This window comes from Coptis chinensis, chromosome 2, assembly GCF_015680905.1.
Source record: "Coptis chinensis isolate HL-2020 chromosome 2, ASM1568090v1, whole genome shotgun sequence".
Classification (NCBI taxonomy): Eukaryota; Viridiplantae; Streptophyta; class Magnoliopsida; order Ranunculales; family Ranunculaceae; genus Coptis; species Coptis chinensis.
The window spans coordinates 44,510,429-44,654,607 of record NC_141457.1 but is presented as its reverse complement, the minus strand read 5'-3'; the positions used below and the strand labels follow the sequence as shown (position 1 = coordinate 44,654,607).

The following is a 144,179-nucleotide window of genomic DNA, read 5'->3' as shown; positions in this document are numbered from 1 at the left end:
CTCCACGTCTATTAAAAATTTGGAGCAACTCCGTTGCAGCGCAAGCAGGGTCCCAATGGTTAAACATATGCATCATTTTTATTGCCCTTGGTCGAAGTTGGTATGGGGAAAAGTCCTCACAACTCGTTGAACTACACAGAATGCATTCTCTCAAAGAGTGGCATTAGATAATGAACGTAAGGGTGGCTCTCTACACTCGCAAATACTACAAAGTGTCATTACTGCAACAGTTTATTGGGCGCGGATTAAAAGAACTGAAGAATTTTCAGGGGCCAAAGTAGAACACAGGAACAAGTGGTACAACGAATCATCAAGGACATAAGAATCAAACTGAAAGCAAAAAAATCCAAAAGTCAAAGACACCATGCACAAAAGGACAGATGCTAAACATATTTGGTGACAAATTTCTGTACTCAATGAAATACAAGTCTGGTGCATGCTCACACAGATGGTTCCCTTACCACTGTGACAGCAGGCTATGAAGGGGTTATTATATAATGAAAGTGGAGAGGTGCAATTTGAATTTGTGCAGGCTCTGTTGTTTGATCAGCTCTAACCTCAAACTGATGGCTATCTTAAAAGGATTGGAAGTAGCACTTCAGCTTGTGAATACGAAAATACAAGTTCAGTCTAATTTTGGCAACCCTCTACAGGCCTAATTGTGCAAAACTGCATCGAATGATGCCATTGGCAGCCTTTAAGTTAGAAACTCGAATCAGCTTGCATTTACCTAAAAAAAGTGAGTGGGTGTTGTAATACAACAGTGACAACTATACTCCTATCCAGTTAGAAGCTCAACGTTACAAAAGTATTTTGTTAAACATCCTACAATGTGACTGACTTATTTTCTCGTTAAGAACATTGGCAAGATTAGAACAGAACAACAATGTGCAAGGTCAGACCCAGAAAGAATTGTTCAAAAAATCTCATTTCACTCGGAACTCACAAATACATACATGAAACTATGAAAGTTTTGTTTTTTTATAAATATTCTGTAATCACAATGAGAGAGATTTGCTAACCTATTACATGGAGTTTTATTGTCCAAAAGCATGGGTCTCTCAACAAAGAGAGTCGATAAACTGGAGCTCCATATGTAATCTGCATAATGGATATCAGGTAGATGACAAATTGTAAATATACATCTTTCAAGCAGAGTTCGACAACTTACAACATCGAAAAACCTAGCTGTTATATTCAGAAGTTCAATGAATAATAATGTAAGCATACCAGAATATACACTCCGCCATGTTTGAGAACCCTGTTAGTAGAATTAAGTAAATTAATACAACGCGAACATAAATCAAAAAGCGTATGAAGAATTTCTTTATACAATACTACATAGTCATTATTACTTTGAACCTACCTTCCAACCTCTTCAAGCATTGCAACTGCATTTTGCTGCGAATTACTTCCACACTACGCAGTATGCACAAATACCTCTTATGAGTAATCAAACACTTTGCAAAGATAGGAGATCTGGAAACACATAACACTCACCATGAGAGAGTCTAGAGTTCCTGGAGACACAAAATACTGTGATTGACAAAACTGAAACTAATCGAACAAGTACTGAATCTCGAAAGACAGAAGCACAATTGAAAGGTAAGACAGTGGGAAGGAAAATTACCTTTATCAATGACAGCATCGAAGGAACTTGACTCAAATTGATTCATATCTCGAACATCCATTTTAATATCTGCTTAACTTTTAAGGAGAGACATACTCAAAAGAAGCAAACCTCTGCTGTGCAACAAAATTGGTGATGTTATGTCAGAAAAATAAAAGACAATAGTAAACTGCTCATTTTCTCCTCTTCCCCTTCTGTGGTCAGGGTATCAAGCAGAAGCAATTAATTATTAATGTAAAGGAGGTTGGCCTAACCACTCCTAGTACCGAACCGTTATTTTCCATTACTAAATGACTGGATAACATTCCACGAAATCATTGCACATATGTTATAATACAACAAGAAAATTGACAGCTCAATCCAACAATAAAAAGTGAAAAACTATTACGCAATAAGATTATTGAAAGATTGTAACAAAGGCATGTGAATCTAACAAAATGATTGTGAAGTGTAAAGAAATGAATTAAACAAGATAAGCAACAAATGATATATACATATACAATAACTATAAAGGATGGATACAAGTGAGCTGGGGCCGATCTCGAGATCGTCTTTGCATAGCATCAATGACAACAGAAGATATATCTATATTGATCACATGGTCATAACCATCCTTCACCATTTCTTCACTCAATGCTATATACAATCATATTACTATATTAGTAACAACAAATAACAAAGCAAACAAGACTAGTAAATGAAAATGAGTGGAGTGGCCCACCTGCATTACCACAACCAACGACAAGAATCTGATGATGATCCTGGACGTAGAGATGGAGAAGAGGAGCTAAGGATGGATATTTCTGGTACCAATCAAATGGTCCAGGATCTTGGACGTACCTATTGTCCCAGTACGACGGTTCACCGTATGCTTGGGTTGATGTGCTGCCCAAAGTCATCTCTGTCTCTGTCTGTTTCTTCGTTTTTTTTTGGTCTATCTGATATTTGTTGGTTTGTTATTTCAGGTAGTTGGTTGATGAAAGAGATTGGGAGCCAAATTACGAGGGTGTCATTGTCATACTGTGTTGATTACTTGATTTGTTTGTGTTATTTTTTTAATAAAAGGGTATTCTTGTCAGTAGGGAATTAGGTGGTGATTGATATGTGGCAGTGTTACAAATCGGGATGTTATAAGTCATGCTAATTGCTTGCGAGTTCGTCTACCCCGAGGATATCCTCATAGGGACGAGGTCGGCGACCGTTGGATGTGTGATCCAACGGTTTAGAAATATAAAATCATCTCATTTTCTCTCTCATCCTTTTTGCTTTTGATTTTCACACCCTTAGATCACACATCCAACGGTCCGCGGACCTTCATCCCTATGAGGATATCCACGGGATAGCCCAGGCCATTGCTAAATGCCATGGAGCACCCAAACCAAGTTGTTTTCAATGGGGATTATTTAGAGAAAATCTACTGTGCGCAGGAGAGGGTTGTAATCAATCGAGGCCACTTATCACAGCAAAAAGTATATGTGTATTGCATCACGAAATACTGTACAAAGGCCCACAGATTTATGCGCCGGTACAACAGGTGTACTCTAAAACTGCTATTATATTTAGGTCTTAATTGCTGAATATTTTTGCACTCATGGTAAAAGTTGTGCAGAATGAATTGAAGTTAGTACACATACATCATAAATTGTTAATTGAAAGTCTTCAGCTGGGCGACTTATTGGAAGCTGCGGTAGAATTAAATCAAGTTAGGGTTATTTGAAGGGGAAAGACAGTCATTTGAGCATATATTATGTATTTACATTAAGGAGCATGTCTTCAGTGCGCGAGATGTATGGTGCGCAGGTAATGTGGGCCTTTGGATTAGTACTTTTGCCATGCAATACACACGCATCCCTTAGTATGAGTGACCCAGATTTGATAGCATACCATACGACCTGCGCACCATAGATTTAGCCTACATTAAGAGCTTGGTTTGGAGCGCAGCAGAGTGTTTGTAGGTGTATAGTGTTTTTGTCCAATTAGCAAAGTGTTAAATTTTTAGCAATACAAGGTTTGATTCTTGTAACAAGGGATACGTTTGCCTCCATGGTTGGTTCAACCCTAATTTCATATCCTCTTCTCCCTTAGTTTGCTATCTCTTAGTCTTGGATCACAGAGTTTCAGATATAGTTTGCAAAGCTAGTTTTGGATCTCAATTTTTTAGGTGAGGTTAGTATCTTAATAATTAATAAAAGGGTTTATTTGATTTTGGCCTCACTTTTAATAGGGTATTTAACGTTTGGCTCCTGTAAATTGCTTAAGTTGTTTAATTCGTTTTTTGCCCTAGTTTTGTCAGTTGTCTAGGTCACCTTTAACTTCATGTGTGTTTTGCTCATCATAATTTCAAAATTGCCTAAATACCTCACACGTGCCATACGTGACTTTTTTTTTAAACCAAAACAAAATGACACGTGTCGAAATATTACAGTTGCCATCCAAGGGTTATTGGCTACTAGCAGTTAGAGTTTTGAATGTTGCTCTCATAGTCCATAAATGGAGAAGGGGCTAAAAGCTTAAAAGTTTTGTTAAAAGAGGGCCAAATATAAATATATATTTAAATGGATTTTTTTTTTAAAATATACTTAAATCCCACAATCCAATAGACTTCATAGTGTTCACTTTGCAAAATAGAACCCTAATTGGATAAAACCGCTAATTTGTTACGTGTAATTAGGAACAATTTATGTTCAATAATATACACAATCTAACTCTCATTTGACGAAAGTCTCTATTTGTTACATGTACTTGGGGCCAATTTATTTATAATATGCACAATAGAAGCCTAATTTGACAAAAGCCTCAATTTATATGGTATAATTTGGGCTAATTTATGTTCAATTTTACAAATAAATTATAATTGGAAAAAAAAACCCCAAATTTTGTAAATAACTTTAAACCCTAATTGTTAGGGTAATTGTTAATTAGTAATTTTAGTACCATAATTATAAACTAACACCTTCTCGACTTCTCGTGATATATAAAAACTAACATCCAAGCCGTTAATTTTTTAATTTAGATGGTCAAAATCAACAAAACGAAATTGTACTGGAATTCAAAATCAAAATAAATCGAAATTTATTTTTACAAGTTTCATGTGCAAGTCACGTGAAAGGTAAAAATACCATTTTGAAAATATTATATAGAACAGTTAAAGTTGACTGGGTCAACTGATAGAACTGGGGCCAAGAATGAATTAAACAACTTATATGAGCCAAATGCTGAATGTCTGAATACTCTATTAAAAGTGGAGCCAAAATCAAATAAACCCTTAATAATAAAACTAGTTACAGTTCTTAAATTAAATAGTATTACCTTTTGTGCAGGAATTTTTTTTGGTCTCACTACGTTGAATCACTTTGGATGATATATGATTCACGTGATGCGTACATCCTTCAACAAATTCATCATGGGAATACAAGTATTATATAGAGGCAAAGGTACATAAGAGGAGATGACAAGTAAAGGCACAAAAATAGCAATTATTATTGATTAGAAAGTTTATAAATCTAATAAAAAGCATAGTTGATGTTGTATATGTTTTGTTCTCGAATTTCATATTATCCTCCTAATATGCAAGAAAGAGTGTGAAGTTCTCTGTAACAATTATGAACAAAAAGTCAAAGAAATTTGGTGTTTCTTGGTTTAGCGAGGGTAAAGTTGTATTTTGCTTGCATTGCAATTGTTATTTTTTTTAGACCGAATTGGGGAGTGATAAGTACAAAAAATTGTGTTTTAAACCCCGTAGAGATATTATATTTGGGTCAATTATGTGTTTAATAAATGTAAATTAATTGTATTTTCATGTTTTCATAGATTTCAACAGACAGCGATAAAAATACACACAAAATTTGCATTTAGCAAGAAATACAGCCGAATAAAGCTTTGATTTGAAATCTTCAGTATCAGCTCATTTAAAGCTCCAAACTGCCAGCAAAGCTCATGGACTCAGAGAACCATGAAATAAGTTGAAAAATCCAAACTTGAGTCCCTAAACCAGCTAAAGAAGAGATTTTCGGATAAAAAAACTTTGTCAAACTGACCTAAATCAGCCCGAAAGTCAGGAGAAAACTTCAAACGACAATATCTTCCGTCTCCTAAACTTTGATTCAAGCATTTGACTGGCTAAAATGATCAGCATAGAAAACTCTACGTAACAGTATCTAGCTTCCAAAAAATGGTCGTACAGTTTGGAATATGAAGATAAAGCTAAAGTCTGTTACTATTTATTTCAAGCACATTACTATTCCAGAGAATATTTCCTATAATATTCCCTGGGATATTATATTTTATTTGTAAGCGTTAGATTTAGATTAGATGGATTGAAACTAGACCGTCAAAAAAACTATAAATAGAAGGGTCTAATTTTAGTTTTGGGGGATGGAATGGTTAGCATTCCATCAGTAGAAATCAGTAGAAATACAGTACGTTAGATTTACTGCTTTCTAGTGTAATGAAAATTTTAATTTTCTGTTTTTAATTAAAATTTAATGTTTTTAATTAAGTTTTATTTTATGTTAATTAGAATAACACTTTAGTTCTGTGATCTTGGAGCAGAAACTCTGCCCGAGTGAGGATTATCTCCGTTAGGAAGGGTGTTTCGATAATTATAAACGATTAGGAATCGAGTAAGTTTACCCAGAGATGGGGTTTTGAATCGATTCCACGCGCTAATAATGCTCGTTCAGAGATGAAGAGTTGTTATTAGGAATCAAAAATCAATACCAACTCTTTTAACGGATATATGATTCGCTCAAACAGATTTTCTATCTCCGAAATCCAAAGTCTATTTTATTTTATTTTCATAATTTTCTCACCTAAATTCAATTTCACAAATTCATGTGATCATATTAGTTTTGTTTATAAATAACGTTTTGCAATTTTATTGAAATGCGAACGAAATGACAAACCCGACTGCTGTTTTACAAACAGATCAATGGCCCCGCTGCGTTTTCAGTAAAATTTGCAAAATAAATTAATTTGGTCACAACACTCCCATAATCATTTCTATTCCCTCCATAATTTTTCACTTTCCTTAAAAATAAATAAAAATAAAATAAAAAAAGTCGGCAGGTGTGCATTTTTATTTATTTATTTTTCCCCTGTTATCTCTCTCATTTTCTCGTTTCTTCTCTCACCATATGAGTGACTCTCAAGGACAAAAATGCCGAAAAAGTAACTCTCAAGGACACCTTTTTTATTTTTGTAACTCTCAAGGACCGGGTAGATGAAAGTTCAAGTATACCCTTGACGCAAAATAAAAAACAGATCGGATAGATGAAATGTCAAGTATACCCCTGACGTGAAATAATTAACGGCCCGGCCCAGACGAAACGACCTGGTGTATTTAGTATGAATATTGAATGTTCATAGTCTTTGGGTATGAACATTCAATATTCATGTATGAACATTGAATGTTCATAGTCTTTAGGTATGAACATTGATTAGGTATGAACATTCAATATTCATAGTCCTTTGAGTATGAACATTCAATGTTCATAGTGAACATTTAATGTTCATAGTTCTTTGGGTATGAACATTCAATGTTCACAGTCCTTGGGTATGAACATTCAATGTTCACAGTCCTTGGGTATGAATAATCTTTTAGGTATGAACATTCAATGTTCATAGTCTTTTAGGTATGAACATTCGATGTTCATAGTCCTTGGATATGAATATTCAATGTTCATAGTCTTTGGGTATGATCATTGATTGGATATGAGCATTGGTATGAACATTCGATGTTCATAGTCCTTGGTCCTTTGGGTATGAACATTCAATGTTCATAGTCTTTGGGTATGAACATTGATTGGGTATGAATATTCAATGTTCATAGTCCTTTACATCAATATATTGTATAAGGTACATTCACCTATTTGGATATGAATAATCATTGTTCATACAACAGCCAAAAGGTATGAACACTCATTGTTCATAGTAAAATGACAAAAATGGTAAAATTGGAAAATATTTATTTTAAATCCGGGTCATTTGTCCTTGAAGGTTATTTTCACGAAAAAGTATAACTGGCATTTAAAAAAAGTAAAATAGCCGGGCTAACTTATTTTGTCCTTGAGGGTTACAAAATTTGAAATAGTGGGTTCGTGAGTTACTAATTTCTAAAATATGTCCTTGTGAGGGCATCTCCAATGGAGGGTGTAAAATTACACCTCCACTTAGGCACCACCTAGGTGCCACTAGGATTTTACACCTCTAATTGTATACTATTGTAGAGTTCATAAATATCCACTCTCTATACTCCCCAATGGAGAAATGTAAAAAAAAAAAATAGATTTTAAACTCGGACGTTACTTTAAAGTGACGTCCCTCTTTAATTTAAACTGGGACGTCACATCCGAGTTAAAAAATTACTTTAGAATTAGAAAGGGACGTTACTTCAAGTGACGTCCGAAAATTATTTCACTCAGACGTCAGTTCGAGTGTCACCCGGGCTTTTTTATTAAGTAATAGCGAGAGAGGAGATTTCCCACCCTCTCTATTAGCTAATACACTATTACCTACGGTATAACACCCCCATTGGAGAGAGTTTTTTTATATTTGGGGTGTAAAATTTCCACTCTACAAGGTTTACACCCCCCATTCGAGATTACTCACCAAAAAGTATGTCCTCTAGACTTCATTTTCTCAAAAATTGGGTGGCAGGCTCAGTTTCTTGTATTTTTTTTCTCCATCATCATATATAAAACAAAAAAAAGTTAATTAAATAAATAAGTAAAAACCCGCCACCACTTCAACTGCTTTTCTCCCTTTTTCTTCTCATTTCAAAGCTTTCTCCTCCCCTTTTACTCGTCCCCCCTCAAATCAAATAGCTTTTTGTATGAACTGCAGGTGCGTGGAGCTGATCGTTGGTGCTGTTTTAAGTGGAGGCCGGTGGAGACGAAAGTGCTTGATGGTGGTGAAGCACCCAAGATTTTACCATGACTGCAATTTTAGAGAGACGCAAAGATTCACTCTTTCCCCTTCCTTTCTTTGAAGAAGCTGCCATACTGGAAGAACGAATTGACTCGACAAGGAAACCAAGTCAAAGGGTCGCGCCTGCAGATGAACTTGTATTGTAAAAGGGAAGGGAATAAAATGCTCAATCTGTAGGGAACATGGCTGACCAAGCTCCTTTTTTAAAAAGAAATCGGCCGGTGTTCTTCCCAACTGCTCCCGTCCTTTCTTTCTCTCGGTCCCAGCGCAGAATCATCCAAGCTTTTTTTTTCCCGTTCCTAACACAGCTAAGGAGGGCGAATTACCAGTCAATTTCTGTCTGTCCAACGAACAGCTAAGGAGGGGATCTCCTTGGTGGAAGAGCCAGAAGCACCGGCCATGTCTTTCAGTCATGCATTAGCCAACTAGTGACCGACTTTCGTGAAAGCACCTATTGGCAGTGGTTCCTCTGCATCGAGACTTTTGTCATAGAGAAAGCGACTGAACAACTCTACTTCGGCTGAGCGCCTGAGCTTATGAACTCTATTTCCTCTTTTAAGCTAAACCTGCAAGCACAGCAAAGCTCATTTTTCTTAATTTAGTAAAAAACGAGACTTTCACAGGTCCGATAGGAGCTCATCGAACTGAATTGAACTTTGTAAGAATTTGTAGGCTGTACACCTCCCTGTGATTGTAGTTCAATCGGTCAGAGCACCGCCCTTAAGATGACTTTCGAAGGGAAGAATAGATAGAAAAAGTGTGCAGGTTAACTGTGGGGTTCATAAAGTGATAAACTGTGTGCACTAAGGGCATCTCCAATACGGGGTGTAAACCGTATAGAGTGTAAATTTTACACCTCAAATGTCAAAAAACTCTTTCCAATAGAGGTGTTATACTATAGGTAATAGAGTATTATTTGATAGAGAGGGTGAGAAATTTTTTCTCTCGCTATCACTTAATAAAAAGTCCAGCAACACTTGAACATACGTTTGATTAAAAACAAATTTGGACGTCACTTGGAGTGTCATTCGTCCTTATCTATTTTTAAAGTCACAATTTAAAAAATTTAAACTCGTCCGACTTTAATTTAAAGAGGGTGAAGTGACGTCCGAGTTTAAAATTGAACTTTTTTACACCTTTCTATTGAGAACAATAGAGAGTGGATATTTATGGACTCTATAATAATTTATAATTGGATTAGTAAAATCCTAATGGCACCTAGGTGACTCCTATGTGGAGGTGTAATTTTACACGAGATGCCCTAAAGAAAGCAATTATTGACACTCGACTATTTTAACATGACCGGATGGAGGTTGTATAGTTAATGTCCACTTTATTTTGTGTTAACATGTGTAGTCAAAGTGCTTGAAGTGATTGCAGTCAAAGTCCACTTTATTTTTCATATGCTAGGTGCTGGAGTGATTGAAGAGGTCTTAAGATGACGCCAAAAAAATAAAATAAAATAAAATACTATATATATATATATATATATGGGAGGGATACGCCCACTCTCGCCCACTCCAAATCTCGCGCACTCATCTCGCCCACTCCATCTCCAAATCTAATAGCCCAAATTAAAATAAACCTAAAAAAAAAAAAAAAAAAAACCTTTGTTTCGCCTCTCTATCCCACTCCCCAAAAAAAACGAATCTGAGTTAACCAAATCTCTAAAATCAAAATTCTCAAACTTAACCAGAACCAAATCGATACGGGTGCTTGTAAACTTGCAATATTGGGTTTGTTTATCAGCTTCGCAAGTACAAAAAATACAATCACGCTATTAAGGGTTTTTTTTTAAAAAAACTCTGTTTGTCCCTTCTTCATTTTGTTTGAATTATATTAGTGTTATAGAATGTTTATAGAATGCTCTAAAATGATATTTGGAATAATGGGATTTACTTAATTTAAGGCTAGAATGATTTATGAACTAGAATTTGAGCCAGCTGAGCCATTGCTAAATTCTTGTGAACCTTCGATAATTTACACCAACCTTGAAATGGGTCGTTAATGGTAGTGATGGGATACATTTGCAAGGTGTAAACTAACCTTGTAATCGATGTTTTGACGATAGATCTGGTACCACCACGCCTTTTTTCACTGCCATTTTCACGTTTTTAATCACTTGTAAGAAGGAATCTGATGAAGTTTATCTTGCGTTGATGCCTGTTGTTTTGGGGATTGTTTTGGCTAGTAATAGTGAGCCATTGTTTCATTTATTCAGGTTTTTAGTTTGTGTTGGATCGACGGTTGGGCGGGCTTTGAAATATGTTGTTCAAGGTATACTATTAACATCAGAAGCAGGAAGTTACATTAAATGAATTTGTTGTTATACATGGCACGAATGGCTGCATTGATTCTACTTCCATTTACACTGTACATTGAAGGAAATATAGTTGCAGTTACAATACAGAAGGTGAGAGAAGATTCGTTTATCGTGTTTTTGTTATTGGGCAATTCGACAGTGGCCTATTTGGTGAACTTGACAAATTTTCTGGTTCTAAACATACTAGTGCATTGACATTGCAAGTTCTTGGCAATGCGAAATCTGCAGTGGCAGCAGTTGTCTTGGTGTTGATTTTCAAGAATCCGGTGAATATAATGGGAATGACTGGATTTGGAGTTACAATTATGGGTGTAGTATTGTACAGTGAAGCAAAGAAAAGATCAAAGATCATCTTACATTAATATTTTGGATTCGATGAATTATTAGACAGGTAAGACATGGGCATTTTCTACATTTATTTTAGATTCATCTTCTTTTGACAAAAGAAAAAAGAAATGTGATATCAGATCATGAATTATCAAATGAATTGGGTGTATATTGTTGAACCAAAAAAGGGGTTCTCTTTATTACTCTTGTTTATTTTTGTAAAAGAAAAAGCTTTCTCTCCATATATCCCCCTCTTTATTTCTCATCATAGCTGTGATTCTATATATGTTGCTTAATAGGATTAACATAGAGAATATTGATTGGGAAATTTTGGTTATTCATGTGAATGCTTTGACAATTCCCCCCGCTTTCAATTTAATCATATTATTATTTGAGTGGTCCTATTTCAGGCGATTTGATCACTCGATTGATTATACGTGATAAGGATGTGTTTGTTGGCACTCTCTTTATTTACTAACACTTTGTATAATGTCGCTTATTTATCTTTGCTTTTGGACTAGAAATTTGGTTCCATATTACTTTACTCCTCAGCCACGAATGCAGGCTTATAAAAAGTACTTTAGCGCAAAGGAGCTTAGAGGTTCAAATCCATGACGTAATGTTAAATTTCTTTTGTTAGAGCATCACCAATGGGTTGTGTAAATTTACACAGCCATATAGGCTCCACATAGGAGCCACATGTGTTTTAAAATGATTTACACAATGAGTTTAATTGGTTAAAAAAACACATTCAATAGTGACCAATGCAGCTTTTTGCAAAATGTGTCAAAAGAAGTGGTGTTGGCTTCCTATTTGAAAGTTTAATGGGTTAAAAAACACATTAAATATTTGAAAGTTCCATTGAAGCCCGTCTTGTTTTGTTTTGTTTTGTTTTGTTTTGTCGTCCATGTTAATATTTGAAACTCTCTCTAATTGATCATGTTTCGTTTTCATATTCGTTTTATCAATGAAGCTTGTTTTCATATTATTAGATTGAAGCTTTTGATTAATAATACTTGTTTATGATTTTGTTTTGTAGCGAAAACCATCTACACAGGTGTGAAGAAATTGTTTAGTGGTGGGAGTTAACTCAGGTCGAGGCGACCCGCCTGAGAAAAAAAAAGGAAGGGGAACCTCGGCATCTAGAGGGGATCGACACGACAAGCGGATTATGCCGATTAGAGTAATGTAGTAGGTGTAGGTGATTTAGAGATAGTAGAGAAAAATAAAAGACGAAGTGGGAAAGAAATGAATGCTCCTATTTGTATATGGATTAGGGTTTTGGTTTTGGTGTAAATTTGATGTATACGAATGTATGGGTGTAAATTTGATGTATACGAATGTATGGAATTTGAAGTTTTGTATATGAATTGGGTCCCTATATGAATTTGGAATTTGGTTCAAATTCACGTTCAAATTTTGGTTCAAATTCACATTCAATCCATATTCATTTGAGTTGAAGTTGAAAATTGCAAGTTTTTGCTCCAAACGACCCCGTGAGATCATCTCAAGATCTAAGGGTATGTAATAAAACAAAACAAAAAATAAAACAAAACAAAATTAAAACAAAAAGAACACATTTGCAAGTTCAAAACCAACGCCATCAAAAACCCTTAACCCTTAACTAAAAACTAAGAATTAACTCTCTTCACTAAATCAGCAAACCAATTCTAACTAATTCTCTTCTCCAGCAAACCTTTAAACTCTGTCCAGTTTCCCGCCAACCAGAAAGATAGATGGAATCGACGATAACATTGAATGATTCAGGTGAGCAAACATTGATTTTTTTTTTATACTTATATTGAACAGACAGAGTTATTTGTATCCTAATTATATTGCCAAGTTATATTTCGAAATTATTTGATGTTGATTTCAAACTAGATTAAAATCCTCAAAGATGATTGATGTAGCTTTCAACTGATTATCTATTGTGTTTTCTATATAATCAATTGACGACATCTTTTTTCATACTGGAGTATCTGAGGAAAGTGAAAATGAGGCCGCTTCGTCTTCTCGGCCAACTCGAGACGACATAGACATAGTTGATAGCGAAAAGATTCTGTATTTTGGGATGAATTTTACAAGTCTAGAAAATGCAAAACAGTTTTATATAGACTACGGAAAAGCATTGGGATTTAGTGTCGTTACTCGAAGTACCCAAAAAAGAATTCCACATTCAGACGAAGTGACTACTTGTCAAATGACTTGCGAGCGTTTTGGGACTTACATAGAACGAGTGAAAAAAAGAACAGATGAGTGGTCCAAGAAAGAAGTAGGGTCCGAGATATTTATAACTAGATTTCAATTTGTATTTTTCACTTCACTTCTTTTAACACAATACTATGAAAAAAGAAACCCAACTACTTAGAACCCTAAACCAAGAATTAACTTCTGTCAATTGGTTCCTCTGTTAATTGGTTCGTCTATCAATTCCTCTATCAATTCCTTTTTAACAACGGTATGTCTGATTCCTCTGTCAATCCAGGTCAGTGTAGCCACATCTCACCTGAATCTTGCGATCATTTTGAAGACCTGCGCTTCACTAATGTGCCGAGTCGCACTAATACATTGAGTGATTTTCAACGTCGCAATGAAACGTTGGAGATACTTAATGACCGATATCAAGGAAATATTAGTCGTATGAGGAGAAGGGAAAAGAAACTTTTAAAGAGTATTGAAGAATTGCAGAAGGAAAATGATTCAATGAAGAAAAACATCTTTACTACCAAAATTGTGTTGTTTTCAATTGTGAGTTTGTTAGTTGGTGTGGGCATTGGCTGGATGGTTTTGGTTTAATTACCCTTAATTAGGTGTTTGGTGTATGTAAATTATGTTGTCTGTTGATGTAAGAGATCTCTATTTTGTCTGTTCATGTAAGAGATCTCAATTTTGTATGTTTATGTAAGAGATGTCTAATGTTGTTTGTTCATGTAAGTAAGACATCTTCTTATGTGTTTTGTAATTAGTGTTTGTAAGTATTTTGTTGCGTAATATTATCTAATGTTCATTTATGCATGTTTTGATCTCTAAGTTCTATAGGAAATTACATTGGTGTGGGCATAGGCTTCATGGTTTTGTATTTGAGGAATTGGGTTTGGTTAGGGTTTTGTTATGAATTTGACGTTTAATTTGAATTTAACATTTAAATTTGACATTTGACATTTGAATTTGAATTTGACGTTGAATTTGATTACGGATTAGGGTTTTGTATATAGATTAGGGTTTCGTTATGAATTTGACGTTGAATTTGAATTTGAATTTGGCGTTGAATTTGATTATGGATTAGGGTTTGACGTTAAATTTGAATTTGGCGTTGAATTTGAATATGACATTTGAATTTGAATTTGACATTTGAATTTGAATTTGATTACAGATTAGGGTTTTGTATATAGATTAGGGTTTCATTATGAATTTGACGTTTAATTTGAATTCGAAGTTGAATTTGAATATGATATTTGAATTTGAATTTGACATTGAATTTGAATATGACATTTGAATTTGAATTTGACATTGAATTTGAATTTGACATTTGAATTTGAGTTTGAGTTTGAGTTTGATGTTGAATTTGGAATTTGAATTTGACGTTGGTGTCGAATTCAAATTTCACTCTAAACGATATTGGCAGACCGCTCAGAATCAATATAAACGATCTTGGAAGACCACTCGGAATCACTCTAAACGACCCCTTCAGACCACTTCAAGTTGATATAAACTACCCCAGCAGATCGTTTGGCTCTATAGACTAGCGATCGGAGCAGGTCGTTAAGGCCAGTTTCGTCTGTGAACGATATGTGGGGGTCATTTTCTATGTTGTTGTACGACCTGGGTGGGTCATTTGGACCAAAATCAAAGCAAATATACTATTTGATTTAGTTCATTTCATATCCAAACCAAATTCATATACGCACATCACATTAACTTCATATTCATATATGTACAATCAAATTCAAATTTAAACTCAAATTCACGTTCAAACTCAAATCATATCCATGTATATCAAACCATATTCAAACTCAAACTCAAATTCAAATTCAAATTCATATTCAAATTCAACTTCAAATTCAAACGCACATTTTCATTTTCATATTCAAATTCATATACATCACTTCAAATTCGAAATTCATAAATAATAACTTCAAACATATAAATTCAAACTTCAAATTCCAACTCATAACCCTAATCCAACCAAACCCTAACCAATCCCTAATCCAACTTCAAACCTTAATCCCTAACCAAACCCTAATCCAACCAAACCCTAATCTAACCAAACCCTAATCTATATACAAAACCCTAATCCAACTTTAAAGCTCCAACTTCAAACACGATCACGACGGTAACACCCACCAATAAACTTGCATCGAGTCAAGTTTTCTGCTCCGTGGAACAATCTCCTTGCTTCCTAGGGAATCTCAGGCCCACCCAATTGCAGACCTTTCTTAAGCATGATAGTAGTTTCATCGATAACATTGCTCTATAAAAAGAAATACAAACCTAAGTTAGCATTTACAGTTTTAAAAGTGTAGAACTACAATTATAAAAGCACAAAACTCACCAGCTGAGCACTGGCTGGAACTAGGAAGTGATTGTAGGGAGAAATGAATCGGAAGCTGGGGATTTATCATGCGAATGTGAGTATTCATTTCATACCATTCCATGTAGCCAAACTCACACTCCCATGGATAACTTGCCGGGGGTCCTCGATTTTGGGGTTGGATCACGTGATTCTCCCATGTGGTCCAATATACCGAAGCAAGATTCTATTTGACCTCGTACCCGCGTCCGTTGATAGTTTTCGTCGCGACATTTGGCTGTGGAGGATTGGCGGGTATAAGCTAGAGGTGACCCAACTAACGGACCGCCTTACAAATAGTATAAAGCTCGACGACACCAAAAAAGCATATAAAGCCCTCAAAATAAACAATATCATCCACCATGCGTAAAGCTTTAACATTGTTGTAGGGCCACCATTCAACCTGTCATATGAGAAGTTGAATAAATCAGTAATCACATACTCAAACCATCAATTAATCAATAAAATATTAAACAAGCCCATATACTTACCATCAAACAAGTTGTCTCATCAAGAAATTTTCAAAAACACTGCAATACATGTTTTGCGTTAACATAGTGCGGAGTGGCAATCGAGTGCCTACGATATCGAGGTTGCGCCAACTTATACTCCAGGTTTGGGATTGGCCTGAAGCACGGGAAGTACTCGTAGATCCATGCCTAGATGAGAAAATACACACACAATTAAAATACTAATAAGATAAAGGGTTAACATATAAACGAAAATACTAAATATTTTACCTGTAGGAGAGTGAAATAGCCTTAAATGCCTTTTACTTTGCCACCTGTGGCAGCCCCAAGACCACTGTACAAGTATGCAAGTATTGCTGCACCCCACGCATAGTCTTTGATCTCGCTAAACTTCAACAGCAACCTCAAGTAACAAACAGGCACTGCAGTCCCAGACTTGTCGAGGAAGATAGTACATCCAAAGAAGAATAATAGATAACCTCTGACAGCACGTTGTACCTCTATCAAAGTCTGTGCCTTCTTCACATGACCTTTTACTTTAATCGCACTATCATGCACCTTCCCGACCAAGTGATGCTTCAGGAATTGTAACCTTACTTTTGATATGAAGTGGCTAGCTTGCAACTCCTCCTTAATCGCTCCTAACGATATATGAGGAACGCGATTAAGAATTTTCTGAGTCTGTTCCAACTTCATATCAATGTTCCCTTGTACGGCTCTTCCTTTTATCAAGAATCTTAGGAGTTGGGAGACATCATCCAAAGTGATAGTCATCTCCCCAAACGGCATATGAAATGTGTTGGTCTCCGGATGCCACTTTTCCACAAATGCAGAGACCAACACTGAATCATGATGCTCGTATACTCCCATCATGAGATCATACAAACCCGTCCTTCTGGGCTCGTTTTCAAATCTAGGAGAGTTTTTAAATTCTGACTCCAGATTCCATTGATTTAACTTGGTTAGGTGCTGACCACACTTCAAAACTCCGCGCTCCTAAAACAATAAAGACAACAAAGAGTCAATGAGGAGAAGATTTAATTTCGTAAAAAAATAAAATTAAAGTACTAATTAATATTAATATTACCTGCCCCTCCCAAACATCGCGAGCAACGTGCACAACATATATAATCCCACAATAGCTGGTCCTTGACACGTCCTCACACTCTAGTCGGGACACCACCATATGTGCTTATAGCTAGTTGGTACTCCTTGTCTTTCTTCGATTTTCTCACAAAAGTTTGAACAAGACGTACCACCGGTGCCTCCATTGTTTCCTCTACCACTTCCTCCTCATCATCATCCTCTTTCTCATTGTCATCCTCCTCCAATTCGTAGTCAACCTCCTCCAGATCAACATCCTTTTCGTCCCCCTCCTCATTGTCGTCACCAGACTCTTCACCATCCTCCTTTTCCCCTTCCTCTTCCCCTTCCTCATCACCATCATCATCCTCCTCTTCACTATCACCACCATCTAAATTCTCAGAAAGAACTACATCGACATCGACATCGACATCCTCATCCTCATCTATATCCTCATCTAAATCTAAATCTAAATCTACGTCCTCATCTACAATAGGAGCGCCCTTATTTCTTTCTTTCTTCTTCTTTTATTTTTTTCTACTACCTCTAAATCACCTACACCTATTACATTACTCGGATTAGTGGCTTCTCAATCTCCTCTACGGGCGAATGCCGACGTGGCCCTTTCTCTTTTTTTCTCAGGCGGGTCAGCACGACCCGAACTACTACTACCGCCACTAAGCAATTTTTTTCGTACCTATATATGTAGATGGTTTTCGCTACATTCTTCACATTCTTTGATCGAGGAACCATTATTACTACAAAAAATAGTAATAAACAAGTATTAGTAACAAGGTAATTTAAAAAATAGTTGCCGTCTTCGGAAAATGACAACAAACAAAAACGAACATAACCACTCCAAATTGAAGAACAAACAAACATAACCACACCAACTAAAAACATAACCACTCCAAATACAAACATAACCACTCCAAATCGAAATAACTTAGAAATATTTCTTCTTTCCTTCATTTCTTCTTTCCACTCCAAAACATTGTTACAATTAATACAATGATACAGTGAATATGATCCAATACAATCAATTTGCGAGAACAAGAAATCTAGCAACTACTAATCTACTGAATAAATAAAAAAATGCATGTTCATATACGACAAAATTGGGCACAAGTGCATAACCCTAACCTCATTTGCAATACAGGGTTTCTGGATACATCGAAATCAAGTACCACATATAGAAAAATTCTTGTTCATTTTCACCTTATGTCAACGTACTAAGAAACATGGTGGAACAAGTTCCAGTTAGACTGAAACTATTAACATACTATCTTGCAAAACTAGGTGATAGTAGTAACAAAAGTTGCGCCTCTCAGATTTCAGTGCAACATTTCGTACCAGACTTGTAGATGTACTTGGAGTGACTAATAACATACTTAACTAGAGGAGTTGGATTTGAATCTCTCAGCTGCTTTGCACTAAAGTACTTTTAATAAGTCTGCATTTGTGGCTGAGAAGCCCTATAACACCCTTACTGTGCTCTTGGTAAGAATTAAGTAGTTTCATACAAAAATAACATTTTGAATGTTTCCTACAATTAAAGGTGGACTAGTGAAACTCTGACATTCCACTACTGGGTCATCTTCAATACCTATGACAGAATTAAACTTCTAAAAAGGTATCAGGGGTACATTTCTAAATATTTCTTAGCAGGGGTTGAAAGCTACTCTTGTACATTCGCTTTCCTTTAAGACGAAAATAAAACAATGAAATTTACCGCGATAAATATAGTTAAATATTTATCCGACCTCTTTTCTTAATCAATTCTTTGTTTACTTTCGTTGTAAATAAAACAAAGATACTCTTTTCTTAATTATATTTTTTAGTTTATATGCATGTATATGTTTTCCTTTGTGAGAGTATTAATTGTTTACTTTGGAATTAGGCTACATTGCTTAGAAGATAATTTTGCCTTCAACACTTGTTTGTCTCGGTGTAAAATAACTCTTTGACGGACAAGGTGAAAAAATATGATTGCAAACACTCAACAAACATTGTGATGGCTTGGGTTAGTTATGATGTTCAACAATGCTCATATATAATCCCCCAAGATGAAAGAACTCTTGCCCATTGTGGAAGCTAATCCCATCACAAGCAATATAGAGACACGCACTAACGACAACAAAGAAATTGCGCATAGCACACCACACAATAGCAATGAGAACAAAGTTACCAAAAAAAATAGCAATGAGAATAAGATATTTACTTGGTTTCATTACCCAAAAAAAAAAACTTAGATTTACCTAGTTTGGCGTGATGCCTCAAATCCACAGGGGAAGCAATAGAAGAGTGTATTGATGTGTAAAATAATGGAGAAACCCCACTGATCTCTCTATCCTCACGTTCTCTTTCAAGCACTAATTACTATTCCAACTAATTCACTAATATCGTCCTTTACAATCACCCATATCGATTTGGTTATGGTTATGGTTTGAGTATTGCAAGTTTGAGAATTTCGATTTGGAGTGGGTACAGTGAGAGCGAAGGTTTGGATTTAGTTTCTCGATTTGGTTTGTTTTTGGGAGTGAAGGGTTTCGATTTTGGTTTGTTTTAATTTTGTCCTTTAGATTTCAAGATAATCTCACGATTATGAGTGGGCACGATTTGGAGTGGGCTGGGAGTGGGCGTATCCCTCCCATATATATATATATAATAGCCCGTGTCGTACGGCACAGATACGCGCGCCTTTGGTGCCCCCAACGCGCATCCGCCTCCCATACGGCACAGATATGCGCGCCTTCGGTGCCCTCGACGCACATCCGCCCCCGGTACGTGATAAGAGCCCAAAACTGTAGTTTTAACCCCTTAACAATCGTACTTTTAGACCAATTATGTGAATAATAAGTAAGAGTTAATATTGATTACGTGTTTTTATGCATTTCAGGCTTCAAAGTTCATTATGTGCAGAAATGTGCCACTTTAGCGAGATAAAGGAGCAAAGGTCGGTTGCTAAGGAGTTTTGTGATTAAAGGCCAAGATTCAAGGAGACAAAGCCTTTGTAAAGCCCGGTCAAAAGCTGAAAAGTCAACACGGGCGTAAACAACAAGAAAAGTCGCCAGAACTTTCAAAAGGCCGATCTTTTTGGACTCGGACTCCGAATTGGGAGTATCTTATGTCAAAACGACCGGCTCGGAAAGGGCTTTCCAATGGTCCAAGCCTTGGCCCAATCAGAAGAGCAGAAGTGGACAAAACATCTGTTGAAGCCAACTGCAGCTGAAGAGCCCATTTTGGACTAAAGAAATTGGGTTTTGGGCCTGATTTTCCGGCCCAAAACATGGCTCCAAGCCCATGCACGATTTTTGAATCTGAAAGTATAAAAACAAAAGTTTGACTCTTTGTTAATGGCAGTTAGGTTAGGAAGCTAATGTTAATGGAGTTTAGGGTTAGAAAAAGATAAATCTAGATTAGTTTTTAGATCTAGATCTAGTTTTTTTACATTCATTCAATTAGTTAGTTTAGAATCATATTTTAGTTTTTAGAATAAAGTATTAGTTCTTCATTTCAATTTAGATTATTGTTTAAATTCTTATTTAGATTTAGTTGTCTTAAATTCATAATTAGTTCTCCATAATCTAGTTTCATTTTCATTTATTTATTAGCTTAAATCCTTAGATTTACTTATTTGTTATTATTAGTTTAATTCAATTATTGCATGAGTAGTTTCGAATTGAGTTTAAACAAATAAAGTTCAAATCTTTATATTATGTCTTGTTTAGATTCAATTATTGGGAATGGTAGAATAGAAATTTTATATCAAATCATTACTCTCACCATTGTTCCTTTTGGATTTGATTAGTTGAATTCGATTTAAGTCTAGAGAGTTAAGAGTGGACGAATCCTTACTCATTATATTGCATGATTATGTTTTGAGAGTAAGAAGAATTGATTTAAACGTAAGAACGGTAGGATTACGTATTAATGTGTTAACATTAATATTTAGGATTCTATTGTTTTTACCTTTTATCAAATGGCGTCGCTGCCATCTTAATCTCGTTCAAGACAAGAATTCAATTGCTTGAATCCAAGGGGCAATCCCCCATTCTCTACCCACCCACCCTTTTAATTTTTCATTCTTATTTCTTGAATTTTCGGAACTGTTTACTATTTCAGGCATAGGGGCTGCGGATTCACAGAGAAAAACACTGCGGTGAAGGTATTTTTAAATTTTCAAAAATTCTGAAAATTTTCATACATAATATTTAATGTGTTGTTGATTTACTGGAATATTTTCAGATTTTTCAAAGTTGGTTTACCTTGTGAAAAAAATACGATCTTTACAGTGCTACATTTCAGTTTTCACACCGTATATTCTTAAAAAACAGACGAGTAAGGTTACTTAGGGAGTTCTAAAAATTCTATAATTTTTACAGGAGTATCTATCCTAAGTCAGGAGTTTGTAGTAAACATTTGACGAGTTTTTGATTTGTTTTGACCACCTAAATAGTAGAGTGTTTCCAGTGTGTTTCTGTAGTGTTGCAAACACTTAATATCTGGAACACCAGCCGATAAGGAGAGGTTGTAGAACTCCAATTGCTCTAAAATTTTACAAGAACAAGTAGGATCTGTCAGGAGTCTCCAGTAAAAATTTGGCAATTTTTGGCTTTGTTTTGATGGGTTAACCATTCGGTTGTTTGTATTGTGTCCGAAAACTGTTTTGCAAACTTTGCAGGGCAGTAGAGTGACTTTCATAGCTCCGATTGATCTGAAATTTTACAGACTACTTGATAGATGTCTTAACAAATTACTGTAAAAATTTCAAATTTTTTGGAGTACGATAAAAGGCCTAAAACTCGAAAACCCTGAAGCGCACCTGCGCCCATACCGAGCGCGACCCACGCTAAAACACTAGACATTCGAAAACCTTGAGCGCGACCCGCGCCCTAAGCGAGCGCAACCCGCGCTAAAACACTGGAACTCAAATTTGCACTGAGCGCACCTGCGCCCAAGGAGAGCGCACCCGCGCCCTTAGTTGATTTTGCCGGATTTCCGCAGGTTTGATTCAAATTTTCAATTTTCAAGTTTTTCAGTGTTCTAACTTGTTATATACACTAAACACGCGTGAACAAGACGCTATTTATAAGCGAAGCAAGGACGCAATCAGGTATTCCCTTCTTCCACTCCTCGTTTCTTTTGTCAGAGGAGTTTTAATTCTAGTATAATCAGGCTTGTTTTTCGTAGACATAAATACTACACGCCTATCTAAGAATTTCACACACACCACCGATATAATGGTCAAGAAAGAGAGACTCCTCTCTCGACTTCTACAAAGCCTTGAGCGATAGCCCCAAATCTTGCATCGTTCTAGCAGACCCATCTGGGGATTTTCGAATTCCCCAAATATTTTAATTTGTTACCCGCTTTTCATGGTTTAGACAATGAAAAACCTTATCGGCATCGCGTAGGATTGAACAAGTCCTAACAACATTCCAAAGATCCCACGGTTGGTGCGGAACAAATTAAACCGAGTATTCCCTTTCACCTTAGCCGATAAGGCAAATAGCCTTGGTTAACGCCCAAACGCCAAACTATAATGGACTCATGGGCTCAACTTGTTCAATTGGTCATGGAACAGTTTTACCCACCACTGAAGACAGATGAAATGCTTCACAAGATTCATTTTTTCAGCCAGAATCCTCATGAATCATTTTTAGAGGCCTAGAATCGCTTTCATCGATCTTCTCATTGAATGCCCAAGATCATAATCTTCGCGAAAGACACGCTTTGTTCGTGCATTCTTCAAGGGGGCTTTCACATTATCATAAGGAGGTTCTAGATATCATGACCGGGGTAGTTTTCTTAGTAAAGGAGCCTTGGAGGCTTATAAATTCTTAGAAGATCAATCTAAGAAGAACAACAATTGGGGAGGTAACGATTCCTCCCGCCTCCTCTCCTTCTTCTCTTGAGGTTAAATATGATCCCAAGCTTAAAACTCTTATCGATGCCCTCACTAAAAGGTAGATGCCATCTCTGCTCAACAACAACCCACTCCAGGTCATGAACATTAACTCTACTTTCGTTGTAATGTCTCATGTAGTCTTGAGTATTCCGACTTCTATTGTCCTCTTGTCTATGCACAAACACCACCACAACCATCACACTTCAACCAGTTAACTCAACATCAAGGACAAGGGAACTTAGGTGACCGATAGAGGTTTAGTACCCATTACCCGAACTATCAACATCAAGACATGAACGCCAACAAGCTTTAATTCCAATACAACCATCTACGCACAAAGTAGTAGTGACCTTGTTGGAGAAACAAAATCAAATTATGCAACAAAACTCCAACTTGATGAAAGATCAAAGATGATCAAAACTCTAATATGATGAAACAAACGATGCAAATGATGCGATCTTTGTGCCAAAAGGTTATTGACATGTCTTCTAACCAAAATAATAACCAAACCGGGCGTGTTTCCAAGTCAAGCAAAGGCCTAATCCTAAGTCAACAAACACCGCCTTTGAAATAAAATGCGGATTTACCGTAATGGTAATATAAACCAGGGGGACCTACAAAATACTACCCTTCGCTCGTATGAGTAGTTGATAACCAAGTGACTATGCCTAAAGATTACCCGCAAAACTAAAAATGATACCATACCAAATACTATAATAGAAACTGAAGACCCTACAACTGTAGAAGTACCAGTTAAACCACAACCAAAAGGGAAAACATTACAAGACCCAATAATAGAAAGTGAAGACCCTACACCTGTAGAGGTTCCAATATGGACACCTAGATGGAAAACGGCTAGAGATAAAGCAAAGACTAATAATACTTTTATCCCTTCTGCTAAAAATAGCGATAAAGCACAAAATCCCCAAAGACTAGTTGTGTTTAAAAAGGACGAGAATTTTGATGAGATTAGGGAAGTGTTTAAAAATTTGACTATAAACCTACCTTTTCTAGAAGCTATAAAAAGTCTACCCGACACGCTTAAGTTTCTAAAAAGAGTTGTGCACCAAGAAGAGGAAAACCAACATACCCCACGAAGCATTCTTAACTCAACAATATCCCTCTTTATCCTAACATAACGGAATTGTTAAGTACAAGGACCCCGGGTCATCCCTATCAGTCAATGCACCTTAGGTGATACCTTCATAACAACTGCTTTATTAGACCTGGGGCGAAAGTGTTAACTTACTCCCTTTATATATATATAAACAACTAGGTCTAACTAAACTTCAACCAACCAAAATGACTTTGCGGTTAGCCGATCGTTCTATTAAGTATCCCAAGGGTGTAGTTGAAAATATTCTCGTTATGAAAATATATTCTTAAAGTTCGGGATTTTTACTATCCAAATTTACTTTGTTATTCTTGACACGGTTGCTCATGATTCCATTCCCATCATCTTAGGAAGCCCTTTTTCTTAGCAACCAACCAATGCCCAAATCAATTGTCGGGATGGCTCAATGACTCTTTCTTTTGGAAATCTTTCTGTAGAAGTTAACATGTTTAGACAAAAAACAGGGACAACTAGGTTTGTCTCAGAGAAAGGGAAGTGAAGTCCATTGAGAGTTTTGTACCTCACATTAGTCGCGGTGACACTTTAGTCCCCACACTAGTAGATACCCCTCTTATGGAAGAAGACAAGGATCATAATTTCTACTCTCTAGACGTAGATAACATCAAGGAGGATTTCCTTCGACTCTTTTGCAACCCTTCTTTGCGCCATGAAGTTCTCTCCTATTGACATCCATTCATCTCTTGACGCCATGACGGGAAAAAGAATTTTTCGCCCTCTATCCCATGATTCTTCTTACCCACCTATTGCGGAATGTCTTGCATATCTCAAGGCCTCGATGATATAGACCTAAGAACATTAGTTGAACACCATTCACCCACCTCACATCCTCATGTCACTCATTCACCTTCCATCACGAATGTTCCTCGTCCTCTACCTTTTCAAAAAACCATTGAGTTTCTACTTGACCTTGGCGTTTCTCCTATGCTTCATAACTATCTAAAACCAACTGGTGAAGAAGTAACACCCAAGGACAAGCCACCTGACACTTTTTCATTTTTTTCATTTTTTCCTTCTCAAAATTATCCACATCCTACGTATCTTCCACAACCATCAATTTTCTCACGTTCATTTACTTTGCATCCCCTTCGTAGGAGGACAAAGAAGAAACTGTATACTCGATTAGGTTTTAGATCTATAAGGCTTTGCTCTCATTCAACTAAGCTACGTCATAGGAAATCTTGGTGCTTAATTCTGTTTGATGGTGCATTCCATGTTAATTATTTGTGGAAAGACCCACAACTTTTTCGATTGTTGATATATGGTAAACTGCATTTTAATACATATATATTAGATAAAGTCTCGAGTATCTGACTATAAAAGACTCATTTTATTCTTGATTGTACTCCATTCCAATCTTATGTTATGGGAGTGCACCATTAAGGCAACCTGACCCTCCTTTTGGAGTGAGTGGTTGTAAGTGTCGGATTCTTAGTCTACGTTTCATGTGACTCACGCATTTATCTCTTGCACTTTTTCTCGTGGATTGAGTAGTGCTTCTCTATGGAGTGAGTTTCATTTTTATTTCTTTATCGTAATTTTGTTTTGTTTTTCTAAAAATCAAACATATAAAAACTAAATAAAATAAAAACATAAACATATATTAGTAAGTATAGGGAATCGACTTTAAAAGACCCAAGTTTTCGTCTGATACCAACTTTCTCGAAGTATAGGCCAAACACAATTTTCAAACTTAAAAAGAGTTTTCCAATTTTGTTTGGGGGTGGCGTATTTTGGTATTCATTTCAAATCATGTTGCCACCCTAAGCCTGTCATGTTTACTCCAGTAGAGTTTGTGTTAGTTAGTACGTACCAGTTTAATCGTGCTTCATATTATCATATCATCTTTACAATATTTCTGTTATAGGTACTGTCAATTTTTGCCACGTTTCTATGGTAAATTCTTTCCTTATCTCTTTACACTTTGAGGACAAAGCGTTCGATTGTTTGGGGGTGGGATAGAAACATTTGCAAAAATTAGACACTTTTAGGATGTAAATTACGCACTTTTATTTATAAAATGTTAAAAATTATAAAAATTAGTTAGGTACATAATTTAATTATGCTATTGAATTGTTTCATGAACCCCCTTCTCCCAAATTGTTTGGGGGTGGTATAGAAACCCGATGTAAATGTGAAGCACATATTAGGTTGTATATTACGTATTATTTATCTTAAAAATAATAAAAATAAAAATAAAAATAAAAATAAAAATAAAAAGTTTATGTTATACATTTAGGAATATTGGTATTGTTTCTTTCTCTATGCTCTTAATAATCTAGAAGTCTCACGTAGCTTTTGCATGAGAATAGTTTTTAGAAACTTAGGTTAATATGTAGGTAATAATCTTTGCATCTATCTATAAATATATTACATAAGTATCTATGATTGTTTGGCAGTAAGTTTCTGAAATCTAGGCTAGAGTACTTATTCTACAAATCCTGTGAGAATATAGCCTAAAGCCTTATATGAGTGAAACATTTGAGAAATGACACAAGGGAGAAGTATATTCCGAATAGAGAAATCACACGTCCACTTGCTTGACCACTATACCATGTCCTAAGAGAGAATTTAGGCCCTCTTTGGATCGATATAGCCAGAAATTCAAACCGATGAATTATCATTCCGCTAGTCGCCCCACTGAGCCTTTCATTAGCCCTTCCATAAACCACAATTCCTTTACCCTGTTACAAAGCAAAACAAAATAAAAAAAAATAAAAAAATAAAAAGAAAAAAAAAATCAACCTACCCATTTTAGAATAAGTCTGAGAATAGGATGAGTGAAGAAAAGAGAGGAGAAAAACCTGTGTAAACAGAAATTAGTTAGTTGCTTCATCCAAAGAAAAAGAAAAGAAGTTTCCACCCAAAGAAAAGAAAAGAAAAAGGAAAATAGAAATAAAATAAAAACTCCAAAAATAGAATAAAATGAGTCGAAAAGCCAAAAGAAAAAGGCTAAGGATGGAAACAAAGTGTAGAAGCAAAAGAACAAGGTTTTCTCTAGTTACGAAATATGAAGACCCTATTATCTCAGACTTGTCTTTTTGAATATCCATTTCCTTCATTCTTAAACCATCTCCTAATCCCCGCAACACCTAATAAAGACCTCTAGCTCAATTAGGAATATGTTAGTGGGATAGTAAGTGGCAGATGTGTTTTATCAACTTCGGCTTCCTTGTGTGTCATTGAGATTGTAAGGTAAAGTATGCCCACTGCACAGTGGAGTAGCAAAACTTGAGTGGAAAAATCAGAGTGATTTTTGTCTTGACTTTTATGTGAAAGCCTACTTAAAGACGCTATTCCAAAGTTTCAGAAACGGACCTGTTACTGCATTTCATAGCATTACTCATTGTATATATGTTTATTCGTAGATGATTGATTATTATGCATATATTAGCTTAGTTTTCGACATGATTATTATGTATTCATTGCTAGTGAGATGTATAGATAATTGAGACATAAATAAGGAAACAATAGTTTTATTTCTTAGTCGTTGTAGTATAGATAAAGTTTGTGAGTGCCTTCATCGAAAAAACTCTCACGAGGTTATAACTTCGTCACTAGGGAATTCCTAGTGGTTTAAGGCCTTGTTGCATATGGTCAATGCAATCGCGACTCAAATAAACGAGTAGATAGAACTCCATTTTTTGTCACTTATTCTAATTTCTCATCTTTGCTTGAGGACAAGCAAAATGCTGTTTGGGGGTGGTTTGATAAGAGCCCAAAACTGTAGTTTTAACCCCTTAACAATCGTACTTTTAGACCAATTATGTGAATAATAAGTAAGAGTTAATATTGATTACGTGTTTTTATGCATTTCAGGCTTCAAAGTCCATTATGTGCAGAAATGTGCCACTTTAGCGAGATAAAGGAGCAAAGGTCGGTTGCTAAGGAGTTCTGTGATTAAAAGCCAAGATTCAAGGAGACAAAGCCTTTGTAAAGCCTGGTCAAAAGCTGAAAAGTCAACACGGGCAGAAACAGTGCACAAGTCAGCAGAACTGCCGAAGGCGGCCGTATCTTTGGACTTAGATCTCGGAATTGGGAGTATCTTATGTCAAAACGACCGGCTCGGAAAGAGCTTTCCAATGGTCCAAGCTTTGGTCCAATCAGAGGAGCAGAAGTGGACGAAACATCTATTGAAGCCAACTGCAGCTGAAGAGCCCATTTTAGACTAAAGAAATTGGGTTTTGGGCCCGATTTTCCGGCCCAAAACATGGCTCCAAGCCCATGCACGATTTTTGGATCTGAAAGTATAAAAACAAAAGCTTGACTCTTTGTTAATGGCAGTTAGGTTAGGAAGCTAATGTTAATGGAGTTTAAGGGTTAGAAAAAGATAGATCTAGATTAGTTTTTAGATCTAGATCTAGTTTTTTTACATTCATTCAATTAGTTAGTTTAGAATCATATTTTAGTTTTTAGAATAAAGTATTAGTTCTTCATTTCAATTTAGATTATTGCTTAAATTTTTATTTAGATTTAGTTGTCTTAAATTCATAATTAGTTCTCCATAATCTAGTTTCATTTTCATTTATTTATTAGCTTAAATCCTTAGATTTACTTATTTGTCATTATTAGTTTAATTCAATTATTGCATGAGTAGTTTCGAATTGAGTTTAAACAAATAAAGTTCAAATCTTTATATTATGTCTTGTTTAGATTCAATTGTTGGGAATGGTAGAATAGAAATTTCATATCAAATCATTACTCTCACCATTGTTCCTTTTGGATTTGATTAGTTGAATTCGATTTAAGTCTAGAGAGTTAAGAGTGGATGAATCCTTACTCATTATATTGCATGATTATGTTTTGAGAGTAAGAAGAATTGATTTAAACGTAAGAACGGTAGGATTACGTATTAATGTGTTAACATTAATATTTAGGATTCTATTGTTTTTACCTTTTATCAGTACGACACAGATATATCGCTGCTTCGCCGCTTCACACGCCGCCGCGATCCGCCCCCATCACGACATTAGATATCTGCGGCGCTTCAAGATCCACCCCTCTCTACTCATGTTTCCAGAGCCAACATCCCATAAAAGTTCAGCCCAAAAACAGTCCACACTTTTTTTGGGTGAGGTGATAAATTTTTTTAAACTCACCCCAAAAAATTTGTTAACTCGCCCCAAGAAAACAATCTAGTGGCTATGGTGAGGGGTGACACGACCAAATATCACCTTATGAGGTGGAATTTGTCGTCCCACTCCTCCCTTTTTTGTTATATAGATATATATATGTAAGACATGGGCTATGTGTGTACGTCCAAGTTGGATAAAGACTCAAGTCTCCAAGTAAAGCAAAACTCTACTTGTTGAGATTGAGATAAGTATCACTTTGGATACGTATATATCACTCTCTCCCTATAAGAAAGGAAGAGTAAAACCAACGTAGAATATCACAATATTTCCATTCTCACTCTCTTCTCTCCATTAATAATTGGCAAGCTCAATAGGGTTTTATAGGTGTGAAAACATAGCCATTATTTTAGTAATTCTGGCGACGACAACAAGAGACATATCTTTGATCATCGACGATTCCGCTTCCGCTTTTGATCTCGTTGCTCTATTTGGACAAAAGGTATGTGCACTATTTTGTCTCACTCGTCCATGGTGGTACTACAATACCATTCTCTTATCCAACTACAACATTGCAAAATTCATATAGAGAGATAAAGTGTGCGACAAACGAGAGCTTGCTTTCATGAGAGAGTTTCAAATCAAATCATTCCCCGACTAAAATGGCACATTACATCTCTAACAACTCATAACTGCCCTAGACATATTTGGTCACATTTGATTGAATATTTTCTAATCCCTCAAGAGTCTTAACTCAGATTAATATTCAACCCAATACGCATATTTGAGTTTCCAAAAAATAAAAATAGATTATATAAATAATTATAGATATGGATATCATACTAGAATTAAAAATCATGAAAAAATCAAGTAGTTTTGCCGGCAGGAACTCAAAATCAATGCGTACATATTGCCTCCAAAATGTGTTACCAAATAGTCGTCCTCATTTCCTCATTTCCTCATGTCATTCAATTTCAGATTAATTGCTTTCCCAGACATGTTCCATAGGCTTAATCATGCTTAGCCATAGGTCACAAGCAAGAGTAGAATACATCAAAATCTACTTTATGACATAGTCATTAGTCACTGATAAGAGCCCAAAACTGTAGTTTTAACCCTTTAACAATATTACTTTTTGACCAATTATGTGATTAATAAGTAAGAGTTAGTACGTACTGTTATCGTGTTTTTGTGTATTTCAGGCATTGGAGTCGAACATGTGAAAAAACATGTCATTTTTGCACTAGAAAGGAGCAAAGGTTGGTTGCTAAGAAGTTCTATGATTAAAGACCAAGATTCAAGGAGAAAAAGCCTTTTTAAATCCCGATCAAAGCTGAAAAGTCAAAGTCAACGCGGGTAGAAATAGTGCACAAAAGTCAGCAGAACTTCCGAAGGCCATATCTTTGGACTCAGACATCGGAATTGGGCCTACCTTATGTCAAAACGACCGGCTCGGAAAGAGCTTTCTAATGGTCTAAGCGTTGACCCAATCAGAGGAGCAGAAGTAGACAAAAAAAAGGCTGTTGAAGTCATTTCCAGCTGAACCTTTATAGACTGAAGTAATGAGGTTTTGGGCTTGATTTTCCGGCCCAAAACATGGGTCCTAAGCCCATGCACGAAATTCTGGATCTAGCCTCTTCTATATAAAGAGACTAAGGCTTAGCTCTTAAGAAACTTAGTTCTAATTCATAAAATTAGTTTTTTAGATAAGAATTTAGTTTTTAGATCCAAGTAATTAGTTTTAGAACAAGGAATGAGTTTTTAGAATCATATTTAGTTTTATAATAAAGAATTAGCTTTATATTTCAACTTAGTTTTATAATTCAATACTTAGTTAGCTTTAGTTTGTCTTAATTTCAAAATTAGTTAGTTAAAAACTCAAGTTCTAAATTAGTTTTAATTCAGTTTTAATTCATTTTAAATCATTAGACTATTGTTCATTAGATTAATAAAGTAATTGTTATTTATTAAATAATGTCTTGTTATTATTGTTCTTGTTTTAGAAATGATAGTTTAATGACTCAAGGCTAAATCTCCATTAGAGGGGTTTGAGGAAGCCTTGATGATGACTTGATTTTTGTTAGTATAGATATAGTTGTAATGTTCTATTCTACTCTAGAAAGTAATTAGTTCACCATGAGAATGAGTTTGATTGCTTCACATACTAGTTATTAGTTGGTAGAGATTACTATGAATAATTAGGGATTAGAAATACCCAACCTTTACGTGAAAACGTAAAGATTAGGATTACAATGAATTCTATGATAGTATATTAAGTCGAATCAAGGTGGAATAAAATTCCCCTAATTCATTCTCATATTGTCATCTTTGCATTGAATTGCCATAATTGATTTATAACATCTTGATTAGTTAATTCACCATTGTAGTATAATTTCCATCATTACTCTCATTGACTTTGATAGAACCGATAAACGTAGTTAACATTCATTCTAAAAAACTAGGAGTGGAACGAATTCTCTACTCCAATTATATTCCACTGAAACCGAGAGTAGATAACTTTGATATTAAGCACGAATCAGTTTTAGTTTTACTTACATTTGAGTTTAATTATTTATTCGTAGGTAAAACTATCGTTTTTAAATATATCAAATGGCGCCGCTGCTATTTTAGTTATGTTTAGAATTGTTTTCATTCGTATTGTTAGTCCTCCCAAATTCCCATTACACCCACCCACCCTTGTTTGGTTCTAACTGTGATTGTTTGGTTCAGAAGTTAATTTTTTTTGGCAGAAAAAGTCAGAGCGGAACACGCGCCCTATACAGGCAAATTCAGAGTGCACCCCGCGCTGAAGTGCCTGGACATCAAGCCAGGCAAGAGCGCACCCTGCGCCCTACCAAGGGAAATTCAGAGCACACCCCGCGCTAAAGTGCTTGGACATCGAGTCAGGCAAGAACGCACCTCGCGCCCTTCCTAGATAATTTCTGAGCGCACCCCGCGCCCTCTTCTGAACAGCCCAATTTTCACAGGTTAGTACAAACTTCCATTTCTTCAAGTTATTCAGTGTTTCTAACTTGTTAAATACACTGAGCTCGTGTATACAGGACGTTATTCATAAGCGAAGCAAGGAGGCATTCAGGTACTTCTTTCTTCCACTCCTCGCATCTCCTATCGGAGGAGTTTTTATTTATTCTAGCATATCAGGGTTGTTTTGATTGTTGTCGTGTTTCTTTAATATTGTACTTAGCCTTACATGAGATTAAGGTCAGGTAGAGAAAAAACGACTAACATAATCCATCGTGAACGTCAACACACACACCTATCTAGTATACCACACACTACACCTGAAATAATGGCTGAAGAAAGAGAGACTCCTCTCTCTGACTTTTACAATGCCCTGAATGATAGCCCAAAATCTTGCATCGTTAAAGCGGGTAGACCCAAATGGGGATTTGAATCCCCCCGAATATATTTAATTTGTTACCAGTTTTTCATGGGTTAGACCATGAAAAACCTTATCAGCATATGCATAGGATTGAACAAGTTCTTACCACATTCCATCATCCTACGGTAGGTGCGGAACAAATTAAACTGAGGGTGTTTCCTTTCACCCTAGCCAATAAGACGACGTCTTGGTTAACTGCCCAAGCGCCTAATTCTGTGGACTCATAGGCCAAACTTGTTCAATTGTTTATGGAACATTTTTATCAGCATATGCGTAGGATTGAACAAGTTCTTACCATATTCCATCATCCTACGATAGGTGCGGAACAAATTACACTGAAGGTGTTTCCTTTCACCCTAGCCGAGAAGGCAGCGTCTTGGTTAACTGCCCAAGCGCCTAATTTTGTGGACTCATGGGCCAAACTTGTTCAATTGTTTATGGAACATTTTTACCTACCACTGAAGACAGATGAATTGCTTTTCAAGATTCATTTTTTCCACCAGAATCCTCATGAATCCTTTTAAGAGGCCTGGAATCGTTTCACTGATCTTCTTATAGAGTGTCCACATCATAACCTTGCGAAAGACACGTTAGTTCGTGCCTTTTTCAAAGAACTTTTACACCATCACAAAGAGGTCCTTGATATAATGAATGGGGGTAGTTTTCTCAGTAAAGGAGCCTCAGAGGCTTATAGGTTTTTAGAAGATCAAACAAAGCGTAATAATAACTGGGGGGTAGCGACGATATCCCCCGCTCCGCTAGTTCTTCTTCAACAGTTAAGGCTATCAGTATGTTTGAGGTTAAATCCGATCCTGAGCTTAAAACTCTAATTGAATCCCTCACTAAAAAGGTAGACGCTATTTCTGTTCGACAAAAGCTTACCCCTGTCATGAATGTAAACTCTATTCCATGTAATTTCTGTTTGAGTCCTGAGCATCCCGACTCCTATTTTCCTCTCGCATACGAACAACAACCATCATAACCAGATAATGTTTGCTCCATCAATAGCTATCCTATTCCTAATACCCCTTGGAGACAAAATCCTAATTTCAGTTGGATAAATAATCAACAAGTTACACCTCCAGGGTATAATAATCAAAATTTTAGGCTAGCAAACAATTACAACCAAACTCCACCACGATAAGGACAAGGACAAGGACAAGGGAATTATAATAATTATAACAATAATAATTATAATGCTAATAAAGGTATCGTTCCAACCACAACCCACCCATTAATAATCAACGTGACATAGTTCATATCACACAACCTGTAACAAACACTCCTCCACAACCGGATTGTTTCGACGCCTTTATGCAAACCCAACAACAGATTTTACAGTCCATCCAACTTTCCATACAGCAGTTAACCCAAGAGAAAGTACAACCAAAAGGTGTGTTTCCAGGTCAAGCGATACCTAATCCTAAAATAACAAACACAGCCTTTGAGGTAAACGGTAATACTAGTAATGAAAATGGAAACGTAGGTGAGCTAAATGCCATCACTACTGATAAACGTAAAAATAAATAATTCTACCTACAAATAAATGATATGAAGCCAAATGCAAGTAAAACTAAAACTTTACGAAGACTGTGTTTATCAAATATTATTCTACTCTCGAATCTATCGAAATAGAGTGGAGTAAAAGATTCGTTCCACTCCTAGTTCTTTAGCATTCCATGTTTTCTAATATTATCAGTCCTATCCAAAGTTTACGAGAGTATTACGAAGGGAATTTATACTACGATATGAATTCAACCAACAAGATACGAATAACGAAATGACGGAAAATACTAAGGTTTGAATCTAGATAAAGAATTAGGGGGGATTGAATCCACCTTGAATCCAACTTAATAAACTAGCATAGATTGTTGTAATCTAATTCTTACATTCTTACGATAAGAATTGGTTGTTCTAATCCCTAATCATTCATGGCAATCTCTACCAACTAATGACTAGCATGTGCGAAAGTTCTACCCATTCTCATGGCGAATCAACTACTTTCTAAAGGGGAATAGACTCTTACAACGATTCTACACAACACAATCAAGTTTTCATCAAGACTTCATCAAACCCCTCTAATGGAGGTTTAGCCTTGATTCATCAAACTATCATTTCCATATGAATTTAAACTAGACATAATATAAAGATTCTAACTTTACTAATATAGACTTTCAATTCAATAATTCAAATCTAAATTAACAACTAAGAATCGAAATTAGATCTAAGTACTTAAATAAATCAAAATCGAAATTATGAAGAACTAACTATTTTTATTAATCTAATGAAGGAATAACAATGATTCAATAATCTAAATTAAAAGAAGGTATGAAACTAATTAATGGAATGTAAAAACTAGATCTCCAAATATGCTCTAATGGCTACTTGCTACCTAACCTAATTCATCCTTAAGAGTTAAGTCTTGTGTGTGGAAATGGAGGAGACCAGATTCACATTTTTGTGCATGGGCTGAGGAGCCATGTTTTGGTCCTGGAAATCGAGCCCAAAGCCCAATTTCTTTAGTCCACATAGCCCTTTTCAGCTGGCTTTGACTTCAACAGACTTTTCATCTACTTTTGCTCTTCTGATTAGCTCAACGCTTAGACCATTGTAAAGTTCTTTCTGAGCCGGCCGTTTTGACATAAGGTCGGCCCAATTCTGAGGCCTGAGTCCAAAGATACGGTCTTCGGAAGTTCTGCTGACTTTTGTGTGTTGTTTTTGTCCGCGTTGACTTTGACTTTTCAGCTTTTGACTGGGCTTTACAATGGCTTTTTCTCCTTGAATCTTGGACTTTAATCACAAAACTTCTTAGAAACCAACCCTTGCTCCTTTATCTCGCCAAAGTGGCACATTTCTGTACATAATTGACTTCAATGCTTGAAATACATAAAAGCATGTAATCAACATTAACTCTTATTTATTACTCGCATAATTGGTCTAAAAGTATTATTGTTAAGGGGTTAAAACTACAGTTTTGGGCTCTTATCAAACCACCCCCAAACAGCATTTTGCTTGTCCTCAAGCAAATATGAGAAATTAGAATAAGTGACCAAAAATGGAGTTCTAACTGCTCTCGTTTTGCCGAGTGCGATTGCATTGACCATATGTAACAAGGCCTTAAACCACTAGGAATTCATAAGTGGACGAGATATAGCCTTGTGAGAGTTTTCCAATGAAGGTACTCACAAATTTTATCTATACTACAACGACTAAGAAATAAAACTATTGTTTCTTTATTTATGCTCCCAATTATCTATACATCTCACTAGTAATGAATACAGAATAATCAAGTCGAAACCTAAGCTAATATATGCATAATAATCAATCATCTACAAATAAACATATATACAATGAGTAATACTATGAAATGCACTAGCCGGTCTGTTTCTGAAAACTTGGAATAGCGTCCTTAAGTAGGTCCTCACATAAATGTCAAGGCAAAAACCACTCTGATTTTTCCACTCAAGTTTTGCTACTCCAGTGCGCAGCGGGCACACTTTACCTTACGATCTCAATGACACACAAGGAAGCCGGAGTCGATCAAACACATCTGCCACTTACTATCACACTAACCTATTCCTAATTGAGCTAGAGGTCTTTATTAGGTGTTGCGGGGATTAGGAGATGGTTTAAGAAAGAAGGAAATGGATATTCAAAAAGGACAAGTCTGAGATAATAGGGTCTTCCTATTACGTAACTAGAGAAACCCTTGTTCTTTTGCTTCTACTTTGTTTCCATCCTTAGCTTTTTTATTTTGGCTTTTTGACTCCTTTTATTCTATTTTTGGAGTTTTTATTTTGTTTCTATTTTTATTTTTCTTTTCTTTTCTTTGGATGGAAACTTCTTTTCTTTTTCTTTTCCTCAAACAACTAACTAGTTTTTTTTTTACCGCGGGTTTTCCTTTCTCTTTTCTTCACTCATCCTATTCTCAGACTCATTCTATAGTGGGTAGGTTGATTTTTTTTTATTTTGTTTTGTTTTTGTAACAAGGTAAAGGATTTACGGTTTATGAAAGGCTAAAGAAAGGCTCAAAGGGGCGACTAGCGGAAAATAATGTCATAAGGTTTGAATTTCTGGCTATATCGATCCAAAGAGGGCCTAAATTCTCTCTTAGGATATGGTATATTGATCAAGCAAGTGGACATGTGATTTCTCTATCCGGATTTTACTTCTACCTTGTGTCATTTCTCAAATGTTTCACTCATATAAGGCTTTAGGCTATATTCTCACAGGATTTGTAGAATAAGTACTTTAGCCTAGATTTCAGAAACTTACTGCCAACAATCATAGATACTCATGTAATATATTTATAGATAGATACAAAGATTATTACCTACATATTAACCTAAGTTTCTAAAAATTATTCTAATGCAAAAGCTACGTGAGACTTCTTGATTATTTAGAGCATAGAGAAAGAAAACAATATCAATATTCCTAAGTGTATAGCATAACTTTCTATTTATTTTTTTGAAATTTTTGAATTTTTATAGAAAGCAAATGCATACTGTACATATCTATATCCTAACAGATGCCTTAATTACACGTGTTTCTATGCCCCAAACAAGAAGCATGTTTTGTCCTCAAAGTATTTAAATAAAAAGGGTAGGAAAATACCATGGAACGTGTGAAATTCTGGAACATCTGCAAAACAAGGTTAAAACATATTAATATAGAAAAATAAAAACAAACTCAATTCTATAGGAGTTCCACTCATTATGGGGTTAACAAGAATTAAATTGCTTGGGACATAAGCAGACACTAACTGAAACTAAAACTTACCTCCTCTCCCACGTTTACTAGTCATCCTCCTCATCATCCTCTTTAAAGAGATAAGGTTCCTTCGCGTCTTGCCATGCCATGATAACTTGCCAAACCCGTCGCCGGATGTCATCAACTCGTGCTAACCTATCGAGTGTTACTATGTCGGATGGGGTGTAAGGGGCAACCAAATGAGGTTGCACCTGCCATCCCGGCCAAGTCATAAATCGAAATGAACGAACCACCCAATTGGTGGGTCTCATGACTTCAACCCTTTTCCAATCCGTGAACTGGGTACAAAATTCAGGTAAACACCCGCACATGATGCGACACACCAAAACAGGCATAAGATCTTCTTATGCCTCATGCTTTGGGCTCTTTAGACTATCCACTAATACTCTGGGAATGTCATATCGCCGACGTCCCTCAGCTAAAGCAAGGAAAACGTCACCAGCAGTACTATTAGCAGAAGTAAACTGTCACTCCCCTAAAATATTTATCATGATGAATAACATGGTGGTGCCTACATTCAGAGACAGGCTACCAAGGGATATGTTATAGCGCCCTTGGTCCATTATACGAAATACCCCTCCCCCATAATACTCATGGAAATATGTATAATCATAAAGGTATGCATTATTGGTCATATATCCCCACGTATGCATAGGATCAGGCAAGGGCAATCCCGAAACTAACGCTACCAAATACTTACTGAATTCCCTTGTATTGTCATTAATTGCAAGGGAGAATTTTTGTTCTCCGTCTTGGTTACAATAGAAAGTAATATTATCGTAGAAAAATTCAGTAAGCTGAGGTGAATACGAGTCGTCATCACTTACCAGTAGATGCCTCCATCCTAATTGCAAGATCCTGTCGCGAAACCAATGTCCATAAGTTTCGCTTCCCAACAAGTCTTCGAAAGACTACTCCGGTATGACTATAGGTGATGTCATCACCAAACTACTTTCTAGAATTGCTGCAAATGATCCTGGAACACCCCACAAAAATTTGAATTTTTCGTGCCTAAGGAGGTCGGTGCTGGGCGCTTCTGATTAAGCCTTATTGTAGGCGCCGTGCCTCGACTATGATCGAAGTTCCGGCACTTAGCACTTAGCGCGGGCTCACTTTTGCCTGGGATGGGCGGAGGTCGCGCTCAGGTGATTTTCGAGTTCCAGGTGGTTCAAGCACAGGTGGCGCTCAACTGAGGCACAAGCGCGCTCCGTGCAGCTGAAGTGCTAAAGTGAAAAAGAAAAAAGGGAAACTTGGGAGTGAAAGGTGAGAGATGAAAGTAGGATGTAGTGTGGGTTGTGAGTGTAGAATGAAGGAAGTTTATATAGGTTGTGAGCTTCCAAAACGAGTCGGCAAGTTGCCAAAAAGTTTTAAGGCAATTGCCGGAAACAAAATATTTCCGAAACCAAAAACGGAAACAACTCATATTTTTTATTCTAAAACAAACCTAATATCTTTTAGATTGAATTTAGAATAGTAACTTCTAAATTCTTTTAGATTTCATCCTACCACAACATCTAATCATAGGTATGCCAATATCAGCAATATTCCCAACAATCATCGCAAACTTACATAATACATATTGGATTATATAAAAACCATGTTAAAAGAAATAATACCACCCCCAAACAATTTGGGAAGGTGGGATTAACAATAAAATCGACGCACAATTTGAAAATAATCAAATTATATTCAAATTCAAATTCAAATATAATTAACTACCGAATTCAAATTTAACTACGGAATTCAAAATTAACATCCGAACTAATAAAAACAATAATGCAATACATGCATAATTCACACCATAGATAAACATAACTCAAAAACTGAGAAAACATGCAAGAGTGGAAAACGTAAATTATGTTAACTGTGGACTTAGGATCCGGTACTTACAACCACACACTCCCTAGGGAGGGCCCGGTTACCTGAATAGTGCACTTATCAATATATGGAAGTGAAAGGAAGTACACTGAAGAATAAAATGAGTCTTTTATAGTTAGATACTTAAGACTTTATCTAACACATATGTATATAATGAACATGTAGTTTACCATATACCAATAACCTAAAGAGTTGTGTGTCTTTTCATAAATAAATAACATGGAATGTACCCCCAAACAAAATCAAGCACCAAGATTTTTGACGACGCAACTTAGTGAAATGAAAGCAAAGTCTGATAGATCTAGAACGTAACCGAGCATGCACCTTCTTTTTCCTCCAAAGAAAAGGTGGCCAAGTGAATGAGTGTGAAAAAATGGATGGTTATGGAAGATATGGTGGATATGGATGAATTTTAGAGGTAAAAAATTGAAAAAATGAGAATGTGGGTTTAGCATAAAACTCATTTGTGGCATGGGTTGGTATTATCACACAACTAAAAATGAAGGTGTCAGGTGGCTCTTTAGGTAGTATTTTCTTAACAGGAGAGTTTAGAAAATCATGAAGCACAGGAGAAACAAGAGGATCAAGTGCAAACTCTAAGTTCCTTTGAAAGGGTGGAGGGAGGGGAATCGAGGCAGTTAGTGCGCAAGGTAGTTCTAGATAGGGTGAATCATCACCTGCTCTAAGAAACTCGTCGAGTTCCTCATCCAGCTTGGTCACATTCACATTACTATGGTATTCCTCTGTATCTTTGAGAAAGTCATCCATCTTGTCCTCATCCATAAGATGGGTATCGACTAGTGTAGGGACGAAAACGTCGTTGTCTGAACTTCCAAAGGAAAGAAATTTGGGCATCTGATTATTAGGAAACATGTTGTCGAAATAATCTCGAGCGAAGCTCTCGATCATGCTAACCTCTCCATCGACAGTCGTATCTGGGTACTGTTGAATCGTCTTAAAAACATTTACCTCAACAGAAAGATGGCCAAAGGATAAAGACATCGAACCATCGCAGCAGTTTATGAGCGCGTTGGCAGTAGCCAAGAAGGGACGCCCTAAAATGATAGGAACAGAGTCGTTAACGACTTTTGTGTCGAGGATAACGAAGTCGGCTGGGTAGTAAAAATTTTGAACTTTAACTAGCACATTTTCAACCACACCCTTAGGATTAGGGGGTTGAATCCACCTTGAATCCAACTTAATAAACTAGCATAGATTGTTATAATCTAATTCTTACGTTCTTATGATAAGAATTGGTTGTTCTAATCCCTAATCATTCATGGCAATCTCTACCAACTAATGACTAGCATGTGAGGAAGTTTTACTCATTCTCATGGCAAATCAACTACCTTCTAGAGTGGAATAGACTCTTACAATGATTCTACACTACACAATCAAGTTTTCATCAAGGCTTCATCAAACCCCTCTAATGGAGGTTTAGCCTTGATTCATCAAACTATCATTTCCATATGAATTTAAACTAGACATCATATAAAGATTCTAACTTTACTAATATAAACTTTCAATTCAATAATTCAAATCTAAATTAACAACTAAGAAATGATTAACAATTAATAATCGAAATTAGATCTAAGTACTTAAATAAATCAAAACCAAAATTATGAAGAACTAACTATTTTTATTAATCTAATGAAGGAATAACAATGATTCAATAATCTAAATTAAAATAAGGTATGAAACTAATTAATGGAATGTAAAAACTAGATCTCCAAATATGCTCTAATGGCTACTTGCTACCTAACCTAATTCATCCTTAAGAGTTAAGTCTTGTGTGTGGAAATGGAGGAGACCAGATCCACATTTTCGTGTATGGGCTGAGGAGCCATGTTTTGGGCTGGAAAATCGAGCCTAAAGCCCAATTTCTTCAATCCACAGAGCCCTTTTCAGCTGGCTTTGACTTCAACAGACTTTTCGTCCACTTCTGCTCCTCTTATTGGGTCAAGGCTTAGACCATTGGAAATCTCTTTCCAAGCCGGTAGTTTTGAAATAAGGTAGGCCCGATTCCGAGGTCTGAGTCCAAAGATATGGTCTTCGGAAGTTCTGCTGACTTTTGTGTAATGTTTCTGCCCGCGTTGACTTTAACTTTTCAGCTTTTGATCGGGCTTTACAAAGGCTTTTTCTCCTTGAATCTTGACCTTTAATCACAGAACTTCTTAGCAACCAACCCTTGCTCCTTTATCTCGCCAAAGTGGCACATTTCTGTACATAATTGACTTCAATGCCTGAAATACATAAAAGTATGTAATCAGTATTAACTCTTATTTATTACTCGCATAATTGGTCTAAAAGTATTATTGTTAATAGGTTAAAACTACAATTTTGGGCTCTTATCAACCACTCTCCATTTTGGCAGAGTGGTTGATAACGCCGTAACTATGCCTGTAGTTACCCCACCAGTAGTCCCTACACTTGATATTTTACTAGATACCGAAGTAGTAACTGAAGATCCTACCCCTGTAAAGGTACCAGTTAAACCACAACCTAAGAAACAAAAGGCCAAGGTTAAACATTCGGTTGATCCATATGCTCAATATAGAAAGATACCACCATTTCCCCAGAGGCTAGCCATGTTAAATAAAGATACCAATTTTGACGAGATTAGAAAAGTTTTTAAATATCTAACGATAAACTTACCTTTTCTTGAAGCAATTAAAAAATTATCACAACATGCTAAGTTTCTCAAAGAGTTGTGCACTACTAGGCGTAAGACAAATATTCCTAAAGACGCCTTTTTAACTGAACAGTTTCCAACCTTATCCGAACATAATGGAATCGTTAAGTACAAGGACCTTGGTCGTCCTACTGTACAATGCACTTTAGGAGATTCCCACACGACGACCGCGCTATTAGACCTGGGGGCGAGTGTTAACTTACTCCCTTATTATTTATATAAACAAATAGGTCTACAGGAGATGCAACCTACTAAAATAATGTTGCAATTAGCTGATCAATCTATTAAGTATCCTAATGGTGTGGTTGAAAACGTACTTGTTAAGGTTCAGGATTTCTACTATCCTACTGATTTTGTTATCCTCGATACAGAAGTCGTTAACGACTCTGTTCCTATCATTTTAAGGCGTCCCTTCTTGGCAACTGCCAACGCCCTTATAAACTATCACGATGGTTCGATGTCCATGTCTTTTGGTCATCTTTCTGTTGAGGTAAATGTTTTTAAAATGATGAAATAATTACTAGATTCGTCTATAGATGGGGAGGTTAGCATGATCGAGAGCTTAGCTCAAGACTATTTTAATAACACGTTTCCAGAAAACCAGATGCATACATTTCTTTCCTTTGGAAGTTTAGATTTTGCTGATGACTCCTACTTAGAGGAAGCCAACGCCATTTTCGAGTCTACTCCTATCGTAGACCCTTCTGTTGCTCCATCTACTGAGTTTGAAGACCTGCTACCTAAACAAGTCTTCACTACTCAAGATGAGGGCCCTCCAGAAGCCTTTATTGACATACCTCCCACTACTGTCCTTAAACATCTTCCTTCTGAGTTGAAGTATATTCAACTTGATCCGGATGGTAGTCATATGGTAATTATATCTTCTCTGTTGTCTGTGGATGAAGAGGCACAGTTGATTAGGGTAATTAGGGAACATCGTTCAGCGATTGGTTGGTCCCTAGATGACATTAAGGGGATTGACCCTAATGTTTGAACTCAATGTATCCATTTGGAAGTTAATGCAAAGACTTCTCGCGAACCTCAGCGTCGCTTGAACCCTGCCATGAAAGAGGTGGTCAGGGAAGAAGTCTTATGGTTACTCGATGCGGGTATCATATACCCAATCTCTGATAGCGAATGGGTAAGTCCCATTTATGTAGTTCCTAAGAAATCGGTGGTTACCATGGTGCGTAACGCTAAGGGCGAATATGTTTCCACGCTTGTTCCTATGAAATGGAGAATCTATATTGATTACAGACGTTTAAATGTCATGACACGAAAGGATCATTTTTCTTTACCATTTATAGATCAGATTCTCGAACATCTAGCTGGTCATGTTTATTATTGTTTTTTAGATGGCTACTCTGGCTATTTTCATATTATTATTGATATTGATGACCAAGAAAAAACTACCTTCACATGTCCTTTTGGAACATATACCTATAAACGAATGCCTTTTGGCCTTTGTAATGCTCCTGGTATCTTCCAGCGGTGTATGCTTCATATATTTAGTAACATGGTAGAGCGCTTCATGGAAGTTTTCATGGATGATTTTTCTATCTACGGAGACTCTTTCACTAACTGCTTGTCTAACCTATCTAAGGTTTTGACACGGTGTGAGGAGAAGAGTCTGGTTTTAAATTGGGAAAAATGTCATTTCATGGTAAAAAAAAAAGGAATAGTGCTAGGTCACATTGTATCTTGTGATGACATCGAAATAGATAAGGCCAAACTAGATAAGATAGCGTCTCTACCTATACAACGGATTGTCTGTGACATTAGAGCCTTTTTAGGCCATGCAGGTTTTTATAGGCGTTTCATCAAGGATTTTTCAAAAATAGCTAGGCCTTTAACTAATCTGCTTTTAAAGGATGCCATTTTTTATTTCAATTATAACTGTAAACAGGCTTATGAAACTTTAAAAGTCGCTTTAACATCTGCACCGATTATACAGCCTCCTGATTGGTCTAAACCTTTCGAACTCATGTGTGATGCTAGTGATTATGCTGTTGGTGTCGTGTTGGGACATAAACTAGATAATAAGTCCACTGTTATTAATTATGCTAGTAAAACTTTAAACAATGCTCAAAGGAATTATACAACTATGGAAAAAGAATTTTTAGCTGTCGTTTATGCTTTAGATAAGTTTCGTCCTTATTTGGTTGGTACTAAGACTTTAGTTTACACGGACCATGCAGCCCTTAGGTACCTTCTCGTAAAGAAGGAAGCTAAACAGATATTGATCTGATGGATTCTTCTCCTGCATGAGTTCACCTTAGAAATTAAGGATAAACGAGGGGTCAAAAATATAGTTGCTGACCACTTATCTAGACTAACAAATGAGGATGATAGTGATTCTGAGTCCATACCTGACTCTTTTCCTGATAAGCATCTGTATGCTATTTTTTCTGCACCATGGTATGCTGACATTGTGAATTATTTAGCTTATGATATTATTCCTGATGTTTGGTCAAGAAATGAACATAAGAAGTTCTTGGCCAGAGTTAAGCTATATTACTGGGATGCGCCCTACCTTTTTAAGTATTGTGTGGATCAGATTATTCGTCGTTATATTCCCCAGTGAGAATATAATGAGGTTCTATCGTTCTGCCATGACAAAGAGTGTGGTGGCCATTTTAGTGGTATGAAAACAGCTGCTAAAATTCTTCAATGTGGGTTTGATTGGCCTACCCTTTTTAAAGATGCCCAAGTGTATTGCAAGACATGTGTTCGTTGCCAACAACTGGGGCGAATCACAAAACATAATATGATGCCTCTAAATCCCATCATGGTAGTAGAAATTTTTGATGTATGGGGCATTGATTTCATGGGTCCTTTTCCTGTTTCCCACGGTTTTATTTATATTCTTGTTGCCGTGGACTACGTGTCTAAATGGATAGAGGCCATGGCTTGCTGTAGCAATGACCATAAGACAGTTGTGTTTTTTTGTCAAGGAATACATTTTCTGTCAGTTTGGCATTCCTAAAGCCATCATTAGTGATGGTGGAACACATTTTTGCAACAGAGTTGTTGCGTCTCTAGTTAAAAAGTATGGAGTTACACATAAGGTTGCAACTCCTCAAACTAGGGCTAAGTAGAAGTTTCTAATAGGGAAATCGAAAAAATCTTATAAACAACTATAAATCCTGATAGGAAAGATTGGTCTAAGCGTCTAACTGATGCATTATGGGCGTATAGGACTGCTTTTAAAACTCCTATAAGTATGTCTCCCGTCAGACTTGTATTTGGGAAACCTTGTCATTTGCCCATTGAATTGGAGCACCGTGCTATGTGGGCTATAAAAATCCTTAACTTCAATTTCGATGAGGCAGGTGTCAAGCGCAAATTGCAATTAAATGAGCTTGAAGAAATCCGTAGCGATTCTTATGATTTCGAAAAGGATTATAAAGCTAACATGAAATGTGTTCATGATAAACAAATCTTGCGCAAAGAGTTTGTGATTGGTCAAAAGGTCTTGCTTTACAACTCCCGTATGCATATTTTCCCAGGGAAATTAAAAACCCATTGGTCTGGTCCTTTTCTGGTTACTGAAGTCACCCCTTACGGGGCAATCACCTTGGTAAATCCTAATGACAACAGTACCTTTCAAGTCAATGGTCAACGATTAAAATATTTTCACAAATTAATGTCCCCTGATGTGGAGGAAGTCCTTTTACAAGACCCTGTCTATGAGGACTGACCTTTGTTGTTTGGTGTATTTCCTTTCACTTCCATATATTGGTAAGTGCACTATTTAGGTAACCGGGCCCTCCCTATGGAGTGTGTGGCTGTAAGTACTGGATCCTAAGCCGACGTTTAACATAATTCACGTTTTCCACTTTTGCATGTTTTCTCAGTTTTTTAGCCATGTTTCTCGATGGTGTGAATTATGTCCTTATTGCCTTATTGTTTTTCTTTATATTAATCCGTATTCATAAAAAGTAAAAAATATTAAAACCATAAAAATAGTAATCTAGAAGTCTCGGGAATCTGACTTTAAAAGACCTACGTTTAAAACAAATTTTCTAAACTCTGTTCTATAAAATTTGTTTGAGAGTGGGGTGTTGGTCTTTCCATCTTTGATTGCTCAACTTTCTATTTTTGTTGCTTATGCCGCTTAATTGTATTTTGACTCAGGTTGACACCATCAATAACTTTAGATTTCATTTGTTCGCATAATTTATGTCATGCACGCATTTTGAGGTGTTTTCCATATTTTTATATATCAACCACAGTTAGAATAGAGTATTTTATAGATCATTGGATTGGAAATTCTCTCCTGATCGTTTTCATAGCTCATTCGCAAAAATAGGACCGGTAACGAGTCGAGAATTTCAGTTTTAAGTTTTGGCGCATAGGGACAGAATGGGCATTTTTCGAAATTATTTGGGCTTGGGCCCAATCGCACGTGAGTCCACAGTAAAACCCAAAAACGCATCACGTTCTTCTTCTTCATTCCGCCTCCTTCAGCCTCCATTAACAAACCAAAAAAATTGTTAAAAAAAGAAAACACCGCCACCGATTTTTCCCACTCCAATCAAGCCACCCACTCCAAATTCAACCCTTAAACCAATTCATCTCTTCCACCTCCATTAAGCTGCCCAAAACATAAACATAAACCAAATTTTTCTCTAAAAATCACACCAATCAAACCCAACCAACCACTTAAACCAAATTTCGATTTCTTTGTTCAATTCATCTCCTCCACCTTACCCTAACCCATTTTCAAAATAAAAAACAATCAGATGGCCCAAAAACGCAAAATCCTTCCGGAACACATTTTCAAAACGGAACAGTTTGCATCGTTTTACAATGACGAGATGAAACATAGGAATTGGCAAAGGTTGTGGTATAAGGAGAATGATTTTTACCGTGAGGATTTGGTTTTGAATTTTTACAAGAAGCGGGAAATCGAGGGTAGGAAGATTTTTGTGAAGGCGAATGGTGCGAAGAGAGAAGTGAGTGCTTTGATATTGACTCATATTCTGGGCATTGAGCCAAACCACCACCTTGTAGCCACAGTGCAGGAATCCCAGTATGGTGGGGTAGAGGCATTGATGAGAGAGACTATTTTGGAGGAATAGTACAATGCGAAATCGCATTGCGTACGACAGTCGTCTCTGAGAACCAACCAGCTGGCTGTAGCTCAGTGGGTTCGTTGGTAAGAATGTCATTGGGAAAGAGAAGTTCAGTGACATCAGTCTGAACTGTCTGCACGTACTCTGGATATTACAGCAAAAGAGGTACGATTTTTGCATCATCAACTTATTGTTGACTATGATTAGAGGAGTTAGAGTAAGTACCACACCCTTTCCTGTTTTGATTACTAAGATGATGTTGTCTTTTGGTGAGAAACCGAAAAATGAGCGGATTATGTTGAAGTTGCATGCAAATGCAATTGCTTATAAGGACTGTATCCAAAAGATGTGGAGATTGCCTGGAGATAGGTTATGGAAAATGTTAATTCGAATGATGAGGAGGAGGACACGGCATGTTTTGATGCCAATGCCCTGGAGAAGTGTAATTCTGATATAGAACGCATGGCGTTGATTCACTGTGGCCAGCGTTCTATTAACACCATTTGTGAAGACATCCGAACTAGGCAGACTACCATGCATTAGAATTATGAGGAGCTCAGGACTACCGTTGAGACCCTAGTCCAGCGTGATAAGGAGCGCGAGGAATCCATGAACGCATACCTAGAGAGTCAGCGGAAGTTCCAAGTATCTAAGAATCCTTTTCACTGCCTGCCAATGAGCATGTCCAGGATTACTTTGAAAACAGCTCACTAATCCTACTGCAAAGCAAATGTTTGGTCAAGTACACATCATAGCATACATCAGACTCCCAATTGCATTTGCATAGGGCACATTAGCCATTTGTTCCTTCTCTGCCTCTGTCTTAGGGCAAATACCAAGATGTAAAGTATGACCCTTTTGGACAGGAGTATCAATAGGTTTGCAATTTTGCATTCGGAATCGTTTGAGAACTTTCTTAATATAAGTCTCTTGAGATAAGCCAAGTAACCTCTTAGAACGATCTCGGGTAATCTTTACCCCTAATACAAAATTTGACTCTCCCATGTCCTTCATATCAAAATTAGAGGAGAACCACTTCTAAGTGACAATGATCAACTCCTTATCATTTCCAGCCAACAAAATGTCGTCAACATATAATGACAGTACAAGAAAACTCTTATCAGATTGTTTGGCATACACACAATGATCCTCCTCAATCATCTCAAACCCATACGAAGTAATGGCTCGATGAAACTTAAGGTACCATTGTTTGGATGACTGCTTTAATCCGTAGATAGACTTTTTGAGCTTGCATACTTTGCGCTCTTGTCTTTCTACCTCAAAGCCTTTGGGCTGATCCATATAAATTTCTTCATTTAGATCCCCATTAAGAAACGTTGTCTTAACATCCATCTGATGGAGTTCTAAGTCAAATTGTGCGACAAGTGCTAAAATGAAGCGAATTGAGGTAAATCTCACCACTGGCGAGAAAGTTTCCTCATAGTCTATACCCTCTATTTGGGTAAAACCTTTCGCTACTAATCGGGCTTTATACTTATTAATAGCTCCATCTACAGTTTGCTTAACTTTCAGAACCCATTTGTTCTTAATCATTTTGCGCCCTTGAGGAAGATCAACAAGTTCCCAAACTTGGTTCTTCTTCATGGAACTTATCTCATCTTGCATAGCAGCTAACCATTCCTTTGAAGCAGGTGATGACAAAGCCTCTTGGTATGACCTAGGCTCATCATTGTCAATAGCAGCACATATGAAAGCTTCCCCTTCAATCTCAAAACGACGACAGGGTACACTTCCACGTTTGCTTCTACGTGGCTCAAGATTGTCTTGATCATCTGAGTCATCTAGTGGTACACTCCCACTATCCTCGATGATCATTGGAACTTCAGAAGGAGGAATTATTACCCCACTATTGCCGAGCGTAGGTGGAGTTACCTCTTCTGTAACCTCAATTGGTTCTATCATCTCATAGAACTCAGTTGACAATCGAGCTTTCTTCTTGCTTGGAAAATCATTTTCCACAAAATCAACATCGCGTGACTCAATTTCCACCATCCCACCATTATTTTGTTCATGAAGAAAGACATAACCCTTAGAGTGCTCAAAGTATCTTATGAATATATATTTCTTAACTCTCATGTCTAACTTTCCGGTCTGTGAAGACGGGGTATGAACAAAACCAGTATAACCCATGCATGGACGCATATGACCTAACTCAGGTTTTCTGCCAGTCCATAGCTCATAAGGGTTGATGGGATAGACTTAGAAGGCACCCTGTTGAGAATGTAGGCAGCAGTCAGCAAAGCATCACCCCAGAAGGTCGTGGGGAGGTTTGTTTGCGCCATCATCAATCTCACCATATCTAAAATGGTTCTATTCCTTCTTTTAGCAACACCATTTTGTTATGGAGTTGAAGGAATAGTAAGCTGTCGTCGAATGCCCTTTTGTTCACAGAGCAATCTCATTTTCTCAGACAAATACTCGCGCCCTTGGTCAGTTCAAAGAGCCTTAATACATCTCTCCAATTGATTCTCAACTTCAGCCATAAATCTTTTGAAGTAATCAGAAGCATCAGATTTATGCGAAATTAAGTAAACATAACCAAATCGCGTATAATCATCTATGAATGTGATAAAATAAAGTGCACCACGACGGGCCCTCACATTAAATGGTCCGCATATATCGGAATGTATTAACTCTAGTGGAACAGATGCTCTTAGCGCCTTTCCAAACGGTTTTCTAGTTGACTTCCCAACCAAACAGTGTTCACAGACCGGGAGATTGACTTTTGCAAGAGGACTCAGAAGTCCTTCCCTTGCTAGTCTATTCATCCTGTCCTGCCCAATATGTCCTAATCTAATGTGCCATTTCACTAAATTTGAAACGACATCATCATCCATGGAAGTAAAAAAAGAATCAGCTGAATTATAATTACCAAAATCAATATCCAACTCAAATAAACCATTCGAAATAAAAGCTCGTCCATACAAAATGGAACCTAAAGAAATAGAAACTGCTTCTAAGCTGAAATTAACAGCAAAACCAAGTTCTAAAAGACAAATAACTGAAAGTAAATTGCGTCGAACTCCTGGCGCATAAAGAATATCATGGAGTATTAGCGTGCGTCCAGTGCGCATCCATATCTGGTATGTGCCAATACCCAGTACGTCTTCACTAGAAATGTTTCCCATAAAAATTCTTTGACTGCCACTTGGAACCCGACGAAACTCTACAAACCCTACTCTATCCTTTGTGATGTGTTTGGTTGCTCCTGTATCCACAATCCAATTAGGATCACATGAATGAGCAACGAGCATCTCAATGCAAACAAAGCAATCAGAATAGTTAAAAGTGTGTAAGTTTACCTTCTTTGGCTCAGTGCATTCATGAGTGAAGTGTCCAAGTACACCACAGTTGTTACATGCCATCTTAGACTTGTCTTGCTTTTTACCAGCTCTATTACCTCTGTGGTGCTTATTAATGTTCCTTTTAGGCACAAGTGTGTTGTTTTGAGCCCCTGTATTTGCTTTACCATTTTGCTTGCGCTTGGACCTTGTCTCGCGCTTGTTTGGTTCAGCAAAACAAGCAGTGGCAGCACTGCTATTAGTCCTAGCAGATTGCCACTCTGCCTCTAACTCCAAATGACGCAATAACTGAAAAAGGTTGGTTATATTCTCATTATGCGTCATAAAGAGTTTCATCTGTTCCCAAGAATCAGGGAGGGACCTCAAAACAACCAGAATTTGCTGCTCATCAGTAAGAATATTTCCAGCAGCTTTTAGGTCACGTATCATCTGGGACATCTTCCTAAGTTGTTCAACCATAGTGTCATTCGAAGCCTTCTCATAGGTTTCGAATTTCAAAGTCAATGCACGTAACCTAGTAGCTGTGGTGCCAACATAAGTCAATTTCAAAGAATTCCACATTTCCTTGGCGGTTTTGTAACCCTCGAACTCGCCAATCAGGTCATTGTGCATGCTGCTTAACATAGTAAAGCGCACAAAACGATCCTGTTTCTACCAGTTCTGGTACACCTCCAAGCTACGACGGTGCATGGCAGTAGTGTCTTCCTCAGGCATCTCCATATTATTAGAAAGAGCTTCAATGACATTTTGCTCCTCTAGAAGGTACTGGATATTACGGTACCAAATATCGTAATTCAGACCGTCCAGTTTCTCTCCTTTGTTCAGGTCAGCAACAATATTCTTAGATGCCATGTTACACTACATGCGTAGACAATAATTAAAAAATTAATTGGTTTGCCGTAAAAAAGTATTACTCTATGCCACACATGTACAATTGCCCCACTATCAAAATTTCATCGATAATAATATCACCAGTAGCCCTTGATCGAAAGCTAAGTAAGCTTAGCAATCATCTCATTTGCTTTCTGGTCATACCATTACCAATAAATTTTATAATAGGCAAATATTAATGAGGAGTATCCATTTATAACTTCCACTCATGCATCTAAACACTCGCATGTATATATCACAAAATATCGATCACTTTATTACAATAAATGATATGTATTAATTGTAGTATGACTTAATAAAAAATATATGACTTCAGCATAGATTTCAAATTTGCATGTCATCAAGATGATATATACAAGATATTAAGAGCCTTCAAACTAAGTCAGTAGCATGATATCACATAAAATATACATATATCGATCTGCCGCCTTCGGCACGGATTTTATAAAGAGATATCTTAGAGAGTGTGATTTAAAATTACACATGCATTTCTTGTAATAATGGAAAAGAAGATTTGATAAATTAATGTATTCGTGAAGTCTGATGACCATCTAAACTATCTGTGATAACTAATATTGAAGAGGAGTCTCCACCAAATAAATAGACTAACACCATTGAACATAGTTGCTTGTTGCTCAAGTCAGTTAGTGTGCAAAGCTATATTAGAGATATATCATCTATTGAAAGTTGATCCATAACTGGTAAAAGCCAGTGTTTAAATTAATGAAACCACAAAGTGGGTCACCCAAGTAAAAAAAATATTTGTTTACAGAGAATTATAATTATGAAATACTAATATTGCGTCAACTTGATTTTTTCTTTAGCATCAGCAACCAAACCACCGTGATGTCCATTAGCTCACCAAAGTAAGAAGAAAACTGCGGGAGATATTGTCATAGCATTCCTATAAACTCAAGGGCAACTAATTATATGAGAAAGTGAGGCGGAAACACGTTTCAACATAAGAGAACTCCAATGAGGTCTTACAACACCTAATCCGTAAGGTCACTGGTGAGTGTAAGGGTCACTTGCGCCTGGATTAGACTCTCTATGCATGTTTTAAAAGGTATCCATAAGATTGTAGACTTCATTACAACATCAAGGGGTCATTTAGTACAACTCTCCATGATTTTGAAGCAAAAAAAAACCGGAACAGAGTTATCATTTTTTCTAACATAATGTCAAAAAAGTAATAATGTATTACCTTAATCACTTAATGACCCCTAGTTGACATTCTACGTGTGTACAATATACAATCCTTTTTTTGTATAAAAGTAAGATATCCATCAGAAAATAGTTAAAACTACATATTGGTCTAGGTATGCACACCGTTTGGCTTGCAGAGCCTCATAAATTGTTTACATTAAATGTGCATTTGGCAGCAAGATGTTGTGCCTTTCACACACCTAGAATGTAAACGGTGTAGATTAGCAGTATATCCTAAGGTCATAACGAAATTCCAATGTCGAGGCATAGATAATTAATTAAAGTTGGCATTCCCACACTCATACATCAAAAACCGTAAAATACTTAACTGATGAATTGAGCTAAAGAAAAATCTATATCTAGAGAAAAAAATTAAGGATTGAGTATTAACATACATCAGGTACATTCCTAAGCCACCCATGCGCAAATCTGCTCCAGCACCCTTGCCCATGCCAATGCATTTCTGTTGTGTTATGTTGTACCATGGTGACTGTACATATGCCGAAATAGGATAGGGTTCTGTTGATAAAAAAGTTGTATCACGGATAATTTCAACTAAATGAAGTTTTACAGAATATGGCCCATATGTTAACAGTTTATACGACAAAATGACTCAATTTCGAAACAATTCGACCATAAAACTGAAATTGATATCGAATGATAGTTTTAATTTACTTGATAAAAGTCAGCGACAATATAAGATCAGGCCTCACAATTATAACTAGAATCCAAAAATTGCCTAGGAAGAGAAATTAAGAAATGAGACCTAGATACGTGTGAGATTCATCCTAAAGCAAATAACTCAATAATAAAAGATATTTCAACAGTCACCTTACCTGTGGTCTTTTCTGAGTGGTCTTTTAGCTGGTTTTAAAACTCTACATCTAATACCTTCACTTTTTAGTTCTCCATGTGTTAGGAAGCTCGAACCTTAATGCTACTCTACATTATCAGCCCTACCCGAACTCAAAAAAAGGAAGCTTGTATTAGTAGCAAAAAGGTAGCAAGTTATATAGTGTTAATCTATACTAAGTTCCAAGGACTTTTAAGAGAAAGCTTTGTTAGTTTTAACTCTTTTATAATATTAAAAAATCTAGAATAAGTGAGTCCACCTGTGTAGGAATCCAGACTTACCTTCCCACCAATGTGCAGTTCCTTTGGCGATGGATGTTCATTTAGCTTTGGTTTTGCATACATCCATTATGATCTAACCTTCTAGTTCACCTTGTTTGCTTGGAATGCCTTTTTTATGCTTCGGCAGAATTAGACTCAACATAATAAAATTCCATTCCAATTCATTTGGCCTCACCAGTCCCTTCGATAAAGGCCGCACACTGAGTTACATAGCTACTGTCTACACCAACTCCCTCAGTAAAAGAAATTGTTCTGACTTCTGAGCAATACACCCCCAGCATACTACCCCTGGATTATCTCTAAATTATTCATCATTTGACATATGTTATGAAGTTAAAATTTACTTTAAACTTGTGAATACTTTTCTTGTTTGGATTTTTTCTCATAACTAAATCCCAAGGCATCTAAGAATAATGAGAATGGTATATACATTACAATATAATATGAGGTCCTTTAAGTATCAGGATTATTTGATACGTAATCTCGTGTATCCTCAATTTTATGCCCAATCCCTTTTCAAGTAAGGAGTACATGATCTAAGCTAGTTCAGTCTTCGCCCCTTGTGATCATTAGTAGTAGAAGATGCATAATGCTCAAATATATGTCCATTTTTAGTATGAGTAAATTTATAATTCCATTTAGAGTAAACAAACCAAAAACAACCTATCAAAAACTTATTATTTCAAATATAATAGAGAGTTCATGATAGGGTGGGCAGTAAAACTTTGAGCAATTTGAATAAATCACACCATATAGTCCTACACGAAAATGAGGGGGTGGGAGCTGCTTATCTGACAATTATTTCAAAAAGAAAGAGAAGGAAAACATAAAAGTAGCCTACAGGAAAATGGCAAAAGGAATAATGTTAAGATTCAACTATAAAGCCTTATCTCAATCCACAAACTCATACTTGTAGAAGGCTATGGACTTTCTGAACTAAATGCAGAATCTTAATTGAAACACTATGATCCCCTTAAATTGGCGTAAATACGTTTATACCCATGTTAAGAAGCTGCTCCCCAAGATTATGGACTGTAAATCAGTGCATGATAAGAAAATAAACATGTAGTATTGAAGTTAAGAAATCATTTGGCTTAACTCGCAAATACCAAATCTCAATGCCATCATATTGTTACTAAAGAAAGAATATCATCACACTTCTATAAAGAAACAACAATTGGAATTGCTAGCCAATTCAAAACGTACTGTTCACACGACCATTACATAAACTTGGGAGAAAAATAAGAACGAAGATATAAACAATTGACTGGATATTAAAAATAGAAAGGACCTCAATTGATGAAACCTTTAAAAGAAATTAGAAATTGACTTGCAAAATCAACCGTTGTATCATACGCCATTTTAACGTGGAGAAGTACGATCGCTTTTTTTCTTCATTGAGAACTTCGAGCACTGGGACTAGGGCTGGCAATGGGTCGGGTAAGAACTGATACCCGATCCGGTCCGAACCAATAAAAGCGGGTCTGAGACAGATAATTAGCATATTGGACTGGTTCTGGGTCTTGAAAATCAAAACCGGACTCTTATTGGATTGGTTATGGATTAAGTATGTACCGAACCGTTATGGGCATGATCCGATTAAAATTTTTAGTCTTATTCTTCATAATTTTCCTCCACCATATATTTCTATTACCTTATGCAATATTGCAATATTTAAAATTCCAAAATAAGATATGTCAAATATATATGTAATATTACGAGATTTTTTTACATAATTAAAATATGGTTTCTATCTAAAGGAAAATCCTCCTTTACAAATTTGGATTTCAAATCATTCATTATGCCTTTTGGATTTGTGTACCTTGTTTTTGTGTTTAGCAAAAAAAATTATTTAATATTTATATAACGAAAATTATGATCTAATTGTAAAAAAAAGCTCGATTCATCGGGTTGAAATTGAGCTTATTGGTTCGGAACAGATCGGATCCGGAATCAAAAAAAAGTTTTCGGTTCGGTTCTGATTCTCTAACTCAAATATCCATTCGGATCGGGTCCGGTTCTGGGTCTGTATTGTTGAAAAGCGGATCGGTTTTGGATTTGCATATATCCGAACCGATCCAACCCATTGCCAGCCCTAACTGGGACGGCTTTTGTGAGCTTTGGAGAACGAAAGGTTTTTTATTCATTTTCACAATTAAAACTCAAAATTAATTCCTAATCCTATTTGGTTGCATCGTAACCATTGATTTATCCACCGTTAGATCAAATCCCAACAGTTGGCTATAAAATAGTAATCCTCACAGGCCAAACCTTTTAAATCCCCTCCGTGTTTGGGCACTCACAAAGTTAGTGGCTTCTTAGGATTAGTAAGCAAACACATGCACTCCTTCATATATTTTTAATTTTTATTTGAATAGATTATATTCGAGTCATTCTAATCGACATTCTAATTGACCAGATTCATCCGTATAATATAAAATTCAAGCAAGATAATAGCAAGTGCAAAAGCGAGGCCGACTCACCTACATTAACCCCAAACTGGAAGGAGATAAACTTCTACTTCAACAGATGAAAACAATTTGGGAAAGATCTGTAACGTGCTTCTGAACCTAATTCACTGGAAGCGACAAAAAACAAATATTAATGAGGAAGTGCAGATTTTTTCGTATGAATAATCAATGATTATCTGATGAATATTTAGTATAAGGTAACAATTCAAACTCAATGAGCTTATGTGAACTTTCAGAATGAAAATAATAAAAATTGGATAAAAAAAAAACATACACTTAAACTTAAACTGGGGAAGCCCCAAGTTGAAAATAATTGATTAAATTGGGTGAGCAATCAGAATAACTCGGTGAAGATGACAGTTGTATTACCTATTGTGTGTACTTGAAAGGAGTTCCATTTCACAAAATAAATTGAGAAAAATAGAAAAACGAAATAGGAAGAAATTGAGTTATAAGAGAAATCCAAAAAAAAAAAAAAAAGGAAGGAGGAGAATAACCCTTGAGAATTTAGTGGACGTCTCGTTTCCAGAGTCAACATTTCGTCAAAATCAGAATTACTTTGACTATGAAGCTCGAGAGTATTGTGACGAAATTACAATTAGTGTCTCTTTGTCCGGTTTCAATAATTCAGACACAAATAACTTCTAATCTCATTCAGCGCATTGGGTGTTGGAAGCATACCAACACCGTTATGGGTGCTGCATGCTCCTTTTATAAGCTTGTTTGGTTCTTTTTCTTTTAAACATGAATTCAAGGAAGAAGAAGTGAATTAGTAGGGATGATGCATACTTTAACCTCAGTTAACATTAGTCCAGAAATATACATACTTTGATAAAAAAAAATTATATGATTACCTCAACTGCAGTCACCTTGTTTGCTCGAACTTGCTCCGGCATACTTGTCTGAGAAGCTTTCACATTCCTTCTAAAAAAAACGTAGGAGGGGCTGACAATTAAGTTAGAAGAGAAATCAAACCCGAAATAAATGAGTCTTTAACAGCTGACCCAATCTAGTGTTATCACCACACACACAATAACATAAGCACATTAAACGGCTTAAGTTGCCGCAAGCTGTCAATGCTTGAAATAATTGAGAATCCAAATTCGTAAATTTTATTTTCATTTATTTATTTTTCAAAAACAAAAGACCAAGACATCAATTGACCTTCCTTTCCGACAATCAAGTTAGTGACATAGCAGGAACGAACTTGTGTAACAATTATCAAAAGCGAATTTCAGTATCCAATTTTTTTTTAGTAATATAATTGCGAAATCAGAGGAAAAATATTGGAGGGTTCACATTCCTTTGTTAGAACTTAGAAGATAACAACCGATATCCCTTTCGACAATCAATTGATAATTGATCAATTGAGCGAGACATCAACTGATCTTCCATAACGACAATCAAGTAAGCAAAATAGCAAGGACTAACTTAAGTAAATAACCAAAACGTCGGAGGTTTTCACAACTAAGCACATTCGAGTTTAAAAATAAATAACTGAAAGAGATACTTGACGTATCAAATAGAACTAATAATGGAAGGAAACCAAAATATGGAGAAGAATAGGAGCCGCAGTGGGCGATTGATATTTGATTGAGCTATAGGCGTTTGGTAATTTGCTGTAATAGAAATGATTCACCAAGCAATGTACATAATTTTCTGAGCTAAAGAAGAATAGATCAGGAGACAACCATTGTTCATGTAAAGACTTTGAGGCAGAACAACTGAGTTTTCCGTTTATTTCACATTTCATAATTTAAACCCTTAATTAATTGTCATGCTAATTTTACTCACACTGTGGCACATTGATGTTTTGTTGAAGAAGGTAAACACATATAGAGATAGAAAGTAACTTGGAGAACCCGAAAGGTTTATTGGAATAAAGAAATGGCAGGTTTATTGGAACCGAATTATTTGTGCTAATTAATTACTCATTAATTCTTTTCTAATTTTACACGTGTCTTGGGCCTTAACCCTTGATTTATACCCCCTCAAATGCCAATAACATTTCCTTTTAACCAAAAATTATTCTGTGGAGTGTAATATACATGCATGGACCAATACTGAAATGTTCAATCCCCTTTCCATGCATTCAAAAAACTTTAACTTCAGAGCCTTGTTGTCGTATCACATACTCAAAGCATATAACTCACATCATCATCATTTAATGAATCCACATTTGTCGCAAAAAATAATAACGATAAAAGATGGAATGCTAGCATTAGTTTATATTTTTTTTTTCCTCCTGATATTCAAGAACAAAAAGGAAAGCTTAACTCTACCTCTTTCACAGCAACAAAGCCATTGGTATTGATATTCATTGTTGTTCAAGTTGCACAGAATTCACAATTCAATTTTTTTTTTAAAAAGGTAATGAATATGGGTAGAAGTTCAAACAATTATCTAACATTCTTATATTGCACATCAGGCAACGTCATAACATCCCACAAAATGCAATTTAAAAATAAAACTAACAGCTGTTCGTAGCCAGTAAAGTTTGTTTCAAGAAATGAAAATGACCATATAAAATGTGTATGGGTAGTAATTAAATTATTGTAAAGATTTGAAATTCAATACATCCAAGAAATTAACTATTGTCTAGTCAAAATACCTGTCTAACATGTTTATGTAGTTGATCAATGTTATCGATCGAAACCTGAACCCTGAAAATCACCCAGCATGACTAAAAGAAATTATGAGAAATAAAATAAAATAAGAAATATGAGCAATAAAATTCAAAAGAATGTTTGTGCACCCTTAAGAAAAGGACTCCAATGCAACCAACCTCAAGCTCATCAATGTCCGTATAATATCAAAGGTTCTTCAAGGAGAATAACCAACATAAAAATATGATAGCACTCTATGCCATAAGGAGTAGAAAAACACTGTTAAGAAAATGAAAACAGATGGAATCAATTAGTGGGTCTAGACCATTAGGCCAATAAATGTTCAAAAGTTAAATATGCAATCGGTGGGGGTTTGTTGGAAGAATTTAAAACAACACTAACAATACCATTTTTCCTATCTAATTGATTGCTTCGGTTAAACTATGATCCAAACCGTTGGGTATAACCAACATAAAAATATAAAAATATGATAGCAATCTATGTCAGAAGGACTGGAAAAACACTGTTAAGAAAATGATAACACATGGAATCAATCAGTGGGTCTAGACCATTAGGCCAATAAATGGTCAAAAGTTAAACATTCGATCGGCAAGGGTCTGTTGGAAGAATTTAAAACAACAATAACAATACCATTTTCCCTATCTAATTGATTGCTTCGGCTAAACTATAATCCAAACTGTTACCAACGAAAACTCAATGTTCTCTAATAAACAATTTCAAATATGTCTTTATACAAAGTAACTTCTTAGATACAAAGATTTTATTGTAATATCTATAGACCTTGGCAGGTTTTGGTAAGTATCATTATACGTGCAAATATCAGTGTTGCAAGAGGCACAATTGCACAAATATTTCAATTTACGATTCTTACTTGGTTCGCAACACAGATGTTATGTAAGTTAACTAATTCTAACGCCATCACCATATACAACAAATGGTTTTGATGTATAAATTATGAGAACATAACACATTCAAATCCAAGTCCAAACACATATAAATCGAATTCAAGCTCAACCACTACACTCACAAAGCAAACCGATATTAAGATAAGATCATTATATGTTCAAGACAAAAATGATAGAATTGATACGCCTCTTCACCGTGAAAATCAATTTGCATTATTACAAATCTTGCAATAGCCAACAAAAAGGTCTTAAATTTTTATAATTCTGCAAATCATTTTGATATTAGCCTTGATTCAACAATGACAAAAAAAAACTAGCATACAAATAAATCATATCAAGCATATACAATGTATCAAATAAATAGTTTAACAAAAGCACCTGAGTGATTGAAACGAAAGTAGGAATATGTATCCACTAAATCACTAATAAATAGGCTAGGTTTTCTGAAACTAAAATGACAAATAAGCTAGGTTATTTCAAAACTAAAATTAGGAAGTAATATGAAATTAGGTGTACAAACCTTCGCTTCCGTGAGCTCTGCCCTCCATAATCATGTTTTTCAATCTACTTCTTCTGTTGCTTAACTATAATGAAATACTGAAAATGAAATACTATTCATTTAAAAATATTATCGGTTAACCATTCAAAATCAAGTGTGTGAGTGTGGGTGTGTAAAGCGGGCAAGCAAGTGAGAGAAAGAAAGATGTATAAGAGTCTCACCTCAACTATAGAAGAAAACTTTTAACCTCTAAAGTTGGGTTTTATGGCGAAGTAATGCGCTTTTCGACAGCAAGCACAACACCTTCTTTCATCTTCAAACCAACTACACAAAAGACACATAAAAATCAAAGTTTGACACAACAATGAAAATAAAGTACGTTACCTTGATTGCGCTCCATCCATTGATCAGTAAAATGTAAGAAATCTTTTAACCTTTTTTCAATCTTTTGAATGTTAGTAATAATAAACAAAATCGAAGTGGAAGAAGATGGGTGTAAAACCCAGAGAGGAGTGGAAGTAACGGTGGGGAAAAAAAATAGACTCTTGTTATTTGGAATAAGAAGAAGACATATGATTTAATACCTGTAAAATTATATCGAACCCAAAGCTGGATAGATAAGAAATTTTCACGCTAATTGCTTGCTTCTTCACTGAGGTGTGGGGGAGACCGAGAGAGAACGAATGGGTCTTCACAATTATGACTCCCAAACTGAGAGGTCGAGGGAGAGAGATCCCAAGAGGTTTTCACCGTTAAGTCCTAATTAACTTTTTAATTTCCAAAAGTTTTTCAGTTTTCCTGATTAATATGCCAATCCTACCCATGTCGTCCCAACTCCCAACCATTGATTTATCCACCCTTAGATTGAATCCCAGCCGCGAGTCAGGAAACAGCCCTGTTTTGTTAAGTTGACTAGAAATTGCCCATGACTTTGTCACGAAGCTTTTAAAAATAATTGTTCTCCTAATTGTTTTTTGTTTGTACATTTAACCTTTGCACAGCATATTTTGCAGAATCACCAAGAAAATAAATTATTTAAGTTGCAAAATTACGAAGTAAAATAACCAAAAGACAACAACTTCCGCAAATAAGGATGACATATAGGTTTATTCAAACAAAACTTCTAAATACACGATATTTGTAGTGCAATTAGAAGCATCTGGTGGAAGGATGACACTAATTCGTTTTGATGATGTGCATCTTGAGAGGGCCACATACAATTGTCCATGACTGAAAACAGGTGTTTGTAGATCTATCCAACGTACTTGGCTAATTGTCTTTGTGATTTATTTATCATCATTCCATACACGAGTCTTACAAGAAATTGACGTCGTGTCATTGGAACTGCCATGTCATTAGATGAAGGCATCAAAGAAATTCTCGGGAGAAGTACCGGCTCACCTGCTTTGCCGTCTCCAATTAAAATCTTAACCTGAATCATTTTAGGAGCATATTGAAGAACTATTAGTCGTATTCCATTGCAAATTCCATTTCTTGGTGCGATATTTCTTAGAAGCATAATCAGGCTCCCATGTTTTAGCTTTAGTTGGAAAGGAGGTAAACTTGAGGGATCAAGTGAATTCAAAAACTCATTTGGATAATCACCTCCATTCGCGGGAGAGTTGCCATCTTTTTCAACTGATTTATCTGCTACTAAATATTCAATAACATCTCCAGGAAACAATTTTAAGGCAGTGTCATTGATTTCCTTGACATCGTCATTACGTGCAGCTAGAATAGTACGCTCTCTTAGAAAATCAGCTGAAGTTGTGCCCTCCACGTTCAAATTTGGGTACACAGAGTAAATGGGTTCTTCAAATTTTTTGCAATGTCGTATCCCATATGGAAGCTCTACCGTATCTTTCGGATTCGTTCCAATCTAAACAAATCAATTAAACTTAGACAATGAGCTACTATGTAAGAGTATTTGCAAAAATACAGTTCAAAATAAATGGTTAAAGTAGATATTTTACCTCTTTCAAATAGTTTGCAAAGTCGATGTTATCTGGCTTTGTCATATCAAGCCGCATGTTTTGAACCAGATGTAAGACTTCTACATGTCTCCAGAGCGGAGATCGTCTCAATGATGCAGCGACAAATTCTTCACGAACACCTTTCGGTATAACAGGCAAAGTTTGCCTAAAATCTCCTCCGAGAATCACAGTGATTCCACCAAATGGCTGCTTATTGCAACATATATCCTAGAGCGATCAATCAACAGCTTCTACATAGTGTCTATGTTGCATGGGGACTTCATCCCAAATAATAATTTTCGTCTCTTTGAAAAGTCCGGTTTGCAATGATTCTTTACCAAATCCACATACTGTGTCTTCTAACACATCTAGTGGTAACCTAAATGTTGAGTGGGCAGTTCGGCCTCCAGACAATAATAAAGACGCAATTCCAAAATAAGCCACTATAATCACGATATTACCGATACTACGACATGATGCTGCAATTGTATTGTATAGAAATGTTTTTCCAGTACCCGCAGCTCCATTTAAGAAAAATAATTATCCTTTAGCATTGTGCACAGAATTCGTCACTGTATTGAAAGCTTGGCGTTGCTCTTCATTGAGACGACTGACATTATCATCTGCCACCTGTTGTAGTCCATCATACTAAAGTTGTTGTTGCTCCAAAATAAGTCTACTGCCAACTACCTTATTCCAATTTTCTCTCGGTATTGGCAAGTTTGGGAAATCTGAAAGCTTCTTAGCACTCTCAAAAAGGATTTGGTCCAATAAAAATAAGTCGTAGTCTTTTAGTTGGTCGTCAGATGGATTTGAAATGAGAAACAATGTTTTCATCTTAGGTGCAAGATCATCACATATTTGTAATGCAAATCCATCCCACAATAGTTCTAGACGAGTTGGAGTGCACTCTAGAAGGATAACACTGAAAAGTCTTCGTAGTTGATACCTAGTTTGCATCACAGCTGCCTCCTCTAAACACTGTTTTCACTCCTCATCATCTTCTAACAGTCCCCGTGCTATACATGCGGCTCTAAATGTACTATATGGAACACCATCTACAAATTTCAATGATTCAAATGACTGCGGGCCCTTTACAACAGTTAACAACAAGCGAAGATAAAAACATTCACCTGCATTTGGACTTGCAAAATACATCCGACCAATAGCATAACAACTTTTACTCCTGAGTGTCCAAATTTTCTCAGACTTGTCATAAACAAAGTGTTGAGGGAATTCTTGATAAGTGTACTTTCTGGCATGTGGATATTTAGCACAACATTAGAAGAATGCATTTAGAGTTGATTTCTGACACTTAGCTCGAGCAATAATTTCTTCCATCGGTTCTGTTGCTTTATAAATAACCCGATGCATTCCAGGCAAGTGGACTGCCAAGCGAACAACATTTGGTACCTCCTCATGCATTCTAAATTGTAATAGACGCCACACAGCTTCTGGTGGTCCAATATACCTCCCGTCGATGTACTGTTGGATCTCGTCATTCGCTCTAGTTAGCACCATAGTTGTTTTGTCAAATCCCTTGTAAATATACTTAGTGATATATTTGACAGTCCGAACTAATGCACATACTTCAACGTTAATGTGGCAGTCTAACATTTCAGATAGATACAGATTGTACAGAGCGATATTTTGGTTGTCAACGGTATGCTCACCTCTTATCTTGTTTTTGACCTTGTACACTTTTCATGTGTTGCGACGCATATAAAGAGGGTACCCTTCTCGATCCATCGTTGTCTTTTCAACAAATTCTCGTGCATAATCGAACCTGCACTTGCCATCTTGCATGCATGGTGCTTCTGGGTTTTTCAGCACCACACGGACCATGAATCATGCACTTCGTAACGGTCTTAAAGAGTGCAGGTTGAGTGTCTGGGTTTGGAATCTCGGCAGAAACTATTCGATCCACTTGTTCAGTGGTGCGAATCTTATCCTCATGTTGAAGGAATATGAGAGCGTGCATGTGTGGGAGGCCGCATTTTTTAAATTCAATGGTGTAAACATGTGCCACTGCACGTCCAAACACGTCATTTTTTAAGATTTCATTCATTATCGCTTTTCGTTTCATCTCAAATACTCAGGCGACCAACGCAGGTTTATCAGATGCTGTTTGGTGACTCTTAAGCTCATTTTGAATTTTTGGCCAATTCGGATTTGCAGTGACCATAACAAAGACATCAGGATGTTTATTGTATCGTGTGATCGCCATTGCATCTTGATAAATCTCATACATATGCCTTGGACTCCCTATATGAGACGATGGCGTAATAAAAAAGCGCCGCCCATTTGATCCGATTCAATCCCCGTCTTTGGAACATCCGTCAATCCTGATACAACTCGCATCGAATCTCGGCTTTGATGATCTCTCGAAATAAGCGCCAACTTGTTCTGTTCGGTTGAAGCCCAACCGTCGACAACAAATTCTTGGCATAGAGGCCCTGCCTGCAAGATCGTTGAATACTCTGTCAGGCAATCAAACAAACAATAAACATAGTACTGAGTCTGGGTCAAACGCACATTTGTTGGACGATTATTTATGACGTCCCATTGGCATAGATCAGGAGACCAACCGAGTTCTCCTCGAGGAAATAGAAGAACATAATGTAGTGGCAAATAAGTGGGATTACACTCACTTATCCTCTCTAAACCTCCTCCTCTCAAACGAAGAACAATATCTCGCAAGCTATCAACCTCATTCCCATTACCTGGTAATACCACAACAATTTCCTCTGTAGATGGAAGGTTATATCGTCGTCGGTCACTACCAGAGCTGTAATGAAGACGGACAGAAATATTGTTGTTTGCAGAACCATTTGAATTTAAAATCTCAAAAGCATTCTTATAGAACTTGTAGAAGTCGTTGTACTGAGTAAGAGTGTCTTGAATGATTTTTAAGACGTCCCGTGACAAATGAGGATTCCGGCTAAGGCGGTGATTCAAAGCCTCATTTCCATCATAAAAGTAAAGCTGTGAATAGACAGGATCCCTTCCTGGATCTGCCAGCAGTGATCCGACTCTATGGTAGAGTCCTCCGTGTATAACAAATGACATTGGACCACGCCCATGCAATACACGCATGTCCAGATTAACACCAAGGCTTGTAAAAGCATTACACGCATTGTATGACCGAATGTGCTCACGAAATGACCTTGCATTGGCATCAGATCCTTCATACAATGATTTAAAGGCAGGGGGCAGTTCAGAAAGCAAAGGCAATTTGATCTTTCCTTGTAAACATCACATCCCAAATAGAGGTCTGTTTTTGGTTGACTTTGATAGTTGTTCATCTTTCCAATGTAGGGCATAACAGAATCCACATTGCACATCCATTCGACCAAGATAATGTTGTCCTTTCCGTGGAGTAGGTACATCTACATCCATTGGAGAGGTGAATACTTGTTACATGCGATTCTTTTCTTGGTGAGCGCGTTGAGCCAATTATCGCCGAGTAGGTACTAACCCTCGTGAGATAGTATGTTGAGAAAGAGTTGAAGAAGTAGAATTCTGTTTCTGTTGTTATTTATTTTCCTTCATGAATGCTAATAGAGAAATTAAGTGTCAAAAATTGATTTAAAAAAACATATACTTTACAATATAAGGAATAAGATGAAGAATATTTCTTTTAGAAAAAAGAAAAAAAAAAACCATGAATGCTAATATTAATACATGCATCTGAAAATTGTCAAAAACTGCTTTAAACATAATTAATAGTTTAACCAACAACTTACAAATGAGATAACTACAAAAACAAACATAGTATATCAAATCTTTGATTCACAATATATAGAATAAGAATTCACAATGCATCTTCGTAGTATTAAAAAAATTGATAGCATGACATGTCCAGTAGCAATTACCTCTCAATTATTAATACATGATGGTTAATATTCCATGAATTAGATGAAAAATTCTTCATACTACGGAAGAAAGAAATAGGTTTCGACTACAGAAGAAGTGAAGAAGTGGTATGAATAAAAAAAATATATACCTCAATATTCTCAACAGTTTGAACGCGGAATTGCTCCCGAAGTCTTGCTCTATGAATTTCTACTTCCGTTTGCTGTACTAATCCTTGTGAGATGGAATGTTGAGAAAGAGGTGAAGAAGCTGAATTCTGAGAAACATTGTAATCGTTTATTTTGTTATTTTTTTTCCTTCCTGAATGCTAATAGTAATACATTCATCCAAAAAGTGACAAAATTTGATTTAAACAAACAATATAAGGAATAAGATAAATAATATAAAAAATAACAATTCATAATCAGTTTGTTACTTTTTAGACTGTAGATGCTAACAAAAGTACATAAGAACTGGAGAAGATGTGTTATGAGTATAAAAAGATACCCCAATATTCTCAGTATTTTGAGTGCGCAATTGCTCCCGAAGTCTTGCTCTATGAATTTCTACTTCTGTTTGTTGTTCCATGATGATTATACCTTTAACTTCAAAAATAAACGGTAATCGTACCTCAATTGATTTAAAAGACCCTTCAAATCATAATTGGATACACTAAAGAAAATAAGTAAATACAAACCTTATTATGCAAGAGGTTTTTTTCCAAGTGTAGTCAATTTTCTCACTCAACTCCCACCAAAGTTCCTTGCATCCTGCGCAAACTACTGGATAGAGGGATACAAAATGTTAATTTAACTAACTTTCTCAAGATAGTATCCAGGACACGAAATTCAGTTGATATCATTTGGCTACAGAAGAATAAAATTGTCATATATTCTCCAATCTACCTTTATATGATATAATATACATCAATAAAATATTAGTTAACTGAAAAACAAAAAATAGAAAAATAAGCTACCGCATGTAAGGGGGTTCACTTCCAAATTACCACCCAACAGTCAACACAACCTATCCATGCATTCAATAATATGTCAAGGTCTGGCTATAGTAGCGACATAGCATCCAACTCCTTTTGGGATCGAAACTCTGGTTTATATGTTACCTGCTCAACTACTACTTACCTAAGCAAAGAAGGCATGTGTCTTAAATGTGATGCACAATACTGCAAGATCCTAGGAAAAGTAGTCTGTTGATAGTTACGTTTTAAAACTGCTATATCAATACAAAGCCTTACCTGTGACGAGGTAGGTTGTATAAGTACTCTTATTGAAGCTTCAACTTCAATTAGTTCTACATCGTCTATGTCTAACAAAAGTCTTTTACTGAAACACAATTAATTCAGTAAGTGTTTGATTTAATATATATAGAAGAGGATATAATTTATTTTTTGATAATACTAATCTAGTAAGTGTTTGATTATAGTAAGTGTTTGAGGATAGAATTTATTTTTTGAGAATACTAATCTGGTAAGTGTTTGATTTAATATGTATAGAAGATAGAATTTATTTTTTGAGAATACTAATCTAGTAAGTGTTTGATTGTAGTAAGTGTTTGATTCAATATAGAATTTCTTTTTTGAGAATACTAATCTCGAGGGGCATGAGATTAAATCTCAGCCGCCACATAGCACCAGTCCTATTATGTTATATTGAATATATATATATATATTTTGGCAATAAATATTTTTAAAATAAAATTTATATTCACAACTATTAAAAATCAGTTGAGCGCCCAAATACTATCTAACATCATTCATAGCACATGACATCATCAATGCCCAAGAGTATGACCATATATATATATAATATTTTGGATCGGCAATAAATATTTTTAAAAGAAAATTTATATTCACAACTATTAAAAATCAGTTGAGCGCCCAAATACTATCTAACATCATTCCTAACACATGACATCCTCAATGCCCGAGAGTATGACCATATATATATAATATTTTGGATCGGCAATAAATATTTTTAAAAGAAAATTTATATTCACAACTATTAAAAATCAGTTGAGCGCCCAAATACTATCTAACATCATTCGTAGCACATGACATCCTCAATGCCCAAGAGTATGACCATACCCTGGTTGACTTATGTCCACTAGTTGTTTACTTTGTCCACGTGGTTGGCAATCTATCTAATAAAACAAAAAATAGTGGGAGGACAAATTCCACATCATAAGGTGAGACATGGTCGACACACCCCCTAACCATAGCCAATAAAAAATCATATAGGGTAAATTAAAAAGCTTTTATGGGGTGAGTTAAAAGGTTTTTCTCACCTCACCCACCCCACACTCTCACCAAAATATGACTTGGCATATCCAAGTGTTTAGTGAGTTTGTGCAATTTTGTTAAGTGCAATCAATACCATGGGATCTATCAAAAAATCAGCCAAAAGTCCACAATTGCGGCTGGACTTATAAACTATTGGGCCTCCAAATTTGACATGGTATTGCACAATTGGTTGACCCAATTGATGCTATTGGGTTTATGGATAATGAGCAATTGGGCTGGCCTTGCGTCGCGACGAGTTGTTTCGCACTGAAGGCGCACATACGCCTTGCGCCAAAGGCGCGACGAGTTGTCGGGATAACGTGATAAGTGCGTCGAGGTCTCGCAGGGCATAGGCACGGGGATACCCTAGTCTTATCTAATAAAACAGAAAGGAGTGGGAGAACAAATTTCATATCATAAGGTGAGACGTGATCGACACACCCCCTAACTATAACCACTAAAAAATCATAGATTGTGAATTAAAAAGCTTTTATGGGGTGAGTTAATTAAAAGGTTTTTCTCACTTCACCCACCCCACACAAAAAGAGTCAACATTGGACAAAATTTTTATGGGTTGAATTTTTCATGGGATTGGAAACAATTACAGCTGGGCTTATAAACTGTTGGGCCTCCAAATTTGACATGGTACTGCACAATTGACTTACCCAATTGATGTTATTGGGCTTATGGATAATAGGCAATTGGGTTGGCCTTACGCCGCGACGAGTTGTTTAGCGACATACGCCTTGCGCTGAAGGCGTGACGAGTTGTTTCATGTCGAAGGCGCGATGTGTTGTTTCGTGCCAAAGGCACGTGTTTCGGCACGCGTTTCGGCACGCGTACGCCGAGTTGTCGGCTAGCACAGTAGGCGCCTCGAGGTCTCGTGGGCCGTAGGCATGGGCATGTCCTAGTATCTATACACCATCACACTTCCCGCCCAACTCAATGACTTCTCCTAGAAGCCACTAATAAAAGCACTCTTTATTCTCACTTCCCCAAATCTCAATCTCATTTCTTCAATGGCGATAAAGAAGAGGAACCACATAAGAGTATCTGAAGTAGTATGGAGCATAGTACAAAATATCAGGATGTGACAAAATATCGACTCCTGATTTATAGATATGTATCGTGGATATATCCCCTTCTGTGTGGATATATTACATTGGGGCATCTACAAATATCGTGGATATATCAAGATATATCGATAAATATCGACAAATATCACTTGACTGTGTGTGGATATTGCTAATTGCAAATATCGTGGATATATCATGATATATCAACAAATATCGCAAAAAATATCCACAAATCATTTATATTTTCTTTGAATGTGGTCATACTTTTAATATGAACTATTCTCTAATGCTAAAAAATAATAACTAACTTATTTGTCCATATTTAAGATGATTATATATAGTTATAAAGTCATATTCAAAATTTCAAATATTTAAAAAGTCAGACAAATTACTACACTAGTTGTAACGCCTCAGGATTAAAGAAATATTACAAAGTGTTAATAAAACTATATTCAATTTTAATTTTAAATAATATGACTACGTACAAAATTTTAACAACGCTTTTTAATTTGTAACAGTTATGAACCGTTGCTGATGGGTTGCAAATAAAAAAAATAATAGTTTCTCATTTTGTAACAACCAACTAAACCTACAAATAGATTCCCCTCTTGTTAAACCTGCAAAAAAATAATTTCTCATATTTCTCATTATATTGGGACGTCCTTAACATGCAAAAATGACACTACTAGTTCTATATTGAAATAAACATTTCAATTCCATATACGAATTTATCCATATCCATATCCCCATTACCTTACAAGTAAATAATAGCAAGCCCAAGTAAAAGGTTGAAACATGTAGGATATTCGTTGAACCATATATATAGTATAACTTCAAAATATTTTCTAAGAGTTACAAATTCATATTTACAAATAACTAAGGGTTACAAATTTCGATAGGATTTTCCAAGCAATCCCGAATCTTTGCAGTACCAAGCATTAGTGATGGCTTCACTCACTATAAATCTTAGCTAGTGGGGCTCCACAAAGTCCATCTAATTTCTAAAAATTCACAAAACAAATAATGAACTCAGAAATACAATAATACTAATTAAACTCATGTAATTAATTAAAATTTTGAAAATCCACGTAAAGAAAGTAACAAGTTGAACAAATGAGAAAATGGATGATGGAATTTTAAGTTTTTACTTTGATGAGGAGCTTGACATGAGCATGATCAGCTGATTAGGGAGTTGTTCTTTTGGTCTTCTTGTTTTTCCCTCCATCAAACTTATACCCTACACAACACATTGAACCACAATAAAAATTATCTATCTAGCTATTCAAGAAGGCTTTGAAACACATTAAGAAACAAAAGTAGCACTTCTACAAACCTAGGACTGTCCAAAAATATTTGCCCTGCATCAACATGTACTAGCAACCCATGGACCCAACAGAACTCTAAAAAGCGGGGGAACATAACAATGTATAGAGTAGGTCGACCTACTTTATACCAAGTGAAATTCAAACTTTCAAACTAAAACTTGTGTCCAATGAAAATATATAGAGCAAATCATATGGATTCTCTAACCATGACGCCCAACTAGAAGCATCTAGTCATCAAGGCATTAGTTTCCAACAGGGAGGTAAATGGGGTAGAGAAATTGTAGATAAAAAAAGGTAAGAAAGAGTTGCCTACCTGTTTTGTATTCCTGAAACACAGTACAGACTTCCTTTCCACCTGCCCAGTACGAATAAGATGCCGAGCAGTCCACCTATAGGGAAAACCGAACCTTAAAAGTCAACAAATAATGATAAATTACAAAGAGATAGACACGTGGTCGAGCCACGTGTCCTTGTAAAGTCAGTAGAGTGCGTCATAAAGAACAATGAGGGCCATGTGCTCTATTGCACCGTAATATATGTAAACTATTAATTCCATGACTAACTTAGTGCAAGATGTGAATGAAACATAATTAACTTATGTGCCTGTGCACTCAGAGAATGTGTCGAAGTCAATTATGTTGTCTCAAAGTCCACATTTCATTACTTATGAGACATATCTCAACATCCAAAAATCAAAGAACAATAATAAAGAATCCCACTTGTCATATGTTCTGGTTCTGCACACTTCGTTAACACATGTTAAGACTCAACTAATCCAACTTAGATTTTCTACTACATAATTTTGACTTCAAAAAAAATATACTTTGATCAGAAAAAAAAAATATTCTAAACAGATCCAATAATAAATGATGAAAATATATACAAGTAGGTTGCACTAGTATCATGAATGAGTATACAAGTGTACTTCAGCTGCATAGCTTTAATCAAAACAAAAAAGAAAGCATTGTGCATAGGAAAACCAAAGCTCACTACACAATTTCACATAGGAGTCACATCTTCACATCCAACTTTATATATAATTACTTTTTTGTTCACTCGAATACAATCAAACTTGGGCTCATATTCAGTCACAATGGCGACTAAATCTCATTCCACTAAATGACTTTAATTCATCCACCAAGATGAATGAGAAATCAGCCCATCACCTGGAGCAAGACCAATCCCTACTTTGTCAACTCACGTACACTTAATGCTATCAAAACCTAAACAATAAATGCTTACTATTTATTGGACACCTGTTAACACACATCTAGCTTGATTAAAAAACTGAAGTTCGCCTACTTAGGGGCAACACTTAATTAGATCTAGTCCAGGCTATATATATACAAAGGTACAAGCGAGATCTATAACATGCAATGATTTCATGTCTATCCTAATTCACCGAGTCGTAATATATCATAGTAAAAGAAAACAAGTAAGGTAATAGTCTATTATTCTACACTAGCTTCACAAGGGATTTAAAAATGAGAAGAGATCACCCCCGCGGAAAGTGTAAAAAAAAAATCTCTTCACAGTAAAGTACATGATTCAACACCAGGACAGATGTTAGTGAAGTTTCTCAATGTGCCCATTCTAGAATGTTCTAAGACCGAGACAAAGGAAAGTAATCGGGCTAATAATGATCTAAAAGGAAAAACAAGACAATATTATCTTGATCAATAACTCATTTTTCAATCAAAAGCAAGTTATATATTGACTATTGCGTTCTATCATTTTAAATGTGAATGCTCAACTACCATTCAACCTACAACTTGTAAACTGCAATGGTTTTTTACATTCTAACTGCATTACTAACTCACTCTCGACCAGAAACTTTTGTTCCGATTCACTACACGAAAAAGAAATCCAGATCTTAAATATCAACAAAAACAAGAACCCAAATGAAAACAAACCTTGTATAAAGCCCACGCCTCTTCTCGGACCATGTTCTTGGCACCCAACGGTGATCCTTGACCAAGTTGAATTCTCACCTACCAAATTAATTAAGAAAAAAAAGAAATCAAACAATAGATCTCGGATCTTCCAACAAAACCAACTCCCTCATCATCAAACACCAAAATCTATATTCATGAAATCACAACAGCCCTATTCAATATAAAGCTCAAATAGTACAAAAACAATGAAAAAAAAAAAAAACCCAGGTACCTTAATCATGTCAACGGGTTGAATAACACAGGTAGCAAGCATTCCAGAAGCACCACCATTAACAAAAGGCTTAATAGTAGGCCAGACCTAAAAATAATTTAAAGAGAAGAATTCTCCTGAAAGAGCTCTGGAACAATGAGTAAAACATCAAAGAATTTAGCTAGTAACTCAAACCTGAAAAGAAAGTAAAACAAAACCCATATCAAATACTTAACTAAAACAGAAGCCCATATAGAAATTTTAACCAAATCATACAAAAAAAACAACAACAAAACGAATCAAAGTTTTACTTTTCAAGAAGTCTGATTAAAACTAAACTATGGGCTTCTTCTTCCCCGATTTCAGTTCTTTCACGGCTGATGGTGTGCTGAAATCGACCAAATCGAGAGGTGGCTGTTATATCGTCGAAATATCACGATATATTCACAAATATCGTCAATATTTACACTTATATTTATCCTAATTATTACTAGTATACTGCTAAGCAGTGGGGGTGAGCGGAATGGGAGAGGAAGATGGAGGAGTGGAGATTTAGAGTATCTGGAGAGGGAGAGGAAAAGGAAGAGTGAGAGAGAGGAAGAGAAAAAACAGAAAGGAAGAGATGAGGACAGACAGAAAGAAACCAACCAAGTTGGTTTTTGTCCGCATAACCCTCTCCCAAAATGTTCGCTCCGCGAATATCGCGATATTTATATACCCATCTCTAAAATCTCGATATTTATTGCGATATTTTTTACTATGGAGAATATACCATAACAAAATCACAAACCACCCTCTCATTACTCCCTACCTCCTCCACCTCATCACCATCTTTACCATGCATCCGTTGCAAAGGACAAATCTGTCTTTTCTGCTGTGGCAATGACGTCGACTCATTTCTTATACGCCGAGAAACTATGCTAATGCACCTCCTCTTTCTTTATTATATTCTGGTTGCCGTTGTCATTTCCTTTTTATGTTAATTGAATTGAATTAGAGTATAATAATTAATGTAGAATTGATTATGGTGTAATGTTTTCAGATTGTGAGGAGGACTATTGAGGCGATAATGGGTGATGTACAAGTATCGCGTAAAAATGTTTTATGTAATGGTTATAATAAGGTAAGTGTGTGATATGTATATCTATCTTTAATTTTTTTTGCAGTTTGCTCAATCAAGCGTTTCTGTGGATCTTTTGACTACCTCAGCTTGGAGTCTTTTCCAAGAAAGGGTATGTGCTTATTGTAATAACAATGTCAGTATGTCACCCTCATGTGTATGAGTTTGTATATATGTCATTTAAGTTATCGTGAGTTGTCTGTTGGAGGCTGCCCACTTATCATAAACATTAAAGTAGTGGTTATCTGTCTTTTGGCAAGGATAATCCCCCTAACATGCTAGTCTCTGAAAAAGAATCAACCCTTAACTTTTTGTTAAAATAATCAACGGGGTGCTGCTGAGATCCTGCCTCAAATGTGTCTCTGTGTGTCTGTTGATACACTGGTATCCAGGAGAAAGGGACGGCGAAACAGTAGAAAAGCTCTAACCCCTTTTTTAATATATGAATAAACTTTGATGTTTACTTTTTGCCTTACTGCATCTGTGTGTCTTCCTATGTGGGTGCATTGTCATGCTTAACTACATAGATAGGGCTATATACGTAAAGACGTCATATCTCATTCCCTTTTTTCTTAAGTCACTATTTTCGTAATGTATTTTTTGTTTCTAGTTGTTCATTGGAGTTAAAATTTACAACACATCCAGATTGGAGATGATGTCATGGTACACCTTTTGAAGTTTGTATCTATATTTTTGCCCGTTGAGTGTGGGAATCACCATCAGGTCTCCGGCTTTCCTATCAGTGGCTTATGCTCCAAGTTCTCAAAAGGTTTAAATGCTGCAGCGTTTCAGCGGCCTTTACCTGATCAATCTGGTAATTAAGTTATGGTTGCATTCATTTCCGGTATTCTTCTATAATTGAACATTGTCTTGACTAAATGGATCGGTTGTGTGCATATTTCCTGTCCATTATTTAGGAAGTATAACGTGACTCTGTAAACCATTGTAAGCCGAGTGATATGAAATTTCCCTACTTGTCAGAAGTCTCCAAAAAGCAGAAAAGAGTCAATAGGGAGGGCAAATTGTGCTTGGACTCCGATGTTCTTACCAGCATTCATCTGGTTCTGATGGCCCTGTAAGTTTTGTTAATTTGCAAGTTTGAATATCAATAGGTATTGCGATTCCAATTTCGGTACCATCCTAGTGCTCACAACCACTTACTACAAGCATTACTATCGAAATGACTGTAAAAAAACATTCATCTGATTCTTCTTAGGAACTAGGTGTTTCCGGAGGTATTGTCCAGCATAAGACGCTAGACATGCTTTATCATCCTCCTACAAAAGTAAATCATCATTCACACGTTTAATTATGTAAGAAAATTCCAGTAGATAAGTAATATAAAGTTACATAATATTGTATAATTAAACTCTCTCGAGCCAATTATTCTTACATTAAAGGTAATTAAAAAGGTAATAAAATTTAAGAGTGCAAAAGAATGAGGAAATCAAGTAAGAGTAGATGTATTATCCAGAAAAATAGAGTAAGAGTAGACGCGATCTATAACTGATACTGGAATAGAATAAATAAAATACTATCAGCCACTAGTAAAACTCGATGGCTGAATGTGTGCCAGGTTAGAGCCTCAAAGTTTAACCCCTTACTAGCTCTCAGAGGTGTGGCCCGACCTTTAAATATGCTAAGGTTGACTATTTAGTGATTATATATCACATTTAGATGGTTGGACTCGGTTTGATTGAGCCTCAGGTTAATTTGACAGTTGTAACTATATTACCCTTTTTTTGTTCTTTTGGGGGATGGGTGGGGGTGGCTATTGCAGCCACATTGTTTATTAGTCATAACTTCAACATGAAATAACATACTGATAACCAAAATCAATTACATGTTTAGTCCATAGTTCCGGAAGCGCATTAGGAAACTTAAATGAAGCCGAAGGAGAATCTTAAAGATAATAAACTGCAGCCGGTTGGCTATGCACCAAATCGAACCTGTCATCTACTCATTCCATTCAATATCAGGTATAATGAGTATACAAACCTCATAATTTTCATTTTTGTTCGGTGAAATCTGTGCAGAGCGATAGAGACTCCACTAATTTCACCTAGACTGGTTTGCATCAACTTAACACGTTTCAAAACACATTGGCCTTGCTATGTTTCTTTATATGTGGCCATGAATAGTAAGCCTTGTGGCTGCAAATAGGTTGAGTTTATAAATTCCCGCCTAAATCACCTTTCCTTTTTGTGTGTGTTTGTAATTCTACTATAGTATAAAGAAAGCACAAATATCGTCCCTCTATAAATTCAGGAAGCAAAGAACAAGAGTAAATGGAGAATTCAGGAAGTTCTTAGGAGGATTTACGGCAGGCAAGCACACACATTAGCAGAAACAACAATCGGTTTGCTGCACACTCAACCACCACCACCATCAAAGAAATGCTGCCGGTGTAAAGGGAAATGCTGCTTTTTTTGCAGCAGCGGCAGCTCTGATTCATCAATGTCGTATCTTTTACGACGAGACGATCCTTCTGATTATAAAAAGCTTCTCACTGAGAGCTATGCAGTAGTTTCTGATAATGCATCTCCTCTTTCCTTCTTCTACTCTGGTTGCCGATGGTCTCAGCAACAGGTCTCTCTCTCTCTCTCTCTCTCTCTCTCTCACACACACACACACACACACACACACACACACTTGCTCACGCACACAGGCACACAGTCACATGGGCATTCATGCATTTCCCGTTTCTACTATCTCTTCATGCAAAATGTTAATAAAACTTGGCCTAATCGCTCAGGATTGGGGTTGTTGATTTCAGTACTCGTTTTTCTTCGTGAAATTAGTCTTTCTTACTTTCATTTGTAACATAATGTGCCAATGTGTATGATTAATGAGAAAATCTGATTTTTCAAAAATGAAGTACTGCTGAAAAGTTTGATTTTCTAGTAAATAAATAAACTTTCCAGCAGTCAATCAAACAAATCCTTGAGAACTTTGGAGGATATAACCGATGAAGCATTTTTCTTTTCCTTTTCATATAAATAATTTTCATCGTGATGTATTTGCAATCTACTACTTTGTATAATTTTTCAGATTGTTAAGAGGATTATTGAGATGAGTAAGATGACAATGCACGATGTTCAAGTATCTCCTAATGCGATTTGCAGTGGTTACAATAAGGCAAGTGTCATATTTCTTTCTGATTATATATAAAAGTATATAACATGTCTTTCGGTCAGGCTACAATTACTTCCCTTATTGTCATCCCCACCCAAAAGTGGAACTACACAATTAGTTTGTGGCTGTTTTTATGGTGGAGAAGATCCCCCTACAATGTAGATCATGTCTACCAAAAATCAGCTCATTTCGTATGTCTAGCCTTGGCCAATGTAATTACAAAATCAGGGAGTGACTCTCAAGGACAAAAATGCCGAAAAAGTAACTCTCAAGGACACTTTTTTTATTTTTGTAACTCACAAGGACCGGGTAGATGAAAGGTCAAGTATGCCCTTGACGCGAAATAAAAAACGGATCGGATAGATGAAATGTCAAGTATACCCCTGACGCAAAATAATTAACGTCCCGGCCCAGATGAAACGACCTGGTGTATTTAGTATAAACATTGAATGTTCAGTATGAACTTGGGTATGAACATTGATTAGGTATGAACATTCAATGTTCATAGTCCTTTGGGTATGAACATTGAATGTCCATAGTCTTTGGGTATGAACATTGATTGGGTATGAACATTCGATGTTCATAGTCCTTGGATATGTTCATAGTCCTTGGGTATGAACATTAATTGGGAATGAACATTCGATGTTCATAGTCCTTGGTCCTTTGGGTATGAACATTCGATGTTCATAGTCTTTGGATATGAACATTGATTGGGTATGAACATTGAATGTTTATAGTCCTTTTAGTATGAATATTCAATGTTCATACATCAATATATTGTATAAGGTACATTCACCTATTCTGATATGAACAATCATTGTTCATACACCGGGTACATTCACCTATTCTGATATGAACAATCATTATTCATACACCAGCAGAAGGTATGAACACTCATTGTTCATAGTAAAATGACAGAAAGGGTAAAATCGGAAAATATTTATTTTAAATCCGAGCCATTTGTCCTTGAGGATTATTTTCACGGAAGAGTATAACTGGCATTTTAAAAAATGTAAAAAGGCGGGGCCAACTTATTTTGTCTTTGAGAGTTACTAATTTTGAAATAGTGGGTTCATGAGTTATTTTTCTCCAAAATTTGTCCTTATGAGTTACTCATAAAAAACCGTGTCCTCTAGACTTCATTTTCCCCAAAATTGGGCCTTGGGACCAATTTCTTGTTACAAAATTGAGAAATTGTGGACCATAAAGTAAATTGCAAACTGAAAATAAGTTATGACAAGGCAAAAACCAGCCATTAACTCATTGTGGAGGTACACTTTCTGGGAGGGCTGTAGGAGTCTCAAACACAAACTTTGTTGTTATTCATTAGATCCCTTATTAGTTAATGTTTTTATTTTTATTTTTATTTTTAAAATTTATTTACAGTTTGAAGAAGAAAAGGAAACAAGTCCTAAGAGAGTGAAAACCTCATAGTTGTTAGCTCCTTCAGATGAAATTAAGTTTTACCGCAATATACAAAACAGATATAGCATATACGCCCAGAATGAATTTCATAGTTCAACTTTTTCCAATAGTATTCGTTTTAAATGAACGACTGAACCTCAATCGAAATTCAAAAACTGAGGGTATGATAGCATGTGAGATCGTCTGCTGTGAGCTCTATCGAGTGATGTCTATACCAATAAATGACTTCACGGTAGGCACTATAGATAATTTGAAAAAGGACCACTTTGTAGTTTGACAATTCCTTTGTTGAGATAATCAGTACGATCTCAACTTAAAATTCTTACAACACTAGAATTGCTTTGAAGAACCACATTCCAAATGTCAAAATTTAGTTATGTGTTTTGTAGTCTGCATAATGAGTTGGTGTCAACATATGCATCTCATAACAAAACTACTAAACTAGAGTGCTTTACCAAAAGATTACTTCACTCCTGATAAATGACGAAAGGTACATCTCAGTATCTCACCCCTCTCAGGGTGGGTTGGGGGTTGAAGTCAACAGTGCTTAATTCTTATATTCAAATGTTGGGTATCTCTAAACTGCTTGATTTGTGGAAATCAAGCAGAACTGATGAATATGTCAGTTCTTCAGAAGAACAGATTAGTTCGAGTATCGTATTCCCATTATTCGAAGAAACCGTTACTAGAAAAGGAGACTTGTAGAACATGGACCATTATCCATATTGTACATATATATCTCAAGAAAACATGACTTGCACATGTGAGGGGAAAGTCAATTTGTTTGTCAATTTTATAGAAAATTTCAATATCCAAATCTAGAACTCTTACTTGATGTTCATTTTTTTAGCGGTTCCTTATGGCGTTGCATTGTTTATCTATTTTTGGCAGTCTTCTCAATCGAGCAAAGTTGTGGATCTTTTGACTACCTCAGCTTGGAGTCTTTTCCAAAAGAGGGTAAGTGCTCAACAGTATAGCCCTCACGTGTTTGAGCTTATGCTCTTCTTGCCATTCAAGTTACTGTGACACCCCTACCTGTGAAACCCTTTTATGTGTTCCCAAATCAACATGAAACAAGGGATGTTCTTTGACTTCTTTCTTGTGAAGAATATATTCTCACACCGATGTCAGGATTATTGACATTGGAGTTCTAACAATTCTATCAATCAAAAGAGGAGTGGACATGGGGGAGATGGAGGGTGTCCATTTTGTCATAAACATAAATGTCGAACAGTTAGAAATACTGGATATCTGGCTTTTGGTGTGGATGATCTCCACAATGTGACTGTCACTTAAACAAATCATCCCTTAACTCATTGTGTTAGGAGTCTTATAATCCTGCCTCAGGAGTGTGCGCCCGGGTGCATTGGCAGACAGAAAACATACATATATACGTACAACGAACTTACACAAAGAGCTTTTCTGGCTTTACCATGTTTGCTTTAGTTACTATATCTTTGATATATTCTGTTTCTAGTTGTTCATTTGAGTTAAAACTTCTAATTTTTTTCAGATTGGAGATGATATCATGGTGCGTCTTTTGAAGTTTGTATCTATATTTTTGCCCCTTGAGCATGGGGATCACCATCAGGTGTCAGGCTTTCCCATTAGTGATTTCTGCTCCAAATTCTCAAAAGATATAAATGCTCCAGCATTCCAACACCCTTTACCTGATTCATCTGGTAATCACTTTAGAGTTATGTTTCTTGTTAGAAGTTTTCGATCGTTTAAACTATTTGTTTTTTTCGTCATCATGCTATTTTAGTTTGAGTAAAGTAGTTGTTTAGCGCAGGCTTGACATTGTAGGAGACTTGTTGTTCTCCTTTAATTGCTAAATGTTATTAGGCCTCGCTTGGTATAAGTTTATTACCAAGTGAGGATGCATTTGAACATTGCACTCACACTGAGTTGCTTGGTCTACTTGTCTTGAACGGTAATCACCTGTTCTTGGATATCAAACTCACCTAGTTAACTGATTACACCAAATCATGTCAAGTTGTACAGGAAAAGTCATGTTATCATCCTATGGGGAATTATGGCCCAAGGGGTGGTAACCTAGTTGGGATGTCTTAGCATCGAACAAATGCCACAATCACGCCATCACCCCTACTTTTTGTACACTGTTGTACTTAATTTATCAATGAAGTTTCTCATTCGTTTGTAAGATAATACCACACTACGTCAGACAGCTCTTTTATCATGATACTTTGATTCTCCTCCTACTTCGCTATATGAATATTTTTCCCGATTGCTATGTACCTAAGGTTTTCCTGTTCTAGCGCGCGTGCACACACACACACACCCACGCACACATATATAGTCATTCTCTAAAAAGTAGCTACTTAAGTTGACTTAAAATAAGTACGTAGGTAAAATTTCACCTATAAAATGAATTCAACCCCAATGTTTTGTGGATATAATATATTCACCATAAATATCATCTCCACAAAATTTTAGCTCATTTGGAAACCTCTAACATAGATAAAAATTGTTGTCATCTTTAAAAAGAAATCTAATGTTCCAGAAATGTCGAGTTTTTGCAATAATTTTTTTGCCAATGTTAGAAGTTTCCAAATGAGCTGAAATTTTGTGGAGATGATATTTTATAGTGAGTATATCATATCCATAGAACATTGGGCTTGAATTTATTTTCTAGGTGAAGTTTTACCTACGTACTTATTTTAAGTTAATTAAGTAGCTACTTTTTACAAATAGGGTATAATAAGGACTAATCAATTCAACTGGACCATGATAAATCTTACTTATTTAGTAAAAAGAAATATATAAAAAAATAAAAATTACTACTAACTTTTTTTTGGGGTGAAGCTGACCCTTTTGACAATATTTTATCCAGTTAACTAGAGTAGTTAACCTTTTACTATCTATTGCTCGTTCCCATTACAGTTATTTACTTCTTTAAGTGTCATGCCATATTGTCTTGATTGAATTCGTTGGTAATTTATTTATTTGCCATCCACTGTAGTAAGAAGTTTGACTTGATAGAAAAAGTGACATTAAGTTTTCTCTTCTTGTCAGAACTCTCCAAGAAGAAGAAAAGAAAAAATGATGAAGACAAATTCAACTTGGATGTCGAAATTCTTACTCAACCTTCACTGGGTTATGATGGCTCTGCAAGTTATGTTAATCATCATGTTGGTTATAATCAGAGAAATGATATTGGAGGATGGAGTTTGCAAATGAGTACCTCCGTAGCAATTATTCCAAGCACTTGCAGTGCCAGTGATAAAAAGGATATCAGTAGTGAATCTCTCCAAAGGATAGATAAGGAAAACACAAATTCAAAGAAGCGAACAAGACTATTTAGTTGGCAGCGGTGCAAAAGGTGCAGGCAACTGAATTTTGGAGAGGTATCACAAAGAAATCATGTTGGACAATGTAGCGGTCAAGGCATTACCTCTGACACAAATTTTCCAAGCACATGCATTGCAAATATTAGAAGCAAATCCGGTAGAGGATGTCTCCAAAAGACAAACAAGAAAAATGCAAACTCAAAGAATAGAGCACGACCATTTAGTTGGGAACACTGCAAAAGGTGCAGGCGACTGAGTTTTGCAGTGGTACTGACTGCTCACACTGATACTACTGATTATACAGAGACCCTAAACATGCATAACATAAGTATCGGCTCTTTTCATCACTCTGTGGAGACAGTTCACTTGCAGGAGTCTAAGAAAAAGGTTAGATTCAATATTTGCTGTGTAGTGGTAAGCCATTAAGAGCAGATTTTTGCAAATTTTCTTTTGCCAAGTTCTTCGATCAAACAGAAGAAATGCTGATTCTGATATTTCTTAATTGCGAAATATTGGTTCTTTCTGCAGTAAATTTTCATGTGCCTCCCTGACTTGTTAATTAGATACCTGATGCCAAGGAATGCTAGGAGGATAGTTAGAAAGGATGGAGTTAATGGTTAATATATAATCTATTGGGTGCCCTTTTTATTCATGAAATATGACCAATCTGCTGATGTGGATTATCCTGATAGGGATAGAGAGATCTACAAGTATGAGTGCCAACCTGATAGGGATAGAGAGATTTTCGAGTTTGAGTGCCAATCCATGTTGAAATTGCTTATGGAGATTTTATTCCCTAAAAATGGTGTTGTGTCCGAGTAATTTTTCTTTAGTGTAAATCTGAGCATTAATAGTAGTATGTTCTTTACGATACCAAAAGGAAAAATACGGTACACATTTATGAAATTTCATAACAGAAATTGAAGAACATATGGGGAAGGCATCCAAAAGTACCAAACTTGTTGGTTGGGGTTAAACCTTACAACACGTACATGGTACACCATGACCTTCTGTGCTTGAATCTATTTGTGGGATGTGGAGTTATTATAACAAGATAGGGAAAGTCACAATACTGATAAAATCGTTACTATTGTTTAGGGAAGTTATTGTATTTACCCTGATAAATCGCAAGTGTGATTAATTTCTTTTTTCTTTCAGTGTTTCGTAAGATTATAGTGGTTTATGTCTGTTATCATTGTTTTTTTTTCTTCTTATTTGTTTTGTTAGCATATGACCTTAACTTCAGGTTTTGTCAGTGCCTCTGTTTTTGGATGCTGCAAACGCTGCAAAAAGTTGCGCAGGGTGAACTAATTAACAGAAAAGGCATATTTTATAACTGTTTTGCTTCCCTATTTCCCAAAAAACGTATCCTTCCCCAGATCTGCTTCAAGTCTTATTTTTTTTTTTCATAATGCACTTTTGCTTCATTCTAACTTTCTCATATATACAATCCACATTTGCTTCATTTTGATACCAGGATGCACTTTTGCTTCATTTCAACATGCTATTATTATTTTTTGGTGTCATCGGGATTCACTCTATCACCTGACTTGGGGGAAAAAGAGATATGCAACAATTTTTTCTCTATTTATGTATTTATCTCTAACCTTTCTTAAGTTATACAAAACTGTATGCTGAAGTCGGTACCTTGTCAATTGTTCTTTCTCGGGGAGTTTGCTATTTGGATCTTACTGAAAAGTTACTCGCCCGGTATTGTTTCAGGCTCCCTTTTCATTTTGGATTTGTACTGACCCAAATGATAGCTCTTGGGATCATTTCATGGATTTCGATTGTATGATTCCATGGACAAGTATGGCTGGGGGGCTGGGCGTATATGAGAAGTTGGGGTTGCACTTGACCTGGGAGTGTTAGGAGCCTTATTTAATGGTTACACTGATTACTAAACATGCTTAAGTTGGAGGTACCAGATACCCTAGTTACTAAAGAAAGCTTTGAATTGGCTATGGCCTTTCTATATTCCGGCCTGCTTAAATATGACATCGTTGCATTCTTTCTGTTTGACTTTTTGACGTTCTAGCCTGGCTTAAATGACAATATTACATCTTGTAGCATTATTTGGTTTCTGATGTAACTTTAATAATCTCTAGACATATTGAATACATCAAAGACCAGTGATACTGGTGCGATGCACGTCTTCAAGGATATCTTTGGCATAACTGATGAAAACCTGGTGTTTATGTCCATGCGCTCTGAAGTGTCAGTTTTGTCTCAAGGGATCTCCATGCTTGTAAGTTAAGCATTTAATTGATGTAATATATTGCGTTTAAACTGCTATTCATTTTGTGTGAACCCTAACAAATGATGATTTTGGCCTATTTGCAGTTTTGTTAATGCTACATAATTTTATTATAATTGATAAAGTTGCTATATAAATTTCCTCGTTCCTTTGGAATCTGTCGGATTCTTGGTCACTTTCTCTCTTTCCGTTGGGAGAAGGATTGTATTTGGTGTTTTATCGTACTATTATAGCTGAAGATGAGAAATATTGGTATTATATGAGAATATGAGATTGTGAGATCCTTGTAGTTATACCCATAGTACAAAATATCCCAATATATCGCGATATTTTGCGATAAATATCTATATTTCAACAAAATATATATAAATATCACGATATATTTAAAGATATATAAGACTGCAAATATCCACGATATTTCAACGATATTTATGATATTTGCGATATTTAGTGATATTTTAGGATATTTGGCGATATTTTGTGTTGGTAACAATTTTATTTAATATTTACTATTATATTTCAAATCAATATAAATTATATATCATGATATATCAAGAAATATCCATAATATCCACGATATTTATCGATATTTTAGGTATATCTACGATATTTGCATATGAAACAATGTCAAATATCCTCAAAGAGAGATATATCAATGATACATATCCATAAATCGGGGATCGATATTTTTCCATATCCTGATATTTTGTACTATGGTTATACCCCCAAAATTTGTCCATGAAGGTAATATTTGAGAGGCACCCAGCCCAACAGGGGTTCAAGAGTTCAGGGCCACATTTCTTCAAAAATTGTACAAAATAATTTTAATTGAAAAAGAAAAGGAAAATGACCATTAATTGTTTAAATGAATACACTAAGGTCATAACTCACAAGTACAAGTCCCAACCAATGATCATCAAATGAACAAGTTGAGCAACAATAACACATCACAAGTTATTACATCCAATAGTAAAAACAAGTCGGCATGTAAAGAAAGGAGCAAGTGAATTATAACACAATGCAATAAATGAGCAACAACATAAGTCGTACACTACTCATGATTCATAACAGATGAGATGTAACTTAAGTATCCATAATAAGTGTGCTTTTTTCTTTGTTATATTGATTTCATCCAACTGTTTTAAGTGAGCTTGATTATGAAGTTCAGAAGGTTACACGCTAACACCCAGATGATTTTATCCGTGGCTTTTTGAGTTTCAAAGTGAGATTCATTCTCTTCAGTTCATGTCTTTGTATGTTTGAAAATCATCTTTTACTTATGTTAAGAATATATTATTATTTTGGAAAGATGTAGTATCATGGGTTTAAGGAAAGCTATTATATTGTAACCCCACATCTTCTATAAATGGGTATAGTGGTTAGGAGTATTATGTTCTTCTTATTTTTTGTTGGGTATTGGCTATCTTGACACCAAAGGAAGTAGTATTATAAGTAGATGTAGAGTATAGAGACTATTACTCTCCACAATACTCTATACAACCATCTTCAATTCCACTTCTTTGTCTCCTCTTCATCACCTTTCACTGGTTCCTTAGCATATTAATGTGTCAACTCTCCACACATTAATGCTAGGATAACTGAGATGATATTAGCGATAGTGAAATCAGTAACCAGTAAGACAAGAAGAAGAGTAGACAACAAAAAGACAAGTTGAATTAGGGTTTGAGAGAGTGCAGAGAGATAATATTATCTCTATGCTTAGCTTTTGTTTATAATTTCCGGCTTCAAGATGCTCAATACAAAATATAGGAAGAAAATAATGCTCCTACTCACTTACCACATTCCCAGAATATGTGGTGATACAATATAAGATCTTTCTTTAAACCAAAATATACTATCTTTCTTAAATACCAATACATTTATCAACTCTCCTCCCCAAGCTGTAAATATACATATTCAAACACAAAATAAATAGAATTACGGTGTACTCCCCCTTTTGCCAGAAAATTATACACAGTTATAGTTGTGTGCATATTTTAGCAAATAGAAATGTAACACGTGGCAGCCATTAAACAACGTGGTTCAACTCATCATCTTCTACATCTCTTCTTCTTCTTGATCCAATACTTTTCATTGTTCTTTGATCATCAACAAAATATTTGTGTTTCTAGATTAGGAAAAATCATCACACAATTGGCGCCGTCTTAGGAAAAATCATCACACAATTGGCGCCGTCTGTGGGGAAACCATACAGAATTGATTTGATTTTTTGGTCGAATTTTTTTCGGTTCTAGGTTCTCCTACCCACCAATTTTTTCTTGGGTTTGTTGTTCTTTAAAAAAAAATAATTCTTTTCTTCACTTTGATTCAAAATCATGGTTACTACAAGAGCCAATGCAAATCAAAGTAACGAGGGGAATAACGAGATCAATAACCCACATGTTACTTCTCAAAGACAATCTGAACGTAGAGGAGATCGCCGCTCGTTTTGGTCGCAGTTAAGAAGAAGATGAGCCTAACAACGATACTCCCCAATTTGCCATAACCAACCAAGCCATCATGGATGCTGTGATGGCCGAACGTGGTCGACAAGAGGCTCGTTAGCATTTTTTATAAGACTACTACCCGCACGTAGGAGGGTCGTTCACCCCCAAAAGTGTTGCCTACTGATGGAAACTCGAGGGGACAATTCCAGCCACCAAGTCTTGACCATGGTGAGAGTTACATCCCTACGCCTTATATCCCTTACTTTGTTGGGTATTATAGCGACCAACCAGATTCGGATTATAATCCGGAATTGGATCCAACCCGACACTCGAGTTCACACGGAACTGACTTCTCTTGGTATTCAAGTTCTCGAGGTACGAGGGATGGACGCCCTCAAATGTGTTTGCCGGAATCCACAACTATCAAAGTCACCCTCGATGCGAAGAAGACTTTCAGTTCAAGGAACCTTCATTGCCTCGGAATCCCTCGGTTCCCGATCCGTTTTGCAAACTCCTCCACTTCGATCTTGGGAACGGAACCACGTTATCATCGAGATGAGAACTATGAGAGTCCAGTCCGACGGACAACAACGAGAACTCTCAATTCATGAACCGACTACTCTTTTGCACAACTTAAGGCGCAAATCATCGAGGAACGCAAGGTTCAAAACCAACCAAGATGGATGAGTCGGTTGTTCATCAAAGAATCGAGGGGAGACATTGGAACTCTTTTTTCACGGCATGTTATGAGTGGATACGTCCCCCATGATTATAAACCACTGAAGTTCTCTAAATTTAATGGCAAAGGAGATCCGGTCTCTCATGTGCTCGGTTATCATCAAGCAATGGTGGATCTTTCTAAGAAAGATCATAATTTATGCCGGTATTTTGCTTCAAGTTTGACAGATTCGGCACTCATCTGGTACACGAAGCTGCCCAGGGGCAGCATTCACGAGTTTAAGGTGCTATCCATCAATTTCATTACGAAATTCAATTCAGAACCGACCATATTAAAAACTGGCGATCGCATTTTTTTGACATGAAGATCCGGAAGGACGAGCGGATCAGGGATTTCACCAAAAGATTTAACGAGGTTCAATTGCATGTTGACAACGTCGATGAGACCTTCGCCATTGTTGCATTTAGAAAGGGATTAGATCGCACTTCTGGTTTATACATGTCTTTGAAGAAAAAGAAGCCTACGGACATGACAAAGTTGCAGGCTCGTATCGATTAGTATGCCGAACTAGAAGAGGACCAATTGGATGGGGAATCTTTTCACAAAAGAGTGATAACCAGTGTCACCTCCGCTCAAACCGGTATGAGCTCTACTAATCATTTTAATGACAAGAAGTCCGAGGGACCACAGTCGGAGCAAAAGTCATTCGTTAAGAATTTCTATAATGATAAGTCCAAAAGACAGAAAACTAGTGACACGTTCGAAAGTGGTAAACTACCCCCACTGGATAGGGACTTTACCACTTAACTCATCCTTATGAGGACATCTTTGAAGTTAACCAGGAACCAAGATATTAATGAAAGATCCTCCAGCAGTGAATTTCGATGCTAACATGTACTGTTTCTAAGTAATGTTACTAAGAGACAAAATTTTCACAGATGCCGATCTGCTTCCACTACACTGGGGGCATGATCTCTGCCAATCAATTTTCAATAAAAATTATATTTCTCTTTTCAGAGCATTGTTCCTTTTATAATTTTCTATTGGGATACTTTTTGGATGTTGGGTGAGAGATCCCATATGTTGGCCAAAGTTGTATCAGAACCTTTAGAAAGCTTTCTCGGGATTATGAGTGAAAGATCTCAAGTGTTGTTCCCTGTGTGATGGAGAAAGTTTAACTTAACTTGGATTTTATCCTTCTAAGAGCAGTTCTAATGCCTGATACTTATAAGTGTCGGTTTCTGCATTAGATACCAGACCATCTAAGGACTTTACAGGAAGTAATACAGGGACACACCCTACGTTTTCCTACAAAGCCTTATTTCTTAACAAAACTAAAGGTATTTACAGGAATTGACACAGGGGCAAACCCTATTTTCCTACAAAATCTTATTTTTCTAAGATTCGCTATACGAATTTGTATAAAATATAATTTGACACTTTTGTCATTTTCCTTCAACAGTTGAATGTGCAACCATCGGAGGGAAAATAGGAGCATATGTGTATACATATTTATGTGAATAGGGAGTAGACACGTGACAGCACTTCCGTAGTAATTGGATAACGTATAAGTGTAGGTAAGAAGTACCAGAACATACTTTGAGCTCACTTCCAGATCAACACACTTCCTATGGAATGGAAGTAGAACTACAAGAGGAGTTGCTAGATTTTCGGAACTAACTAGTATTGCAAGACAGAAACTCCACTTTCTCGTCAGGAACTCCAAGTTCGGAAATACATGTTCGGAACTTGTCAAAGTTCGAAACTCCACTACTTCCTAACTATTCTGGAACTCCACGTTCGAAATTTGTCCAAGTTCGGAACTCCACTTCCTCACTAGTTTGGAAATTTTCCATGTTCGGAATTCAACTTCCTAACTAGTCAGGAACTCCAAATTTGGAACTCTACTTCTTCTATGGGAAGTCCAAGTTTGGTACTGCTCTGTCGAGTAATGAACCCGAAACTGTTTTGTGGATTGAAGAATCCGGAATTGCATTGTCCAGTACTAAATTCGGAACTACCTCACCAATTGGAGAACTAAAAAAATGATTGGTGAGACGTCGGAATTATTGAGAGCACACGATCAATTGATAAAGCCGGAACTGGTTATTTTTACTTAATCGAACTAGGAGTTATGACTTGATTAGCAAACCCGGAACTGATCAAGACTGAGTTTGACAGTTCAGTTTTTGAAGAAAAAGACGTGGTTGTTTACACCAAAAGCCTCAATTTCATAAAGAGAAAGGCGGGTGTTAAATTGTACCAAGCAACTTCAACAACCCATTAATGGTGGTTTCATAGAGAAGAAACAATCGAATCTTTAGACCAAGGTAAATTGTTAGAGCCAAAATTCGAGCTTACTGTTTTCTTTTCGGTGAGATCAACAGACGTTGGATGTAAGAACAATGCTACAAACTTAAAGAGATGTATGGGATGCTTCAAAGGGCAGACACAACCAAATTGGTTCTGGTGGCAGCAAGGACTTTGTGGAAGTAGGTGCTTAAGTTTACATGCGGATGAGATAGTAAGTTTATTTTCTAGTTTCTAATAGTTAAAGAGAAACGAATTTCGAAAAGTAAGGAAGCGAAGGGACTTCTTGAGCATCTCTATTCCGGATTGGCTAGTTGCACCTTCGGCTCCCACCTCCTGACCAAGTGAAGAAGGAACATAAACGAGTTACAGTTCCGGTTATGGGCTTATGGGATGTGAGCCCAAGTTCAGGGTCCATATTCGGACCTAAAGAAAGACTAAAAAAAAAGAGTTACAGTTCTAGGTTATATAATATAAACATACCCGAACCTAAAAGAGTTTCATGTTCAACAGTTCAAGTTTTGCAAGGCTTAGTTCAGGGTCGCACTTGCAAGATTTCAAGTCCGAGTCAAGGTGACTTAGTGAAATCTGCCCAAGTCCGGGCCATGTGACCATGTTCGGTCCCTTACATGAGCTAGTATTCCAGGTCTGGGTAAACACGAGGCATGACAGGTCCGGCTTTCACGAAGTTTAGTTCTGGAATGTAATCCCAAGTCCGGATCTTTGTGAAACATGGGTTGTTGACTTACCCAAGTCCAATTCAGAGTGGAGTTGGTAAAGCTCGATTGATCTGACCAGGTCCGGGTCATCACAAGGCATTGCATGTCCGGATTTCACCAAGTTCCTAATGTCCAAGTCCGGATCATCACAAGGCATGGCAGGACCGGTTTTCACCAGGTTCGGCCTAATATACAAGGTTCGGGGCATGGTCATGGTCATGGCAGGTCTGAATTTACAGTTCTTTGCACTGAAGTAATGCGAAATTTTGCCGATACATTCCACAGAGAAAATCGAGGCATAAGACATCGCATACATTTTTACCCAGCCTTTTTCCTTAAGGGTTTGATTCACAACCCATGAATAAAAAAGTGTGTGCATATTTTAGCAAATAGATATGTAACACGTGGCAGCCATTAAACAACGTGGTTCAACTCATCATCTTCTACATCTCTTCTTCTTCTTGATTCAATACTTCTCATTGTTCTTTTATCATCAACAAAATATTTGTATTTCTAGATTAGGAAAAATCATCATACAATAGTATTCCGAGAAATGATGGTTTTGGCGTGAATACTTGTAAACGTTCCGTTGTGGTTTGACTGAAAACTGAAAGTGTAATGCAACCTATAACCGTAACACCAATTTGACTGTGCACTCTTTGGCTGCAGCACACTCCGTTGTTGCTACGACTGACATAATGCAAAGTGCAAACTAAAACACTGACTTGATCGCGCTACTTGGGTCCTGCTATCAATATCACTGTTGTTGTCAACAAAATTTTGCAGTTAAGGCAAAACCGCTACCTGAAATGATGTTTCCGTACCCTTATTTTAGTTAACAAAATAGCACTATGTGACAACATCAGCTACATAAACTTTAAATCAACTTCATAAATATCATTTCTATTTAGAGTTGGATAGGACTCATAGATAAAATTATATAATCGGGTCGGTTTTGTGACATATATAACGCCCGGTTCCATCTTATTAGAGATGAGCATCCAACTAAAAACCAATTGGGGATAAGTGGGGAGGCCCTAAGACTTATATATTTTTATGTGTGGTTACCATATTCCATGTGGGACTAAACATCTCAACAAGTCCCAAACCCATCTCGGATACAATTACAAATCCCAGATCCATCCCAGGGCCTTACCATATCCCCTAATATGGTTTGGGCTGGTCGGATACCCTTGGGTTGGGTAAAATTGCCATCTGTACTCTTGGCAAACGTTAAACAATGATCCAAACCTGGAGCTTCAATACCATGTTAATGATAATGCTAGGAGAGTTAAGACGATATTAACAATAGTGAAACCAATAAGACAAGGAAAAGAAGAGGAGACAACACAGAGAGAAGTTGAATTAGTGTTTGAGAGAGTGTCGAGAGTTATTAATTTCTCATTGTTAAAAACAAAATGTAAGACTTCTTAATAATTTGCTGCTGCACAAGGCATTACTCATGGGCCAAAATTATGTTTAAGTGTAATTTCAGTTTTTTTTTTGGTGATATTTCTCCTTGTTTTTTTATTGTTATGTTCTGTTTTCATCAGATTTCACTCACTTCGTAAGTTGCTTAAGTGCCTTCTACACCAAGTTCGAATCTGCCACTATTCGAAGTTGATGGATAAACATTATACAGTCGAAGCCTTGGAAATGTCTACTATGGGAGAAGCCGAGCCTATGCTTAAGGTTAGCTTACATGTGAGGAGACGTTTGCTTCTTATTCTGTAGTATTTATCATAATTAGTTGTATTAAAGTGATGGGTATGAATCATGTATGTTTCAGAGAAATACTATGTGGAATTACACGTAGATTAAGATTTGGTGATATTTTATTGTGAATTTATAATTTTCTCTGTTAACATCTATTGTCTATGATTGTCTTATTATCTTTTGAATTCTAACACGTCGGTCTGATTGTATGCATGGTTATCAACTTTGTTTTTGGGTTAATTTTTTAAAACATTTGTAGGTCATCTCATTTTGTAACTAATTTTTTTCCAAACATATGTAGGTTATATTTGGTGGTAATCTGAGTTGTTTATGCGAGAATCATGTTTTGCTTTTGGGGAGGTATATTACAGACAATGTTGCTTAATTAAGGTTGTTTTGATTTCTTTCAGAAAGACTGCATCCAACCACTGGAAAATTTGAGTTTGCATGAGAATTTATTGCAGCAGAAATTTTGCCAGAGAAGTTTGAGAGCCTTTGATCATGACTTTAAGCATGGGAGGTACTGTCTTAAAAGTCAAGTGCTTTCATTTATATGGAATGTTTGTAGGAGTATAGTTCCTCTAGAATTGGTTGGAGCACCTTCAAACTGGAGAGCGTTAAGGAGAAATATTTCAAAGTTTGTCCATTTGAGAAAGTTTGAGAATTTCAGTTTGAAGCAGTGTATGTATGGTTTAAAAACATCATGTGTACCACTCTTGTCAAATTGGTATTCTTCGTGCTACATGAATAATCACGCGCCTGAGACAGGTGAAAAATTGATTAACGATTACCAAAAGTTCAGTGAAGTCATGGCTATTCTGAAAAACAATCTATTCTCTTATTGGATCTATTGGCTCTTTTCACGTCTAGTTGTGCCCATAGTGCAGTCCAGCTTCTATGTCACAGAAGTAGAGGGTGGAAAACTTGATATGTTTTATTACCGTAAGCCAACATGGGAGAAGATGTCTAGTAAAGGTGTTACTTGTTTGAGAGAACAGAATTACTGTTTGTTGAGTGATAAATCTCTATTGAGTATTCTAAGAAAAAACTCATTTGGTTTTCGAAAGTCAGATTTTGTCCAAAAGAAAATGGAATGAGGGTACTAGCAAATCTTAAAGCATCTTCAAAATTTCCTATTCGAAGTCATCTACAAAAATCTTCTCATAACACACAGAGTTGTTTTAAGCCTGTGAATGATGTTCTTCGGGATCTGGGTGCCGTTCTAAAAGGACTTAATGAAGAATCCCAAAAAGTTGTGGTCATCTGTGTTCAACTATAATGATGTCTACAAAAATTTATGCCCGTTTCTTAGTGGTTTGAAGAGTAGATCCAGTACAGTTCCAAGTGTTTATATTGTCGTTTGTGATTATCTAAAGCCTTTCATTCTGTTAACCAAGATAAATTGCTTTTTGTGATGAAAGATGTCATGCTGAATGAGGAGTATCTGTTACAATTCTCATCTGAAGTTATCTGCACAAAGAAGTGTTTATGGGTTCATTATGGCCAAAAGTTGTTGGATCCAACTATGGGCACTGCTACTATGAAATCTGCCCCATCTGTCCCCTTCCGTGTATTACACCGTGTTCTTACCAATCAGGTATAATCTTCAATTTGCAGGTTTGGCAGACATTGTTTTCTTGATTTGCAGTTTGCACTTTATACTGCTTTGATTCTTTTCTTGATGAATCATCCGGAGTTTGATAACAATGGTATTGATGGTTTAGCACTAAATTTCAGTACCAACATTGCTCTTTCCATGTATTGCGGCATGTCATTCTTTTTTCTGTTTGGTAGAGGTTCCGTATTAGGATATCGGTACTCTTACCATAAGTTTTAGCTGTTATACTTGATATGTTTGTATGCGAGGGCTGATTTTTTTTTTTTTTACTTTTTTTTTTTATAGTTAAAAAAAAGTATATGTAATCATAGTGTCAAATTTGTAGGAAAAGATATCCCGCTCAAGTGCATCAAAAAGAAAGACAAACACGAGCAATACAAGAAAAGGCTACAATTGAGATAACGTAAAGCAAAGAAACTGTCTTAAAGCATGACCTTGCAAGGAACCCCATCTGAACATAAACTCTCAGAATGGTGTGTCTGGCCACTCCTCCCAAGACTTCGACCAAAGGAAGATGAATCCCTTAATCGCTTAGTTGGTAAAATTTTTGGGTGATGATATCAGAAGTCTGGGGCTTGAACCCCGCTACTCACTATTGAGTTACTGATCTTCTTAAAAACAAGTTTGCCCACACATTTTTTTTTGCAAGGTGGTAAAAGCTTTGGGTGATGATACCAGAGGTCTGGGGCTCGAACCACGCCAACATCAAAGAGTTCCTGATCTCATTTAAAACAGGTTTGCCAATCAAAAAAAAAAAAATTGCCTGTGCCATAGAAGTCACACCCATTGAAGTGCCATAGAACTCTATATGCACCATGTAAGACTAGCAATCCTTAAAATAACAGTGACTGGTCATGAGAGCTTCAAGTTTGAGGGGTGGCAGTTGTTGCTGGGTGTGTGCCCACTCTTGATATGTTAATAGGCATGTGCCTGTCCCAAATCAAAATGAAGTAGCTGAAATTAGGACCTTTGTATCAGACAGACAGCCTGTGTTTGGTTCATGAAATTAGGGTTACATGCACGAGTGAATGAGGTTAAATGCTGAAGAATGAAGGAACATTACTGTTCTTATCATCTGGGCATGTGGCTACATGTGCTTTTTCAATCATGAGTATATAACGGTTATTCCAACGGTGGAATACATAATTAAATTAAACGTATCACAAAGAACAAGTGGAAACTACTTATCGAATATCTACAATTTTACTGTGGAATGAGTGATATATTGTACAAACAACTCATTGGTGTATGTTTCAGGAGACGAGCAAAATGGTATGGAAGGCACAGCTCTACCAGGATCTTTATCAACACGTGAAGTGGAACATGTTACTGCTGGAGAAACAATTTTACTTACAGGAAGTTGGTATACCTCAAGGGAGTACTGTGTCGAGCCTTCTTTGTTCATATTACTATGCTCACATGGAAAGAAATGTGATTTTTCCTTTTCTCGAAAAAATTCAAGAGCCTCACACTTCAAAATCTGCCAAAACAAATTTATCAGGAGAATTGATTTGTCAAAGTAATGGTCCAACAGAGAAAGATGAAGAGCAGAATACCCCAACAGGTCCTGAGCATGCCCTACTCAGGTTTATATCGACTTCAAAGGAGCAGGCTACTAGCTTCTTTACAAGGTTGCAAAGAGGGTTCCGAGACTACAGTTGCTTCATCAATGAGTGAAAATCCTGTATGAACTTTGATCTGGGCAAGCTGTCTGGTCCTTCCATCTGAAAAAATGTATATGGGGGATGATGGTATATCGTTTCTTCCATGGAGTGGTTTGCTTATCAACTTCTGCACATTGGAAAGCCAGGCTGACTATACAAGGTTGCTTTTATGTTTTTTTTCCTAACAACCAGAATTTCTTCTTTATTTTTTGGTTTTTGCTAAGTTACATTGACACGGACACGTGTGTCCGTATACGACTAGGATATGAAGTGTCTGACACTGTGAAATATGAAAACTTGAGGCATATCACACACAATATGTGTCCGTGTCGTGTCCTACACGGCCACGTGGATATGTATCCGACATTGATTATTTTTAAAATATGGCGTGTCCATGTAGCATAGGTTTTTTGTTAGGAAAACCTGTTTTAAACAAAATTAGTAACTTGCGTAACTCGGATGCTGGCGGGGTTTGAAGTTTGAACCCTCCAGACATATGGTATCATCTCCCAAAGGTTTTACCAACTAAGCTAGCTGGAACTTGCAATTTATTCCGTTTTCAGTGTAATATAGGATATGCTGAATTCCACATTGTTGTCGACATACCCTATTCTCAAAGCCGGTTTTTGGTGGATGTGATCTCCCCAATTTAGAGATCACCCTCACCAAATTCTCCCCACTTTGGGCATTTCTAATCAGGATGAGATTTCTGAGAACACAGAAATGCAAAAGAAGCAAATCACTTCGTAGACAATCTCTCACTTGGTCAATACACAGTGTCCATTGGAATACAAAATAAGCAAAAGGAAATCCATGCTGCTCCTCCCACAATCTTGACCATAGGCAAAGAGAACCTTGATGGATACCACTTGCTCTTCTCCTGCCAAATCCCCGTGTCACAGCAAAAGATATCAAGCTCCAATGACAATTACTAGTGGTCCTTGTTTGAGCACAATTGACAACTGAAGAAGGCAAAAAGTAAAACCACCCTATCCAAGACAGTGGTAAGGCATTGTTGTGATCTATCTGTTAAATCTCTGGAGATAATCAAAACCATGTTTCCTATGCAGCTCACTTACATCAACATCACCATATATATGAGTGTAAGACATCTTAGGTTATGACAGTCACCAAGAATCTATTCGTAATTCATGGGCATCAACAGGGCTGATATGAAGTAACAAGTCTTACATGTGATTGACAGGTATTTGGATATCCATGTGAGTTCTACTCTTACTGTCCGGTGGCAAAATAAACCAAGTTGCTATTTGAAGGATAAGCTATGCAGTTACCTGCAGCCAAAATGCCATCCAATATTTTACAATTTGAACATCAATTCTGCTGCCACTGTTAGATTAAACATTTACCAAGCTTTTCTACTTTGTTCGATGAAGTTCCACCTTTGTTGCATGGGTACTTCATATTTTCTGTTGTGTCTCGTGTCGCCGTGTCCGATACTCCGGTGTCTGACGCGGACACACGACCCAAATACAACACCTACACTTCCACAGTAAGCTGTAGGATAATGTATCTTTTATAAGATATGACCCACAAAAACATAAAATATTAGAATTGAGATCCTGTAACCACTGAATTTTACTTATCTTTTCAATAACCTTATTGCCAAATAGTTTTTCTAATAAAAAAAATTAAAATTAAAATAAATATTAGGCGTGTCCACGTATCTGTTTTTTAGACCATGCCATGTCCAAATCGCCGTACCGGTGTCCAAATTGGACACTCGTACCCGTACCCATGCAACACAGAGTTCCACTGTTATGTCTGCAATCTGTCGAAGGTTTGCACTCTTCAAGCAGAGCAGTATTATGAAATGATCATGAGTTCACTGAGGTAACTTTTTTCACACCAAGAATTTCTTAACAACTAATGTGTGTGTAACAGATAGGATGTGGAAATATTAGCTCAACTTATACTAAATAATACTTTAGATGTGATTATGCCCAAATCTTTAGTACTTCTCTCATATGAATAGTGCACATATGGATCGTGATTTTAGCTATTGCAAATTCACAGAATCAGGAATCTTTCTCTCAATCTGTTATTATTTTCTCCAGTATTGTTACTTTCTTACCTTTAATGACATAATTTTGAATGTATATTACCAGGTACATGCACCGACTCATTAGAAGAAGGGATTTTACAGTTAATGGAACTGGTGTTCATCCAGTTCTTCATTTGAAGAAAATAGAAGTGTTATGGCTTGGCTTGAAAGCATATATTCGAGTATTAGAGAAAAAACAGCCGCGGCACTCGCGATTGTTGTATTTGTTGAGGTCTGAGTTGTTGGGGTTTCTTGAAGTGGAGAGTGCTTCATTAAGGTATGCAACCGATGATTCACATTCATCTTTGTTTTGGAAGATAAAATATTAGACTACTCTTGGTACGCAAAAGACAACTTTGAGTTTACGTTTTTATTTTTTCTAATAAGAAGGCGGTTTGGTCACGGTGTCCCCTTTCCCGTATTTAAGACAAATGCTAATTCTTATCATTTTTATCTAGAAATCACCCAATTCATGGACTGACTTTGTTCTGTGTAATAGTGTGCAAATCCAAGCTCTTGAATTAGCAATATTAAATGTTGTTGGTTGCTTCATGCAAGGACACTTTCAGTTAGTGAAAAATCTGTCTATACTAAGGATCAATCATAGCTTATCTAGGGAATATCCCCATCTCCTTCATACGTGACTAGGTATAGGTCCTCTCGACATTGTACTAAAAGCGACCCTAATTGCAAAAACTTATTACGCAAAGAAACGATGACAACTTACATTGTGCTTGTCTGTTCTTGCAATGGTAGGTAGGTAGTGGTTCCAACACCAGATTGATCTGCTGGATTTTTACTATGAAGATCATCAATGGTTAGCATGTTTCTTTTTTGCACCAAAGAATTGTCTCTCCTTTGTTTGTACGTCCTTCCTCTACCCTATTGCATGTGGCACTCTTTTCTTCCCCTTTACAACCAAATATTACCCTCTCTGCGTTGCATCACTTTGAAATTGCAATGGCTATGGGACTATGACAATGGTATTACTGTATTAGTAGTATTATCAATGTTGTACCAATAGCATAGCATTTGTAATATAACTTGTTGAAGCTTGAACAAGATGATCGGCAGTTGACACATTCAGTATATTGGTAAACTTTTAAGGATTTTGACATTTCTCTCATACACTCAAAAAGCTAACCCTTCATTCATAATTTTGAATAACAAAACCAAGAAAGCATTGTCTCTCTACGGTCAGATATAGCAACTAGGGTACTTTGTTGATCTCCAAGCTCTGTGTTACTTTAATTCTCCCTGGATGGATCTGGCCTTGCCGTCTGATGCATTTGCCGATCTAACTCTCGGTATCACCAACACAAAAAATAAGAACTCTGCCACAAAGCAAAGCGCTTCATCCTGCTTCGGTGATACTGTCCACATAGGAGGCATCTATAGATATGGGCAAACGGTTTGTAACCATATTGGTCCAAATGTTAAAACAGAGACTCTTGATAAGAGCTTTGTTGCTTTTAGTGATGTAAGAGGTGACTCTAGTGGAAATGTCAGTGATAGGACTGTAGGAGTCTGCAGCTTATTGTTGAAAATGTGGTAATTCTCCATAGGTCTTACTGCGGAGGAGGGGTTGCTTGCCAATAGGTGCATGTGTAAGAGATTTAGGGCTACCCACAACTTTGTTGTGTAACACTATCTTTGGTTTGTTTTCCTCTGAATCGGCTTTAGGTGCTAGCAACCACACCGGTACTCAAGTTCTATTGCCTGCCTGACTTTTGTAGATGGTGTGAGGGTTTCATGTTATGGCCTTGTAGCATCTTGCTACGATGGTGCAGTTTTTGTCATTTTGTTGTAAATTTGTGGAATTCAGTTTTACTGATAAAAGAGATGTTTAGAAAATAGAAAAATTGATCTTAATTACATTCTTACGTTCATCTTAATAAATCGGTACAAAGGAATCTTTTATCTTAATAATGTGGTAAAAAGAATGCCTTTGATGTTTACACCTTGGTCGTAGATTAATAAGCCTATATATATGTTGTTGCTTTCATCTTTATATTGCCTGAATATACTTAAACAGTGATTCCAGTACTTCTCAGTCACTATTGTCAGATTTTGGTTTTCTGACAAAAAAATGTGCTGCTTGGTTCTTTAATTTGGCTTCAAGCACATGGGTAGTGATTATGGAGTTGTATGTATGTAGCTATTTTCACATTTTGGGTATTTAGTTAGTTACCAAAAAAAAACAATTTTGGGTATTTAGTTGCTTGGTATGTTTCTATTTGACCATTCGAGTCTTGTAACGAAATGAAGTTTATTGTTTGGTTTTCAGAAAAATGGGAATCAGCTACACCAAGCTTTTCCCCTCTATGAACGTTCTAGTGGAAAGTTCAGGCAGGTCCGTATTCAAGTATTATCTATAGGTGTTACTAAAAAATTCCTGTTGGTGCACAATAGGCTTTGTGATACATCTGAAAATGGGATTAAAAGTTGAGTTTATATTGAAACCTTGTTATCCTTGTGTGCTTTATTGCTTGAACTCCCTACCTTTATTGCTTGTAACATGTTGTTGCATTGCTTGAGCATCTAAATATTTTGGCATTCTGTTTAATTTGCTTGATGAAATTGGCCATTGACATCATCCTTATTGCCACATTGAACTGATTATGCATCAAAGGTTTTTATATTAGAGTACTGTGTATCATTTTGAAATATTCATGACATAAGATCAGGGGAGATTTTCCATGTTAATTATTGTGCGATGGCCATTACTATTGTCCTTACTCAATCCTTGAGTTGGGCGTAGGCTCAACTCGTAGCACCAAAGTGTGTAGAAACCCAGCCTCATTCTCTTATCAAATTATCTAGTCTACTCTGTAATGAGGCGCATGCCAGTGAGCCGTTTGCCATGGCAAATTCCGTTCGCACCAATTTAGACGATTATACCCCCAATTTCTATCTTAAAATACATAAGAGTCAGCTAAATACAAATGTAATAGTTGATTTATTTAGGAGCTAAACGGTAAAAGACGAAACTTACTTTATTGATGGCGTGGGCTAACTTTCTTGATTGAGTTGTCTCTGTCAATACAAATTATTGGACGATTCTGTCCTTATTTTGCATCTTCAATTACAAGATAATTATTTTTATATTATTTTAATATTTGTTATGTTTTAGGGGCAAAAATGTATTAAGAATTTTTTTAAAAAAATTGGTCGGTGCAAATTGCAGAGTGGCGTAGCCACGTGCTCAAAACTAGTAGTATAGAATGGGTATGTTACTAGTACTAGATCTGTGCTCAAAACTAGTAGTATAGAATGGGTATGTTACTAGTACTAGATCTGGGACCATCTAGGACTGAAAATCAAAATCATACCATCGATCAACGTCCAAATAAGATAATACTGCGTGTACTGTGTAGTACATTGTATGCGACACAATGTCACTGCCTGCCAATCTATGCTGTGGCCACAAGCTACCGTTTGCAGAGCGCCTGGGTTTTGGAGGAAACGAAACAAATTCCAGAATCCATATCATGGACTAACTTGGTACAAAAGAAATCACTTCCTCTGGATTTTGGGTCAAAGCAATCTGTTACGTCTAGACTTCTCGTAATCACGGGCTCAATCTTCTCATCTTCCCAAGCCCACGATGTAAAGTGATAAGCCCATGCCTTAAATCACGTGAAACAAAAAAATCGTAACTTCGAAGCCGCGATTTTCTCAAAGTTTCTAGAGCTTTCGATAATTAAACCGCCTCTTTTATCCTCTCGAACATTCTACACTTCTCTATACTCACCTCTTTTTTCTCTTTATAAACCCGCCCTTCTCTATACTCACCACTCACTACACATCAAACAGCAAAAGTCTCAAAACCCTGCTTAAACCCTTCAAGCTAGCAATAATCCTCATTTTTCTCTAGTAATGGCTTCATCAGTTGTTCTAAGGAGAGCTTCATCTACTGCTTCAACCCTCTTGAAAAACAAGTCCTTTTTCAACTCACTTCGTTCGACTGCAGTTGCTCCATCTGTCCAACGTTCATTCAATACTAATGCTCAAATGACAGAATATGATCAAGATGATTGTAGCAGCCTCGACATCGATCGCCGTCCTGGTTACGCTACTCGTCGTTATGATTCCCCCGCAAGCTTCTTCTCAGGTAGTTAAACACTCATTCTGTCATTCCTTAATACCATTTTAGGTGTTTTTGGTTTTGCTTAATTTCTCATGAGTGATAATTTTTTTTACTAATTTTGAGTCTTTGGTTGTCTCTGTGTGGCTTGGTTTGTGCAGATGTGTTTGACCGAATTACACCAACAAGGAGTTTGAGCCAGGTACTCAATATTATGGACCGATTAATGGACAATCCATTTGCAATTGAGTCCCAAGGAATGGGAGGTGGATTAAGAAGAGGATGGGACGCAAAGGAAGATAATGACGCACTTCATTTACGCATCGACATGCCTGGATTAGGTAAAGAAGATGTCAAAGTTTCGGTGGAAGATCACACTCTGACCATCAAAGGAGATAAAGAAGCAAGTGAGGAAGAGGGTGGAAGGAAGTACAGTAGTAGAATTGATCTTCCACCAAATCTTTATAAAGCTGATCAAATTAAGGCAGAAATGAAGAATGGTGTGCTTAAAGTCTCTGTTCCTAAAGTTAAGGAAGATGAGAGGAAGAATGTTCACCAGGTTAATGTGGATTGAGTATGTAAGATTGGTGGGTTTCGATCAAATCATGTTTGATGAGTTTTTAGATTGTGTTTTTATTTAGGAAGGTTCTAGTTATTTGAATGTAATAAATTTTGGTAATGTGAAATATAATGGTTCTTGTCAATTCTTGTTTGCCTATTCAAAGGCTCCTTTTCTTTTCTTTTTCGTAACAGCCATAAGCCTCTTTTAAATTAAAATTAGTAACTTTGGTAACACGAATGCTGGCGGAGTTTGAAATCCCCCCCATACATCTGGTATCATCTCCCAAGGGTTATACCAACTAAGCTAGCTGGAACTGTGATTTGTTCCGTTCTGGATATGCGGCACATTGTTGTCGTTACTGGCACAGACCCTATTCTCAAAGATGTTTTTTGGTGGATATGATCTCCCTAGTTTAGAGATCGCCCTCACATTGGGCATTTAATCAGGATGCATGAGGTTTCTGAGAACACAATGCAAAAGAAACAATTCGTAGACAATTTCTCACTGGTCACTCGCAACAGGAATTCCATGATGCTCCTCCCACCATCTTGAACATAGGCATAGAGAACCTTCGTTGGATATCGGATATCGCCTCGCTCTTCGCTCTTCTCCAGCCAAATCCCCGTTTAACAGCAAAATAGAAGCTCCAATGACGATTACTAGTGGTTCTTGTCTGAGCACAATCGACAACTGAAGAAGACAAAAAGTAAAACCATCCTATCCAAAACAGTGGTAAGGCATTGTTGTGATCTATCTGTTAAATCGCTGGAGATAATCAAAACCATGTTTCCTACGCAGCTCACTTACATCAACATCGCTACATGTACGAGTGTAAGACATCTCAGGTTATGACAGTCCTGATCGATAATTTCGTTTCTCAAAAAGGAAAACAGAAATTAAAAACCATCTATTCGTAATTCAGTGTGCTTTAACAGGGGCAGATATGATGTAACAAGTCTTACATGTGATTGACAGGTACTTGGATATTCATTTGACTATTTGAGCTTTACTCATACTGTCCAGCGGCAAGATAAACATTAAACCAAGCTGCTATTTGAAGGATAAGCTATTAGCTATGCAGTTAGTCAGTTACCCGCCAGCCAAAATGCCTTACGATTCGAACATCAATTCTGCTGCCACTATTAGATTAAACAACTACCAAGCTTTTCTACTTTGTTCGATGAAGTTCCATTTGAAGAAAATATAAGTGTTATGGCTTGGCGTGAATGCCTATATTCGAGTATTAGAGAAAAAAACTTACACTTGCGATTGTTGTGCTATTTGCTGTGGTCTGAGTTGTTGGGGTTTCTTGAAGTGGAGAGTGGTATGCAACCGATGATTCATACTCATCTTTGTTTGCCCGGGTTGGTCGGTCTCCACTCTACCGTGTGGGCCCAGTCTCGAAATTTTTAGGGTTATTTAGTTTTTGGCCCCACTTTATATATGGATATTAGCGTTTAGCTCTCATAAGTTAGTTTATTCGTTTTTGGCCTCAGTTCCGTTAGTTGACTGGGTCAGTTTTAACTACACCGTATCATATTTTCAAAATGACATTTTTACTCTTCACGTGATTTGGTAACGGAATTTTGTTTTGTTTTATTTCGACTTGAAATTCCATCTATTACAATTTCGTTAAGTTGAGTTGAGTTGAATTCGATTGGAATCACCACATGGCCGTATGTAAATAAAAAATCAACTTTCTTTAATTTATTACTATTCATCTTCTTCTTTGACCTCCTCAAATGGGTGTTCAATCACTAGTAGTCGACCTCCTCAAATTGAGAATTGGTATCAATGGACCGGCCTCTTATATGGTGAAAAATAGAAGAAAACTAGAAATCAGAAAGCACATTCAACATATATACAAGTTGAATGATTGTAACTCACCAACAAAATATTAACCCAACTTTAAAATTATTTCACGAATTTATTGTCAACAAACTAAACGGCCTATGTCCTATACCGGCCACCACCAGTTTTGAACACTGAACGACCTTCACTTTCGTCGCCATGACCTTTTCCGTGAGTACATTTTTCTCCACCTTCAGCCACAATTACAATCACAAATCACAATCTATCCATGAACACCAATTATCACCGTAAGTTTCTGACTCAAAAATTGAATTCATCCAATCAATTTTAGTGACATGGGTCGTTGATTTGTAACCGAAGACTCGAAGTAGTAAAAAATTAAGATCATTGACAATTTGCAGCAAGGGAAAATTAGTCTCCCAACTACCTTCGAATCAAATACAAAATTTTGTGTTGTCATCATATCCACACTTTAAGTACCAGTACTTCAATTGCTGATGAGGCAAATTGAATGCATAGCTTAAAGGTAGAGCTAGAGTATGTGTGCTTAATCAAACACTTTAAGGGTAGTTGCTTGATGGATCACATACGGCTAATTGAACACATATCCAATATGCTATTGACCGACCCTTTTGTAGCGACTTCGCAGGCGAACATTTGAAGATAGTATATGTTACTTGCTTGAATCAAACACTCAAATAGTCAAATGCATGGTCTAGATTACTTGGAGGAAGAAGATGAATAGTGCTCATTTAAGAAAGCAGGAGTGGTTAGATTGGGTTACAAGAAGTGGTTAGATTGGGTTACAAGGACAGTCCAAATGAAATCAAATATAGTTCTTTAGATTAAATTGTGTTCATCGATTGTTGTGATCTTGACTGTTTTGATAAAGACACATGTCCATTACACTTAAGTTAGTGGACCACTTTCTTAATGGCATATTGGTAAATATTGTTAAGGGAGTATTTGAGCCATTAAGAAAATATGAAAAGGTAAATTCACAGTCAGTACAAAATTGATTGAGTCAACTGATAGAACTAGAGCCAAAAATAAATAAACCAACTTACAGGAGCCAAATGCTGAATACCCTATTAAAAATGGGGCCAAAAACGAATAAACCCAAATTTTTAAGAATCTTAACTTCTCTTTTTTGGTGGAACTGGTGATACGTGCGTGGCTATGAAGAACGCTGGAGCAAAAAATCACTCATCTTTTTCCTCTAAACAGCCTCAAAAACCCTATTTCTTGTATATCTAATATAAGATACAGATGGAGATGACAAATGTAGACGCGATGCAGATGATGACGGGACAGAATAAGAGGCCAAGGACGGAAGAGACGGTGGAAAACAAGGATACGGAGGATGATTTGATGATGATAAGCAACATATACATAAACGTTCTGGTGAGTATGAGAAATTTCAGGCTGAAAATGGGTGTGATCTACGCCAAAGCTGGTACGCCCCATAAATCTGAACAAACCTCCACAGAAGAGGGGCATGGACCTAACTCCATTAGCAGTTGTACCTCCTGAGCTTCCCTTCAGCTTTACTAGTGCTACCCTAGGCACGAAGATTTACTCAGTTGGCGCTTACTGTTGTAAGCAGATAAAAGAAAACAATAGAAGACAAGGACAGAATAACAGGTAATAACCAAGACGCGGATTAGGTTGTCCTTAAGGAAAGATTTCGCCCCTTCCAATGGTGCAGAAAGGCAACAGTGGCGTCTTCCTCACAAGATTCAATGGTTAACAAAGAAACGACTTTGCACTAGAACGGACTACCCTCTAGAACGGCTATATAACTCTCTAGCTGGCGGTGGAAGAAGAGAAGAAGAATAAGATGGGTTCTGTTTCGTGTGAGGTGGGATGAATGGACAGTATCCACGAGTTCTGTTTCTGTTTCACTGGTGTATAGAGACAGCAGCAACAACACGACTTCTCTCTATACTCGAGTTCTATCTTCTATCTCCTATCTCTCTCTGCCTCTGTATTGTAATCTAATGTCCCCCCTCTATGAACACAGCAGTGTTTATATAGAGGATCATTCGGTTACCAGATGGGATGGGAGAAGGACACCTCTCAGAGTCGGTTTCACAAAACCAATTCGAAGTAGAACTCTAGCTATGAGACAGAATCCAACTGGAAGTGGGACTCCAGCCCGAAACTTGTTCAAAAAGAAAAACAAGTTAGGCAATTGGTAATCCACTACCCACTAGTCAGCAAGCCCAAGCCCAAGCCCGAGCGCGACGCGACTCGGCTCGGTGCGGGGCGGGCGGGCGCGCGCGTGTGTTGTTTTGGGTGAGTCCTCCCTCCTAACACAAAAGCCTTTGTACCTTAAGGGCACGCCCTTATGCTAGAGGATCACCTCATATACCTCACTTGCTAGTGGTGGTTCACCAATGTGGGACTAAACAACACACAAGTGTTTTGAAATACACTTGGAGATTCCAACAATCCCCCACTATTTCAAAATACTAATAGTCCCCCACTAGTTTGGAATAGGATATTACAAAAGAAATGGGTTAACGAAATGCCAGAGAGAATCGAAAAAACAATGCATAAGATACTGGTGCTTTCTGGGCTTGAACCAGTCATAGGATAACATGTCTTATAATACGTGAAAGTAGTGGATTAAAAAATCTTTGAACCAACATTCCCTTGTAGTAAAATAGAGGACATGCACCCACATTGCTCTTTCATTATATGCCCGTTTCGGGTGTTTTGCTTTTTTTGGCCCTTATACTGCCTGTTCCATGAATGCTCTAGAGGATTTGCCTGAATACTCATAAGAACCGACCCAGTTCTACATTCACATAGGTGGATATCCATCAAGTGTACATTGCAGTTAAAATACACTATCTCATAAAAATTAATGGACTATGGATTCCATTAAGAGTAAAATAACTCATCCTTTTCTCATTGCAATTCAAATTATACAAAGTATACAAAAATGCTATCTAGTCATAGGGTGGGACGTCTCAAAGAAAGACAATAGCATACCAGAGCGACGAGGTGACTTGTTTTTCCCTTTGAACCTACTTCATGGGATCTCCAATCACATAGGTGGGGTTGCCGTCGGTCGCCCTTCCCTCTCTATCTAAGGCAAAAGTCTCATCCCCCTCGACGTATCAACCACTTGTCTCCTGTTAAGTGGTTTTGTCAGAGGATCGGCCAAATTTAACTCTGACCTCACATAATCTAGAGCCACAACTCCATATTCTAGCAGCTGCTTTATAGACTGTAGTCTCAGACGAATATGCCTGCTTTTCCCATTATACAATTTCCTCTTTGCCTTTGCTATTCGCGGCCCGACAAATACAATGCATAGGTACAATTTGGAGGCGATTTTGTACCAATAGGAAGATCCGCCAAGAGGTTTCTAAGCCACTCAAATTTCGGCCTTGCTTTATCTAAAGCAATAAGCTCGGACTCCATGGTTGAACGAGCTATCAAGGTCTGCTTAGAAGATTTCCAAGCGACTGCACCTCCACCTAGGGTGAAAATATACCCACTAGTGGACTTGATATCATGAGAATTAGATATCCAGTTTGCATCACAATAACCCTCTATCACAGGTGGAGTTTGTCTAAACCGTATGCCGTAATTCATTGTTCCTCTCAAGTACTTGGCTAATCTTTCTAAGGCACTCCAATGTTCCTGGCTAGGACAATGAGTGTATCTGCTTAGCCTGCTAACTGCATAAGCAATGTCAGGTCTAGTGCAATTCATCAAGTATAAGAGACTACCAATAATTTGGGCATATCTAGATCGAAGGATGACATGTTGAGCATTTTTCGAAGTTCACTATTTGCCTCATAAGGTGCCGAATAATGGGCTTACTATCATAAAAGTTAAACTTCTTTAAAAACTTCTCAACATAATGCTCTTGTGAAAGCCGATATAGCCATCATCAAGCTACGATGATTTTGATTCCAAGAATCACATCGCCTTCTCCCAAATCCTTCATTTCAAATTGGGAGGATAAAACATCTTAATGTTTCTCACAACATCAAGGCTAGGACTCATGATTAACATGTCATCCACATATAGACAGATAATCACATATGTATTCACATCAAAAGATTTAAAGTAAATACATTTATCAGCATCATTTATGTGATATCCATTAGACATCATGACACTGTCAAACTTTTCATGCCATTGTTTTGGCGCTTGTTTCAACCCATATAAAGACTTAACTAACTTGCATACCTTATGCTCATTCCCTGGTACTATCGTACCCTCAGGCTGCATCATATATATTTCTTCATGACGACATACCTTATTCCCATTGAGCTGGCGGCTGATTTCTTTTCGAAATCATTAGAACCCTCCACGGTCTTCGATCGAGAGATACTTTGCATAGTTGAGTACATCTAGTATCGTGGAACACCCTTTCTCTCCATCTCTTGAAGTGTGAACCGTTGAAGGATTCAATCTTTGACACATTAGGTAAGTTCGCGAGCATTCAATTAGAGGTGCGGCATCTCTCATAGACGGGCAAACTTCCATGACTCGCATTGGTTTCTTTGATCGGCGTGGTGTCAACAGTGTAGACATCTTGTTCTTTCCTTAAGATTGTTGTAAGCAAATAAAAGAAAACAATAGAAGACAAAGACGTAATAATGTAATAACCAAGGTCGCGGATTAAGTCACGTCCTTAAGAAAAGATTTAAGCCCGCTTCCAATGGTGCGTAAAGACAACAATGGCGTCTTCCTCACGGGATTCAATGGTTAACAAAGACTGACTTTGCACTAGAAACGGACTACCCTCTAGAACGGCTATATAACTCTCTCCGGCTGCGAAGAAGAAGAAAGAAGAATAAGATGGGTTCTGTTTAGGTGTGAGGTGGGATGAATGGACAAGATCCACGAAGTTACGTTTTACGTTTTATTTGGTGTATAGAGGCGCAAGAAGCCAGCGACGACTTCTCTATACTCGAAGTTCTATCTTCTATCTCCTATCTCTCTCCTGCCTTGTATTGTAATCTAATGCCCCCTCTATGAACACAGCAGTGTTTATATAGAGGATCATTCGGTTACCAGATGGGATGGGAGAAGGACACCTCTCAGAGTCGGTTTCACAAAACCAATTCGAAGTAGAACTCTAGCTATGAGACAGAATCCAACTGGAAGTGGGACTCCAGCTGAAACTTGTTCAAAAAGAAAGGCACTAGTCTGCAAGCCCGAGCCCGACCCGACTCGGTGCGGGCGCGTGTGTGGCTTTGGGTGAGTCCTCCCTCCTAACACAAAAGCCTTTGTATCCTAAGGGCACGCCCTTATGCTAGAGGATCACCTCATATACCTCACTTGCTAGTGGTGGTTCACCAATGTGGGACTAAACAACACACAAGTGTTTTGAAATACACTTGGAGATTCCAACACTTACTGGAAACTTCCATACGTTTCTTGTGGTTTTGGATTTCCTATGTATTCTGAAATGACGCCATTCCCTGATTTCCTTGTTTGCCCTGAATGGACTAAGCTCCCGGACATGCTGTCGCCCAGGTGTCTTCCCAAAGCGTTTGGTATTGCTGGGAAGATCTATGTTTTTGGTTGTAATATTACCCCGGTAGATAAGCTCGATCTTCTCATGGGGATGCTCTCTCCTCGCCTCCTCCTACACGTCCTAGCCTCACTCTCACTTCGAATGCTCTCTCCTCGCCTCCTCCTACATGTCCTAGTCGCACTCCCACATCTGCTCCTCGCTTTATGGTTTCATCTACAGTTTTTGAGGATCAGATGCGCATACTTGCCTACAACACCCCGCCCTTCCAACTTGCAGTCTATGACATTGAGAAGGACTCATGGGAATACATTCAAACACTACCCATGGTTGTCGATCCTGAAGGTCTTGCTTTTGCAACCTATTTGATTGTACGCGATGTGCTTTATATGGTTTTTGGGCCTCATTTATTTGCCTATGACATCGGAACTCTGTAGATACTGTCGATGGTTTGCAGTCCGGTTTGCCCAACTCTATCTATCATGCGAGAGATGTCTTTGCATTTTACATTGGCAACGGAACCTTCTGTCTTGTCTGGAATGACCAAGTAAAGCCATCCACTGGTTATGTCATTCATCTGCGCACTCCCTCATTCCTACTCTGCTTCTGCTGCTGGTTCGAAACGCACCTGCCGCCGTGCTACTATTTTCGCCTGTTACAAGTACACCATCCCCCGCGGCCAGCTTATCACCGACGTTTATGTTTTGTATATCTCATAGTCCCTGCCTACCTGATTACATTCTGCTAGGCCTCACCCATGAATAAAGCTCCTCTAAGAACCCTCAATGCTCTATCAGGTGATTATTCCATTGAATAAAGTGGTCAAGTGAAAAGACAAAAGAATGTAGTACAGCCGTAAGGGTGAGAGAAGGATATGATGTAAGCTTTTAGGTTATTAAGTATGAATGCCTCTTATCACCTGAGCTTTACTATAGTTTGAGCCAAGTGTTTGTAAACATAATCCAGCGAACCAAGGACGGCATATAGGTCGAGCAAATATTGGTTGATTTTCTCGGTACACTAAATAGGTCAACAAAACCCTAATCTTTTTTTCGGTAAAGTTTTTACAACCCCATCACTTGTTTTGTTTTATTACATAATCGTGTCTTTATTTATGCTGAATATTTTAATATTAAATACTGTAATTTTTTATGTGTGGATTCAAGAGGCATGTGGAGATAGGGCGAGTTGCATTTGTCAATTACGGAAAAAATTATGATCAGCTCGTTGTAATTGTTGATGTTATTGATCAAAACAGGGTATGTTTTTCTTATTTGACCTGTTTACGCATTAAAAATGTTAATTTTTTTTTTAAATCCAACTATTTTAAAGATGATGGCTTGGTGAACAGTGAATCTTTCCGTTTAAATCTCTGAACCGGTTCGGTTATTACATTCAAATTTATAATTTAGGTTTGTAATAACATATGTGAGTGAGGGGTAAATTTGGCATTTGACTAATAAAATTTAGATACTTTTCCATGGAAATATGACATTGGCCTCAATTTTGCAAACATTTACAATATTGCCACTGCCTGAAAAACTGACCGCACACGGATACTCTTCTTTCTGAAATTGAGACATTGCCCTCGTTTTTTGCAAATATTTGCAGAATTGCCACTGCCCAAAAAAACTGCACACACGTAGCCACATGTCAGAAAGCTAGTTTATTTAATAGCATGTGATTATGTGTTATGGATAGAGTAAATCATACTCTATGAATGCATACTTTCATTTTGGGACCCCCAAATGCTTTATTTTAAAGTTAATACTAATGACACATGCCTAGGAAAAAAAAAGAATGTGGTATATAGGATATAGGATATTAATCTATAAAAGTGTAGGTGGAGTTTTAATCGTGTCGTTCTTGTTAAGTAGAAGAATGTGGATTGATTTGTGTTGCTGCTACAATGATGAATGCTGATTTTGTGTTTGTCGTTTCTATTTTTGATGAGCTTGAGTTTTTGTGGTCGATTGCATACTTTGAAGCCTTTGTTTCGTGAAAGACATAAATATGGAAGAATTGTTGGTGTATTTCATGAACGATTTAGTCTCTCAATTAGTTAGTTTAGATTAGATTGTTTTAGCAGTTAATTTCGTAAGATTGTGATATGTTGTTTATAACTTAAATTGGGTATTTTGTGGCAGTGGATAGTAAGAGAATAATTACTTGAAGGATTTAGTGGAGAGGGTGTAATAGCAATACTAGCTAGAGTTATTTGCTGACTAGTAAGAAGTTCTTTAATTGTTTGTTGTTATAAGGAAGAAAAGAATGTGTTGATTTTTAAATTCGATCTAGTGTATTCAGCCTTTGTCTCGCACAGAGTTACGTTTTTTTTTCTTTATTAGTTTAGAAATAGTGAACTTGTGTTGATTGAAACAAGGGCCAAAAATCTGTAAATTATTGTCGAAAGATGTCGAAGAGAACCATGTGGTGTTGATTGATTCTTAATTATATGTAAATTGAATTTTTTTGGAACTATGCTACCTAGTTGGACGAGTTGTTTTCCTGCCACATAACTATGGAGATGAGGGATTGGTGGTTGTTGGATTATAGTTGTATATGAGTTATTAGTATGTAGTTACTACAGTCCTGATGTTGGTATTGGATTACTGCAAGTGATAAGTCTTGTATGATTTGAGTGTATACATGAAATTTAAGTCAAGTCCAGCCATATAATCACTTGCCTTGAGTTTAAATGATGGTTGAATTGATATATAATGGAGGGAATTAGCATTTGAATCTTCTATCTATTTATTAAAGCTACTGATGATGTAGGAATAGAGAACTAAATCACTTATAGAAAATAGATGTCAGAATTGAAAATGGCCTATAGCGGCTTGGTGATGGCCTATCAGTGACCTGGGGTGTCCTGTCAGAGGACGGTGATGGCCTGCCGTGGCTTGGCAGCAGCCTGTCAGTGTCCTGTAGCGACTTGGAAATGGTCTAGGACATAAATTTAGTAACTAGAAGGGTAGAACATTTATTTAATTATATTAGTAGTTCATATAATCAACGATTAATTATTTCTTTCGACTTAAGTTTAAAGGAAATGTTAGTTAGTTTTCTTTGGGTTCTAATAGATTTACGGTTATGCTATATGATTTTTATAGGAGTTGGATACGGTTTTATTTGCGAAGATCAAGGTTTGTGATTAGATTACTGCTTGTTCACATTTCTTACTGGAGTTTGTCATTTATGTTGGCATCTTCTATCTTGTTTTGTGCTTCTCAACCTTTCTTTGCTAGAATACTAGTAGTATGGTATAAAACTAGTACACCTTTGAGTGGGTTTGTGCAAATTGGAAACTTCTCCTATATAAGCGAATCTGCGAATCAATGTTGTGTTTCAAAATTATTCCATTTTACAAATTGGAATCTTGCTCATGTACTCACGGCTAGGGGACAACAAACCCCTCCGCATTTTACTTTGAATCTTGCTACATCAATGTCGCTGATTACTTTATGTATGGATGTAAGGAATGTAGGAAGCTCTTCCTAGTTTTGGAAGTGTAAAAAAAAATGTAGTGTTTCAAAATTATTCCATTAGCTCTAGAGAAAAGGGCAATATGTAAATTCAACATGAAAGTTGTAAACCTGAAACTCACTTGAAAAAAGGTACTAAATGATGGAAGTTCTCATGGACATTGCTTTTCACCCTTTCACATTCCCATGTTTTTTTTATTTGAAATGCGAGCCTTCTGTAATTGGAATGAAGTACATTATACAACATTGTATTCTCCTGAAGCTTTCATTAGCTAATGAGTTCATTATTCATGTGCAGGGGGCTGGTGCAATTAGGCAGGAGCTGGCAAAGCTGAAGAAGTATAGTGCATAAGACTATGGGCATTTAAGTTATTTTGGACTTTATAAGTTGTGCCTTAGGCACTTTAATATTGTTTTCCTCATGTGAAAGAGCTAGACATCAAGAAAGAACAATCTGTGTTAATTTGGGTAAACGTCCCCTCTGAGAGTACTAAGATTTTAAGTTTTCACTTCTTTGGTTTAGGAATTTGCTTTTGTGCATGAGATGTTTCATGTTTTGTACTTAGATGATTAATGGCTACACTTTTTTTCGTTACTATTGGTTATTGATATTGTCAGTTAAATTTTTTTTCTTACTTGATTATATTATTGATACATAGTCATATTGTTATTATTTTGTAGGTGAATGAAGAACAGAGACGAAATGCCTTTTGTTAAGTGGATCTACTTAGGTTAAGATGATTTTGGTTTGCTAGGGATTTTTAGAAACTGTTTTTGGGTGTAACTTGTCTTTTTTTAGATGCCTTTGTAAAGGTTTTGGATTATGTCGTGACACTTTAGTTACGAAGGTTATCGGGGTCTAGGTTTACAGATGAATTCAAATTGATTATGATTTCAATAGCTAGTACGTTGCTTAATGTGAACGGTGATTAATTTCCAATTAATGAAATGATTCTTTTTTATTGTTGCTACCTAAATTGTATTGCATCTTTTGTAAGGCAGGTTTGGCGATAATAGTACTGTATTTGCAACTGATCCATATTGCAGCAGGTTATCAGTAAATAGAAATAATATATATTACAATTTCAGTTTTTATTTTAAAATGTTATCTCGTTTATATGAAAACCGTCACAACTAAACTAATGATCAGATTGTGTCACTTTTAGGCTTGAAAACACCTTCTAGATCATTGCTTCTAACAAGCGACACAACAAAGTTCTCTTATAGTGACGCTTTTAAGCTATTTCACTATCGCTTGTATTGTTGGTATAAAGTGACACAAGTAACTAGTTTTTTGTCACTTTGTAAACAAAAACCGACACAACAAACACATTTTTTGAGACATTTTTGTGAACTTTTAGTGACCCGACAGATAAGACGCTTTTATATTAATCAGATGAGCAACACAAATCACTTTTTAAGACACTTTAAAAGTGACTCGTTAAACCATTTTTTTTGTACTGCCAAGTGCCAACAACCATCTCCTTTATAATTTCCTCCGAAAAGAACACTTCCAACCCAACTTGTGTGTTTTGGTAAATCTTACCGAAACAACTGTATCTTTTGCCAATTCTCTCGTACTTAAATAAGTTGATACATCATACATGTCCAAAATATATTGTGAAACATAAGGTTTTCCACCCAGATGAAACATAATAAAAATAAAGAAGTGCTTCAGGTTTTACAGTGATAACATGCCATAATTCCATCAAGCACAGAATGACTCTGTTTTCGTCTAGAGGAAAACAAAAGATAAATATCTAATTAAGCGTGTGTAGAATTTTCCCCTCCAGCTCATGTTCCATTGCACCCTGAGCTTCTCCCACAATAGACTCTCCTTTTAAGAGAAAAAATGTAGGAGCAGCTGCAACACTCCATTTCTCAGCCACAGCCTGCAATACAGCAGAAATAAATAATTTCATTTGTCTTCCATTTATTAGGTTGAATTTGGTTTCTTTATAGATTGTCAACCCTTAAATAAAAAAGAAAAATCAATTATAAATATTAGGATAATATATTTACCACTAAATTTTCTATAACAACTTGGAGGAAAGTGACGTCAGGCCACCTCCACCGGCCTCCTGGCGAACTTTCCAAGATGTGGTTCCATGAATTGCAACCCCCACACCATGGAACAGTGAAGTAAACTACAAACTGCACACATAATTTTAGGGTTTATGATTAGAAATAACTTGACAAATACTATAAACACATTAATGAAACTACCATAAATACCATATATATATATTATCACTTTTTAACTATTATAGAGGAAACCTTGATGGAAAAATGTTATAGAGAAAGCAAACTCAAAAGAGGTGTTCAAGCAAATGGATCGGAGAAACTCTATTGTAAACTCGTTATCATTATCAATAAAAATTTTACTTAAAAAAAACAAAAAAACAAAAAAAAGATAATTTTTTATGGTGCGTGGGCTGTCTTGCTACACACGTTTTTGGGCCACTCATTTTACAACTTACAACCGATTGTTTAGGTGGCATTAAGGGGGTAAAAAAGGTATATCACTCCGGATTATTAGCAGAAAAAAAAATTAGATATACTCCCACGTCCCACTTCAGAAAATCATACGAGAAGCGCATCCAGAGAATAAGAAAGTTATAGTGGAAATTTTCTCTTCAATTCGCGTGTGTCTTTAGATGGTAAAGTAATGCAGAAATTTCTTCTTCCTGTTCTTCTTTAGATGGTAGAACTATTGGATAGTTGGAAGAACTTGATCTTGCTGAACTTGATCTTGGTTTTTGAATATATGGAACATGATCTTGCTGGACTTGTTGCTTCTTCTGGGATCAAATTTACTGAGGCGTAGGTATTTTTTTGCTCCATTGAGTGTTAACATTTTGTTTTCGTTTTCAGACTACTTGATTTACTTATTTGATTTGACTTTTGTAGTATATTAAAATGCAAAGGCCATTTACCAGTTCTCAGTGATGAGGCAATTATTTTATCAGTAGAAACGCAAACACACTTTATTTCGAATTTGGAATATGTTATCCATAAATTTCATAAGTATATGATGATACAAATACTCATTGACACATATTTTTAATTCATTTCATACACTCACCTACCACACTGAGTCTAGTTCGACATAGATGTTTTTACCTCTGGGACGTAACAATTATCTGAAACTAGATGGACAACAAAAAGAGTGGGGAGCAAGACAAGTGACCTGGTGGTTGGATTTCTGTTGGGCGGATGGGATCTCTATTTAGTGGGGGTGCAATATCCATTTGCGGATACTTAGATTTTTGGCAAGAAATGACTTCCTTCAATCGAACGAAAAAGGTGATCACCAATGTGGGAATTTCAAGCTGGTCACCCAGAGGTAGTTGGTCCATTTCCAAGCCTTCTGAAGTGAAGATTCCAAGCCTTTTAACAGTTTTTGCAGTGGTTATTATGACTCCAAAACTAGATTTCTGCACCACCATTTTAGGGCTAAGAACAGTATTATGGGGAGTTTATGTCTTCCATGAATTGCTGATAATGTTCTTTGTTAGCTGATTTGGGACATTTATGACTTTAATAGGTTCCACGATTTGGATTGTGCCATTGTTTGGTCTTTTAGAAGAAGGTGTTGATATTTTTCGTATTCTTGGTTTGCTTAATTAGTTTGACTTTCTTGGTGGTGGTGTGACTTCTTTATGACTGGTTAGAGTTGTTTGTGGTTCTCACAAGTAGCCATCTAGGTCTTTGTTCCTATGTTGGTTTCAATGAGAAAAAAGGGTACTTCTCTAGGTGAGAATGATTCTATTTAAACGGATTGGTGACAACTCCCTACAGATTTCTTGGTGTAATTAAAAGTTTTATATGTCTAATCCATTTGATGCTAATAAGAATCCAAATAGGATCAATAATCAAATCTTTCTTCACATGACCTTATCGACGTTGTATAGTGGTTAACCCTAAATGTTTCAACACAAATGGCTTGCTGAAATTTCACTTTTTCACAAAGTAGGTAAAACCCTCCCTTTCATAAAAGTTTAGCTATATAAATCGCAGCAAAACGAAACCATATGGGGCTGAATAAAACTTTGTTGAGTGGTAAAGGTAGAAAGGGTTTAATTGAAAATATATTATTATAAAACTTAGTTTTGGGGGGTTCAATCTCTCATTCAATGCAATAACGTTCAAATGTAAGTACGCTTAAAGAAAAGCAAAAGGGTTGCCAAAATTATTATAGGAAAGGGAACTAAAAAGTAACTCGCATGCCTGTGGAGTAGAGGGATGATCTACATGTGGTGGAGAGTGAAACTATTGTACTGTCCTTATCCCAGGATGCCATAGCTTTTAATTCGCAAGTTGCCTTGGTATCTTCTAAAAGTCTATATATGACACATTTCATATAAATTTGAAGACATTGTCCTTTTTCTTGAAATGGGAATGAATGTTGGTCATCCTACACAATCTAATTGTTTGATTAATCGTGAGTCATGTTGCACAGATTCAAAGAGAAGCTACAGAAAAACACATCTGGAAAGGGGTGAAAGAACAGCTACAGTTAATGTTTGAGATCTATGCCCTCTCTTTAGTTCATAAGCATCAGGGTGATTTTCTTTCCACTGGTAGCATAACACCTAGGCAAACCTCACTTGTAAATGATCAACTTAGATCTCTTTATGCCCAGGTATTGATTCGGATGATGATGAATTGGATATTGAGGAATCTAGAAAGATTGATGAGAAACGGGCGAGGGAACAAAAGGATGCTGGAGCTAAGCTTCAGCTTAATATTAAAGAGGAGTCTGATGAGTTTTGTTTGCCAACGGAAGAGGTTTGTTTATTTTAGTTATTAGTGAGTTATGATTTTTGTAAATGTAGTTTGAGGTTGCTTTTTGGATTTTGGTAATGTAGGAAATTGGAGCAGAGGCACTTCAACCACTTGATCTTTCGAATCTGCAACGGAGAATTAAAGAGAGTTAGTACTTTGTTTTTTGAGTTTAGTATTGAGAAATTAAGTTTGCTTTTTAGCTTAATTTTGAGAATTTTGTGTTGATGGTTGGTTGTAGTTGTTCGAATACTATCGAATTTTAAGACTTTGAGGCAAGAAGGGGTAACACGTAAAGATTATGTTGAGCAGCTTAAGAGGGATTTGAGCTCTTATTATGGATACAATGAATTTCTTATTGGGGTTTTGGTTGAGGTAATATATTGATAGAGTGGTTTTGTTTCAATAATTGAATTAGCTAGGTTTATGATTAGTAACTTGACATATGTATATTTTGGTTGTCTTCTCATTACAGATGTTTCCAGTTGTTGAACTGTTGGAACTTATTGAGTCTTATGAAAAGTCACGGCCCATCTGCCTACGGACAAATACTTTGAAGGTGGAAGAGCAACCATTTAATATGTAGTTTTTTTTTTTTTTTTTTGGCTTCTCCTTTTATCAAATGACTTCATAATGAACTATTGTTTTGATTTTATTTAGTCACGAAGAAGAGATTTGGCTGAAGTGTTGATAAACAGAGGGGTAAACTATGACCCCTTAAGCAAGTGGTCTAAGGTAAAATCACTTAACCATAGGTTTTAATCATTTTCCATTGGTAAACTGTAATCTTAAATTTATTTTATGTTGTGATTTTCAGGTTGGATTGGCTGTGTATGATTCACAAATGCCCATTGGTGCCACTCCTTAATATATGGCTGGTTACTACATGTATATATGTGACTCACAAGCTAGGACTTCAAATAATTTTTGAAAGTATTCAAGTGCATGGCATTGATAAAACGTAACAGAGAAACATGCACAAGGTGAATTTGTTTTGGGAAATATTTGGAAATTCATATTTATATTGAGTTTGGATAGTGAATGCTACATTTTGTTTTTTTTAACTTGTATGAATATTAATCTTTTTATCATCTATTTTTCGGTAAAGGAATAGTGATTGGGAATATGTCTTCTTTGTGGTATTGTTATTAGGATTGATGAATTATTAGTTGGATTGAAAAGCAAAAGTGGACCTAGGATAAAACAATAATATATATATATATATATATATATATATATATATATATATATATATATATATATATATATATATAATGTTTTAGCCACGGCCAATGTCCGTAGCTATAGGACTAAAATGTGCGTAGCAAAGCCACTTTTGCTACGACCTTTATCCCTTATAAAATCTGAATGCTACGGCTTCTGCCACAACCCTCATCAGTGGAACTTGCTACGGCTTATGCCACGGTTACCCGTTGTGGACATTTGCTACGGCTATTCCCACGGCCTTTATCAGTAGGAAGTTGCAACGGCTTTGGTTGTCGGGTGGACCATCGCATTTACCCACGGTCTTATGCTGTAGCTAAAGCTTTAGCACGAAACCCCACGGTCTTGCGACAGTCGATATCCGTGGCTAAATATTTTTGCCCACAAACGGACCTTGCCTAAAAAATATTTGATATACAATTTCTCTTGCTTGGCATTTATTCTTTTTCTTGTAATTGATAACAATTTTAGCGACTTGACTATTTATTTCTTTTCCAAGATCCGTTCTCTACCCCCCTTCTCATCATTCGTCGAATTTGTTACCTTTTCTTGAAAAGAAATTAAAGTGGCGGTGGTTTTATTTTGCTAATTTAATAGATGTTTATATGTAATTTAACTAAGTTGAAATTTTTGCATGATTTCAACTTTTGGATGTCTGAAAAAAAAAATAGATTTTCATTCATTAAAGTAAAAGGTTAGAAGAGTATTGGGGTTATTTTTTTTCTTCATTAATCACTGAAAATCAGTGTAGGGTTTTTCTTTTGTTAATATCTACGAAATGCCCAATTTAGAAGACTTAGTGGGAAGGCTTGTAGTAGTGAACTAGTGGTACGTGTTGTATCACCTCAAAGTTTTCGAGATTCTAGGCGTCCCAGCATACCAGTAAGTCTAAATGAACTTGGGTTTCGAAAAATTTTACTAAAGATTTTAGTTGTCTTGGCGAAATTAGTTCTGAATATATTGGTGAATATGGATGTTTTTTATGTGGGTGGAACTCTTATTGTTTGATGGATCAAGTTGTGACAAGTACAATATACCTAATTGCATTATGCCAAACAAGTCTGATTTTGGTGTCAGAAGAGAGTTCCAAAAACTGGGATATGTGTGTGTACCTGTAACACACGGAGGTATGGAATTTTGTTTTGCTTAATTTATCTTTTCTTCCGTTGGGTGTAAATCTTTCTTCTTTTGCTTGAGTGGGCCATTTCTTTTTGTTTTAGAAATGAACCATGCTAAAAAAATGTTTATATAGATATTGTATTATTTGGTATTGTTATCGTAAAAAAAAAAAAAAAAAAAATGTATTATTTGGCATTGTAAATGATTGTGGTTTCGTTGGCACTTTGGTGGCTGCTTGCGACAATCTTTGGTCTTATGTGGAATTTGTAGAATTTTTTTTTACCACCATCTTGTTTCTTTTGTTAGTGATTGCAAGTGGTAAAATGATTGAATGGCTAAGGACATACAAAACTAGAAGTAGATAAGGTTGTTGGATCTTTTCAGTCTATCATTGTACAATTATATTAGTTTTAGTTACTAGATATGTGAATGAACATGCATATTGGTTATTCCATCTACTCATAAGTAAGCCTACGTACTTGAGTGAAAGAAAAATTTGAACTTGGTATTATAATACATAAGTTGCACTACGGTAATTGGATGTCATTCTAGTAGTCCAACTTTTAAACCTTAGTTTTTACTTAAAAACTTAAAACTCAATCAGACCTTATCCTTGTGGTATACATGTAAGTCAAAATCTTATGTTGCTTTTCTCTTGTCATATTGTTTAGAACTTTATATACAATGTTTTTCACCTTGTCAAAGAAACTATGAATTGAGAAGCAACTGCTTAATCGGGCATGTTCAGGCACAAGGAAATGAACTTTAGTAACTAACTTGGCAATGTAGTTGTAAACGTGAGGCTAGTTGTCCTTCTACATCTTGTAAGCTACATCATGTGTGGTACCCACCATGAGCACTCTAGGTGCTTAACAATTTAACTTTTCCCTATTCTGGGGCCATTTTCAGGTTCTTGATATACAAAGTTTGACATGGTCCAAGAGGTTGAGGTTAAGGTGGGAACTATCTTCGAAATTGTCATCTCCAGTATTTGTTCCCTGTGCTAAGCATCCCTTGCTTTGTATTCTTCAGGACAGTGGTGCATCATTTTCACTGTATTTTGATATACTTTAATTTCTTCTTATCCTATTATCAGTTGTTGAATACTATTTTTATATAGGAATATATGGGAAAATAAACTTCTTTCTATTGTTGAACATACGAAAGATCATACCGAGGTCATATTATGTCAGATTTGCAACCTTTTTGTTTTTGTTAAGTTTGGTATAGCTTTCTTCACTAGCTTTTTTTTTCGTAATGTTCTTTCTCATGCCAGTGAAAGAATTTGATATCCAAACTTGCACTTTGATATTACTCTTTTTACTACGTTAGAGATTTACTCTCTAATTTGGTGAAAAATGCAAATTTAAAGATTTTCTTACTCACGATCTTCGTGTTCGTAAAGTTGAAATAAGGATTCGAACCAACCTAAAGTCTAGGACAACTACAACTTGGTTTTTACTCTTAGGGAACTAGTGAGTAAGTTTAATACTAATACTAGGTTTCTTTCCTACACAAACATTAAGAAAAACATTAAGATTCAAAATCATGCAACTAAGACACAATACAATTTACTAAAGAAAAGGTGGAGAGCTAATCCTCCTCATGTAAAGATAACTTTTGTTGTTGATTTTAATAAATTCATTTTATTCTTCCTAGACTCATAGACAAGTCCTAATAGAAGAAGACTTGATCCCTAACATGTATGGCTCATCTCTAAGCTTATACATGTTAGCAAGTGGAACCAAGCAATGACTTATCTCTAAGCTCATCACTTTGATTCCTAACTAGACACTACACCAACTATCATTTTGGGATAGGATGTAGGTCTAGTTGTTCTTCCTAACCAACTTACCAAACCAACAACAAATATTTTCCCTCACATGAGTTGGATTAACTCCCAAAAAGGGAAGTTAGCTCATGATCCTTGGGATAAAGGATTACAAGTTAGAAGTACAAAAAGAGAGAGAGAGAGAAAAAGGAAGAAGAAGACTAACTATCTAAACTCACTTGCTTTCTATTTATTTTCTAGAAGAAAACCAAAGTTTCCTCCATTAAAACTATTACAAGCTTTTCTTACAAAACTAAAAACTAAATAATAAAAATGACTAAGGAACTAAAATAATACAAGGTAAGGAAAAGAAGTCAAGGGAGTAAATGGAGTGTCCCCCCCTTGTTTTGTTTTCTTCTCCATTTGAGAGAAATCTCATTTCCTTCCACGTGAAACATCAAACCACATTTACTTCATTTTTATCCACCACATTAAAACAAAGTGACACCTTGCCTTTTTTTCACTATTAACACCTAATCTAATTAATTACATGCAAGGTGTCAACTTTGCACCAATAATTTGTCATTTTTGTCTTGACCTGCTCCATGATTGATGACTCATCCAATCTTGTGGGCCCGCATAGTGGGTCCTATGTGCAGTCCAGTGGCGGTTCGGTCTTTGGGCAATTTTACAACTTTCCACCTATGCGTAGAGTTCATCGCCCTGATTGTCTGAGCAACTCACTTGTCGCATTTGGAGTCCTGGTTCAAGAGGTAGGAGCTTCGGAATTTTGATGCTTTTGTGCGGATTTGGAAGAATTCATATATATGTCGTTCCTCGTGCTTTATCGCAGGTTTAAATAATATTTCCATGTTTACTGCGAATACCTGCAAAAGTATGAAAACATATTTATTTCACGATTATTAAACACATAATTAACCAAATTTATATGTCTCAATGGGGTTTCATAATACACTTTTGGGTGCTTATCACACTACCCCCAAACAGCACTTTGCTTGTCCTCAAGCAAAGAAGAGACATTAAAACAGATAAGTGGCCAAAAATGTGTAGTCCTAACTAATTCTCGCGTTACAGAGAGCGGTTGCATTGACCATATGCAACAGGCCTTAAACCACTAGGAATTCCCTAGTGGACGAAGTTATAGCCTCGTGAGAGTTTTCCGAGAAGATACTCACAAACTTCATTTATACTACAACGACTCGAAATGATGTAAACTCATTTCCTAAATTAATCTCAGATATCCATACATCTCCTTAGCAGGAAAGAGGATTGATTTCTTTGAAACTCAAGTTAATATGTATTCAATAATTAAAACATCTACATATGATCATGCATGCAAAGTGAACTTTTCATTGAAATGTACTAGCGGGGTTATTTCTCAATCCTTTGGAGAGTGTACCTAAATGGGTTCTCACAGGTATGTGTCAAAACACAATTTCACTCAAAAAAATTTCCACTCAGGTTTTGTTAACTCCAAAGTAATGCGGTGGGCACGCTTTCCTCACATCTCAATGACAAATGAGGAGCCGATGTCGATCAATCACGCCTACTACTTATTATCACACCACCCTACTCCTAATTGAGCTAGAGGTCTTTATTAGGTATTGTGGGGCTTAGGTGATAGTGTACAAGAAAATGGAAATGGATAATCAAAATTTACGAGCGTGAGAGAATAGGGTCTTCATATATTTACACTAGAGAAATTCTTGTTTTATTTCCTTCTTCTAACTGAGTTTTCCAACCTTGTTCTTAAGCCTCTAATGGATTTTTTTTTTTTTTTTTTTTTATCTAGATGGCTTAAGAACATGATTCTATTTTTCTTTCCCTCAAGCAAGTAACCGACTTTTTATTTGGGACAAGTCTTTCTCTTTATTCTTTCCACATTTCATCCTATTTCATACTCATCACTTAGGTAGGTTCTTTTATTTGGTTTAATAGATGGGTAAGGATTTTTTTTTTTTGTGAAAGTGAAAAAGGTTTGATGAAAGGTTCAATGGAGTGACTAGCGGTAAAATTTGTAACAGTAAGAATTTTTAGCTATGTCGATCCAAAGATGGCCTAAATTCTCGCCTAGGGTTCTCGTGGTGATCAAGTAAGTAGATGCATGATTTTCTAATCGAAAACTACTCCTCCGTGTCATCACACACAAAAATCACTCATGTCAAGGTTTTTGGTTAGATTCTCACAGGATTTATAGTTTAAGTAACTAACCGTTGGTTCCGAAACTTACATGCTATGTACAATCGATGATACTCGGTACATGAATGTTCATGAAAAGATGTATAAACTATTGCATAATGATTATCTTAAGTTTCTTTAAAAATCCTAATTCGATACTAATGTGAGATTTCTAGACAATTTTCATCATTGAAAACTAAACAAGACTTTGTCACTAAGTACAATTATTAACATGAAAATAAAACTATATATACAAGTTAAATTTGCCTAATATTTGCTACAGGTTAAAGCACCCCAAATGTAATGATGCTTAGTCCCCAAGTATCAATAATTAAAGAGAGAAAGTACCTAAGAACCGTGAGCAAAATTAGGGCTAGATTGTTTGAACAGAAAAGGTTGGAGAACATAATATATTATTCAGAAAGAACAATAAAATGTTCAATAGCACACTAAACATAGCACACCTAAATAATGAAAAACAATAGCATATACCTAAACATGAAAAATAATAGTACACCAAACATAAGGTTTTAGCTAGATATATGTACAATGGCAAGCTCAAGTTTACCATCCAAATAGATGTAAAGGTCCAAGGCCCTCTTTAAGGAAATGCATTTCCTTAGCATCGCCAAAAGATAATAGTCTGCCAAATTTCTGCCCATTCTTCGTCTCCAGATTTCCTTAAATGTTTCTTCATATTTTCATCCTTCGGGTAACAACGAACATGCCTCAGGTACCGAGCGGGATGCTTCCATTGCCGAAACCTCAATGAACGAATGATTCTATTTGCCGGGCACATAGAATCTACCTTGACCCAGTCATGAAAAGTAGCTGCAAACTGTGGGAAATGTGTCTTCATGATTCGCAAGCGACCCGTAAAAAGTATATACCGATCCCGAAAAGTGCGAGCTCGCTTCAGGGTTGGAGATAACACAACCTAAGATGTTAAATAATGTATGACCTTGAGCCAGTGCACTGAGTACGACGCAGGCAGCCTCATTGGCAATAGAAAAATGCCAATCTCCCATAATGTTCAGGAGTACAAATAACATCGCAGTCCCCATGTTCATGGTCATGCTTGCTAATGGAATGGTGATGTCGCGCCATGGCACATGGCCATTTCCTTCTCGTTTAATCTCAAGACCATCACCATAAGAGTCGCGAAACGCTTGCCACTTAAAGGAACAGTAAGAATTATGATAGATGTAATGCCATGATGCAGCAGGTTCTTGGTATGGAAGATCCAAAGTTAGGGCAAGTTGTTGTTCAGAAAAGATGTGAGGTGTGTCACCAACTAGGATTGTGAACCCGTGTAAGTAGAAACCATGCGCATGGTTGAATGCTGGTGTGTCTTCCATATTAGTATAAAAGTATGCAGCCAAACTCGGAGAACAAGTTTGGTCAGGTTGAAGAATTAGGGAAGACCACCCGAGAAGACCACCCGATGTTTGTAATGTAGTCACGGAAAAGATGGCCATAGGTATTGGAATCCATCATAGACTGAAAGGATTGCTCAGGAATGAGTTTGGGAGATACCATGTTTGATGAAGATGCAATTGATGAAGATGCCATAGTGGATGAAGTAAAGAAATAGGTAACGACAAAGGCAAACTGGATGGATAAATGAGTATGTAAGAAAATAGATCCTCCTGTAAGCACATGTTAAAATTATATTAGTCACAATGCAAATAATGACAATCCTATTAAGCATTTCATACAAAAGAAGAGATAAAGATAAGACAAAATTCATAATACGACGAAAAATGTAATAACATATACGATTATTTATTTATTGACTTAGTAATATTAGAAAATTATGGATTATTATGTTGATCTTAGAGACGCATATCATGCACCAGACTGTTTAGTTCTTCCATTTGTTGGCCGAGCTGCATCTGAATGTCCCCTTGGCTGGCAAAGAGTGTAGTTTGATTTTCCATAAGGAGAGTGTGATTCTACAAGGACTGAGAATGATTTTCCAAGATTTCCTCCTGTTCAACATCATGCTTTGCTTGACGTTCTTGGAAATCCTTAAGAGTTGTAATGATGATATTCTGACGAGCGTATAGTTCCCGCATTCCTTGATGAAGAAATTGAATGCCTTCTATGGGATTAAAAAAATTTAACATGGCATTTTCATCAAAGAAATGTTCAGGGTTTGAGCTTGGGTCGTTCTGTTCATCTGTCAGAGTATCAGGAATCCAAAAACCAATGAAGTAGTCTGTTTGGAGTACACTAATATGTGCTCTTTGAAGTGGTGTTTCTGGAGAAATTACTGGATAACCCCAACGCATAATAATTTGCGTGACTAAAGTAGGTAGAGGTAGAGGTGTTGACTTTCTTGTTTTCCTGGTGATCACGTTCCAGAGGTGTTGGATTAGACAAAAATCATCTCTTTGATTCTTCAAAATCCAAAGCAGGTGGAGTTGAGTTTTTGTGACTTCTAATTGGTGAGATGTACCTATCACATTGTGTCCCAACCAGTGGAGCACAACTCGTTGATTCTGTTTCAAAGAGCGTTGAAGAACAACGTGATGTCTATTTCCCACTTCGCCATGAGATATGGTAGCTCTTAGTAAAGCTTTGACAGAATCAAATGATGACTCTAGAAAAAAGAACTCCTGGGTATTCATTGGTATTTGAAGTATGTCCGAGATAATTTCCCTAGTCAATTCCAATCGCCGTCCATAAGCATTGAAGTAGAATTTTCCATTCTCGTGTCCTATAAATTGGTAGAACATCAAAACCAATTCTTGAGAATAACAAGCTGTTGAATGATATAGAAGAGGCCCCATCCCCGACGATTATTTCGGTGTCAAAATAAGGATAAAACCGCCATCTTCCAAAACTTTTAGGTAGTCTTTCTCGGGCATTATTTTTCTTGGTTGATCCATTTGTTAGTATTATCGAGGGAAGGATAGTGAAAATTGTTTGAATGAGAATGGCTGAAAAAAGAAGAGATTTATAGCCAATCTATGAGTCCGTACTAACTGATTCCAAGTGTAGTTAATGACCCATGTGGTTATGAACAAAGAACAATGGGGATCCATAGTAAGTCTTGTCATGTCATGTCGATTTCCAAAACAATTAATGAGATGGTTCAATGTTAGAAAATACGGGAAGAAAGTTTCACGGGGTAGTTAGACTTACACGTAATTTCAGAAATGATGATCATACCGCTAGAGAATAGAATATGGATAGAATAATCGAGCTGCATGTGTGACAAGTGTTATGCTGCACTTTGTAGCGTCGCGATCTTCTCTGAAGCACCATGAGTATCAAATTAATTATTTTGGTGAGTTTTTTTGGTGTTTTTTTTTTTTTAGAGGAAAAGACAACTAATATACACAAATATTTAATACTTAAACTTCCCATTTAATACGTAAACCGCATAAAATGTGTGAGAATTATTTAACACACCATACGAATATACAAAACGACAGACTGAAAGAGAGATGGTTACATAGATCTAAATGTGCTGGATCAAGTTATGCATGAGTGACAGCAGAATAATAATAAACACTGTTATCACGAATACGGTGATAGCCCATTCGCGTTGCTCCTTTTCCCATCGCTCGATTGGATTCATTATGATCAAGAAAATGAGAATTTGTGAAGAGTGAGAGAAGGGGATGAGGGAAAATGGAAAAGTAGAGTTGTATTTATAATTAGATTTCTGACCGTTGGGCATCTGACCGTTTAGATCAGTCCGTTGGGTTCTGACCATTGGGCTTTGAGAGTAGGCCCAATGCCTCAAGGAACAAACTACTATATTAGAAAGTACAATAATTGCATAACATAAATAATTTCTCATTCAAACCATCTGGAGATACAAAATTATAAGAAATCAACCGATATATAATATTTTTATCACAAGAAAACTAAAAATGCAATGCATAAGGGAAATAAATGACATAGTCATTTCTAAACCAAGGGAAATAAACAGCCATCGAATCCTCCGGGTTAGCGTAAGATGAACCCGGTTTACTACGCCGCCGGCCACCGCAATTTAACTTCCGGGGCCGAAATGACCGGTCCGAATGTGGCCTATAGATCAGTAGCAATTGATCTTGAATTGCCAATCGATTTGCCATCATCATTCTCTGGAAACGGCCTTGGCGATTGCGTATTTCTTGCTGGAAGTCATTTTGGGAAGTAAGCATCTCTTCCTGATGAAGAAACATCCTACACATACTAGTGTTCATGTGTCTCAAGGCTTCCATGGGAGTGTTGATTCGGCGCATGGTAGCCTCATTAAAACAGTCGGGTGGTGAAGGGGGAGGAGGAGGTACGTTATCACGCTCAATATCATCTCTAGCTACTGGGTCCTAGTGGTCCAAAACACAAGTCTTGAAAATTCCAAAATTCTCGAAAGACCTTGTTGGAATGAAAGGAGTAGCGGACTGGAACCTTAAGTTAAGCATAAGCCGAAAACAACAAGTACAAAAAGAGGAGCTGACCTGTTTGACGCTGTCGTAAGAACATGGCCCAGAAATGGACCATACATAAAGTGTTCTTCTTCTCCGGAGGATCCACAAAGAGGTGCAAGAATGTCTTGTTCACGCCGACGCCTTTGAAGTTCCAATGACGCCAGACGCCAACCATTGAGTGACGGCTAGTTGGTTTCGTCCCGAAATGAAAGGCTTTGGTACACGCAGTTCGAGCCATTATTGTACTCTCCCTCGAGAAGTGTGTCAAACATTAAGTCCCTCGTAGTCGGATACTCGACAACAACAGGGTCGGATTATCGAGTTTATTGAATGCGCGGTCAGATTCGATATTAACTCCAGCGTGAGGTCCCGTTCCAACCCATCCGCCGTAATCCAAAATTCATCACCCCGGAAACCTCCATTGTCGTAAAATTTCAACACCAAATCTTCGAAATAATCAGCTGGAATTCAATGCAAGAGATATTCCCACTCTCTACTAGCAATTTCCTCATCGAAAAATAGATGAAACATCTCGGAATTGTAGAGATTTTCAAAATTTCTCTCAACTGTGATTCTCCTTCGTGCTGCCATAGCAAGGTCTAGATGAATTTCTGAGGGTGGAAATTGCTAAGAGTGATGGAGGAGATGGTGATGGAGGAAGGGCGTTTGAATTGGTGGAGTTTAGCCCGCGTGCGCGGGTTGAATTCAGGTCTGTTTAGTCGCGTGCGCGAGGTGAGTGTGAGGGAGACCAAGATCCGGATTTTAAGGGGGAAGAAATGTGAGGGATGGACGCGTAGGTGCCCCGCGTGTGGGTTTTTGTAAACGGGTCCGTGATTTTGGTCAGGTCCAATTTTTGGCCCAAACCTAAATGAATTCTAGAAATTCCCCTTATGTCCCGAAATGTTCCGAAATTTCAAACGTGGAATTTCGATTCGTTTTAACTCCAAATTGAAACAATGATATATCAAAATGATCGGCATTAAAAATGTCATTCACTGGAATATGACAAAATCACATTCAAACCTTTTTATTTTTTTTATTTTTTTATTTTTTTTTATTTTTTTTATTTTATTTTTATTTTTTATTTTTTAGTTTTTATTTATTTACAATTTTTATATACAAATGTACAACTCGAAAGAAACGTGTCAACAACACCGGCAGTCCAAATAAAACAACACATCACAACAAAATTTAACTCGAGCAACTTTCATGTCGGCCTGGGCGAACCCAATCCAAATTTCGTCCGCAGGGCTTAACCTTTATGTTTTGGGGGCCTAGGGTTCGTGATCGGTACCATCCCCGACCAATGTGCAATGGTCTAATAATAATATTACCCTTAGTACATATGGTATAGCCTCGCACCGCCCCCTTGATACAGTCACATAGAAACCGATCGGGTTGGCCTGGGTGGAATCCATTGCCCGCACGAACTAGGAAATGTCCGATGTTGCATATCACGACTCTCTTTGGGCACCATGCTTGGTGCTAAGGGAAAAATAAAAAATGAGTATATACATGTTGAGTCTTTTTACATCAGATCCTCAAGACGAATGTGAGTCTTTTAACGTCAGATCCTCAAGACGAATCCCAACCTGTGGGGAACAACGGACGACGACGACGAAGTTTATCCCACCGAAATGGTGTCAAACAATAATATACCTTATACCGACTCATCTCGATAGAAGATCAAGACCTGGACAGAAAGGAGTTTGACAGTTCATACACCACCCCATCCTTTTTGCCCGTCGCTTTCGAGCAAAAGTACTACGACCATTACCTATTCGAGATGGGTGAGATTTGCACCAAATGATGAGTTGGAGTTCACGAGGAAGAGAATAGAAAAGGGAGGAGAAAGAATGAGTTGAAATTTTTGGTACTCATTGTTTTCCAGGAGGCACGTTTGCTCGATTATCAGAAGACATTTATACTCAGTTCTGAAGTAGAATTTTTATGAACTATGGTTCCGGCGCTTGCAACCACACACTCTAGGGATTTTTAGAAAAGAAAATAGAAGAGGGCCCGGCTACCCAAATGGCATACTTTTTCTATTTAAACACATGGAAAGAAGTACACCATCGAATCTATTAGTCTATATAGACTGGATCATTGAGAAGAGTCTCTTCAACATCTAGAGAGCGCAACTCATGATAATGTTTAAGGCGTTGGCCATTTACTTGAAATTCGCTGTCATCATTTACGTTTTTCAAATAAATAGCCCCATAAGGGGTGACAGCAGAGATGGTGAAAGGACTATACCATCAAGTTTTTAATTTTCCTGGAAAAATGTGTAATCTTGAGTTGTACAACAAAACTTTTTGACCCACTTTGAAATCTTTTCTCAATATGTGCTTGTCATGCACTCTTTTCATGTTAGCTTTATAGGATTTCGAGATATCATAGGCATCACTCCGAATTTCCTCAAGCTCATTTAACTGTAATTTTCTCTTCGCGCCTGCCGCGTTAGTATTATAATTGAGGCTTTTGATAGCCCATAGAGCACGGTGCTCAAGTTCAACCGGCAGATAACAAGGTTTTCCAAAAACGGGGCGATAAGGAGACATCCCTATAGGTGTCTTAAAAGCTATTATGTATGCCCACGAGGCATCAGATAATCGTAGAGACCAGTCTTTTCTAGATGGATTGACAGTTTTTTCCAAAATGGATTTGATCTCTCTATTAGAGACTTATACTTGACCACTGGTTTGAGGATGATACAGAGTTGCCATTTTGTGCGTGACTCCATATTTCTTTACTAAAGATTCAAAAAATTTATTGCAAAAATGTTTTCCCCCATCACTAATTATAGCTTTTGAAACACCAAATCGAGAGAAAATATTTTCTTTTACGAACAAAACTACCGTTTTATGATCATTAGCACGACATGCCAATGCCTCAATCCATTTTGACACATAGTCAACTGCTACTAGTATGTATAGGAAGCCATGTGAATTTGGAAATGGACCCATGAAGTCGATGCCCCATACATCAAAGATTTCCACAAGTAAAATGGGATTTAAGGGCATCATATTGCGTTGAGTAATGCGTCCTAGCTGCTGGCAGCGTTTGCATGCTTTGCAATGCTCATGTGCATCTCTAAATAGTGTTGGCCAATAGAATCCACATTGTAGAACCTTGGCCGCAGTTTTCTTACCACTAAAATGACCACCACAAGATTGTTCATGACAGAAGGATAACACATCATTGTGTTTCCCACCGGAATGCAACGGATTTAGTTGGTCGAACAATACTTGAAGAGGTAGGGAGCATCCCAGAAATAAAATTTCACAGTAGATAAGAACTTTTTCCGGTCATTACGAGACCAAGATGAAGGGACTTCTTCGATAACTAAGTAATTTACTATGTCAGCGTACCAAGAGGACAAAAAAATAGAGTACAAGTGTTCATCTGGAAAGGAATCATAGATAGGTTCGGTATCAGTATCAACATCACTGACAAGTCGTGGATAAATTGTCTGCAACCACATTTTCGCAACCTTTTTTATCTCTAATTTCTAGAGTAAACTCTTGCAAAAGGAGAATTCATTGGATCAACCTTTGTTTTGCATCTTTTTTTGCTAATAGATAACGGCGTCGCGATGGTCGCTTGTAGACAATAGTTGGAGAACCCACTAGGTATGGACGAAACTTATCCAAAGCATATACAACGGCGAGAAACTCTTTCTCAGTGGTGGTATAGTTACGTTGAGGTTCATTAAGGATTTTACTCGCATAATAAATGCCAACTGGCTTATCTTCTCGGTGTTGCCCTAGTACAGCTCCAATAGCATAATCGCTCACGTCACACATTAATTCAAAAGGTTTGGACCAATCAGGTGGTTGAATTATGGGAGCGGTAGTTAATGCGGTTTTTAAAATCTTAAAGGCTTGTTTGCAATTGAAACTGAAGTAAAAAACGGCATCTTTAAGCAGGAGATTGGTTAAAGGTCGAGCAACCTTTGAGAAATCTTGAATAAATCTCCTATAGAAACCTGCGTGTCCTAAGAATGCGTGAATGTCTCGAACTGATTTTGGTATAGGAAGTGAAGCAATTTTTTTTATCTTAGCTTTGTCGACTTCGATTCCGTCCTTTGAAACGATATGTCCTAAAACTATTCCTTTTGTAACCATGAAATGACATTTTTCCCAATTGAGAACAAGGTTTTTCTCTTCACAACGCGTAAAGACTTTTTCAAGATTTGATAGACAACTATCGAAAAGAATCTCCATATATTGAGAAGTCGCCCATGAATACTTCCATAAAACGCTCAACCATATCACTGAAAATGTGAAGCATGCAAATGAAAGTACTGTGCATTGCAAAGGCCGAAAGGCATTCGCCTATATGCAAATGTACCAAATGGACAGTGAACGTGGTCTTTTCTTGATCGCCAGGGTCTATGACTATCCGAAAATAACCTGAATAACCATCAAGAAAAAACAGTAATATGCATGACCGCTAAGCCGCTCGAAAGCATCCGATCTATGAATGGAAGTGGAAAGTGATCCTTACGAGTGACGGCATTAAGTTTGCGATAGTCAATGCATATTCGCCATTTCATCGATACGAAATGAAATGCATTCATCTTTATCATTTCTCACAACTATAATGCCAGATTTCTTGGGAACAACGTGTATTGGACTCACCCAAACACTATCGAGATAGGATAAATAATACCCGCGATCGAAAGTAATTTTAAAACTTCCTCTTGTACCACATCTTTCATGGTAGGGTTTAGTCGACGCTTGCGTTCACGCGACGCCTTAGCATTTTCTTCGTGGTGTATCACGATGGGTGCACACAAGGGGTGCAATGCCTTTAATGTCATCGAGGGACCATCCAATAGCAGAACGATGTTGTTGAATGACATTAATTAAACGAGCTTCCTGATCGTCAGTCAATTGTGAAGAAATGATAACTGGGTGACGACCATTTGGATCAAGCTGTATGCGTATTTTAATTCCGGAAGAGGTTTTAAATCGTAGGGGTGGGCGGAGTGGGTATTAAAGATTCTTGAGGAAAGTCATCATCCATGCAGTAAACAGATTGATGTTCATCCAAGTTACTGGACATCACAAATCGTGGTCAAATAATGGTATTGACTCTAATAACTCATTTACTTCTTGTGTATAATCATCGTCCTCAAACTCGGATTCGCCAAAGGAAAGAAATTGGTACACTTCATCTTCTGGAAAAGAGTTTGTTAAATACTCTTGCGTAATGCTGTCAACCCTGTTGACCTCACCATCAATGTCAGGCTCTGGGATTTGTTTCATCAACTTGAACACATTCACCTCGATCGATAGATTTCCGAAGGACATGGTCATTGAACCATCCCTACAGTTAATAAGAGCATTAGTAGTTGCTAGGAACGGGCGTCCAAAGATGATAGGAATGGAATCACATGCAACTTTTGTATCCAAAATAACAAAGTCTACAGGATAGAAAAAGTCTTGGACTTTTACAAGGACGTTTTTCACAATTCCTTTTACTTTTATGGAACGATCGGCTAACCGTAGAGTCATGGTGGTAGGTTTGAGCTCATGAAGACCTAGTTGTTTAAGTAAGTAATATGGAAGTAAGTTCACACTAGCTCCCGTGTCTAGAAGCCGCTGAAGAGTCGATATTTGTCACCTAAGGTACATGGAACCGCTGGTCTACCGTGGTCCTTGTATTTGACTATACCATTGTGTGGTTCGGTGATGGAGGGAAACCGTTTGGTGAGAAACGCTTGTTGAGGAACATTAGTTCTCCTTTTGTGTTGCACATATCTTCAGAAATTTTGCATGTTTTGGTAATAGCTTTAAAGCATCTAGAAAAGGTAAGTTGATTGTCAAATTTTGAAAAGTCTCTCTCGATTTCAAAGAAAAATTCTCATCGGGTTTATTCTTTGCCAAGCCGCAGTAGAAACGGGTGCCTTAGGGCTGAATTTGGCAAAGGGGTCTACTTGCTTGTTTCCTACATTCGAGATGTTGACTTTGTTGATCCGTGAATCCACCGTAGGTTCATTATTGGAAATAGATTAATTTGATCCTTCGATTCCTTTGGTTGATCATCCGCATATGTATTTGATTGTCTACGCTTTTTCCGTGATCGTAGAGTAGTGATTGCATGCACCTCACCTTGGTTGGGGTGCTTGTACTAGGTGCATTGGTGAGTTCAAATGCCGTGGTTTGCCGGGTTTAGGGTTTGGAACCGCTTGTACAGAAACACGCCTTTCCTCGACTTTTTCTTGCGCCAATTGTTGAAGTGATTGTTGGATAGACGTTAAAATTTGAGACCGTTGGTTCATGTAAGCTAAGAAAGTCTCGCTTTGTCCTATCCATAACGGGTGGCGCAGTTGTTAAAGGTAGTAGTTCACGATTATTGCTTAGAAGTTGTGGATTATAGTTGGGATCCGGATTAGCCGGAACAAGGCTGCGGTTGGTTTGATAATTAGCATTGGAATTATTTTGAAATTGACCTTGTTGGTATTGTTGATTATTTCCTTGGCGGTATGGAATAAAATTGTTGGTAGGTCGAAAAAGCGGATTAGCTTAAACCCGAGGAGCCCCCATTTGTTGGTTATTTTGGCACCAAAGCCAAATTCGATGTTGTCTCCAAGGTGCATTAGAATGTTGAATGCACATGCCTCCTCCGAATTGTTGAGAAGGTGAGGCATATAACAAGGGAAAATAAACATCGATGGTCGATCGAGACAAAGAACACATGGGGATGTGTCAACGCTCATGACCTGTTTTGGAAGTTGATCGCTTACTTGAACCGCAAGGGCATCTACTTTTTAGTTAGGGATTCTATCAAATTTTTAATTTGGGATCGGGTTTTACCTCAAAAATAGATGTGGCCTTTGTAACATTGTCCTTTGATGACCTAGACGACTCAGTGTTACCCCAGTGTGTACCTTTTTTCGCTTGTTTTTCAAGAAAAGTATAAGCCTCAGTAGCTCTTTTGTCCATGAAGCAACCTCCGTTCATTATATCAAGAGTTTCTTTTTTATGATCAGACAAACCATTAAAGAATGAACGAACAAGGACAGCTTTGTCTAGTTGGTGGTGAGGACATTCTAACAGAAGATCAGTGAAACGACTCCATGCTTCCGTAAAGGATTCATGAGGATTTTGACGAAAGAATTGAATTTTTTGAAGCATTTCAGTTGTTTTCTTCTGAGTGTAAAATTGAAGCATGAAAGCTTGAACTAATTTATTCCATGTGTCTATGGATTGTGGCTGTTGTCCTGCTAGCCAAAGTGACGCTTTTTCCGCTAAAGTGAATGGAAACAGTCAAAGCAAGAGTTGTTCCTTAGAGACGGCTGGGTGGTGAAATGTTGTGGCCACTTGTTGAAGCCTACGAAGATGATTGTAAGGTTTTTCGTGATCCAAACCATGGTATATAGGTAACAAACTAAAAACGTTTGGCGGAATACGAAAATCACCGACAATGTCCTCAAGTTTGATGCAGAAAGAAGGTCCTTCCTCAGAATGCAAAGATAGAAGTCCGGCGGAGAGCTTCTCACCAAGGAGGATCGCCGGCCATAACGACGTAGTTAATGGCGGCGAAGGATCTTGATGAAGGTAATTAACAGAAGAAGAACAATTTTTAGGTGAGAACTTACGCAATTGCTTATCGTATTTTCTTCAACGATAGGTATGTTCAAATTCTTTAGTGGAACCAGATCGTAATCTCATGCAAGCATAAAATTAGATCTAATTGATAGAAGAAAGTTATTATTACTTGAATTTTATTATTATTTTTAAGCTGTAGAGTTGAACAACGTAGGCCTAAGCTGCTGCTAACGTAGCAGTGAAGCTAGGAATACATGTGCATAAACCAACAGCCAGGTCACATAAGAGATATGAGGGAGATTTTCTGTGCAAGCACGGTTCTAATTAAGTAACCTCAATCTTTCAAGTTTCCTAGACACCGTTGGAATATGATTATGAATAAGATTTATGGAATTAAAATTTATGCAAGGGCTTAATTTATTTTTTTATTTTTTTTATTTTTTTATTTTTTTTTAACTAAGATTTATGCAAGGGTAAAAATATAAATATGCAAATACGATCTACTCATACAATACTAGATGTAGTAGCATGTGAAGATACTCTACTCATACGTATAGCTATACGAATAGGCAAGGTTGTGTCATCGATAAATACTTCCATACGTACAGGCAAATATACATCAGTAATACGTATATGTATGCTAATTTGTAAGTCGATATTACGTAGACGTATATCAACAGTAACAGGCAAATTTGAATCACTCATACGTATCGAAATACATTAGCATGTGAATATAGTATATGTACGCAGATAAATACGACAAAACTAAACATACAACATATTATACATAAACTAAAATACGACTCTTGTATTGCATAATAATTCGATTTCGGCAATACTCATTGAGATTGCGAGTGTCATATAGAGAGCGCTTTTACCCCGTAGGGTTTAGAAACAACTTACCCAACTCAGATTTTAACTCTCGTTGGAATGTTCTCCTCTTTCTTGACAAAATCGACTTATTAGACAATATCATGTACGTATACGTAGAGAAATACTAAACATGCAATAATAGACACTTATACATATAAATATAGATAACCATGCAAAACAGTACCATTGGTATGTACATATACATTAATATGCAATTCATACCCACTTAATCGCATATATTTACGGACGTATTAACATAATTCATGCATATTTCTAGCCTAAGACGTAAATAATAATCCATAAACTATTACATTATACTACATACATGGCATTCATGCAAATAACTAAAAATAAAAACAACACTAAAAATTTGGAACCTGTAGCTTCCCGCAAGTCCGCCAAAGAAATGAAACAGACGTTTCAATCCGTCGACGTGATTAATCCCAAAAGATATTCGAAATTTCAGGTACAGGTCCAGAGAGTTAGGTCTGGATATGGATCAGGATTTAGCAGTGGATGTTGGGGCTATTAGATGAGCAGTAAATGAGCAAAGTCACCCACGGACGCGAGTCCAGCCACGCGCATGCGTGTCAATTATGCCACAATGAGTTCAACTTTTCACAGAACTCTTATAATCACCTGCAATGTACTTTCCCAGTCCTAACTTTTGGTACCTGGAAGTATAGCAAAAAATCCGTGAGTGATCAGGTCAATTGCGAGACAAAATACGAAATTAAACAAAAAAAAAAAAAAAACGTAAGAACGAAACGAAAAGGAAGAAAGGAAGAGAGTGGGGGTTCCCCCTTGATGCAACTTCCAATCTGTAGCACAAGTCCTATGCCTTTAACGAACGGCGCCCATTTTGATATTGCTCTTTTACTACGTTAGATATTTACTCTCTAATTTGGCGAAAAATGCGAATTCAAAGATTTCCTTACTCACGATCTTCGTGTTCGTAAAGTTGAAATAAGGATTCGAACCAACCTAAAGTCCAGGACAACTACAACTTGGTTTTTACTTTTAGGGAACTAGTGAGTAAGTTTAATACTAATACTAGGTTTCTTTTCTACAAAAACATTAAGAAAAACATTAAGATTCAAAATCATGCAACTAAGACACAATACAATTTACTAAAGAAAAGGTGGAGAGCTAATCCTCCTCATGTGAAGATAACTTTTGTTGTTGATTTTAATAAATTCATTTTATTCTTCCTAGACTCATAGACAAGTCCTAATAGAAGAAGACTTGATCCCTAACATGTATGGCTCATCTCTAAGCTCATACATGTTAGCAAGTGGAACCAAGCAATGACTTATCTCTAAGCTCATCACTTTGATTTCTAACTAGACACTACATCAACTATCATTTTGGGATAGGATGTAGGTCTAGTTGTTCTTCCTAACCAACTTATCAAACCAACAACAAATATTTTCCCTCACATGAGCTGGATTAACTCCCCAAAGGGAAAGTTAGCTCATGATCCTTGGGATAAAGGATTACAAGTTAGTAGTACAAAAAGAGAGAGAGAAAAAGGAAGAAGAAGACTAACTATCTAAACTCACTTGCTTTCTATTTATTTTCTAGAAGAAAACCAAAGTTTCCTCCATTAAAACTATTACAAGCTTTTTTTACAAAACTAAAAACTAAATAATAAAAATGACTAAGGAACTAAAATAATACAATGTAAGGAAAAGAAGTCAAGGGAGTAAATGGAGTGTCCCCCCCTTATTTTGTTTTCTTCTCCATTTGAGAGAAATCTCATTTCCTCCCACGTGAAACATCAAACCACATTTACTTCATTTTTATCCACCACATTAAAACAAAGTGACACCTTGCCTTTTTTTCACTATTAACACCTAATCTAATTAATTACATACAAGGTGTCAACTTTGCACCAATAATTTGTCATTTTTGTCTTGACATGCTCCATGATTGATGACTCATCCAATCTTGCGGTCCCGCATAGTGGGTCCTATATGCAGTCTAGTGGCGGTCCGGTCTTTGGGAAATTTTACAACTTCCCGCCTATGCGTAGAGTTCATCGCCTTGATTGTTTGAGCAGCTCACTTGTCCCATTCGGAGTCCTGGTTCAAGAGGTAGGAGCTTTGGAATTTTGATGCTTCTGTGTAGATTTGGAAAAATTCATATATATGTCGTTCCTCGTGCTTTATCGCATGTTTAAATAATATTTCCATGTTTACTGTGAATACCTACAAAAGTATGAAAACATATTTATTTCATGATTATTAAACACATAATTAACCAAATTTATATGTCTCAATGGGGTTTCATAATACACTTTTGGGTGCTTATCACACTTGGTGTTCGCGCCTTGAAGAATCATAGAAAAGTACCGCTATTTGATGTGCATCCTTCTTAACGGAACAATCAATATGATGCATCTTTGTCTTCTTAAACTACAACGAGAAAAGAGAAAAGAAGAGATTTTTTTTAGTACCACTGCTCGACACCTTCCCCACTTCTTCTTGACTAGGGCAGGAAAATGTTTAATTGTTCCACTTGGAATTGAAAATGTTCCAATTTCAAGTGGAACAATTAAACATTTTGTTCATTTTCTGTCGTTTTCAACCACCCTAATAGTTTGTCTACTCAAATCTAAGAGTATAAAATTGCATTGTGCAGGAGTAAATGATTGATGTGCCAAAATCTTTAGAATAATTTGTGGCAGATAATTGTATGTATGCGTATATTATGACAATTTTTGTTTCTTTTTTTGACATCAATGATATGTGACATATTTACTGTCATATTGTTAAGTATGATAAAAATAATAACATATTAGATAGTTATTATAACGGTTGGAAAGACATCTTTATTATGACAATTGGAATGACATAGTACGACTTGTTTCAATGCCACATCAAGTTTGGTCTCATATGAATCTAAATTGTTTGTAATGAAAATATCCATAATGTCATGTCATTCTCAATGTCATAGTGGCGCTTTACTTCTTAAAGTAACATATGTAGGCTTTTCTCCAACACCAAGTCTAATTTATATATCATTTGAAATAACATATTAATATTACTCCATTTAGAATGACATAAGAACTCATATCTTATTTGGAATGATATAGACATATACTACACAGTTGTAATTTCATAAGTACCCATATATGACATGAACCTATATTACGTCATTTGTAATGACATCAGAGCATCTCTAAGTGGTGGAGGCAAATCCCCACAGTTTGCCTCCACCAATATGAATAGTTACTCACAAATCGTCTCTAATTCTAGATGGTAACAACCAAATCAAATAAATAATAAGACCCAATTTTATTTTAAAATTATTTTTTATTAAAAGTGGACCCCAAATTAGTTTTTTAATTATTTAAAAAAAAAATTGGCCAAAAAAGTAGCAACGGTTTGTTGAAAGAAAACCCTTGCAATAGTCCTAAAGTCGCCCCTACAAGTTGAAAAGTCAAAAAAATACCCACGAGACATTATGACATCATAAGACCATGGGGTGGTTTCAACTTGTCGCTAAAGCTTTAGCTACAACATAAGACCGTGGGTAAATGCAACAGTCCACCCAACAGCCAAAGCCGTTGCAACTTCCCACTGATAAAAACCATGGGAATAGCCGTAGCAGTTGCTAGTGATAATGGTCGTGGTAAAAGCAGTAGCAAATGTCCACGATAGGTAACCGTGGCATAAGCCATAGCAAGTTCCCCTTGATAAAGCCCGCAGCAGAAGCCGTAGCATTCAGATTTTATGAGGGATAAAAACCATGGCATAGGCCATAGCAAAAGTGGCTTTGCTACGCACATTTTAGTCCTATAGTTACGGACATTAACCGTGGCTAAAACATTTCATATTTAAAAAAAAAATAATAAAATATATAATTATTGTTTTATCCTAGGTCCACTCTTGTTTTTCAATCCAGCTAATAATTCATCCATCCTAATAACAATACCACAAAGAATACACATATTCCCAATCACTATTCCTTTACCAAAAAACAGATGATAAAGTGATCAATATTCATACATGTAAAAAAAAAAAAAAACGTAACATTCATTGTATCCATAATAAGAGCTCAAATCCCTCTTAAGCTGCTCAACATAATCTTTACGTGTTACCCATTTTTGTCTCAAAGTCTTAAAATTCGATAGTATCCGAACAACTACAGCCATCACCACAAAATTCTCAAAATTAAGCTAAAAAACAAACTTAATTTCTCAATACTAAACTCAAAAAACAAAGTACTAACTCTCTTTAATTCTCCGTTGCAAATTCGAAAGATCAGGTGGTTGAAGTGCCTCTACTCCAATTTCCTACATTACCAAAATCCAAAAAGCAACCTCAAACTACATTTACAAAAATCATTACTCACTAATAACTAAAATAAACAAACCTCTTCCGTTGGCAAACGAAACTCATCAGACTCTTCTTTAATATTAAGTTGAAGCTCAGCTTCAGCATCCTTTTGTTCCCTCGCCCGTTTCTCATCAATCTTTCTAGATTCCTCCTCAATATCCAATTCATCATCATCCAAATCAGTACCTGGGCATAAAGAGATCTAAGCTGATCATTTACAAGTGAGGCTTGCCCAAGTGTTATGCTACTAGTAGAAAATCACCCTGATGCTTATGAAGTAAAGAGGGCATAGATCCCAAACAGCAACTGTAGCTGTTCTTTCACCCCCTTTCCAAATGTGTTTTGCTGTAGCTTCTTTTTGAATCTGTGCAACATGACTCACACGATTAATCAAACAATTAGATTGTGTATCGAAGTTTGTGAGGAATCACGACAAGCTTCTGCAAGACTTATTCTTCACTATACTAATTACTTTAGGGAGATAGAAATACCAATTAGCAAAAAGAACGCAGAGAAGCTTACTTGGAAACCACAATCAACTGGCAGTGAGCAACAGCAGCCTCCACTAAATCAGACGAGAGTTCTGTAAAGCCTGAACGGGATCTTTTTATAAGGACATGTTCTATTTATGAGAAGCAAATTCCGCAAATAAATTACAAAAGAAAATTTGAGCATGACGTCCTACTTGTCACATGGCACATATGCAAAGCAGATAGAGAATGGTGTCTTACAGGTCATATTTTTAAGCTGCGGTAGAACTTGAAGATAGAGAATGACCCTATTATGGCACATAAAGAGATATTACCATCCAGTTCCAAATATTCACTTTGAAGCAAAATTCTTATTACCCTTCGTCTTTATCACATTACTTGTACGTATTTAGTTGGGTCTTGTAGCACCTTTTCCAATAGCAGTACTTCTTAGTTCTTACCACTAAAGGAAAGGAGGCAAAACAAAACCTTTTCCAATATCATTTTATTTATACCTGGAAATCTGATAAAACGAGGTTTTAGATCAGCAAGCATCTCAACAAGCTCCTTCCTAAAACCATGCCCCTGTAACAGTGTACGTGTCAGCAGGAATACCTAGTCAATATATCATAATAAGCTCCCACCATTTCTTGCAAGCAGAACAAAGCCATAATGTATCACTATGAATCTATTATGCCAAAAAATTGATTAAGGTTTGACGTTTTCTCATATCAGAATCTAGGATTCTAATAAAAACCGTTATAGATAAAAAGTTTTGAAAGAGATGTACTCACAATCTTTAAATGGTTTAGATCTTCGTAACTTGGCCAGCAAAATAGAGCAGCTTGCATTCTTCTATCACCTGATCAATTGACATCCCGGTAATTTTAAGATTATTCATATCTGCTTTTGAAATCAACAAGTATAAGAAATCAGTAATATTAGTCGCCAAATTGACACCGTGGTCCGTTGGTGCCGCCTTTGACAAAATAAACTACTAGAAGAAATTGAAGGCCTCACACTATGAGAGGTCGGTGGTCTCCTCCACAGAAAGTCATTGGAGGTAGATTTTGCAGTTCTATCCACTCTGCCCAAGGATTGGCGACGCGAACGGCAAATGCATACATTTCACCCCAAACCTGAGTGGTTATTACTTGATGAGGACAACTCAATCCTTATCCTAAAACTTTGAGACACTTGATATTTTTCCTGAATAAAATAGAAAACAGATATTACTGAATTTCCTTGGATCAAATGGCTATTCAACAATTAACAGCTAAAATAGAGCATTTATTACTTACTGATGGCATCCTCAAAGCTTCTTCTAATATGTACTTTGAGCCGAACTTGGTATTTTTCGATAAAAATACGTGAAAAGCAGATAGTTCTTTAATTTCCTTCTATCAACTGGCCTGTAAGACAATTGATCGATATTTTAATTATGTCTCTGTTCTGGCAGTTAGTTCAGCAAAAGAAAATTTATCTTGGAGCCACTACAGTTGTCCCTGGTGCGAATGGAAAGGTTATAACTGCAATCATGCAGATACTAGGAGAAGGTAAAGAGGACACACATTTTTCACCTGATGGAATATAAAATATACAGGGAAAATAGCAAAGTCAAACCTGCACGCATCTTAATCAATCTTCACGCCATTCCTTACAGGCATCATATCGTCACTATCATCTTTCCAGTCATTTGCTATACCACTACTACAGTGTACAGTGACTTGACTCAAAGGTGGTCCTGCACGAACCAGTACCCTGTTCCCTGTCTAGGAAATTCCTCTCATCCTATAAGAAACAAACATGGAAAGATGATAACTATGTAAGCCCTGACATGAGATTATGGATGATTACATTCATCTCCCTAGCTTTGTGTCGATATTCATGCAGAGCAGTTGAAGCCACAGTACCAGCAAGAACAACATCTTCTTTTTCCAGTAAAGTTTTGCCATGTTTCTCTGCAACATCAAGCCATGCAATTTGTCAAGAACTACATGAAATATCATACAAGGGTGAACCACCAAATTTTAGTTTACTATATGAAAAGCCTGCTTTAATCTTGCTATTCCGCTTTGTATTTTTTCCAATAACTCAGCTAGAGATATAGACAATAATTGGGCGAGCAATGTTCTTGGAAAGTTAGAAGCATATAAACAGGCAATTTGATTTACTTGGATCAGATTCTATATTTACCAATGAAAATAATGAACAGAAACCGCTTGTCTACATAGTTTATTTGGTCCACTTAATTCAATTTGTATGACAGCTCGTCTACATGTTTCAAAACTACATAAAACATTCTACAGATTATAAAAAGTACTAAATTGAGAAAAGCTACATACAATTGTTGTAGACAGAATCGGGATTTAAGTATACCACAATTTAGAATTAGGGTTTAGTTTCTTGACAGTAAACCGAACCTGGAACAGGGAGTATAGACCGCACAAACCCTAGAATAAAAGCAGACCAACCTGACCCCGCTTTCATAAGTCACTC

At 36.6% G+C, this 144,179-nt stretch overlaps 6 protein-coding genes, 4 long non-coding RNA genes and 2 pseudogenes across 40 annotated transcripts in view; 7 read left to right on the top strand and 5 right to left on the bottom strand.

The window, feature by feature from the left end:
• Positions 1 to 2,732, bottom strand: part of LOC147516184 (S-adenosyl-L-methionine-dependent methyltransferases superfamily protein) — a 3,905-nt gene extending 1,173 nt beyond the window's left edge. The window contains exons 1-7 of one of the 2 annotated variants that reach the window (XM_086588880.1): positions 2,352 to 2,732; positions 2,153 to 2,266; positions 1,631 to 1,699; positions 1,501 to 1,520; positions 1,367 to 1,419; positions 1,231 to 1,261; positions 1,023 to 1,101 (exon numbers count right to left, since the gene is read on the bottom strand). In XM_086588880.1, coding sequence (XP_086445006.1) covers positions 1,023 to 1,101; positions 1,231 to 1,261; positions 1,367 to 1,419; positions 1,501 to 1,520; positions 1,631 to 1,699; positions 2,153 to 2,266; positions 2,352 to 2,529 — 544 coding nt within the window. In that variant the 5' untranslated portion in view covers positions 2,530 to 2,732. The remainder of the gene's footprint in view (positions 1 to 1,022; positions 1,102 to 1,230; positions 1,262 to 1,366; positions 1,420 to 1,500; positions 1,521 to 1,630; positions 1,700 to 2,152; positions 2,267 to 2,351) is intronic. The other variant, XM_086588878.1, reaches the window with a different exon arrangement.
• A 5,830-nt stretch (positions 2,733 to 8,562) lies between these two features.
• On the top strand, positions 8,563 to 11,445 carry LOC147516183 (putative sugar phosphate/phosphate translocator At1g12500 pseudogene; annotated as a pseudogene).
• Positions 11,446 to 70,271: 58,826 nt separating this feature from the next.
• LOC147516182 (uncharacterized) lies at positions 70,272 to 71,427 on the bottom strand. The gene is made up of 3 exons (XR_015213609.1): positions 71,161 to 71,427; positions 70,671 to 70,759; positions 70,272 to 70,523 (listed from the first exon to the last, which is right to left on the bottom strand). It is a non-coding gene; the product is annotated as an uncharacterized LOC147516182 (long non-coding RNA).
• A 2,331-nt stretch (positions 71,428 to 73,758) lies between these two features.
• On the top strand, positions 73,759 to 93,709 carry LOC147516181 (uncharacterized). Of its 25 annotated transcripts, none has more exons than XM_086588858.1 (14): positions 73,763 to 73,945; positions 74,035 to 74,065; positions 74,159 to 74,224; positions 74,758 to 74,926; positions 76,381 to 76,701; positions 77,164 to 77,250; positions 79,564 to 79,629; positions 80,186 to 80,354; positions 81,709 to 82,370; positions 83,240 to 83,348; positions 84,092 to 84,231; positions 91,949 to 92,087; positions 92,522 to 92,631; positions 93,533 to 93,709. In XM_086588858.1, the coding sequence occupies exons 4-12, from the start codon at positions 74,888 to 74,890 to the stop codon at positions 91,964 to 91,966; spliced, it is 1,611 nt and encodes a 536-aa protein (XP_086444984.1). In that variant the 5' UTR covers positions 73,763 to 73,945; positions 74,035 to 74,065; positions 74,159 to 74,224; positions 74,758 to 74,887; the 3' UTR covers positions 91,967 to 92,087; positions 92,522 to 92,631; positions 93,533 to 93,709. The 25 variants fall into 25 exon arrangements, with proteins under 25 accessions (XP_086444988.1, XP_086445001.1, XP_086444984.1 ...); XM_086588856.1 differs by having other exon boundaries at positions 74,035 to 74,070; XM_086588861.1 differs by having other exon boundaries at positions 74,035 to 74,070; positions 74,723 to 74,926.
• Positions 93,203 to 95,584, top strand: LOC147516180 (telomerase reverse transcriptase-like; annotated as a pseudogene). The gene is made up of 3 exons (XR_015210964.1): positions 93,203 to 93,708; positions 94,987 to 95,092; positions 95,231 to 95,584. The product of XR_015210964.1 is annotated as a telomerase reverse transcriptase-like (transcript).
• LOC147516179 (uncharacterized) lies at positions 95,113 to 97,275 on the bottom strand. The gene is made up of 2 exons (XR_015210965.1): positions 97,168 to 97,275; positions 95,113 to 96,793 (listed from the first exon to the last, which is right to left on the bottom strand). It is a non-coding gene; the product is annotated as an uncharacterized LOC147516179 (long non-coding RNA).
• On the top strand, positions 96,812 to 98,272 carry LOC147516178 (telomerase reverse transcriptase-like). The gene is made up of 3 exons (XM_086588877.1): positions 96,812 to 97,244; positions 97,520 to 97,732; positions 98,212 to 98,272. The coding sequence occupies exons 1-3, from the start codon at positions 97,093 to 97,095 to the stop codon at positions 98,213 to 98,215; spliced, it is 369 nt and encodes a 122-aa protein (XP_086445003.1). The 5' UTR covers positions 96,812 to 97,092; the 3' UTR covers positions 98,216 to 98,272.
• Positions 98,273 to 100,463: 2,191 nt separating this feature from the next.
• On the top strand, positions 100,464 to 102,246 carry LOC147516177 (small heat shock protein, chloroplastic-like). Its single transcript, XM_086588876.1, has 2 exons — positions 100,464 to 101,569; positions 101,704 to 102,246. Exons 1-2 carry the CDS (start codon positions 101,335 to 101,337, stop codon positions 102,114 to 102,116), a joined length of 648 nt encoding a protein of 215 aa, XP_086445002.1. The 5' UTR covers positions 100,464 to 101,334; the 3' UTR covers positions 102,117 to 102,246.
• A 7,118-nt stretch (positions 102,247 to 109,364) lies between these two features.
• On the top strand, positions 109,365 to 113,870 carry LOC147516176 (uncharacterized). The gene is made up of 4 exons (XR_015213608.1): positions 109,365 to 110,477; positions 110,589 to 110,681; positions 113,206 to 113,375; positions 113,589 to 113,870. It is a non-coding gene; the product is annotated as an uncharacterized LOC147516176 (long non-coding RNA).
• A 797-nt stretch (positions 113,871 to 114,667) lies between these two features.
• LOC147516175 (thioredoxin H1-like) lies at positions 114,668 to 116,356 on the bottom strand. Its single transcript, XM_086593182.1, has 3 exons — positions 116,222 to 116,356; positions 114,930 to 115,061; positions 114,668 to 114,799 (listed from the first exon to the last, which is right to left on the bottom strand). Exons 1-3 carry the CDS (start codon positions 116,354 to 116,356, stop codon positions 114,668 to 114,670), a joined length of 399 nt encoding a protein of 132 aa, XP_086449308.1.
• A 1,109-nt stretch (positions 116,357 to 117,465) lies between these two features.
• Positions 117,466 to 118,687, top strand: LOC147516174 (uncharacterized). Its single transcript, XR_015213607.1, has 6 exons — positions 117,466 to 117,698; positions 117,779 to 117,842; positions 117,934 to 118,067; positions 118,168 to 118,251; positions 118,353 to 118,427; positions 118,510 to 118,687. It is a non-coding gene; the product is annotated as an uncharacterized LOC147516174 (long non-coding RNA).
• A 22,253-nt stretch (positions 118,688 to 140,940) lies between these two features.
• LOC147516173 (uncharacterized) lies at positions 140,941 to 143,448 on the bottom strand. Of its 5 annotated transcripts, none has more exons than XM_086588844.1 (9): positions 143,304 to 143,448; positions 142,982 to 143,092; positions 142,701 to 142,889; positions 142,475 to 142,583; positions 142,196 to 142,265; positions 141,733 to 141,802; positions 141,473 to 141,587; positions 141,248 to 141,396; positions 140,941 to 141,167 (listed from the first exon to the last, which is right to left on the bottom strand). In XM_086588844.1, the coding sequence occupies exons 4-9, from the start codon at positions 142,529 to 142,531 to the stop codon at positions 141,155 to 141,157; spliced, it is 474 nt and encodes a 157-aa protein (XP_086444970.1). In that variant the 5' UTR covers positions 142,532 to 142,583; positions 142,701 to 142,889; positions 142,982 to 143,092; positions 143,304 to 143,448; the 3' UTR covers positions 140,941 to 141,154. The 5 variants fall into 5 exon arrangements, with proteins under 5 accessions (XP_086444970.1, XP_086444971.1, XP_086444973.1 ...); XM_086588845.1 differs by having other exon boundaries at positions 142,475 to 142,542; positions 142,703 to 142,889; positions 143,304 to 143,443; XM_086588847.1 differs by lacking the exons at positions 142,982 to 143,092; positions 143,304 to 143,448 and having other exon boundaries at positions 142,475 to 142,586; positions 142,701 to 142,840.
• Positions 143,449 to 144,179: the final 731 nt, after the last annotated feature.

What these genes read in the sequence shown, in the direction of transcription:
- LOC147516181 (XM_086588858.1), top strand. Translation starts at nt 74,888, where the DNA reads ATGCTGCAGCGTTTCAGCGGCCTTTACCTGATCAATCTG. An exon ending in TTTGCAGTGGTTACAATAAG is followed by an intron (nt 77,251 to 79,563) that starts GCAAGTGTCATA and finishes TATTTTTGGCAG; the next exon opens with TCTTCTCAATCGAGCAAAGT. An exon ending in CCCTTTACCTGATTCATCTG is followed by an intron (nt 80,355 to 81,708) that starts GTAATCACTTTA and finishes TCTTCTTGTCAG; the next exon opens with AACTCTCCAAGAAGAAGAAA.
- LOC147516177 (XM_086588876.1), top strand. Translation starts at nt 101,335, where the DNA reads ATGGCTTCATCAGTTGTTCTAAGGAGAGCTTCATCTACTGCTTCAACC. An exon ending in CCCCGCAAGCTTCTTCTCAG is followed by an intron (nt 101,570 to 101,703) that starts GTAGTTAAACAC and finishes TGGTTTGTGCAG; the next exon opens with ATGTGTTTGACCGAATTACA.
- LOC147516173 (XM_086588844.1), bottom strand. Translation starts at nt 142,531, where the DNA reads ATGCAAGCTGCTCTATTTTGCTGGCCAAGTTACGAAGATCTAAACCAT. An exon ending in ATCTAAACCATTTAAAGATT is followed by an intron (nt 142,266 to 142,474) that starts GTGAGTACATCT and finishes ACACTGTTACAG; the next exon opens with GGGCATGGTTTTAGGAAGGA. An exon ending in TCGTTTTATCAGATTTCCAG is followed by an intron (nt 141,803 to 142,195) that starts GTATAAATAAAA and finishes GATCCCGTTCAG; the next exon opens with GCTTTACAGAACTCTCGTCT.
- LOC147516178 (XM_086588877.1), top strand. Translation starts at nt 97,093, where the DNA reads ATGCCATGTCCAAATCGCCGTACCGGTGTCCAAATTGGACACTCGTAC. An exon ending in ATGATCATGAGTTCACTGAG is followed by an intron (nt 97,245 to 97,519) that starts GTAACTTTTTTC and finishes GTATATTACCAG; the next exon opens with GTACATGCACCGACTCATTA.
- LOC147516175 (XM_086593182.1), bottom strand. Translation starts at nt 116,356, where the DNA reads ATGGTGGTGCAGAAATCTAGTTTTGGAGTCATAATAACCACTGCAAAA. An exon ending in AGCTTGAAATTCCCACATTG is followed by an intron (nt 115,062 to 116,221) that starts GTGATCACCTTT and finishes TTATGTGTGCAG; the next exon opens with TTTGTAGTTTACTTCACTGT. An exon ending in TTGTTATAGAAAATTTAGTG is followed by an intron (nt 114,800 to 114,929) that starts GTAAATATATTA and finishes GCTGTATTGCAG; the next exon opens with GCTGTGGCTGAGAAATGGAG.